Source organism: Phaenicophaeus curvirostris, chromosome 11, assembly GCF_032191515.1.
Source record: "Phaenicophaeus curvirostris isolate KB17595 chromosome 11, BPBGC_Pcur_1.0, whole genome shotgun sequence".
NCBI lineage: Eukaryota > Metazoa > Chordata > Aves > Cuculiformes > Cuculidae > Phaenicophaeus > Phaenicophaeus curvirostris.
In genome coordinates, this window is record NC_091402.1 from 6,705,291 (window position 1) to 6,827,186 (window position 121,896).

Consider the following 121,896-nt stretch of genomic DNA (forward strand, 5'->3'; position numbering starts at 1 on the left):
GGTGCTGGGCTGACAGTTGGACTGGATAATCTTAAAGATCTTTTCCAATCACGATGATTCTATGACATTTGTTATGCCTGGTCCTCTCCACCCAGCGATGGATGTCCTCCCCAGTATGGATAACAGAGCCCTGTCCTTGCCTCCCACCCTGCCCTGGGTTTGCAGGTGGTCATTAGGACCAAAACTGGAATATTGAGGTTTTTTTTTTCTCTGCTCACCATATCCTCAGTTTTAAAATAGAGCATTTATTTTCCTAGTAGAGAAAAGGGCTTAATACAGCAAAAGGCTTAACTGGAGCCTTTCCATTATTCCTGGGATGCAGAGCAGTGTAATCCTGGCTGCCCAGGTGCCGCATGAGCAGCCAGAGCTCCAGCCTGCAGCCCATCCCTGCTCCCTGTGGCACTGGGTGTAGGTAGCTGCTTCAGCTGCTTTTGTGGCTTTCTGTGTGTCTCTCCAGACTAGCTGCTGAGAGGGCAACCGTGCCCAGCTCAGGTCTGCCACTCCCTTGCTGAGACCCCATGGGAGACTGAGCCTCACCACAGCTCTGCAAACCACTGATTTCCAACTTTGCTCGCCACTTTGTTTTCAATCCTGGGTTTTGAATCAACCAGAAGGAACATTGCTGCTTGCTTTATTATCCGCTTGGTTTGTTTCATGGCACAAGATTGCCACCGACCTCTCTGCTGCATTTGAAAGTCCTCTCTGCGTTGCTTGCAGATTTGGAGGAATCTTTTGCTGCTGATAGTCCAGAGAATAAATAATTCTGAATAAAATTGCAGTATTGATGCACTACAGTTTTCATTCTTTTGCCTTTTTTTCCCCTACTGTCTTGAATTCCGCTCTTAACCTAGTTGATACCAAGCATAAGGCTGGCAGGATGCTGGTCCTATGCTTCAGGTCCTGCTCTCTAATGCAGCTAAAATACAGCCATGGCAGGGCTTGTTGGCAAAGCCATGTACCCTAAGGCCATCTATTACAACTGGAAAAAACAGATAAGCTCTTCTTTGAGTCTCTTATATGCAAAGTTATTTGTCTGTTGTACTCAGATAGTTCGATTTATGTTCATTTACGTACACCAAGTGTAGCAAAACCCAGTGAATTCTCCCGATATATTTTTACTGTCGTAAGAAACATGGTGGGAAGTGGAAGATATGATCTTCTCTCTCTCTAGTGGCATCAGTAAATATCACACATATCAGATTAAACCCTTGACATTTTTCCAACAGTGTGAAATTTGCTTGAAGATGTTGGAAAATGAGTTATAGATGTGAAAGCAAGGCTTGGAATAAGAATGCGAACACGTTAACCGTAAAACCAGTGTAATTTGCTTTCCCTGATATCTTGGCACACGGAGATGGAGGGGTTGTGGGGGAGAGCTCCCACTACAGCAGCAGAGACTGGAGGTGAGCAGGGTGTGAGCCATGGGACAGAAGTGTCTTTTAGCTCTTGAATAGTGATGGATGGCTAAGTCTTGCCCAGCGATCCTCTGGGATGCATCCCAGCAGTGAGGTGGGATGTCACTGAGTCTAACAGGTACCTGGGTGCTGTTGGATGTACTCCTGCCCCAAGGTCAGGTTGTAAACCTTTCCTGTGGCAGTGTGGCCCCAGGAAGAGCTGACCAGCAGCTTCTTTATTAAAAATAAGCTTTTCACTTATCTGGAAAGACAAAATCCCTCAGCACGGCCACCCACCTGCAAAAGATTGGAGATTTGAGGTGGTGTTCTGGGCAGGATAAGTCTTTGACCTAGAAGTTAAGGTCAGGACTCTCATATATCTTACAATGAAGCTGGGTTTAGTTTTTTTACTGCAAAAACACTCCAGCAGGTTTTCAGATGACTCTGCCCCTGCCATGCCGCATCTGAAAGATGCACTAGGTTAACAATGCTGGATTTTCCATTTTCCACTTTCACATCCTGCTGGTGAAACCCAGTCCTGATACAATGAGCCTGTCTGAGGGCAGCACGTCCCACTCAGTCCCCTTCAGCCTCCTCCATCGATGTGTGTAGGGCATTAGTGAGCAGCAGTAGCAGAGCGAAAAGCGAGAGAGAGAAGAAATATTATGCATTTTTAGGAACAGGCTGATTTTTATCCAGAGGAATTGTTGTGACAATTGCCCTGTTCAAAGTGATTTTGATGCCTGTTGTTAATTTCTTCTGCATTATCCACTTGCCCCCTTGGAGATGACCGAGACAGAACTTGATTGCAACTGCTGCTTGCGAGTACGGCGGTTCCTTATAAGCCATTAGGAGTGCAGCATCCGCTGGAGTTGCCATGGAGATGCCAAGGCTGATTGTAAGCCAGGTGAACTGCTCCCGCTGCCACTGAGCACTGCTCGTCCCTCCTCAGGGACACGGGCTACTTGGAGAGATCAGAGCGTGGACCGCATTCTGGGTGGCTTGAGAGGGACCCGTGCACCAGAGGGGTGAAGCTGTTGAGAGCGAAAGGGATGAGCCTGAGACTTGCATCTGCAAATGGAGATGGGCTAACAGGAAAAATTCACCATCTCTGTGAAATGAATATCCAAAATCTCTCTCTCAAATATCCTGGGTCCAGTCTTTGGCAGATGCTCTCAGGCTGGCCTCGCTGACCTGGCCAGGAGCAGCTCCGAGGGAGCCGTGGCCATCACTGTGTGTTTATGCTCTGTCAGAGGAGGGGGTAGCTCTTTCTGGCACTGTGTTATAGAGCTGAGAGATCTGGTCTCTCAAAATTTGGCAAGCACGGTGTAACTTACAGTACGGTATTAGCATAAATTAGCTGAGAAGTTGTTTATCTGTGGCAGAGTGAAGGTTGCTGTTTGGCAGCAGGTGGCTTGCTTTTATGCAACAGATATTCTGTCTTCACTTCATAAACATCTATCAGATAAAAAGGTGATTTGGTTGACACACAGCTCATCTATTCTTAGATTTGGCATTTGGGAAAGTGATTTTGCCGCCTGGATCAGACTGGAAGCATGTACCATTTCACAGGCAGGAAGGTTCTTTACTGGTAATAAATTTTGGCTCCAATTTAAATGCAAGATGAGCAGACGTCATCTCTGTCCTGGCTGAAGGCTGCACTGTGTGCTCAGCCACTGCCTGTGTTTTGGATGCTTATCTTTACCCCAAAAATCAGACTTTTGGCATCCAGTGCTGGTATTGGGTGTGGGGAGGTCTTTCCTTTCAGAGTCCAATTTCAGGACTGCTGGGCACTGACTGGGTGTATCTACTCTATGGATACCATTACTTTATATCTATATCTTACTTTATATATTTATAAAATACCGATGTGTTTCTCCTACTTTATAGATATCCTAGTCTGAGACCTTGTTCATCTCTCTTGAAATACAAAGTTAGAACAGTTCTTACAGATTTCAATCATCTGAGTGAAGGTCAGGAATACATCTTTTTTCCCCTCTTCTTTTGAGAACAGTAATGAAAAAAAAATATTACCACATATGGAAACAGGGTCAGAAAGGTGTGAATAAATGGGGCAGAGCATTGAATGAAGTGGCAGGAGACCTAATTATGGGATTGAAGCTATGAGATGAAATAGGTAAAAATCTCACAGGAACTTGAATCTCCTTGTATTTTTTGCAAGAACTTGAAATTCTCTTTCCTGTTCTCATCTGAGCCTTTCAGAAATCAGTGCATTTTTAGCTGATAGCTGGAGACAAGACCAAATGGCCTTGTCATTATATAACACATTTGAGTTGTCCAAGATCAGCTGGAGAGGTGTTCATGTTTTCTTCTTTATTTTCGGGATTGGGTGGCTGACCTTGGAAATACCGGTGAAGTAAGGGGAAACAGTTGGGCTTTTTTCCCACTTTTTTTCAACCTGGAGTTTGTAACCACCACCACCACATGTCCAATTGTGCTTTCTACCATCTACCCACTTCTTGTGCTTAATTTAGACGGATAAAATTATATACTACTGAGATGTTACATCAGGATTGCTGCAGTCAGTTCATCCTAAATGTTTGCTCTGCTTGGGTGGAATGGGCCACATTTGCAAAGTCATATTCGGACACCATAGATGGAGCATTCGCGTTTCCGCTCAAGTGCTTGCACAGCGCAAAGTTCAAACTTGCATGTGCAAACGGCATTTGGCAGGACGGATGGGTCGTCCGACCATAAACCTCAGAAATTCAGGCTTCTGAGAGCCTGGGACCTACAATCTGAGGGAGGAAATTGAGAATCAGGTTAAGCTTGTGTTGAGAAAATGTCCCCAGGCCTTGTGCTGTGCTCCAGGAGAAGAATAAGGACGATGTGCATTGCAAATGGGTAGAGGGTTTGGTGCTGCTGGCTGGTAATTTGTTTGCTCGGTCCTTTGCTGGGAAAATGATGGTAACGCATCAGTGACAGGAAAATACTGGTTTGTGGGTATGTAGTCCATTCCCAGTGTTCATAAGGCTCTTCCTTTCCCAAGGCACTATGAATAAATAATGTGGTATGAAAATGAAAGCAGTGTGGTTATCAGGGCTATTAGACAACAGCACATCAGGATCTGATTTAGATCTGGATATTCTGCCTATAGTTTAATGTAGTGGCTATTGGAGAAATCACTCCTATGGAAGACCATGCATACCGCTGGAGAGGGGATATCCCTGGGATGTGCTTATCTTTAGGAAAGAGTGTTGGTGAAACTTGATTACTGCCTTATCATTCAGAGCTCGAGGGATATATTCATGCTGTTATTATAATATGTTATTTCCTCACATGAATGATGGAGGCTGTGATGCAGAACTCCACATGTGAATGCGTGCGGGAGAGAGAGAGCCTTGTGTCTCTGTAAATGAAAATCCATCTGCTTTCCATGCTGGAGGAGGATGCTCAGTGCAGAGCGAGGGCTGCTTGCTTTGGCTTTCCCAGTGAACAGTCATCAACGATGGTGTTTTCAAGGTGCTTGCACTGGGATTGGGAAACTCACAGTAGCGGTGTGGGGACAGAGATCTGGCCCCTCTGGCAATCGCACGGATCCTAAAGATGCCCAAAGCAGCGGCTCAGGGTCCCCAGGAGCTTCCCTCCACTCCTGCAGCAGTGCTTGTTTCTGGTTCTGTGGGGAGGGGACAGAGGTGGGAGCAGAGCAGAGACATACTGGGGTGCTCACACCCCTGAGTGTTGCTGATCCACAAGCTGGGACCCCTGGCAGCCTTCTGCCACTAGCTCGTAGAAGGACACTGGTCCCAGGCTTCTTTATTCCCAGCAAAACTTGGGACTTGAACCCTATTTTAATGCAAACAGGCAGGGAACTTGGTGGTAGTGCTGGGGGAGATCTCAGACAGTGCCAGCACATCACAGTCCTCCTTGGCCAAGTGCAGAGCAGGCAGCAGAGCTAGAGATATGCAGCTTCAGTTGCTGGTTGTGCCAAAGCTATCCAGCCTTTAGCTGCTTCACTGGTGAGAAATGGATGAGGGGGAATTTATTGGGAGAAGTTTTTGCCTTCTCTGCCAAAAGCAGAGGAACAAACCTCCATGCCAGGGAAATATGCTGAGCTCTCCACCAGGCTATTAAAAAATCATTTTCCTTAGGAAGCAGAAATCCCACTGCTGAGGAAGATCATTTCATGCAAGCAGATTTGGGCTTCCATTTCCAGCCAACTCAAGTCACATGGAGGATACTCTGGTTGTCTTGCGAAAAGATGGGTCCAGGCCGCATCAAGGGAAAAGTATTCCTGTGGGCAACAGCCCCCTTTTTTTATTTTTTACCACGAACAACCCCTCCAGTCCTCCAGAATCTGTTTGTGCAGGAACAAGATCACGGTGTTCTCTCTGGAGAGGGCAATTTCCTTCTGGAGAGGACCCCATGCCCAAGTGATTAGCACTTACAGTGTCTATGCAAGTGTTTGACCTTGGTGCCTTGCTTGCTATCTCCGAGTCTTGGCATAAGCCTCTGATTATTATTTTTGCCCATTCCTTTCCCTGCTTCATTCCTCATCCCAGCTTCCTCCTGTACATGTCATCGCATCCAGTATTACTCACTGCCCAGTCATGGAGAACTGGAGTATTGGATTGAGTTATTTGATTGTAGAACTTTATCACCTCTGAAAAAAATTTACATTACACATACAATGAGAAGAAAAATTTAAACTTCATTGAACGGAAAAATGGTTTTGAACAATTTTCATTTTACTCTTCATGTCTTTAAACTGCCTCAATATTCTAGTAATAATTTTAGGTTGTTTTGACCTGAAAGAATCAAAGTATGTCTTTTCTGACAAGGCTGACAGATGCTTTGACTGATGCTAGCTAAAATCAGGTCTTTCAGTCTAAGAAATGTTTCAACATCATTTGCATACAAACAGGGACCTCGACAAGCACTGGAAAATCTCTCGTACTTGCAAATCCTGACACTGGAGATGAATAAAAGGAATTTTATTCCTTGAGCCCAGCAGATGCTCAGCAATAATGATGTTCTCATCAACATTAGTTTGAAACTCCAAATTATGAAAGTGATACTGGGAGATTCTTGCTTTTCTTTCCCCCATAGACAGACTCTTCCAACACTCTCTTAGCTGTGAACAGGCAAGGAGCATTAAAGGCAGAAACCTCTGGGGCTGCCATAAAGCCTTCATGGGGAGGGATGCTTGTTCGCTCCAGTTCTCTGTGCATCCCGAATCAACATCCTCTCTTTGTATCTTTTGCCATAAACAATTACGTTTTTAACTACTCAAAGATTTGCTTCCTCTGAGCAAACCCTTCCACCATCACACCTGAGACAGGTGAAGTCAGGCAGGCGTACTCTCAGTGTTGCACTCTGGGACTTAAACTGCTGGGAGCCCTCATGACAGAGGGGAGGCTGTGGAGCAAGGCCTGTGCTTCTGGCATCAGATGCCCTGCCCAGGGCTGCCCACCGTGCTGCTGGGCACCAGCGTGGGGGAAGCATCTGCCCCTGTTCTTTTCCTTTCCCCTTTCCCCTTTCCCCTTTCCCCTTTCCCCTTTCCCCTTTCCCCTTTCCCCTTTCCCCTTTCCCCTTTCCCCTTTCCCCTTTCCCCTTTCCCCTTCTTTCCCCTTTCCCCTTTCCCCTTTCCCCTTCTTTCTCCTTTCCCCCTTTTCTCCTTTCCCCCTTTTCTCCTTTCTCCCTTTTCTCCCTTTCCCTTTCTCTTTCTCCCTTCTCCCTTCTCCCTTCTTCCCTTTCCCTTTCCCTTTCCCTTTCCCTTTCCCTTTCCCTTTCCCTTTCCCTTTCCCTTTCCCTTTCCCTTTCCCTTTCCCTTTCCCTTTCCCCTTTCCCCTTCTTTCCCCTTTACCCCTTTCCCCTTCTTTCCCCTTTCCCCCTTTCCCCTTCTTTCCCCTTTCCCCCTTTTCTCCTTTCCCCCTTTTCTCCTTTCTCCCTTTTCTCCCTTTCTCTTTCTCCCTTCTCCCTTCTCCCTTCTCCCTTCTTCCCTTTCCCTTTCCCTTTCCCTTTCCCTTTCCCTTTCCCTTTCCCTTTCCCTTTCCCTTTCCCTTTCCCTTTCCCTTTCCCTTTCCCTTTCCCTTTCCCTTTCCCTTTCCCTTTCCCTTTCCCTTTCCCTTTCCCTTTCCCCTTTCCCCTTTCCCCTTTCCCCTTCTTTCCCCTTTCCCCTTCTTTCCCCTTTCCCCTTTCTCCCTTTTCTCCTTTCTCCCTTTTCTCCCTTTCCCTTTCTCTTTCTCCCTTCTCCCTTCTTCCCTTTCCCTTCTTCCCTTTCCCTTTCCCTTTCCCTTTCCCTTTCCCTTTCCCTTTCCCTTTCCCTTTCCCTTTCCCTTTCCCTTTCCCTTTCCCTTTTTTCTTTTCATTTTCTTTCCACTTTTCACTTCCCCTTTCTCTTTCCTTTTCCCATTTTCCCTTTTCCTTTCTTCCTTTCCCTTCCACCTTTCTCTATTCCTTTCCCTTTTCCCTTTTCCCTTTCTCTTTCCCCCCCTTCCCTTTCTTCTTTCCCTTCTCCTTTCCTTCCCCTTTATCCTTCCCCTTGCCTATCACCCTTCCCTTTCCCCTTTTCTCTTTCTCTTTTTACCTCTCCTCTTTCCCTTTTTGCCTTTCCTATTTCGCCCTTTTCCCTTTCCCTTTTTTTTCCTGTTTTCTCTTTCCCTTTTCCCATTTTCTTTTTCCCTTTCCCTTCCAGGCTGACACCAGGGCTGCTGACACCGACCAGGGCTGCCAGCAAGCCCCCCTTCCCCTGCTGGGGCTGTGCCAGCATCTCAGGAGAAGCTTAGTGAGAGCTCCCCACGCTTGCAGATTCTGCCACATCAGAGTCTGGCCTCCCTGGCACATGAAAGGTGACCCTTTCACCCATGTCTTACCCAAGGATGAGGTTTTATTTAACTCTGCAATGGGTGCAGAGCTGCAGGGAGGGGAGGGGAAAGGGGACACAGGGCAGCCCAGCATCCACTGGCCCCAAATCTTGCAAATTTGTGAGGATTTTACAGCCACTCCCCTGGCTCCCCTTTCTTCCCTGTAGCCACTTGAACAGCACGCTCTGTGATACGCAAACATTGCACTTGGCATTTTTGTACTGTTTTTCTCTTTTTACGATAGTCTGTGAATTTAATAAAACTTCCTAAATATTCATTAACTGCTCAGCAGTCACAGGAGCTGAGACAGGATGGAGCAGGCTGGGGGCTGGATTTACTATTTTGAAGAGTCATCACATAAATTATTCAACAGCTCTAATCTGACCGGCTGTATTTGCTGGCCAAGAGCTCCAAAGGCTGCTGCCTCTCGATGCTGACCAGGAATTATGCTGTTTCGGCTTTTGGCAGTGAATCAAGGCAAGACCAGACCCAGGCAGGCAGAGTGGGAGGATGGGGGCATCTCATCTGGAAGCATCCAGCCCGAAAGCAAAAATCTCCATTGGGACAATATATTAATGTCCTTTGCGTCAAGGACTCCATGGAGCTCTTGTGCATTATGAATGAGCAGTAATAATGACAGAACTGCAGCATCTCCAGATGTTTTGTATGTATTTCAGTCTTCATTTATTTGTTTTCTGTGCCGAGTTGCTTGGGATACTGAAAAATGTAAATAATGAATATGTGATGAGCAGCAAGAATGGATCTCTGCCCTGCCTCGCTCTTCCAAAAAAGCTAATTAAACCAAGCACCAAAATAAAAACTGCTTGAGTCTGCTCCAGCATGAGCCATAAAGGAGTCCTCATGAGCAAATAATTGACAATTAAAGCTTGACTTACAGAAAAGAATTTAAAAAAAATGAATCTTTTATAGAGCTGAAGCAAGACCTTCCCAGCACAAGGATCTAAGGGAGGGTTGTGTTGATGGGAAATGAGCTATGGCTGGAGCAGGGGCCTGAGTCTGCTCCCACCCAGGTGCCAACAAAAGCGGCTCAGACTCTGAGGCAGAGGCACCGCTTTTGATTAGAGCCATTTTGACACCCTCCCTTATTTTTAGGTACCTTGTTGGTAAAAACTTCATTGCAGTGGAGGTTTGGAAATGGGGAAACTGAGGCACGGAGCACAAGCAGGGCCAGCAGCTGCGTGGATCATTGTAGCTGGAGTGTGAGTGGCTTGCTGGGCTGCATTCGTTAAAATTCAGGGCATGTGTTAATATATACATTGCCTAATATACACATAGCCTGGCTTGGGGCCAGCTTTCTCCTGGGGGTGATGTTGATATGGGATCCCAGTCCAGAGGACTGCACATTTGATTGTATGAATTATATATGTGTGTGTGTACGTATATACTGTGATTTGATGTGTGTTCTTCAGAGTTTAATGCTTTATTTAGACTGAATTCACTTGCTTCACAAGGCTTTGTTTATCCATTTTAATAAATCAGCTCTTTCAGCTAATTCTTGCCTTAAGAGCTGATCATATCCAGAGCCTCTAAAAGAGCAGCAGATATAAATATTTGCTTTTACAACGGGAAAACTCTCCTGAGAATGCTTTAGCAAATGACTGGGTTTGCCTAAAACAGGGAAGCTGGTAATTTGCTGCGTTATTAATAAGATGTGAGGAAGGAGAAAGGTGGAGCTGCAGAGAAGGGGCTGTTGGTCACCAAGCTAAGGGACAATGTGACATCAGGTGGGTTCAGCCAGTTCGCAGGTGAGGATGAAGCCTGGGGGCAGATGAAACCAAGGTTATTACATGGAGGGAAGCACGTAGCAAAATGTCCAGTGTCGATAGACTGAGGCAGCAGACTCAAATTTAAACATTCTCATTCTTTTTCCTGCTTAGAGGTCCAGACAGACATTCCTGGCACTAGAAGTTAGAGTGGCTTGCTGTCTAACAAATGAAAATCAGCATCTAGCAGTACTTGCTAGTAATAAAAGGCTTTTTTTTTTCTCTTCTTTCAGAATTATAAAATATTGAAGCAGCTGTGGAAAATGGAAATGTCTTTCTTAAGGCAAACTCAGGTAGGTCTGGTGGGACTTCGCAAAGCAAAACTACCTGTATGAAGAGCCCTGGCTCTCCAGACTTCAGACAGTCCATGTTTGTCTGCAGCTAATTTAAAGAATTATGGAAAGGTGCAGTCTCGCACCTAGAAATGCAAAGGGAGGTGATCAAACCATGCTGCTGTAGCTCAGAAAATGGATATCTAAAGTGTTCATCGGGGTAGGTGAACCCTGTGTGGTGATTGTGACAGAGTGCGAAAGGGTCAGCTTTTGGCTGCGGTTGCTCTGACTCCCACTTTGAAATCTGAATTAAGATCCAGTCCTTACAAGAAAGAACCGTTATTATTTGGTGCAGTTTATAAATGCACTGATATGCCACAGCTTGTGGATGCTTTTGGAAACGGGACCCATCTCTTTACTGACTTGTTCACGGTCCGGAGCATCCTTGGCCACTCTTGTACTCAAATAGAAGCTGAATTCCTAAATAGTTTCAAGGATCTAGGTTCAAAATGTTTTGCAGTAAGAAAAAGATACTTAAAATAAAGTCCTCTGAAATTGCTCTTAGCTAATGAGCTTTCCCTGGCTGTGGAGGACAGTGAGCTAATACATGGCAGATAATCTCTGGGAGAATGAGGACAGCCTAGATTTCAAGAATAGCATAATTGTATGTAAATGAACAGGCATCTTTTTTTTTTTTCAGCCAGAAAGAGCAAAGTTCATCAGATAACACAGCAGCTCCCAGCCCAGGGGTCCAGATTATCTGAAAGCCAGGGTGGGAGCTGGGGAATGAGGGTAGCAGCACCAGAGCATTGCTGGGTTTGGGGCTGCTGGCCCCATGCTGCACAGGCAGCTCTTTTGCGGGGAGGTATTAAAAGGTGACATGAAACACATGCCTGTTTCTCAGCAGCTCTTAGCCTTCATCTAATTGCTCCCGTTAATTAAACTGCTAGCCAAAGCTGCACATAGGCAGCTTTTCATGAGCAGCTGGGTTTTCAAAGGCAGCAGGCACCCTGGGCTCGTGCGTGCCCCAGCAGCACAGGCTCCCATGAGATTGGCTGCCACTGTGGAGCCAGAACAACTCGGGTTGTTCGCAAATACGGGATTATCTGCGTGTAACAATTTCCAGATCAGGGTGCTTCTGATTATTTCTAACCTCATGCTTCTTATCTCTGCATCTTTCTGCAGAAGCTCTGTTCATCTGATTAAAATTTATCTGCATGGGTTCAAGGCTCTGTGACTTTTGCTTCCTCCAAACCAAGCCTCAGTATGCTAGAAACTTTACTGTATAGCCCCAGTGGCTTTCAGGCCAAGATGCTGCCTCATACTGAGGTGTTTTGGGTGTTGCAGGAGCTGTCTTGAAGCCTCCAGCCTGCTGGGGAGAGCGGACATGAAGGATGCTGTGCTCCTGCTGCTGCCAAGCATGTGATGCTGATGTTGGCTTTGCAGTGGAGGTAACAGCTCCGAAGGGGTGTGTGAGTGTGCTCAGGATCAGCTCGCAGGAGTCAATGTGTGCTCAGAGCTGGATGATAAAGGCAGCCTTATCCTCTGTGCCTTGCAAAGCCATGGTCAGCATGGCATGGCTCTTCACACTGGAATGACCAGGGTACCACAAGGGTCACGCTGGGTGGGCCTCCCCAAGGACTTTCTGGGGTAAAGAAGGAAAAAAGAAATATCTTTTATGTAATAAAATAGTAGCAGAAATAGACCTGATCAGATTTCATTATTTTTTTCAGCAACATCAGAAGTGTCAGGCTGACTCTGGCAACACAGCTGTCTGAGGTGCCCACTGCCACAGCCAAACTGTGACCCCAGCACCAGACCTTGAATCCTTGAGAAACAGGACTTGCCAACACTCACCCTGAGCTTTGGAAGGGGTTGGTCACCTTCACTCACTTCTCAGAGATGTGAAAGAAAAGGGCAGTGCTTGCCCCCTGCAGCCACAGGGCGCTGGGACCGCACGCAGCCTGCAGAGAGAGGCAAACCAGCAGGGCCAGATGGTGAGGGAGCAAAATTTTACAGACTTCTAGCTCTATCCCTCAAGCTCAGTGCGTTTGTCAGAAATGGTTAATCATACCTTGAAAGGGCTATAAAAAAAAAAAAAGGGATTTTTTTTTTTTAACCATGTGTCTCAAAGTATATGGGACTTCTGGAGCCCATATGAAAAATTAAAAATGTTTGGAAGCTGCATTTACACTTTTATTACTGAAATTCATATTGACTTGTTACTTTGCCAGCGCTGTCTTTCTTATGAAACGTGACCTGAGAACCTTCTGCAGTGCTGGGCAAGGGCCTGGTGGTGGGGAACATTGCCTGAGATACTCATGTCCTCCCTTTTTTGCCTGTCTGTTCTGATTCCAGCATTACATTAAAGCTGGGGTGTATCCCCCAAGAAGCTCATCTCTTCAATTAATTGCCTGCCTGTACTAATTCCAGCGTTACATTAAAGCTGGGGTGCACCACAGTGGTCTGCAGAGATGCTCTTTGCTGAGAAGCAGGTTTTGAAGAGCCGCTTCCAGCAGCAAAGCCATCCCATGCACAGGGACACCAGGCCCTGGGTTGTGGTGCAAAACTGCATAAGAAAAGGTGCAGCAGTTTTGCTGCAAGGAGAGGCAGCAAGCAGTAGAAGGGAGAAAGTTCTTCGCCAAGCAATTCCAGCTCCTGCCATACAAAATGCAGCTCAGCTGTACTGCAGCTGACATTCAGTTCATTGTGCTTTTAATCACCGACAATGAATTAAATTGCACATATTAAATGCCAATTATATGATAACCTGTAGTTAGTGTCATACTTCTCACTGAAAGCAATACCCCTACCCGACTTACCGAGTCTGTTTTGGAAAACATGGAAAGATCTATGATCTTCCTAAGAAAAAAGGCTGTTATTTATAAATTACAAGTTGAAGTCTTGCCCAGTGTAAGCCGGAGGGCTGTGCGGGGTTTTGGCTGAGCTGCACTGACTTACAGCAGTTACACTTACAAGTTGAAGACTTGGCCTTTTTAACACCAAAAAAACAGGTCTGGTTCATCAAGACACATGGTGCGCAGGAGATGCTCCTCTGTTGGCTTTCCCTGCCCACCAAAACCATGAGGGATGAGGCTGAGCTGGATCTTGTACTTGTCACAAGACCAGCTAAATGAAAATCCAGTTTTCTACTTGCCATTCGCCACCACTCCTTAAAAGCAAAAACATACACAGAGACTTTGCCCTTTGGATGAATACTTCCATTTATTCAACTGGAAAAAAAGCCATTTTCTTTTTAAATATACTTAAGTGTAATTTCTTTATTTTTTTTTCTTTTAAAGGAATAATAATTATCACATTGTCCTTTACAAACGACAAAAGAATTCCTAGCAATAGTCTGTGGTATGGAGACATCCATCCTCAAGATTTTTCTGCATCTGCTGCTTTGAGGAGGCAACTGGATAGCCCTGTGAGTGCCTGGGGTGCCGGTCCTGCAGGGACACCCCGAGGCACCGGCAACGCGTAGGGCAAGGGCGATGCAGCCAGTTAAGCCTCTCAGCCCTCCTGTGGCTCAACAGCTTTATCTTAACACTCTCAGGTGCTACCTTTGGGCACCAAGAGGCCCCTTTGGCAAACATGCTCCTTGTTGGGAAGCACCAGGATAACCCGGCATCAGCACATCGGCCGGGACGTGCTGCGATGTCAGTACCCTGACAATTTACAGCATACAGAGAGCAAACTCACAGCCACCGTAACATAACACAGCTGAGCCCTGTTGGGCCGAGCGGCTTCAGAGGGGCGAGGGCATCTCGCCAGGGCAGGATCAGACCCGCAGGGAGCAGTTTGCAGTCGTTCTCTTACATGTTAGGCAGTAGGCAATACTGAGACTTCCACTTGGTAATGAACAGCAGTTAACATAACCCAGGAGACTAGAGCACCATAAGACAAATCTATATTCAAAACAACGTCATGCTGACATCACACAATTGCACCATTTACACTTTTATTTACTCCAAATAATAGTTCAGCGTTTAGCAACTTCAGCGTTCTCTATAGAGGTGTAAAATTCCTTCTCTGGCTTTGGTCATTTACAACGTTGCAGACATTTGGTAGTTCTGTTCTTTCCTATTTAATAATAATTAAAAAAAAAAAGTCCCTTTTGAAGCTGTCAGGATTCCTGGATCAGACTGATGGAGCGTAGCTGAAAATCACAGGCGTGAGGAGACTTCAAAATGCCACTGAGGCCTCTTCAAGGTTTAATGAATCAGAAAAACGTTTGCTTTATTTACCAGGAACAAAACAAATGAACAGAAAAAAGGGTTAAAACCAAACCAACCTCAAAACAAATGACAACTCAAACTGTCACTGCTATGCTTAAGAAATTTGATGATGAAATGGAAAAGGGGTTCTAAAGTACTGTTTGGTTAGCTCTGGTTGAAAACAATTCTGAATGCGCATGCATTTTCCCAGTGACTCCTAAGATATAGAAATTCCTCTGATATTACAAAATAGAAAAATATTTTCTCCAAACTCTCATTTACATTGCATTTACAACGATCATGGAAATAACTTAGGCTCCCGCACTGTCTGAGAGAGACAAATTACCTACCAACATGGGTAATGGAGAACAAAAATGTGGTGGAAAACAAAACTTACTGGCAAACTGATGCTGTGAGTCAAGAGTGGAAACCAAAACATATGGATGAACAGAACTCAAAAGGGTGGCAGTATCTGGGAGAAAGGGGAAAAACTACTGGGTAAATATTAAGAGGCTAAAGTGAACTTTTTTTCTCCAAAGTAAAATGTGCAAAATATATTCACCGTGCCCAGGATAATGACTATTTATAGAAGCCAGTCTACAACCTTCTTACAAATCCTTACTCTTCAGGTCTTTTTTTTGTTACAATAAAAGCGCTTACAAGATCTAAAACAGTGCAAGTTTATGAGTTAATTTACATTCTCCCAAGGTGCATGGCAAGGATGCCATTAGGATATGATACAGTTTTTGCTTTTCTGTCTTTTCCGGCTGTGCAACTGTCCCCTGCCACTCAGCGTGGAAGACTTGGGCATGCTGTATGATCCATACTTGTGCAGGAGCTCCTCACTGGTCACGTACCGGAGGCGGGTGGGTTGGGGAATTGGCTCCCCGAGGAAATAGCCCTCGTTGTCAGACTCTGAAGAGGAGGAGCAGGTCGAGCACCAGTCATATTCGGCAAAGTAGGGCCCCCATCTCTCACCCAAGTGGTTCTGCAAGGCGAGATCCGACACCGTCCGGGGACAGTGGCCATAGACGTCCCTGCGGGGACCCTGCTCCACTGTCTCTCTGCAACTCCTCTGGTGCATGAATCGGTCATAGTCTTCCCTGGCTTGCAGCGAGGGTCTCTCCTTCAGCCGGTAGCACTGCTCGCTGGCCAGGTGCAGGGCGTTATCCGACCGGGAGCGTCGGGACCGCCGGGGCCGGTGTGGGCGGTAATGCCGGTCATCATCCCGGAGATTAGTTCGCCGTCGCGTGCGCTCGCTCATGGGAGCATGCCTCGAGCCCTCCTGCACCCCCAGTTTGCCCCCAGGCACCCCGCTACCGTAGTCGAAGCTCTGGTGCATGCGCCCGTGCGCTGGCCGCTCTCGGTAGCCGAGGGGGCTGGCAAGGTTGTGCAGGTTTGGCTCCATGTCCTGGTACTGCTGCGCGGACAGAAGGCTGCGGACCGACTCCGCACTTCGAAACTGCATGGAGGAGTTCAGGGTCCCCATGTTGCTCATCTTCTCCGAGACGTTCATGCCTGAGTCTTTGCTCAGGTCGGGCATTGAGAACCTGGAGAGATGCTCCTGGCGCTTGGCTCCACCATCTGTGGAGAGGCCTTTGCAGGGAAAGGGAAGGAAAAAAGGAGAGTTAAGAAGAAGAATTTTCTATCAGCAGAGATGTAGGGAGAAGGCTGGTTTGGCCCAAGACTTTTGCTTTAAAAAAGAACTCAATGGTTTAGATGCTGTCCTGAAAAGCCCTTCAAGAAGATGATTTTTTTTTTTTAAAGAGCAGGCAGTTCCTCCTTTGGGGAAATCACACCAATTTAACGTGTTTTGAGTTGGACTCCAAGTTGCTTTTCACGACTTCCTTCCCCATATGTCTACACTGTCTGTGACTTGATAGGAATAACTAGCGGTGCCAGTGAGAAATTATGCGTCAGAGGTAACCTGAGGCCTCCTGCACGCTGAGATAACTAGGGTGCCATGATCTAGCACCCACACCTTGTACAACGACATGTTTTGAAGGACTGAACAATGTCAGGGGCAGCTGAAAACTGGGATACTAACTAATTCAGGCTTGTCACCATCCAAGGCCCCTGACTGACACCTGTGGGGGGATTGAAGGCACAGCCTTGCTCATGTGCATGCAGCCAGGTATCCCAGGAGCTGAGGAAACACCCAAGCTTCAGAAGGTCTGCTGGAGCTCTCTGTAAGCAGCAGGACAGGGGAGGGGTCACGCTATCCCTGCAGATAGCCAGGGAGCTGCACATGGACAGGAACCTGGAACATCAGCTCCGGCTTGATGGACTGCACTGCTTGGGAATGTGGCCCACTGGGTCTCTCCCATATGCCAGTCAGCCCGAAGCTCCTGCAAGATGCTTTCCTCCAGCCCAGAAAGCCTTCACACAGCAGCAGAGAAGTGGGGTGTCTGCTCAGCACCTGCCCATCAATGAGAAACTCAACACACCCCACGTTGCCACCTGTTTTCTGGGTGTTTTCTATCTATTTTCTGACTACATTCACGCTGGCCTGAAAAGTGGCAGCACCTAGTGCCCTCAATGCAAGCACAGGACATGTTTCGCAAGCTGTTTCAAAGGAAATCCATTCCATCCAAAATCAAATGCAGAGTATTTGCTTTGGCACTCTTCTCCCCGTGCCTCTCTGACAAACTCCCCGTGCAGACCAAACACGGAGAGCTGTGCACCATCAGCAGGATTTTCAACATGACGCACAGCCCTTATGCAACCACCGAGAATTTATGACTTTGTAAATTAATTAAAAAAAACAACAACCCAGCCCATAATTCAAGAATAAACTTCTTTTTCCCTTAACAAAAGCTGCTTACATTTCATCAGCTCCTTTAGCATTAGCTGCCGCCTGCCAAACCTGAACTAGAACAAGGGCTGCTGTCACTAAGCCTGCTCATAAGCTGCTTCAGGGTTTCTTTGGACTCAGCCTTAAAAAGATCAACAGATTCTGCAAAGATCTGTTTTCTGAGGTTTTCCAAATCCTCCCTTCGCTGGCACCAGGGAGAGCTTTAGCGTTTGAGCACAAGCCGCCTCTGGGTTTCGGCATGATTTGGCTTTGCTCCCTGAGTCCCAGCCACCGCAGCCACATCTCTTTGTGCATTTGCTTTTCTGCCGTTAATGGGAACATTTATGGAGTTTATGATTACAGAGGAAGGGAAAGTGAAGGTGATCCCTGAATGTCACAAGAAAAGGGAAAGGCTGGGTTATAAGAAAAGTTAAAGCCATGTTTTGTTTCAAGAAGTACACGCTTTTCAAACCAACTTCATGCCATTTTTTCCTAAGGCGCAATGATCTCGAGTGAGCTAACCCAACCTTACTGACCACTCTTTGAATCACCCCCTCCAAGGACCTGCCTGCCTGGGCTCCCCACTCACTCCCAGTCCACACCACCTCCCCACTGGAGCCGTGACCTGCTGCATTTGATTCTAGTGATGCTGTTTGACGCATTAGGCGCTGGTCCCTGTGTCTCTTCTGTGCCACCGTGGAGGAGCCTGGCAGCTTCCCGGGAGGGAAAAGCCACTCAAGAACATGCACAGAGACCTCACAAAAGGCCAGAATAACAGCAGGATTGCTGGTGGAGCTGATCTGAACGTGAATCACACAACTGCTGACAGCTGAATCTGGCCTTAATCAGATCTGTCAGACAATAGCTGACTCCAAAGAAAATGAGCCCTTGGTGACATTTATGCAATTGTTCATTAAAAGAATTGGTGCGGCTCCACAATAGGAGTGTGTGATAGAAGCACCGTGCAGGGATACAGCTCCAAACACTGCAGAATTCTTCTGTGGCATCAGCAGATTGATTTTGGTAGCATTGTTTGAAAGAGGCCGACCTCATCCTTTCTCGCGGGGATGTGGGGTGAACTGGTCCTTGTCCCCCACTGCACAGCCAGCCGCATCGGACAGCATCCACGGGTCGTGGGTCCCCTGCCACAGCCACCTTGCTCCTCCCGTCCTGCCCCCAGTGAGAACAAAACCAAGCATCTGGGGAGAGTCTCCCAAGACATGGAAAAAGCAGAATGATATTGTAAAATTAAATGAGACATATCTCCATCCTCCACATCACTGGTGGAGTTGGATGACCTGCAATGAAACTTGCTTTTCTTTTTGCTGGGAGTAAAGCAAGCTGTGACGCGTGGGATCCTTGGCTCTGGGACAGGCAGAACCAGTGCTTCACAGGTTTGGCTTATGGAGGATGAGGGTCTCCAGCCCCTCACTTCCAGCAGACACTGACAGTGCTTTTCCTTTTCCTCTTCAAAGCTCTGGTCAGCACAGGAGGAAGCAATTTCAGACAAGAAGCCTGAGATGCATGTACAGCTCATGCTTGAGAGCATAAGGTTTAATCAGTGATTACTAGGTTCAGGGGAGGTTTTTGGCTGCTCATTCAGCCAGCTTGATCATAATTAAGCACACCTACTTTAAGATCCTGAATCACTGGGAAAATATGGATTGTAAGAGGAATCCAGCATAGAGCACATAGAACATCACCAACACATGGAGCTCAGGGCATCATGGAGCCTGTGCTCGCGAGACTGCAGCAAAACGACCCAGAGACCCAGCAGCTTCATTTTTCCGTACAACAGAGTGGGACATGCTCCTTGCTGAGGACCAAAGGCATCCCCAGGAAGATCTGGCAGGCTGCATGTGAACAAGCGTTTTTTTTGGGAGCCACGCTAGCAAGTGACTCAGCAAGCAGTGTGGCCAGGGAAACTTTATCTGCTCACGGTGGCAGCGAAGGATTTCTTCTGCTCACTCAGGAGCAAAGCTGTGTTTTTATAGCATCACTGAAGATATCAAGAGCTCTGCACATCTCTTACTGTGCTGGAGCAGGTACAAGGTCAAGGATGTGACTTCTAACCAACAGAACATACAGAAGTACCACTGGGCTTAACTTAATGTTTATGCTGGTGAAAAGTGTAAAGCATCATAAGGTGGGTTAGATCCATATTAGTCTTCTAAAGCTCACAAAATGATCTTGCTCCTCTCTGTGGAGCTGCAAAGCCCCAGCAAGGCATAGCAGAAGCAAGCCAGGAGCGCTCTAGCCTGACCGCAATGAGTTCAGAGGACAGCAATAATCATTTGTCTAAAAAATCTCATCTAGAAAACATGACCTAGGAATAAAGTTTGAAAGAGAGGGGGTTGTTTAGTCTAGACATGAGAAGGCTGAAGGGGATACAATAACAGTCTTCAAATGTGGAAAAAAATGCTTGCAAAGAGGAAGGGAATACATAATCCTCGAGGTCTGATGAACTCCTGCAAGGAAAATTTAGCTTGGAGAAGAAAACCCTTCCTGTGCAATCACAGCAGAGGATGGCTGAGGAGGCTCTGGCACCAGAGATTTTCCTGAGCTCCTGAAGGCAGTAGATACCCAAGCACAGGCAGGGTGGCTCTGGGTCTCCGGTCCTGCACTGCCCTGGCTGGGGCAAAGGTGGCACTGACCCTCCTCTCCTGCAGTCAGTTGCCATTTCAGAGCTACACCAGTGCTTTGAGGCTTGATCTTCTTGAATTACCAGTATTTATTTACAGCCACTGCAGGTCCCTCTCAATGAAATGTATCACCTGGGAACACACTAATAACCCAATTAAACCCGTAACCTGGAAGAGAGGAGAACCCATCACGCAGTGGTGATTTTTTTCTAACAAGGAAACCTAAGAACCTCTTTCCCAAGGTCATCCAGGAGAGTCAGAGCTCTGCTCTGGACTGTGGTGCAAGATGGTTGTTACCACATCACTGATCCCTTTCCAAGGCTGAAACCCTAAGCATGACGTGCTGAGCCCATGAGACCTTCCTTCTGCTAAATAATGCTCCAAGAGACACCAAGTGTCCATCCACTGGTGGCTGCCCAGAGGCTCTTGCACTGGAGGAGGAGAGATGGCACCTGCTGCTGGCAACGCAGTGGCCATCCCATGGCCAGATTGGAGCCAGCACCATGGCACACATGGACCCAGCAGGTTATTTTGCTGCTGCTCTCCGCTGCGTGGGGCTGCCAGGCTCAATATTTCACCCTGGAGCCATGGAAACGCACGCCTTTCTGATGAACACAAGTGAAAGCTGTAACTTGTCTGAGGGCGTTCAATGCAACACTCGAGATTGCTACAGCACTGGGAACACAAAGCAGGTTTCTGATTAACATTAAGGTTTGCTAAGAACATGCTGTACAATCCTCTCTGAAGTCCTTCTTCGCCCCTCTTAAGAACTATGTTTATCCCATAAAACACTGCCAAGGGAAATAACAACCGAGTAAGCAAAGTGATGGCACAAAGATATTTCTCGTGAGCATCACCTCTGCAGACTTGCCACAACAAAGCACTCGGAGGCGCTTAAATCTCACAGTGTGCTTTGCTGAACTGGGACAGCAAGTTACATTAATTATGAATTATTAAACCACTTGGCAAATGACAGCACAGGGGCTGCACAGAGCATGTTTGCTGGGTGTGTGAGGCTGGGAATGAAGCTCACTGTGAGGGGAAGCAGCTCCCAGCCTCCATTAAATTAAACTCTCTGCAAAGCTGGGCTGACACAGGGCGAGGTCCCACCGCAGCCAGCACCCCACTGCAGAGATAGCATCGTCTGCTTCACCCTGGCATGGACTGCAAAATGCCCTGACCTAGGATATTGCAAGTAAACAAGGCTATGCTGACATTTGCTTCTTGCCTTTACATTTATCACAGTGTACACATATACCTGTGCATCGCAGTCCTCGCCACCTGAGCCCCATACAGGCACCTGCCTGCACCAAAACCCTGTGCTCAGCCCAGCCAGCCCGTGTTTAACGCAGCTATAGAGGCACAGGAGGGGATGGAGCAGCATCTCTCATGTCCAGTCATCCATGCCAGAGCCTTTTCCTTCCCACAGCACCAGGTAGGAACATCCTAACCAACCCTAAAACAGGGTTTATTTCAAGTTCAGCCTCAAGAACTGAAAAGGAACTTAAGTAGAAACAGCCTGCCTGGGGCTTTGTTTATAGCTCAGCCTCATCTCAGTTCTGAGCAACCTCGAGCTGGGCAGAAATAAAGCAGAACCCTTATGCAACTTGAAATCACGGAAAGTAAACAATTGGGTAAAAGCAGAGCGCTTGCCTAGTGGGCTGCGGTGCTGACAGCCCCCTCGCCGTACGCTGCCTGCCATCCCAAGGGCGTCAGGGCGTATTTCCCACCTGATCAGTCCCTCTGTCCAGCTCATTGAATGAAGTCCCTACATGGATGCTGCTTGGGAAAGGGGCTGGATTTTAACTTAGAAGCACTCCTGTAGCTCCCTCATCGGCACCACCAGCTCCTACATGCTCCCCAGACAAGGCAGGGTGGCTAACATGCTGGATCAGAGATGATGTACTGTTGCTTTCCCCAACAACATCTCCTTACTTTTGGTTTTCCCCCTGGTTTGGTTGTTACGCCATGTGCTCTAGCACATCCAAAAGGCCTCCCACAGCTGAGGAGCAGAAGGCGGGTAAGGAGGAGAAGAAATGTTCCAGTAAGTTTTATAATCTTTGGCATTGGCCCTTTGGAAAGGAAAACCTCTGTCTTCACATCTTGGGTTTTGAAATGACCCAGCTTGGATTGGGAAATGTTATACCCGGGTCTCAAAATTGCAAGAAATCCTCCCAGGGATCTCATCTTCTGCAGGGATCAGCACTGACCCAGGTGCATATTCATACCCACGTGCATATTCACACATTCCTTCTCTCTGCTTCTGGGTACATCACAGTTGTTGTTTAGTCCTGGAAAAACAAGCTATTTGGGGCCTTAGGGCATCTCCCAACAGAGACGACAGGAGAAATGTCACACATGAAATCACATTCCACCCTGTATTGGCACCAGTTTAACATCTTTCTTTTTTGGATTTATGCCTGTGACAGATGAGGCTGTTACCCTCACCCAAACACGTGCCCTAAGGAATACTTAAAATCTATTTACCCTTTTGCATACGACAGCATCATGACTTCTGCTTCCAAAGCACCCCTGCTCCCTGCAAGATGCACACAAAGAGACTGTTCCCAGAGAATAACACTCAGCCTGCAGGTACTTTCTTAAGTGGCCTATTTGACCAGCTGGTCTTTTGTGGAAATGACTGCTTAGCATCACCACAGATCAGCTCTTGATTTCTAATTCAGCTGCAAGCACATACAATGAGGCAAAGCCCTTTTAGAGGGCAATGCAAGCACAAGCAAAGCAAGGCAGAGCACAAGCACTGGGAGCAGAGTTGCGATGGACCAAGTATCTTCTGAGGAGTGATTAACCTCTGGCAGGATCAGGCTCCTTCTCATGAGACAAGTTTCCTGGACAAGCTCCATCTTAGCAGCATCCTGATTGCTTAATGAAGGAGTAACAGGGTAAACATTGCTACAGCATCCACTGTTTTGTTTTGTTGCTAACGCCATTAAAGAAACAAAAGGCAAAAGCAGCCAAAGGAAATCAAATACAAAAGATAATACAAAATCCAGCAAAAATGAGCTCTCTCTTGGAACGTGCACTAGGAAATACGTTTTGCTCTTTGCCTCTACATCTAATGGCCATGTTGGGCAGTAGGAGGACCCAGCCTTCAAGAAGATGTAGCAGATCAGAGTCTGTCACAGCCTTCAGTTGATGGTAGAGAAGTGATTTTCAAACAGAAACGTGGAAGGAAAGGAGTGATGCCCTCAGCCAGCAGGTGAAGGGTCTGGAGCACAGAGGTTACAAGGAGCAGCTGAGGGAACTGGGGCTGTTCAGTTTGGAGAAGAGGAGGCTGAGGGGAGACCTCATTGCTCTCTACAGTTACTGAAAGGAGCCTGTAGTGAGGCGGGTGTTGGTCTCTTCCCCCAAGTAACAAATGATAGGATGAGAGGAAATGGCTTGCAGTTGCTCCAGGGGAGGTTTAGACTGGATATTAGGAAAACTTTCTTCACAGAAAGGGCTGTCTGGTGCTGGAACAGGCTGCCCAGGGTAGTGGTGGACTCACCATCCCTGGAGAGATCAAAAACACGTGTAGATGTGGTGCTTAGGGACATGAGTTAGTGGTGGAGTTGGCAGTGTTAGTTTGAGGGCTGGACTCAATGATCTTAAAGGTCTTTTCCAATCCAAACAATTCTGTGATTCTATGAAACTCTGCCCTTTGCCAGTGGATGTGGTTAAATCACATCAGCATTTGTGGCAACAACACAAGTATAGAGCAGAGGACAGCAGAGACACTCCCATCTAATTCACACCCCAAAAGAAAGCACAAAGAGGGTCACGGCTACCTCTGCCACTCTGGTGTCTACTGATATACTACTCCCCATGGGGAGAGAGCACAGCAGAATGAGCACTTTAAGGGCAAATACCCAGGACTAACACAGTGCCACATCTCTTAACCACCCCATGAGGAATTGGCTTTGAAGCAATTAAATAGAGTCTGGTTGGTAAGGTGAAAGTCTGGGGGTTTTGCAGCAGACATGGGGTCATGCAGGTCTTGACCAACCCAGTGGGTGACGCCCTCCTGCACTGAATGCATTACAAATATTACAGGGACAAGACCTGTTCAGCAGAGGCAGCTTTCTGGCCACAGGACAAGGACTACTGCTGCACACCCCATGTATTATCTGCTCTACTGACGTCTCCAGCTAATTAGTAGTTCAGGTGTAATAGAAACATCACAGCAAAATCTGCTCTCAGGGAGGGACCAGCTTTTAACGTGTGCTCTGCAGGTCAGGGACTGTTTGCCCTTCAGCACCCTATAAAAAGGACCATTTTCAGCAATGCCATAAAATGTTAGATGGATGCGGTATTAACTGTTTCTAGGATGGAGCCACTGTGCAGCTTCAGTAGCTCAAAGGGACCTCGCATCTGGATGCCTGGGAATTTCTTGCAAGGCAGAGCTGGGGCATGCGGAGAGGAGGGCATGGGGAGAGCTGGACCCCAGGCTGTGCTGGGGGGAGTTTTCCTGGGCAGCTTGCTCTGCCGTGGCAGGGAGCAAAGGGATGGAAAAATCCAGGCAGTGAGGCACTGCACCCGGACACCCCCTGCCCAAACCCCTGCTCCTGAATCTCCCCATCCTCTAAACACTGCCAATTAAGTGGGATGATAACTGTGTCTCCTGGAATTGTACACACAGCCCTGGGGGAGCTGCTTGTTACTGCTGCAGTGCCCCCAGCTCTTGCTGAGCCAGGTCCCAAAGCAAGAAAAATTATTAGATCTTACACATTAATAAAAATGTTATCACCTCACTCTGCAGAGGAACTGCTTAAATTCATTGCAAGCCCCATCATGCTGATCATTTGCTCCAAGAAGCAGAACAGCAGCAAGTTGTGAAGGCAGGCACCGCCTGTAAGGAAATTCATACTTAGGACGAATGCCTCTGGAAAACCTCCCTCTCAGCATTTTAAAAAAAGGATTTCTAAAATGAAAAACAGAAGGATTTGCACCCTAATAATGAAAGCCTTGCCACGTTTCTTGTCTCTTGACCTGTATCCCTAATAACTTCTTACACTTCAGCTCCAAAGCATGCAACAACCCTTCAATACTCAGCGATTGCTCATCCAAACTTGGTGTTGCTCAAGACTCTTTGTACTCATGGGGTTTACACAACGAGTTTTCAGGAACATGAGAGGCTTGGAAATGTAGGGCTTTGCTTTGGGGAACCTTGTTTTGGAAAGCAATTCCCAACTCCCTCACTGTTCCACATCTCTTGCCCCTCCCTGCATACCCTACTAAGCCAAATCCTCTCCAGTTCACTAGCTTCTCCTCTCCTCTGCTGCTTTTCTACTGGCCGGTTAGGGAGACCCTAGCTGAACACAGAGGTTGTTTCACATGTTGGCATAAGGCTGGAAACTTCCCTAAACAAACACACTGAAACTCAGAAGCAGGGCGAGGAGGCACAGGCGTAGCAGAGCGAACCTGTCCATCCAGGCAGGGCAGAAGCACAGAGCTTGCTTTCAGCAGAGCTCAGCTCTCTGGGGCCTGGCAACGCTCGCCGGCGCATCCCCACCACCCAGAACCAACATCCCACAGGAGGCCCTCACACCTTTGTACCCAATACCCTGCAGGCTGCTCGCTGCTGCTGACAACAAGACTGACTACATTTCCCAGGGACAAGGCGCAGGACCTATCCGAATCCAAGCGAAGTTTGGCTGGAACAGAAAAAAGCTGGGGAGCAGTGAAGAAAAAGCAAGGCGGTATCTTTGGTGAGCAACACAGGCTAAGTGTTTTCTTTTCTGAGAAATTTTCTGCTGAGAGTCTTAGAAGCAAGCGAGAGCTGTGCCGGGTGAGCACAGCCATCCCATAATGCAAACTATAGCAGGCTGCAGCGGGACGGTGTGCCCAGGGGTCTGAGCCTCCCCAGCACCGGCTACGGACCAGAGCCCTGCCGCAAACATGTCCCTGCGTGCAGTCGCATTCCCGCAGCCACTAAATGAAACCCAAACATGTTTGGGGTGAGAGAGCCGAGGACTATTACACAGGGATGTGCTCAGGAGAAATGGGCTCAGCCTGACAGGACAAGCATCTTGCCTGGCTTTTCCTGGCAGTTTCTATCAGAGGATAAAAAGAGTGATGCATAGAGAGGGAAGAACTCTCTTTAACTAGTCGTGTGCTTGAGCATCGGTTAACATGCAAAAGGGGTTGACTGGGCCGATTTCAAAGCATTTAGAAATATTTTTAGTCCCCAAGGGCAGCTGACAGCAGTTCTTGAAGCGCCGAATGCTGGAATTTGCCTCTGTGTTAGCAGCTGGCCTTGATTTCCCTCCCCTGTTCACAAAAGGCTTGGAAACATTTGTTTTTCTCTACATGGAAAGGGCAGCCACCTATAAAGCCCTGCAGCTGGTATGTAAGCAAGCAGAATGAGAGGGGCTGCCAGGCACACCAAGGCCAAGCAGGTAAGCCCGTGGTACCAAGTGAGGTCCCCAAGCTACGGGTCACCCCTGAAATGGGAGGAGACCTGCAAGGACTTGGAGCACAAGACACCCCAACAGACAGAGGAGGTCCCGAGATAGCTGCGGGGTGACTGAAACAGGGGTGATGTACCTGTTGCATTGGAGAGTGCGAGGGACTCCATGGAGCCGCGGGGAGTCTGCTCAGTGGGTGTCAGGTCCTCTGTGAACTTAAGGGCATTGATGGGGTGCCGGGTGCGGCACTGTGGCGTCGGCATCCCGCCTTCCCCTTCCTCTTCATACTTGGGGACTTTGAGACTTCCTCTGGTCTCGGGGAAGCTCTGGTTGGACATGTCGCTGTAGCTCTCCTGCGAACGAAGCCTCCCTGAGTAGTAGTCCTCTCTGCAGTCCTGGATGAAGCTGCCACTGTGGCCCTTCATCGCCAGTGAGGAGCTCCTCTTTGGGTTGCTGAAATGTTTCGCCCATAAATCTGGCTGCGAGCTTGGGACCTGGCTGGGGTTATAGGAGGTCCTTACGTTGCACTGGCCGAGAAGCTGTAAAGGGTTTTGGGACTGACTTTGTTCCATTTTGCTCCCGTAGTGATAGAGCTCATCCCGGCTCCTCCACAGGTGCTGCCTGTTGAGGCTTGGTGTCTGGCTGGCCAGGCTCAGCAAATCCATCTGCAGCGAGAGGGGGTCCACGTCGGTGGAGAGGCGGTTGGAGGTGACCTGCAACTGGTTGCAGGGGCTGCGTGCCCCCTCCTCGCCTTTCCCCTTGTTCTTGCCGATCTTGGCACTGCGGCGGGACTCCTTTGCTCGTGCGCTCTGGAAAGCCGAGTCAGAGGAGTCGGAGCCATTGGGGTCATCGCCAATGCTGCAGGCTCTGGAGCAGAAGATCTGCCCCTGCTTGGGTAGGAAGGGCCGTCCCAGCAGGGACTTCTTGCACTGTGCGCAGCAGAAGCAGGTCTCAGTGGCATGCCAGTGCTGGCCGTCATACGTCATCTGGCCCTGGTCAATACCTTGAGAGGGAAAACACACAACATCAGAGTCAGCCCACGTGCATCACTTCACACTGCACTTAACACGTGACTCTTCCACAAGTGACACACCCCCAGGCTTGCTCGGCAGGGTTGCTCCAACACATGAAGTCAAGCACATTCCTAATTCCTTGCAGGCTGCAGGCCTTCGCTTGGTAATTACTCAACACTGGGAAAGGCAGCAGAACTGAGCCTCAAGCTATTTTGTTTTAAACGGGGATATTTCCGATCATAAAGTAAAGGAATGCAAGAAGTTCTCCATAAAATCCTTGAAGTCAAAGAAATAATATGCTGCCTCTCTGAGAAAACAGAAAGCCTTCAACCATACCATAATTAGGAATTTGTGCTGCCTTGGTGAAGTATGTAACAGATCACATCCCTGTCCCTCACTGCTACTGTGGCCCCATCCTAAATTTGTTTTGGCTACTGGAGCCTCTTCTCCAAAAGAGAGCGGAAAGAGCCAGTCCCAGGGATCTGAGCACACTCTGTTGCCTTGCACCCAGCCACATTTCTCAGGTTGCCCCTTGGGTTAAGTAAAGCAGATGCAGAGAGCCTGTCCCTCACCAGTGAAAGCCCAGGGCTGCTGGCAGGCACCGGCTCTGCCTGCTGCATGCACATCGTTCTTGGTCAGAGGCATGAGCAATGCTCCTGAGGTCTCAATTATAATGTTTATTCGCCTGTTTAAGCTGCCATTCATGGCAAAAGCCCCTGTTACCTGAGAAACTGCCATGCACAGCACAGGCTGGCTGGCACGGCATGGTGCTGCACCACACGTGTGCGCGGCACGTGCTCGCACCCTGCCTCAGCCGTGTTGCTGGGGGAGCTGCCTGCTGCTAGAGAATTTACAAATGAACAGTATGTTAATGGTTTATTTTATTTCAAGCTAAATTTGCTTTAGTGTAATTGGGTTCTTTTTTCTTCCCTTATAATGAGCAAAATGGTTTTTTATATAGACTGGAGTGCTACGCTTATGGACAAAGGAGAGATAAGACGGTGGGTGGGATTTATCAGCTCCTTTTCCAATGCCCCTAAGCCATCTTGCAGAGGAAGAGAACAACCTCCTTACTCTGTCCTCAGCTACCCAACGTAAGCTTTCCAAGTCTGAAGCACGTGCTTACCTCTGACTTACGTGACTCTTAAGCACAATGCGCAGTGACTACTAGGAGCAACTTGCAACAAAATGGCTGCAGTCCCTCCTTTGCTAGAAATGTGCAGATATGCACCAAAACAGGCACCTTGCCCCCAAAACCCGACAGTCAGCAGGCTCTGGACGGATGGACACAGCAGAGGACAGTAGATGGGAGAAGCAGGAGAGAAGGGAGCACAGGAGACGTGGTAACAGCTGCTTCTTCACCGCTCTGCAGCTGAGCTTTCAGGAAGGATGTGCTGCAGGTCACAGCAAACACCTCCTCCAAGTGCTTCCCTGAAGCCCCCCAGCCTTCCCCCCCATGCCATCTGGCTGCTGCACAAGAGCAAATGGTTTGTGGTTTGTTCTCTTTCCCTGCAGCCTATGAATTATTTTAACATGTCAGCTCACCTCCACGGACAAAGAAAGGGCTGCCCCTGCATTTGTGAGTGCCTGCAGATGCTCAGCCAAGTGGCAAACAGGATCAGGGAGAGCAGCAAGGTGGCTTTCCAGCCTGCCTGGCTTTCCATCCCCTGAGTGCTGGGGGCAGAGTTAGTCCCCAGAATAAAGTATATTGCAAATCACTGCTCTAGAAACGTAGATTGATTCTGATGCCTTCTTTCTATCTGAGAATATCTATTGGTGAGTTGATTAAAAAAGGTAAACAGAAACAATAACGATGCCTAATGAACAAACATCTTTCCTGTCAGTAGCTCAGTAATTCATGCAAGCCTTTGGTAAGCTTGGCTGGAAAAAATCTGGAACTCAAAAAGCCAGACTGTTTACAGGAAAATGAGACTTAAAGGAAAAAAGTATTCATTATATTTGACCAGAGAAAGCTTTCACGAGCTGCAACAGCTCCTAAGGTTGCTATCTGACAGTCCTCTCCTCTCTGTCCACAGAAATGGATAAGCTGTGGTTTAACTAAGCAAATTACTGTGCTAGCCCCTTGGCGAAAAGTGAGAGGGACACACGCCTCTTTGGATGCCACAGGGCTGGGGCAGACCCCGGCCGCATGAAATCCTGCCCCCAGCCCAATGTCATTGTCAAAGACTCTAGTGCAACAGCTCTTGTTGCCAGCAACAACCCTGCAAGCAGAGATTTGCCTCGCTCCCCTCCTGGCTCGGCAGCTGCCCCGGGGTCAAGGGCAGGGGCCCGTACCGATGTGCTGGGCGCAGGTGTCGCAGTACTCAGCATAAAGGGACTCGAAGCAGCTGCAGCAGTAGGGCCTGCCATCCTTCATGATGTACCGCTGCCCTCCCAGCACCGTCTCGCATTCAAAGCAGCAGAAGTGCTTCATGTGCCAGTGCCGCCCTTCGGCCTCGGTGCATTCATCGGCAAAAATAATCTGGAGGAGGAAACACAAATGGGGAGCAGAGTCAGTCAGAGAGGGAACCTGGGATACAGGCACTAACCTTTGCGTCTCTTGCCCATGCACAGCCCCTTGGCTCATCAGTCTCCAAATTTTACTGCTAACCTTCCCGTCCTGCACGGGAAACTCCTGTGGTCTCGCTTGTAGCAGGGGCATCCATCACTTCTCAAGGAAATCCATTAAAATGCAAATACCTCAGGACTGCATTAGTGCATGGACTACAAAGCGTTAAGGCAGAGCTAATATAACGTGCTTCTAAGCACATCCATCAGCAGGAGGGGTCGATCAGGGTAATAAACACGCTTATATACAATCTATCGATCTGGCAGACTTCTGAAGAACAGAGCAGCCACTTACTCAAAACACATCTACCTGTCTCTGAAACAGGGACCTGAATACAAAGGATGAGCGAAAACACAAGGAAAAGTGGCAGGTCTCTGGAGTGGAGAGCAGATGGAGCTACCTGGCACCTGACCATCACCTCTACCCCAGCCTGTGTGCTTCCAAAGTCATTATACCAGTGGGGAAACTAAGGCATGGGCTAGTGAAGCCCATGGGCTGGTGAAGCAGCCACATAAAAGGTTTTCAGCAGATGCTTTTTGCTGCCTCTGCTTCCCACTCCCACGCCACCTCCACCCCTAAAGCCAAGCTGGGAGAGCAAGCAGCAGCCCAGCTCTTCTCCCTGGCTCTCTGCCTTGGCACAGGTCACACTGAAAGATTTTTTCTTGCAGATCCTCCTACCCCTGAGTTACTCTTTCTTGCAATTAAGTGCCGGATGTTTCAGGGGAAGAAGTCCACGTTAAAGAAGGAGCTGAATGAAAGACTTGTAGAAGAATTTGCAATGATAAAAAGTACATGAAAAAAAATTACCCAGCCTAAGCCACAAGGAAATAGGGCCACTCAAATGGTTAGAAGTTGTTTTTTTACTGGTAACAGTACAAATTTAATTGTATACATACGTCAATGTTCTTCATATTTGAAGGGCATATAGCCTTGGATTTTTACTATTACACGCTTGCATAGATGGGATGTGGTATTTTATAGTACATATGGTTTTCCACACTATGGTTTTCATAACTTTAAAAGCCAGAACAATTTCTTTCACCAGCCTTTTAAACAGAGATTGACACTTGAGAAATGCTCAGAGGCGACTCTGTACGTTTTCTATATTCATTTTGTATTCCATTTGTTCAGCTTCCTATAGCCCGTTAATCTCCTCTCTCAAAGCCTATTTCAGCTTGGCATGTTCTCAGACACTACTGTCTTGTAGGAAACACAGCACTCATCCTACCAGAAGCATCTTCTGGAGGAATAGAGGAGAAGGCAGGACCAGACAGAGCTGAACTAAAATCACACAGCATGGAGGAAGAAATCCTCATGCAAAGCCTCCCTCCATGCAGACGAGGACCTCTCCCAGGACACCTCTAGGTAGACTGCAACTAAAAAATCCCTGAGATGCTCATGTGAAAAGCTTGCACGAGCCCTTGGCAAAGCCAAACCACTGTATTTCATGCGCATGCCTCCGTGCAGAGGCTAACCCTCTGCTCATGCACCGAGCGCTGCCAAGGCAGATGGAGGGGAAATACCCTCCAGCTTGCAAGAGGAGCAATCTCATACCATCCCCATAGGTAACATCCATGGCAGGACATACCTTTTAAGTGGACAGATGCCAGGGTGAGCTGGCTCTTACCTCATCGCATGCTGCGCAGCGGGGCTTGAGGCACTCAGCATGGTGCCTGCCGCAGTAGATCTTCCCATCTTGGTAGAAGTAGATCAGGTCGACCAGCAGCTCGTTGCAGACGCTGCAGATGAAGCAGGGAGGGTGCCAGCAAACACCGTGTCCCGCTCGCGAGGCAAAGACAGCCATGTCCCCTCCATTGATCTGGCCACCGCACTGTCAGAAAAGCCAGTGTTTAATGGGTGGCTGGTGAGCCCACTGCTGCCCGTCACCAACCAGCTGCTCTTGCACCCGTTGCAGAAGAAGATGCTAATTCACAGTCCCTTTCTGCTGTCTCTTAATCTCTCCTCATCCGCATTCTATGACCAGGATATCAACAGCTTCCTCCCTGCACGAGGCCAGGAGTTGAAGTAACCACTCCATATCAAATATTACAGGTGCTTTCGCATGCGTACTGACTGACCCTAGTGCTTGTAGCTCGCAGGGGGCACGGGGAGGGTGCTGGTCCTGTCAGCTTCATTTAATTTTGGTGATTCAAAAGCTGCCCTGCTTGCACTGGTACATCAGCCTCTACTCACCTGCTCGCAGATGGCTCCCGTCATGGTTACAGGGAATGGTCGGACATTGCCTCTCCCTAAATTTTCCCTCTTCCTTTGGCTGCTGAAGAGTTTGAGCTCCCTCTTCTCCTCTTCATCCAATGAATTGCAATAGCGGACCTAAAAAAAAAACAAGTGATGCTCAGAATTATGGGTGCCCCTGCCTCCCCAGCCAGTGAGCCTTGGTCTCATAGGCTCTGCAAATCTCTCCGAGGGGGTTACACCAACAGCTTCCATCCTCAGCTTAGAGGAGGCTGGAGTGCCACTCCTGTTAGGACTCCAGTCAGCCCAGGGTTTAGCTAGAATTTCAAGAAAGGAAAAGGCAGGGACAGGTTTCTCTCCAAACATTAGGAAACTCTTAAAAGTTGGGTCCTCTGAGTCTCACCAAGACCCAGCAATCAGACTGATGGTTTTCCTGCTTTCCCCTCGTGGCAGACATCTTATAGCAGCTTCAAAATGTTTTACTGGCATTTCTAGTATGCAGCTAGTTTTCCCTATGTAAATAATGGAATTCCAGCTATTTGGGAACTCCAACTATTCTTCCAGCACAGAGTCAAGTGCATATCTGCAAAACCTCTGCGTGGAAGGTAATAAGGAAATAAGTAAAATAAAAGGATATAAAAAATGAATGATACAATTTCCCCAAAGCTTATGAAACTCTGAGGTTTTCCTGGCTGTTTTCGTGCTGTAGGCTTAGCTCTCGGCTGGCTGCATCTCAATGGAGAATACAACTAAAGAGCCAAGGTGGCCACGTGTAGCACCAGTGCCCAATCCAGCCTCTGTTACTTTGGGGAGCAGACTCATGGAGCTGAACAGAATTATTCACGTGAGCAATCTACACGTGAGCAATTTTCAGAGGAGCAAAACCGAGCACAAGGGAAACTGGATGCAAAATCTGCCAATTTGCATGAAATGCATGCAGATTCGTGCCTCTGGCTTGTAGCAGCACAGGCTGCAGTAGCAGTGTTTGTGTGCACTTATTCCTATGTTTTTCGGCTGTTGGAGGATGTGGGGCCCCAGGGTACATGGGGAGAAGCCCCTCTCTGGTGCCTGGAGCTCCCCCGGCACTGGCAGCACTGCACTGTGTCTGTGGCACCCAGCCATGCACAGGCAAACTCGTTAAAATCCGACCTAGATCAAACAAGTTACCTGCATGCATTTTCCAGAGTAGCTTCTTCAGAAAGCAGCACAAAAATAATTCTTTTTGTTTACAAAGGGAAATTTTGTGGCCTACCAGAAGCCAGTGTTCTCAATGGTGAGAACAAGACGTCAAAGATTGGACCCTTTTTTCTGTCTCACATCTTTCTTGTTAGATATAAGAAGGTTTATTTGCTCTGACTGGTCTTGGCTCAACCTCCAGCTTGCCAGGCTCTCCCAGGTCCCATGGCTCAGCCCAAGTGAAACCCCCTCCTCGGCACACATGCTCCCACTCCCAAGGTGAGTGGGAAGCAGTGCTTGGGAAAAGGCTTTTTCAACTTCGGACCTGGCCCTAGCTGATCTCAACAGCATTTCAAGATCCCTGTAACGTGGCTTGGACCTCTGAGGGTTGAGGAAGTGCTTTTGTTTCAGAGATCTGAAGAAGGCTCATTTAAAAAAAAAAACTTTAGAAACAAACTACTGCCTCCCCACCTCCAACACAATCCAAGCACGGAGCAAAAATAGCACTTCAATAGCAACATGACCCCTGAAAAGCAGAAAAGACTGAGAAAGGACCAGCCACGCTTCTCACACAAAACCCCAGGAGGAGCATCCCCTCCCCACCCACAGCCTGACCGATGTCCAAGGAGACTTTTCAGTTACCAACCTCATTGTCGTGCGGTGGCAGCTGGTGTAAAAGCTGCTTTATGCGAGATTTTTCTCCTGGGCTGTTGACGTAGGGGACCTTGTCCTCGGGCAGGCAGCTGTAGTACTGGTGCACCTACGGAGCAAGAGAGGGGACTGCAATGGGGCTCCCTGACCAAGACCGTGTGCCCCCGTGCCCGGCCAGCAGTCACCCCCCCAAGCCAGCAGGCGCTGGGTCTTCCCGATGATTTTGAGCAGGGAAACGCAGCCAGGTGCTGCTTCAGTTTGACAGCCTTTTCTCCACCAAGGAAGACGGGCGGCAGCCCTGGCGAAGCGGCAGAGCTTGTTACCGTTTGCTCGGTCAGTCTCCATAGCGTTAGCATGTTTCTCTGGCTGCAGGGATGTGTCGGCACCTGCCTTAGTAGGGGAGGTTAAAAAGGCTGCGCCCCAGCAGCCTCCGTGTTGCCGGCTATCTCAGCCTCCACCTCCATCAAAACCCTCCAGGCTTTTTTTCTGCAGCAATTTGTGGAAATAAACAGTAGATAAAAATCTGTTGGAAGGCTTGTTTTTTTTCTCTTTTGTCTCGAAGCGTCTCATTAAAATCAGCTATTAAAAAGGCAGCATGGTGGGGCACGGCGTGTCCCGGCGCTCCAGTGCCAGAGCCCGGTGCAGCCCGGAGAGGAAGCACACCCCGAACCCCAGCGTCTCTCCTCCGACTGCCACACCTGGGATGTGTACCCAAGCGCCGGGCCAGGCATTGGGATAGGGCTTGCTGGCTAAGGACCAGCTCCCAGGTGGCCATGGTGATGTTCAATGGCTTGGGAAGAACCAGGAGAAGGGAAAGGTAAGGCGAAGCTCTCACTGCTCAGCTGCAACTGGGAGTCTCGGCAGCCCCATATGCCTCTGGGACAGGAGCAGGGGGCTGGCTGGCTTCCTTAAATCTGTGCTTGCCTAGAGGATGTGCACTGTTTTTCTGGTGCGTACAGCTTTCTGCCTTTGCTGTGCTCGGATTAACCCCCTGAGATGATCCCTCGGTGCTCAGACACTGCAGCAATTCGTTTCAGACAGGCTGCACTGCCTGCAGCTTTCACAGGGCTTTTCCCAAATGACACTTCCTTTGCAGTGCCTTCTAATCAGCTTTATTTCTAGCTGTATGCTTTGGCTTTGGCCTGGAAAGCACCACCTGAGCTGCCCTTCCCCAGAGAAGCCCTCTTTGTCCACACCACTCCACAGCATCTGTGGGATGACAAGTCACCATGAGGGATGGGGACAGAGAGGCAGGTAATGGGGCTGCCTGGCAGGAGCTGGAGGTGGTTCATACAGGGAGTTAACTTCAATAGGAAGAAATCGCACTGTATTCCAGAATAAATAGCCAAAACTGGCACTATCTAGAGGAATAATTACTCTGCATTAACTCACTCTCTGGTCTCATTCAGAGCTACCTGTAAGCAGAGCTGCTCCAGAATCACTTTTCTTCTCAAGTTATGGTTCTTCCCCTAACTGACTCTAACATCCACCTTTCCCCATCATCAGGTTTCATAGAAAGAGAGATTTTTAGCAGATTTCTGCCTGTAACTCTGCAGTGCTGACAACAGGGGAACTACTCAGGTCATGAAGCTGAGGAACACACTGAGCATATGCCATTGCGAAGCCTTATATTTGTTTTGCTAAGGCATAGCAGAAACAGACCCACCAGCTACGGAAACTGTCAAAGAAGGAAAGGCTGCTAAGGATTTTGTTATGTTAAAAAGAAAACAAACTACGTACATTAGAACACTTACTTTGCATTTATAGAGCATCCTTCATCCAGGGACATCAAAGCACATTAAAAACACTTAAATTCTTATGACATCCTACACAAGGGAGCAAATATACACACTGGAAAGGACTATTTGCAGTATAATGACATTAAATGAGCTCACTGAGTTTACGCAGCTAGACTGTAGCAGGGCTTGCAGCTGAAAATCTCCCAGCGATGCACCAGGTGCCATATGTTTTACCTGGCTGCCAGGCTACCATGCTGCTATGCTGCACCTTCGCAGTGCATGCTGACTTCTCTCACCAAATTCCTCCCATGCAAACAGGCTGCTTGCTTTCCCCTCTGCTGAGGTTGGGGTTTTTTTTTCTTGAAACAAAATTTTTTTGCCCATTGAATCCTTGAAGTTGATGGAGACTAGAAATGACTTTGTTTTTGAAGAGCTGCCAAATTACATCAGGCTGCTCCGGTCCCTAAAGCAACGAGCTGTGAGACGCTCACCCTAGGCAAAAAGCAGGACTGTGAGTTTCTTCTTCAGCAGCCCAAGAGCTGCCTTCCCAGAGCCCAATGCAGTGGGATATACGTGCTGTGCTCTGCTCCTGCTTCCGCTGGGAAGCCTTCCATTTAGACTCAGCAGGTTTGCAGGAACTGGCTCCCATTTACACCAGCAACATAGCTCAGCAGGGATGGGCAATTTGGTTTGAAAAACAAAATAAATAAATATAACAGGCTTCAACCTGTGTTCTATTGCCTGAAACAACCCAAAAAGGCTCCCTTTGGATCCGCATCAGCCAAAGGGATCTTCTGCAGGGGTGCTGATGGAGCAGACACAGCTGCCAGTCTTTGCCTAGCACCCATGGGACACCTTGTGGGGAGAAAACCCTTTCCTTATGCCTGTCAGTGGCTTCCTCTGCTGTTGCCTCTACATCCATCATCCCTCCTGGGGACAAAGCCAAGCCAGGGGGATGCAGAGATCCTTTCATTTGGGGCATTGCTCCCATCCCAAGAGGTCCTGCTGAAGTGCAGGTGAAAAGCACAATGCCCCTTGCCCAGGCTGACATGAGTCCAAATTGTCTCATCCATCACTGGTTCCCTGTGGGATGTGCACAGCTTCCCGGACAGGAGAGCCAAGCCCAGAAGGGTCACAGGCTGCCAGCATCCCTGCCTCCATGCTCAGCTGGCTGCCAATTGCATTTCCCACCCTGTGGGTGAGAGGCCGGCAGCCCAGTTGGGATGCTCAATAGGAAAAATAAAGAAGGAAAGTGGGATTTTCAGATAAATTTAGCTTTTCAGGGAAAAGGCATACAGAAAATGTTAACTCGCTGGAGAACTAAAACCGCTCACTCTGCACTTTGCTTTTGCACAAAAGGTCACTGTTTTCTGTGAAAATAACTCCTTCTCCAGCCAGCTCTGGTTTGGAGCACGCACAAACCTTCATAGCCAGCGAGCCTTGCAGGGCCACTGTGGCCAAAGGGCCTGATCCAGACCCCCAAGCATCAGTGCACGGCTCCTCACCGACCTCACAGGCCCTGCAATGCAACATGAGCTGTATCCAGATAAGGAAAACAGCGTGGGACAATGACCTAGGGCAGATAATATATCCCTTTTAAATCATGTGCTATCTTCAACTGTTTAATTATTAAATACTTTGGCTGTACAACACAGCAGCTCCACATCCTGCCATTTCCCCTTGCAACAGATCTGCTCTGCCCATGATTATCCTAACAAGCATCATTAACCCACACGAGCCATGTGTGGGGCCAGGCTAGGTTTCATCTTCGGTTTCCCGACTTGCCCCTCTTCCCTCTGACCTCTGCTCACATCTGGATGGGAGATACTCCAGAGGAATATGGAAAACATCAGGCTGAGTTAAAATTAGGTTTTAGACAACGTCAGGGGCCCTGATATCATGGGGATGGGCTGGCCGTGGGTGCCGGGTGCCGTGGCGCATCGGACGGCTGGGCAAGCCCTGTCCTGCCTTGGAGAGGTCACCAGGTGCTCAGACAGGCTCTGTGCTGGGAGAACCTGGCCCAGCAGATACCCATCTTCCCAGGGTGTTATTCTCACCTTCAAAAGGCAAGAGCCCAAATGCCAAGTTTTGCTAATGAAAACTGATACACATTTTGGAAATTATCAGCTACTTGGAGCTAAAAGGGGAGGGCACAGAGAAGAAAACAGAAATAAAGACAGAAAGGAAAGAACATAATGTGAAAAAAGGGTAGGAAAAAAGCCTTTAAAGTGGAGCCAACTTTATTCAAAGGCACTGAGGAAAGTAATTACATTAGCTTGCAAATGCCTTTGTGTTTCCACAGTCTTCCTATGCTTGGGGTGTGTTTCCAGTTTGACTTTGACAGTTTATAAACCTCCCCATTCCCACTAAATAAAGGCAGGAGTGCAGCTTCTCCTGAAGGTCCCAGGGGTGACCAAAGACAAATGCCACACCAACACTTTTGTGGGCAAAGTCCTACACCTTCTCCTTGAAGGAAAAGTTTGCAAACAACCTGAGAAGTTAAGTCATTGATGAAGGATCTCTTTGATCAGTGAATTAAAGGAGGTGGAGGGGGAAGGTAAGATCATGTTTCTTATACCATAAATTGCTGTTGGGAAGCTGCATTCAGTTGTACACACCAGAGTGCAACAGCCTCACAGAAAGCACCCACCAAACCGGGCTGTTTGGGATGACTGTACCGCTGGGATGGACTACAAAGGAGCATGCCGAGTCCTGGCGCAGCTCAGCTGATGGGTGCTGACTTGCTCAGCTATAACAGCTCTGGTACATCCAGCTGGGCAATCCTGCCTGGCTTCCATGAAACCAAACAAAGTCTAAAATTGGTGCAAGGCTTTTGCAAAGAGCCCTCTGAGGGCAGTATGTGCTGGCCTGTGTGCAGCAGCGTGCCAGAATATGGATGTCCCCAAAAACGGGACCTTCGTGGGTCAGGAACCACTTAGACACAGCACAACAAATCACCACATGCAATGGAGTCTGTTCAAAATCAAGGCATGCCAACGTTCTCCGACATCCCCATCATGTCCAGGAGTGCACTGTCCTGGCATGGTCCCACAGCCCCAGCAGTCCACCCCATGCCAGCTGGGTATCACACTGGCACAGGGAGCTGCCCATGAAACAATGTGTGAAGCAGTGGCTTCTGGTGCATGTGTGTGTGGACACTTGCTCATGGCCCTGTCCCGCAGCTTGCTGTGTGTAACCTCCCATGAGCTTTGGCTGCAGTGGGAAGAAGGCAGCCGGCGTTTCCAACAAGCCTGTGCTGGCCCGGGCGAGCGGTGCAGCTCATCCGCTCCTCCCCAGCGCTGGCTTTTAACCACATGTCAGGCATTAAACGATCTTTTACATCAAGCATTTAAAATCAACAGAGAAACAAATCTGGCGTCTTTGCTATTTCTCTCATTCCTGCTGGCCTCCCTTGGAAAAGTAAATAGGGGAAAAAAACCCACACAAGCTACACGCGAATAACCTTCTCAACGTGTCTGCAAAATGTTGCAAGTGCACGTAGGTCGACACATGAGCTCCACAGATGACAGCACGTGTGAAACTGGAAAACTGGTTCAGTGTGCTCTGGCCAAAGTCTGGCACATCTTCCTTTTCCATGGCTGTTGGGATACAAAGCACTTATTTATTTCTTGAAGCAAAACAATCCTTGCAACAAGGCCAGATGCTCCAAAACGGAGAGGAGAGCGGGAACTACCGGCTGGGTCTGCCGAGTGAGAGGCAGCAGCCAGGCACACACCCCGGGACAGAGCTGGGGTCTCCCCTGAAACTCCACAACCCTGTCTGGGAGAAGCCGTTCTCACCCCCAGATCCATGAACACATTCTGTGTGCCGGCACGCGGCAGGGGGAGGCAGATGCAACCCTTGGCGCCGGGCGGTCCGGCATCCTGCAATGCTGAGTTTGCTCTTGGAAACGTGCTCCCGATTCTCAGGGACAAAGGCAGGGAACAAAGGAAAAATCATTTTCCTAAGCGCTATTTGTTCTGGCACACTCCGGGGCTCTCTGTGCACTCCGCTCCCACAGCTAACGGCAGCTGAGTCGTTTGAGCGTTGCTGCTTACCAGTTGAGAAAAATGACATCCATTCCTGCCAAGCCTTTGGAGCAGTTCTGCTCTGTAAGTGATCCCGCGGAAACATTGCTTCCTGCTGGCATCCGAGAAGAACATTTGAATGAAGGCCGTACATCCACAAGTTTCAGACTTGTGAAAGCGCATGCCATGATTTTTCTTTTTTAAGCAGAAACGAATTTGGATTAAAAGGAGCCACAAACAAGGCTTTCAAAAGCGTCTGTGAGGTACTGACCGACAGAGCCACTCTCACACTGCTCAGACTCCCCAGGAGCACCAGCAATTATAATGATCATCTGCTGCACTGATCATAGCTGATAATTTCCCTGGATCTGCCACTTAAAGTGCTCTCATATTTATAAGGCACAGAGCAGCATACTAGAATAATGCTGAAACAAGGAAAAGCTGTAATTGTATGTTGGAATAAAGTTCCAGGACAAGTTCATATTATGTAGGCTGGATTTCTCTGGTCTTTTTCACACTCCTTGCTCTTCCCCTGCCTCTTACCTCTGCTGCCCATCACATGGCTACTTCAAATTTAAGAACTAGGCAAACCCCATCAGGTGATTGGTTTTGTCTCTGCATACCACCAAATGCAGCTGATTCCCTCTCTGATAACAAAATTCTTCAAGGATTAAATAATTTTAACAGCTTCCATTCAGCTCTCAATAGCAAACACCCCAGGACACAGAAACAGACCAAAAGCCCAGACACATGGTTTTGCCATGGGTTTGGTTTTTTTTTTGCAGCATGGGATGCATTCAAGCCTCCTCCATCCACTCTGCTCTGGGCCAGAAAGAATAGCTCTAGGACCTCCTAACCCACCCCAGCTGCCCCCAAGTACAGGCATTGCACACGGAAAAAGCATTTTGCGTGCAGAATTGCTGCTCCATCCGGCTGGCAAGCATTCGGCACGGTTCAATGCCTGGAGGCTGGATTTAGACAGCTCCAGCCTTGAAATAAGAACCACCAACTGCCACGCTATTTGGATACTGAAAAGAGTTCACTGGGGAGGTGATGGACTTATAGCTACCTCAAAGTGAAACTGGAGAGCTTTTAAAAATGTGCTGCAATGCAGGTTTTGGATAAAATACTACAGCATGCACGTGCTAGAGGTGGCTGCAGCTTCTGGCACTGGAGTACATGAGTTACAGCTCATCTTTGGTGCCCTCGTCCTGTATGTTTTGCTCTCAGGACTAGCATTTGCCAAGCAAAGTAGAGCTCTTCATGGGGCTTTTGTTCTTCCTCTACCTGGCCAGAAAATTAGCTTATCTGCTCTCCATTACTATGAGGGTTTGGGCCACAGGGTTGCTTTGGTCTGTCTTGTTCCTTTCTTACTGCATGCAAGACTTCAGTCTCCTGAGGAGTGAAACAGTTTGCTGAACTTACAGGGCTCAAGGAAGCAGAAGGTAAAAGGCACTTGATCATGGCACAAAGGCAGAAGTGAGGCACACGTCCCCCAGAGATTACTGGCCCAGATAATGTACTTTTCACCACACCAAGGTGGTGAAAGTGGGTCTGTTTAGGCAAGGTGTAAATGCACGTTCAGTGGAGGTTCATGTCTGCTCTCCTTTCCTCATTTTGTGACCTCAGCAGCAACTGATGAGGCTTGGAGGTTTTGTAAGTCAAGCCCTTCTTATGGGTCTTGAAAAAGATCCAGAACAGGAATCAACACTTATGTTTGTCCCTGAATAAATTCCTCATGACAGCTATGAGTTTCACACCACACTGCAAAGCTCTCAAGGTCCAAGTTCTAACGGCCACCTTAGAGGAAAATCATCCCCTGAACTTTCACGCTACCAAGTTTAGCTCAGATGAGATTTTCATAACTTTTTAAGGGAATCAGTCAGAGAAACTGTGGTGACAGCAAGAAGGAATTAAGTTCTTATGGCGTATACGAGGCAAGTCAGAGCCATGCAGAAAGCCACACTACAGCTGAAGCAGAGCCCCATCTTATGTTTAATTGGAAATCTGGGCTCATAACCAGCTGCTCCTATTATTGAGACACAATAAAGACAGTAGTCCTCAAAAATCCCTTGTATTCAGAAATTTACACTGGCAAGTTATAACCCCTTTGGATTTCTCCAAACCGCAGGCCCAAAGAACTCAAGGCTGTGCACTCACATGTATTTATACATGCCTTGTCTAAAAATGTGAAAAACACATCATGAAAGTACTTATTTTTAAGCATCTGCCCTCAAACTTATGTCAGTGCAAGGAGGATCATCTGTCGAACTGCCAGCCCCAGCAGACAAACTGGCTCCCGAAATTGCCTTCCCCTGTCTTCACAGCCAGGCCTGGACTGGGATTTTGCTCTGCTGAGGGCACGTTTCTGTTGGTCTCTGCCCATTTCAAGACTTTCACACTTCTTTTTTTTATCCAACCATCAAACGACTGGCAGGAAAATAAGAGTATTTCTCAAGCCCACATTTTGAGCTTCTGCCTCACCACCCGCACAGCCACCTCTCCCATTCCCATCTGCATCCATATCTTCCGGAAGAGAAGTCCCCCTTCTGCCATAAGACAACTTTTCATAGAGGTCCAACCCAAGCAGGATTAGAGCCCACAAAGAGCCCCTTGGCCATCCTGTGTAACTGACTGGCATTACAAGAAACCACATTTCCTAATCACTTTGTAATTTATGGAGCTCAGTCTTGGGTTTCTACCCATCACTCTCCCTGTTGGCAGGTTGCTGCTGAGCCTCACACCTATGATGGTTTCAAACCTCCTCCAATTTCCTGCCTGAATGCATTCGGAGCCAGGTTATATCTATGTTCTTGTGCCAAAGTTGAAGCTTGAATAACTGCTCTTCCTCCTCTAATGCATAGGGAATGATCTTCGATTTGCTAGGCTGAGCAAACCAAGCTCTTCTAGGCTTCCAAAGAAAAAAAACATTTCCAGTCTCCTTCCAGTTTACACCCTTCTTTCTTAATCAGAGATGTTGTAAATCTTAGCCAGTTTCCCAGATGAGTTTCCACCATACTTTATGCAGTGGTACTATATTTTTGATATTACCATCTTCATCCATGTGTTATAAACATATTTAGAAATATATAACATTTGTGGCTGTTGTGTAAAGGACTTCATAGTCGTGCACACTGATGATCCGTAATATAAAAGATAAATTTCAGCTTTGCTCTTCAGTGGAATGGATAATTACCTGTGAACCCTGGACCAATGCTTTTTTTCTCTTCAATAGTGGGCATTAAGCAATCAATGTGCTTTTCACATAGTTGAATGTACCACAGACCAGCCAATGCCGGAATTAGTGTCCAGGAATCCAGTGAGACCTTGTAGGTTTGGGTCAATTCCCCATACTTAATATTTTAAGCTATGGGAAGGCCTCTCCAAATTCTGAAATGACCTATGGGAACTGCCAAACACCAATGTCAGGTTTGTTGGCCAACTTCCCCCTCTGAAATCCTGTAAATGGCTGTGTTGAGTGAGACATGAACGCTGTCTCCCAAGAACAGCGACATAGGAAGGCTGTCGTCCAAGCATAATAAGAAAACTGCATTAGTCTTTCAGGGGACCACTTACCTCCCCAGCTCATACGCTGCACAGAGATTTTAATAAAGTAGAATATTGCGGAAGAAGTTGTTTCAATTTCATCTGTTTCATGTCAAGGAAATATGACAGTGAAACAGTGGAAAGCAAAGAAAAAAATCACTGCTGCCAAACCCGTACTTTCAGCCTAGCCTGATGGCAGTGTCCACAGGCAGAGCAGAGCCCACCAGCTGCTCTGTGGCAGACATCAGCCTTCCAGAGCTCCACATCATGTACACACACCTGACTCATCGACCAGAAAGCCACCCATCTTTCTGCAGCCTTGCATGGCCTCAGCAAGGTGCTGCAGAAGCGCCTCCTGCTCCTGTGGGAGGCAAAGGGCACCCTCCTGCACTTTGGGGCACCTTATAGCCCTGCGACACCCCGGGCACGTGGTAATGTCCACAGAAATTCTGAGTGCTGTCCTTCACCCAGGAACAACCCCAGCCCTGTCATGGCTCTTTCACAGCCTTGATAAGTCACACCTTGCTTTTGTCTCCTTAGCAGCTCATCTGATGCATGAAAAGGTCTGGAAAGGGCTGGCAGATGAGCTATGCTGGAAAGATTTCAGTGTCTCTCTCGGGCTCTGCTTACGGCTCTTCATCTCCATGGTGATTAGAGACAGGTCTGAAGTGGCAAATCTGCTAAAAGACCCAGCGACGCAGACAGAGGAGCGTAATTGGAAAGCGGGCATTCATATTGAGGAACACCATGAACTTTGCAAGAAAAAGATGCTAGAGGAACCTAAAAACACATTAACCTGAGCATGAGGCGCCAGCACCAACTGCTAGGGCTAATGGGTATTTTTTTTCTCCTGAGCATCCTAAACTCCCTGACAGCATGCTATTTCTTAAGAAGCACCTGAGAGATCAGAGAAGCATCCAGGTCCTCTGGTATATGCCACCACCACGCTGGAAGTGGGTTTCAATTGCTGTCCACGCCATGCTGCACTCATGAGAGAGCACGTTTACCTGATCAGGAGCTGCCTATCACTAAATAGCTGTATTTCCACCCAAAGCTACAGGGACATGGACCAGCTTGGGCTCCAGAAGCTACTGACATGCCTGGACAGAAGGCAGTGCTGAGAGCAGGTGGCACCAGCTCAGGTATGACCCTCCAGTGGGATTTTGGAACCCAACTGGTTTGTGTCCCTGCAGCAGCAGGAGCAGCACAGCTATTTCAGGACCATCTGCACCAATCCATGCACTGCGCCTGGTACCTCCTGAGAGGCACAAAGGAAGGCTCTGACATAAGGAAGGTGACAGAAAACAAGGCTGCTGCCTGATTTGCAATGGTTGGATGGCACCAAATGAAACACATGGCGCTGTGGAGTATCAAGCAAACACTGAGCCAGGCTTGTGAAGACAAGAAGAAGCCAAAAAAAAGCCCCAAACAACTGGATTTTCTCTAATCAGACAGATAATATTTACAGCCTACGGGTGGTGCCAAAATATTTCAGGAAATGGCTAAACCCTTTTGAATAAAAGCTCAAGAAAACACAGTATTTAAGGACGCAACTATAACAGCAAGAATGGAAGCTTTCCACCCTCTCCCAGCCTCCTTACATGGTTTAAAATGATTGCCATAGCAATTATCAAGACTAAGCTCGTTCCGCAATCTCCTCTACAAATTAGGTTCCGAGTAAAAGCTCAGCATAAAAACTAAGCGAGTCATGTTAACTCCAAGAAGCAGAAATCAATATACGCTCCACACAGAACACATGCTGAGGTCTAATCCATTCCATTCAGCTCCTGTACCAAAAGACTTGAGCTTCATTTGAGCGCTTCCTTCCAGTAAAGCACGAACATCATGCTTGAATTCGACCTCGAAGGCTTCGGCCTGATTTTTAGAGTCATCTACCAGCTTCGAGTGCCTGCCTGGACTTAATGCAAAGCAGACTGGTCCAGGAGAAGAGAGGGTGATCACCGAGTCCCATGGGCACATTGGAATCCCACCACTTTTTTTCCCATGGAACAGTAGTAGGAATGTCTTTATCCATTTCTTTGCACAACCACAACAAATACCATCCTGCAAGTATTTTTTTCCTCCCCTCACCACCCCAATTATCACTTAAATCTACAGACACAGAAAAACACAAGTCCCGAAAAGGTCACATCTCTATTTTCGTTTCATCAGTGCATTCAGACCAGACCTATCTCTGGAAGTCTCTATAGTGCACCCATAAATAGACCATGCAACAAGTGCTTGCACCCCTAGAAGAAAAATCAGGGCAACTATTTCCAAAAAGCATATTAAAATAATTAATTTCTGGTAACTCAGTGGTGTCATGATTACCTGCTCGGGCTTCAGGCCTGGCGGGACCCACGCATACTCCTCCAAGGCACAGCCTGAGTCATCATCAGAAGTCGAATTCCTCTGGAAGTCAAACATGAGCTTTGTGACCGTCTTCTCCATCTCCAGAGGCATAACTGTTACGATGTGCTCTTCCTGGGAGCACTTACAGTGAAGACAAATCTTCCTGCAAGGAAAGAGAAAGGAAAAAGAGGAGATGTCCCAGTGAGTTGCACTTAAAATAGGAAAGTAAAGCAACTCCTGCAGATACTAAACTCAACTCTTTTTATGCTCAGGCATTTTCTAATGCAGGCTTTGTCTCTCATAGGGAGGAAATAAAAGTCCATATTTGCTGTAACAATACTTGGCAACTGAGCCGAGTCAGACTGCCCAATGTTTGGGGATACATCCCTTTACTGCACTGCCAGGAGTATTTCCAGGGGCCAGCACAGGCCAGGGCCACGCGCCTGCCTGCTGCAGATCAGCCTGCCAGCAGTCATTGCAGAGCAGTTACAGAATTCAGGACAGCTGAAAACTTGGCTGAGACAGAAAATGGTGGATTGACCGAGAAGCTGGGAATGACAAGTCTCTTTAGCATGCTGATAGCATAAATTTGCTTATTAAAGTAGCATAAAAATTGATTATAGTCTGAATGTATAAAGCTAAATTAAATTAAAGAAGGCTACAAAAACCACAGTCACACTGCAACGGCATTTTAACTGCCCGGCTCGACGGCACACGCTGCGATTCAGCAGCACACTGGCTGCCCAAGAGCCAGATGAGGTGAGGGTGGAAAACAATAAGAACTGAAAAAAACAGCCCAAAGGTTGCAATTTAACAGCCATTAGCTGAATTCAGTGCAAATTATCACTTCTTAGCATTTGGGAGATGATTTTCTTCATGGGCTTGAACCTGAGCATTGATCTGCAGAGCTCCCAGGACACCACACCCCTAACCTGGCAGAAAACATCTGCCACCCCACAAAAAGAGGTTAAGGGGAATGCTGATAAATTGGTTTCTATTTCTGAAAATGCAATGCTCTTCCACGATATGGGTCAATGGTATCTATTTTAAAGCAACCACACAGGAATCTGAATTAATCTGTGCTAATGAAACACCACTGAATTCCGAGGAATGAGAGATGGTTTCACTCGAGTAGCAGAAGGGAGACATCTCAGAAATAACAAGGTACCACACAAAAAGCAAGGGAAAAGCTACCCTTGCGATTGCAGGTTTCTCTGTTTTAAGGTAAAACAATGAAATTCAGAGGGCAGCAAGAGTTAAACATCAAGGGCTTTAATTTTCGAACACCCTTCCTTCTCCTTCACCATTGCGTACAAGCCAGCTAAGCATACCAGCACTCCGATCCAGATTCGAGTCTAAATTTCCACTTGGCCATTACAACACAAAAAATGCACTCCAGCAAAAGTCAAGACGCTCCGTTAAGTCAAGCCAGGGAGATTTGCCAGATTTTCCCATTTCCTGCCTTTCATCAGATCTAAACCACACAGTGACCCCCACGCACCCCCAACATCTGGTTTGCGTCCAGTCAGAGAGTCTCGGCATCGCCTCTGGCTGTTACATTAAAAAATAATCCAGGCACCATTTCATGTGAATACTTTAATTAATCGGCTACTGTGGAAGGGTGCTCTGCCTCAGCAAAGCCACTGGTTTCTTTGCCCTTTCCATCTCACTTCATTACACGATTAGAAGCAGCTCAACATGCAACAAGATGCTAAGAAAAATTAACAGCTACAGAGCACTGGATTTGGCATGGGAGATAGTTATTCTAATGGAGTTTAGGACTTCTTACCCAAATTTTAATTTTCAGGATCTAGTCACAAGCTTCAAAGGGAAACACACGCAACAGTCCACACCTGGATAGCAGCAACACTGGAAGCACAAGCGCTGCAATGAGGAAAATGCCACCCCGCACGTTTCTGCCCTTCTCCCTGCTTCAGACAACTCTTACAGGAGATAAGAGGATGGCAGGAGAGTGTCAGAGTCTTTGGCTTTTAATAAATGAGATAAATCAGGCCATTGTGAGGACTTTAAATAATGGTGTTGAAGAGTTAATAGGTGAAGATGTATGATCAGTTAGACCCCACAGGTCCCTCAATGTAACTGCCATCCTGCAGCTTGCTTGGTGTACAGCCTGGAGTGCAAGGACCAGGTCAGGAAGTGAGTTTACTCCCACCCTCAGTCCTGCCTCGTCCCAGGCAAGTGAGCACCACCAGTGGGTAGTTTCTCCTGGTCAGAAAAGGAAAGGATTAAAAGGACATGGGCAGCCTGCTTGCTCATTGGCGATGTCTCCAGGCCAGGACCACGGGCTCTGTAAAAACTTTGCACCATTATAAACTGAGCATCTCCAGGCACAGGGTTTCTGTGGCCTCCCTGGGCAAAATATACAAACGTCAAGATCTTGCCCCTGAGATATTCAGTTCTGCTCCTTCCCCCTCATTAAAAGCAGATGATTAACAGCTTTAATTACAGTTATTTTCTTTACATTAGGATATGTTGTTTCATGGGAACAATACCAAGTGTCCTAAGAGTGTCTTTCCACTCCAATGATATAGTTTCCATGACTTCTACACATAGGTCTCACTTACTCAACTTTATTTTATCATCTTCCAGCTCACTATAATTAAAAATAATTCCCCATAGTAAAAACTTAATATAAAAATGTACATTTCAAATGTGAGATGAAATTGTAACAGCAATATCTCCCTGTTGCACTCAAAGCAGAGTGGCATGAAGTGAGACAACGCACGTGCCAGCGCTCGACCGCATCCACAATGTGCACAATGACCAGAGTGATGATGTGCCATGGGTGCCAGTGCTACGGCAGAGAGCTGGTGGGTGTTGGAGAGGAGCAGGGCCATGGCCAAGAGCCTGCCTGGCTGCTCTTGCCAGCAACAGCTCGTTAGTCACTAACAGGGGAAGAGAGGCAGAGCCTGGAGATGCTCAGCGCGTTGGTGTGCCGCATACCTTACCATATAAAGGGTGCTGAGCCCAGGTGGAGTGGCACATCCTGCAAAGGGAAACCTGGGCTCTGGCCAGACACAAACCTCACCTAACCACCACCAGAGCTTCATCGGTGACTTCTGCTGCCTGTGCAGCCAAGGAGCCCCACATGGTCAGCGAAGAGCACAGGCATGTTGTTCTTTTAAGCAAGAAGAAACTCATGTCAATCACACTCTGGAAATCCCATCTTCATTGCTGAGCCTTCCAGTCTTGCTCACATCCCAGTGAAGGGTCTGCAAACTTGTCTCGGGGAAGTACCTGCCCTGGTGATTAAGACAGTTCTCCAGCATCCAGGAGGACACAGGGTTGGAGGTATTTTGGTGGGATGTCCTGGAGTATCACTTGACTCCAGGACCTGAGGGCTGGTAAGGAGAAACCCAGTGATGTTGTGTTTCCCAGCAAAGCACGGAGAGCTGATAGCACGACCAGTTTCTGGCACAGAGGGTAAATAAAGGAGCCATTAAGCGGTTGTAGCTTGTGGATAGGGAGGAAAGAAGAGAGGGAGCCGGCCAGCAGCCATGCAGCTCTGGGAGGCACAGGCTGGGGAGCACCCAGCAGGGCTGCTAGGTACGGAGCTTTGCACGGAGCTGCCTTGCAGCAAGGCCAGGATGGCGGGAAGCAAGCAGGGAGAAAAAGAACATTTCCTGGTGTCAGATTTAGCTGGAAAGGAGCCTGCCTTGAATTGACTTCACATGGTACTAAGCAGCAACAACTCAAAAACAGATTGAAAAATTTGTTCTGCTCAAGGCCAGCACTTCATGTGATGAAGTTACAAGATGGATGTATTTTATTTTGCAATGGATGCTTTTATGTGGTGCTCTTGGCACAGTGGCCAGTCCTCTCCACAGAAGAAGCTCTAACCCCCATACCCACCCACTGTCTGGCACAGGGTGATGGTGCAACCTGGACCCACCACGCCACGCCAGCCCTCTTCTCTCAACAGACAAAGCCAGGCACACACGAGGCAAATCAGAACCAAACACGACCCTGGCACTTGAATCCCTGTCATTTGGGCTGTAGAAGCACACTTCCAGCCCAGGTCCACCTACGTACAGCTCCACATGAGCCCAATTGATCTGTGAGGTCTCCGGGACACGGCTTTCTCTTGTTGTACACCGTGGTTAGCAAAGCACAGCCTATGCCATTGCTGGAGCCTCCCGCAGCCCTTTCATCACACCAATGGCACCAACAATAACTCAAACCACAGCCGCGCAAGAGGCTTTGGAGAGAGCAGTGAGTGTGCCCTCAGCTTTCTGAAGAGAGCTGAGGTCTCCCTGCTGTGAAAAAAGACTCCAGACTGGCAAAACACAAGCAGCGCTAGAAAGTCAGGGAAGAGGGACCAGGGGCAGTTTGAAGCCAAGGCAAAGTGGGTCGTTGCAAATGCTCTGTAGCTCCAGCAAAGGAGTTGGCCTCTCCTGGTGAAAACCTTGCATGGGTTGGGGTCTGGGGCAGTGCAAGGGGATGGGACTCCCCTAGAGCTGCCAGGGCAGCAGACTCCTGCCTGCAGGGATCTTCTCCTCCAGCTGCAACTGGGTGGGCACACAGGACCTAACGCAGCAAACAGCACCAAAGTGAAGCCTGTTCGCGGCTGGGCAAAGCAGCTGTTTTAAAAACGGGCAGCACAAGATCCCAAACCTTCCTGGTAGCACCAAGGATGAAGGCAGAGTTTAAAATCGTGCCAGAAATGTTAAAATCCCTCTCAAACAAAGAAGTAACTCGGCAAACAGCCCTTATCACCCCGTGGTGTTGCTTATCTCTGCTTCTCACTTGTTTCTTCTGGCATGGAAATAAATGGGCTAGATCAGGGAGCAGCTCCGTCTCCAGATGATGTGAGGAGCAGGAATGCCACGGTCCACACCGGGCCAGGCGATGCCTCTGCTGTGCTCCATAATAAAGGATTTGCATGCATTTGTGCACACATTAACATGCAAGAGTGGGAATTCCTCAAAGAGCCATTGTCTGTTCAGCTTGGATGGGATGTGTAAAAGCAAAGGAGTAATTCCCTCCTTGCTCGGCTTAAGAAATATACAGCAGCCTGATTTTTTTTCCAGCATTGTGCTGTCATTCTGATTGCAATGAGGCTTTTGGGTCAGTCGTCAGTTAGTAAATCACAAGACTTCTCGGAAATGGGAGAGGCTGAGGATTTGGGGCAGCTCATATGACCCCTGAGCCTCTTAACAAGGGCGTCTTAATATCCCTGCCTGTTATCTCCTCCCCTCATTTGAGAACTAATGAGGCATCTTCCCACCCCGAGCCAGCTCCAGCTACACAGACTCATTTCTCCAGAATCCACAGGCAAGGCAAACATTTATCTAAACTGAAAAAAAATTAACATAGTCCTTTCACTGCCACAGTGAGAACCTGGCAGCTCTTCTCCAGTACAGACACCACCCTCCCATTTCACAGATGGGGAAGCTGAGGCATGGGAAGACCTACAGATAGCACCCAGCTGCGGCTTCCCCATTGACTCCCTGAATACCAGCTTCATCAGAGGAGCCCCAAGCTTTTGTGCTCAAACCAGACAGCTGGAGCTGAAGCTCTGCCTCCATCTCAAACTTCTCTAACATGGTATTTTGAACCAAACACTCCCAATAGCCCAGCCAGCTGCTGCCCATGGCCTTGAGTCCCATGGACCTGAGTGACAAAGTGGTGTCTCTGTGGGTAAAAGATTTCTGTGACTTTACAGCTCTTCCAGAGTCACTTCAACTGGAAAAAAAATTATCAGTGGTAATGAATTGCAAAGAGCTTGTGCAACCTAGGTTGAAAAGGAAGCTTAGTGAAAGCTTTTATCTGCCAAGCTAGGGTGCAGGAGGCTGAAGGAGGTGAATTAGACATGGACATGATTACACCAATACAAAGTCTAAGGACAAGATGCCTCTGGTGGCCTGCAATGCTCACTTGACCCAAGATGCAGTAGGAACAGTAGTCTTAAAAGATCAACATCAAGTGGTAGGAACAGAGCAGGTAGCACAGCAATGTCAAGAAGCTAAGGAAGAGAGGAATAATCCATCTCCTATAGATGCAACTCCCTCCAGTCTCAGTGGCCACAGGAGCACATGTAGATGCACATCTCTGGAAAGGTCTGCAATAGGTAGGGAAGCACTGAGAGGATGGAAAGCCAGACTCTTCACTTTCCCCATCCATATTCTCTTCTTTACCCGCTTGGTTTGCTCAAGGCAGGTTAGATTTTCAGTGTTGCTTTATTTTGAATCCCTTCTGGCCTCTGCAGTGCCAATAGCAGCAATTGCAAAGGCATCCAGGGTGGTGCTGAAGCCTCTATTACAATCTCCATTCCCATTTCTGGAAAAATTCTCCTCTCTGGCTGAAGTTGTCCATGCTCAGTCGTGGGCTGGAGAATAATTTTATTTTTAAGACACTGTAAAAATGCTTTACCATAGCAAGATTTATTCTTGCTTAATTAAGAAAAGAAGAAAAAACCTCCAGAACTATACTCAATATCGCCAGCTGCAGCAAAATATGAGCAAACACAGTCTCTGAGGATTTTCCAGTCAGCCTGCCTTCACGGTGCATAAGGACCATCAATCCCAGAAGCAGGAGAACATCTGTCTGTGGGTCTCCACTTGCCCTGTCCCCAAACCACTGCCTCCCTGCGGCACAGCTCCTGGCAGCCTCCAGGCTGCTTCTAATCTCGTTGTCTGTAGTCTTAGCCATCACGTGGCTGACAACAACCAAGGCAGTGCTCCAGTTAAGACCAAGAAATTAGGACAAAACATGACACAACGTACGACCCCCTAGATCCCTCATCTGGACTCTTTTGGTGCCCTCTTAGGCTAACAAGGAACCACAACCACATCCCACAATTGTGGCCAGGCACCCCAGAATAATTGCAGATGAATTAAAACACATCCAATCTTTCTAATCCATGGCTAAATCACATCAGGGGAGTGGGAGTGCATCATTTTGGGGATTCCAGGTGCACCTCAGTGTTCTGCAGTGAACATAGGTCCTGGCTTAGGCTCTAGTTTCTCCTCATGAGCTGAATAAAAGCCCCAGGAAGCCTAAACATCCTTCTAACCTGCACCACACTGCCGCGCTGCTCCAGTGAGCCGCAACCTCTGACACGAACCATGAACAATCTGATGCATAAAGATGAGATGATAAGGGGCATTAATAACTCGGCAGATCTCAGAACTCTCTGTTTGGAGCTCTCAAGATGTTTTGCAGAAGAAGCAATACTATTTTTTGAAACAGAGGTTAGACAGAGGTGGTCAAAGTGCTATACCCGTGTGAGCCCGTGATCAAGCAGGAGGGAGAGAGAGAAGAAAAATAAAGTGCAGTGAGCCCCAGCCTGTTGCCCAGCCATGCTACCAGGAGAAAAGGTGTTGACAGGCTGCTCTGTCACATTCAAGATGACAGAGGCAGCCTCCCAGCCCACAGGCTTGCCACTCATCTCAATATATTTATGTTAGGGGCTTTTTCCCCCAACACACATAAAGGTCCAGCTCTTAGCAGACAGAAATGGTAACAACCACATATTTTTGCCCTGGTCATGGAGAAGAAATGCAAACCACTAGTTTTCAAGTTGAAGAGAAGAAGAGGCTCAGTAACAGCAATAACAACCCCAAACAATGCTGAAGCCAACCTCATGATTTTGAAAGGCAGGGAGAGCCACAGGAGAGGCAGATGCAGGAGCTATGGACACCAGAGAGGGGTTTGGTGTTGCCCATGGCAGGACAACCCCAAGGCTCTGAAGCCCAGCCGGGGTCCCTGGCCAGCAGGGATGGAGCAGGGCAGCAGCAGAGGGTGTGGGCAGCAGCAAGGCACTTGCCAAACTCCTGAGCTCCCCACACACGTGCCAATGTGCGCTTGTGTTGCGAAGCCACTGTCCTGCCCCACAGGTTATCTTGGCAGATTTTAATTATACCATTCAGTGGCTTTTTCAGCCTAACACGATGCAGTTATATTACAGGGGGGTTCTTTCTGCTGCTTAACTGAAGGAAGACAATTGCCTCCAAGCCTAGCAAAGTTTAGGCTCTACCTCTGGATCCAAACCCAGATCTCCACAAAGAAGCCTGTCTCCATTCAGCATGTGGGTCCTCACCATCTTCTCCAGTTTTCATAACCCTCGTCTCTTTACATGCAGTTTTTACCTTCCTGCCCCTGTTCAAAGCTTGTGGCTCATCTCTCCAGCCCAGTCTGGGACAGCCAGGATATGCCAAGCAGGTTCCCAGTGATCTGCCCCGAGGCTCTATGTACTATTTCAAGGGATTTTACCAGTTTGCATTTGCAGCATGACAAGCAGAAATCACGGGAAGAAGTAAACACGCTGCAATTCAAGCACCTCCCAGGCCGTATGTCCTAAAGGGAAAAACCCGGCTGATAGGCAAAATGCTCAGAAGCAGGATGAGCCAGGCTGAAAATTGTAATTATTTCAAAAGTTGAGGCTTAGACGGTGTCCCCTGAGACAGGCAATACCGACTCGCTTGTGAAAGCAATCACTGCCAGCCTGATCTGTGTATGCACCGGCTAAGCCTCAGTGAAGTCTGCCAACAGCAAGTGCACAAGGCTGGGTCATTTTGTTAAGCTGAATTTGGCTGGTAGGAAAGACGCGACAGGAGAAGATTAAAAAAAGGAAGCAAAATATAATCTTGTTAGCTGCAGATAGTTTTACTTTACAAATCTTTATCACAGACTCAAGTCAGCATCCATATAAATACAATGCAATGATAGGAGATATGTAAGTGCTCCCACAGCAGGTGAAATAATTGTTGTATAAAAATAAGTCAGATAAGTTACAAGATAAGAGAGCTATATCTGAAAGGATGACACTGCATCTGGTGCGAATAATTATTTTGGTATTATTCTGCCTGGTGCTAATCCTCAGCGGCTCGAAAAGATTCAATCAGTGTTTAGCACTGCCAAAGAATCATGACTACAAAACAAAGAGTAACTGGATTAAAATCCTTCCATGGTCACAGGTCATGTCTGTGTCACATCTGCTTAAAATGTTCTTCAAAGAACAGCAAAAAAGGAAATTTGACTTGAAAAGATTACACTGAAAAACATAACCCCCAGGCTTCAGTTCTAGATTGGCTTGTGGTTAGGCATTCTGGCATGAAAAAGAAGGTAGAAAGATTATTACTTTAAAAATGTGTATCCTCAGGAAGAGAAATCCACCACAATAAACATCTGAACAGTAACGTCCTCTTCCACAACACCAGTCTGCTCATAAAATGCCCAGAGAATCCAAGCTTCTGGAAGCTGCATTTACCAGGGCAATAAAATTAACACTGAGAGATGAGGATTTTTTAACATTTATTTCTATTTAGCTGAGCCTTCCTGATGATTTTAATAATGAAAAACCCATTACAGTGGCATCAGTGTTTCTCCCCGACTTCCTGCAGCTGCAGAAATGCAATTTAACAATTAACCTTTTACATCCATAAACAACAAGAATAGCAAAGGCTGGGAAAAACAGCGCAGCTCTCAGCACGCTGAGCAAAGTTAGCCCACAGCTACGTGCATCCACAGAATGCCATTTATCCCTCCTCCTTCTCACTTCTATTACCCATCCATCCTAAAATTCCACAACAACTTGAAAGTCGCTGGCAAAAAGCAGTTTCTTACCTGTTCCCACTGACAACGGCAGCGCAGGAGGAAAAATTCCAGCGGGTTGCTGAGCTGCTCTAGTTGTGCCAGTTGACTTTGGGCTGGTGGGCTGCTTGTGGGACCAGCCCGAGCACCGCAGTGCCATAAAGCATCCCAAGCTCCCCACCAGAGCCCACCACCCCGATCCACGGGCTTTTGTCGGAGCCTTTCAGAGAAGGCACGCACTGACTGTGCCGTGTCTCTGAAGGAAACCAGTCGTGGATAAATGTGCCATTTCTGCCCCGCGTCTTAAGCTTTCGCTTAAATCGCCTTGCTCTGAATTCCAGCTCCGGAGGGTGCCCCCCTCTCCGCTCCCTGTCCAAATGAATCCAGCCTTTCACTAAATGACCCTTCGAGGTGGCAAGAGGATGTCCAATTTATTCTCTGATCGCAAGGCATTAATGAGGAGAGATGCAGCCCGTGGAGAATAACTGCCAGCGCGGGAGCAGCGCAGGGCTCTGCTGTTGCATTGCTCTCCTCTCCTGCATGCTAATAAGCAATGATGTCAGCAAGCCAAAGTCACCGCATCCGGACCGTGCGCCACAACCCGGCCACCCTCCCATTTATTTACATGGAAATCAGCCCGCTCTTAGAAATCAATAAACCCTGTCGGCTGCTTAGGGAAAGAGAGAGAAAAAACAATCCTCCTCGCTGGCTTGCATGTGCGCGTTTCAAAGAGTTGGATCCACACCAACAGCCCAAATTGAATGGTGTGAATACACTAATTATCCTCCCCAACTATCATCTCATTTGATGCCGACCGAATCTCAACTTGCTGTCAAACTTAAGGCACTGCTTCTTAGGTACGCGGGCTATAAAAGCAATGATCTCCTGGCTCTGAGCAACATATCATTTTTCTCTTGGCTTTCAATGCCCTCTTAATTATTTTCCGCAGTCATTTGCTATGACTCCCTACCGTTTTTTAGATGCAGCATGTTTGTGAACCAGCAGGGCTAAATATTCTGGGAAATAAAAGTTATTAGCGTGACATTTTGGCTAACACATATTTTACTACATTTTCTTTCATATGCCCCCGAGAGATGCATGATTCGCACCATTTATGTGTATCTCGGGTGAGGATTGCGAGCCCCAGGAACACACCACCCCATCAGGGATGCTGGAGCCTCCTTCCCCTGCACCCCCCTTCCCTCAGAAAAGAAAAGAAACTGCAGAGAAGGAGCTGTGCTGCCAAATCTGTTCTGCTGCTCTTAAAAGTCCATTGCTTGGGAATTAGGTGGTCACAAATGAATCTCTAATTCAAGTCAGTTGGAGAAGCGTGTATTTCCTAGCTTTTGCATTTGCAAAAAGTGAGTGAAATTCAAAAACTTTGTTTCCTTGGACTTCCCTTTCTTTTCAGAAAGCAAATAAAACTCGTCCAACAGGCAGCGCTTTTGCATCACACTCCTGACTTTGGGGCCTGGCTCTGAATTTCAGTCCTTGATTTTGGCAATATTAGCTATGTTTACAGAACACAGAAGGATGCAGAAACCACAGCTGCGAGTCTTTCTGTAGTCTCAAATGCCTTAAATTACTATTATTAAGGCTCATAAATTAGGTTTCATTATATGGAATTACACCCAAAATCTCAAGGGCGAGATCTTCAGCTGGGACAAACCAGCCCAGCTTCCCCTTGGAGCCGCCCCAACTTACACCAGCCAAGTGGGACAGATAGAGAATGTGCAGAGTCTCATCTGGCTCAGAAAACTTCAGGCAAAAGAAAATATTCAGGGTCGTTCATGAAATGTTCGAGCATTTAAGTTCCTTTTCTTTAAAAAATTTTTTTTCCTCTTCTTTTATTTATTTATTCTTAATTAAATCTGCAGCTGCATGTCCAAGAGTTGAGCACTGACCCTGTTTACCACATCTGGTTGGGTCAGTCCTTCCTTTCATTGAGAAAGGAGCAGCATCACCTCCACTTCTGCTGGCGATGGCTGCAGTGTCCCCTCCAACTCCTCCCACTACACAAAGCAACAGAACTTGCAGGAAAAAAATCTCCCCTGACCCTTCAGCTTCCTAAACTAGCACATTTTGCCCCTTCCAGCTTGCACCAGCATTGCGGGCAGGCTGTCAGCTCACACCTCTATGGTAAATGCGTCACAGCCCCATGCTGATGCATTTTTTCCTCTTTAATTGAGAGCATGTTAATTGCAATACAAAGAAAATGAGACAAAACCGAATTGAACAAAAGCAAATAAAGACACCTGCTTATAAAATAATAATGTTGAGCAGAAATGCTGTAGAGCAGAAGGTACTCATGTTTCCCATAACAATCTTCCCTGGAAATTGCTAAAAGCACATAGCAGTGACCAGGGGATACAACCAGCACAAACAAGACACACTGCTCCACGCAGCAGATCCTGTAGGTGCTCATCTTCACCCAACACATTAGTAAAATGCCTGGCTTTATGTGCACTAACTTTCTAGGAGTACAAGTCCTTTAGCTATAAACACCTGGGAGCAAAGTGTCTATCAGTGCTCCACGTGCCACGTGAGCAGGACCTGCCAGATGGCCCCACACTTAGGGGAAAGGTTGGCAGGGCACGAGCTCAAGTGTCCAATCCCATTTCTTGTATGACATGCTCTCTATGTAATTCCATCTGTGTAATTCCGTCTTTGTTTTCCATTGATAGGAATGGTTGGACTTGATGATCCAAGAGGTGTTTTCCAACCTGGTGATTCTATGATCTACAGCAGCTTCGATCACCCAGCGCCAGCCTGATGCGATCCCAGAACGGGGCGGATGGCAGTGTCATCCCTGCAGAACCAAGCACACTGCAGCAAAGGTGAGTTCTACTTGGCCAGCTTGGACAACTGGATCCCAAGAAAGGGAACACAAGAGGAACTGTACATTTTTAAGTATAAGTCAATCCACCAAGAAAAAATGGGCGTGAGAATCATGAGCTGATGTAAAAGATCAGTAAGACCAATGCTTACAACGTCTCAGCTGCATGGCTAGATACAAGCAGAAGAGCTTTGTGTCTCCAAACAGCACATACAATCATCATTGCTCCTGGCAGACTTCTTGTTCCAATACTTGCAAGCCTAAATATCCACAAAATCCAATGAACAGGCTCTTCTGAGACAAGAAATCAGATTAGAAGCTGCCACGTTTGGACACACAAGTGTCTTAGGAAAGTGGAAATGAGCCTTTCTGCTTTGAAAGCTGCCAGTTCATTAGCGATTGTTCCATATTACTGTTACCTACTGCAAGGCTTGTGAAAAGGTCATGTGTTGGAATAACTCCAGAAGGCACACAAGATTTCTTGACGGATTTTGCACATTACGCAGGTGAAATGAGTGTTTCATTAAGCATCAAGAAGAATACCGAGCCAGTGGAGCACATTATCAAAGGTCACGTGAAGGACTTGCACCATTACAAGGATGGATGCTGACAACTGCCAGCAATGAGGCAAACAACCAAAAGTAAAACCTTAGCTACTGAAATAAAGGAAGATCAAAAGCAGGAAGTCCTCGCCCTCGCTTGGATGCGGAGGTATGAGACAGACAGCTCTGCCTGTTAATGTAGCCACATCTTTCTGCCCTTCGCTGCTAATTTTAAAGACAAAGACTCAAACCTAGTCAACTTTAAACTTTCAGCCATTTACACAAACACATCCCTGCAGCTAATTTAACAAATTATCATAAAAGCCCACATTTCATAAATGCTGTGTTTTATTACCTTGGTGTATCGATTGGCTGTCAATCAATAGGGCTCCACGTGACACTGTTGACTCCCTCAACAACAATGAGATACACGGCACGGCCACATGCAGGTCACCAGGCTACTACCTGATGAATGTCAGATCAAGTTGCCTTTCTGAATTATTTAGTGAGCATCCTCTGCTGCAGCTTGCCAGGGCAGTGTACAGCACTGCTACATTGGGATGTTACAGAGGCTCCAGTCTCCTCTGCCCTAAAAAGCTGCCCCCTGCGCTCTGTGCACCATGAGCCTGCCTGGGATCGGTAGGAAGGTTTAACAAGGTCAAATGCCGGGTCCTGCACTTGGGGCACAACAAACCTGTGCAGCTACAGACTAGGAGAAGTCTGGCTGGAAAGCTGCCTGGAGGGGAAGGACCTGGGGGTGTTGGTTGACAGCGACTGAACATGAGCCAGCAGTGGCCCAGGTGGCCAAGAAGGCCAATGGCATCTTGGCTTGGATCAGAAACGGCGTGACCAGCAGGTCCAGGGAGGTTATTCTCCCTCTGTACTCGGCACTGGTGAGACCGCTCCTCGAATCCTGTGTTCAGTCCTGGGCCCCTCACCACAAGAAGGATGTTGAGGCTCTGGAACGAGTCCAGAGAAGAGCAACAAAGCTGGTGAAGGGGCTGGAGAACAGGCCTTATGAGGAACAGCTGAGAGAGCTGGGGGTGTTTAGCCTGGAGAAGAGGAGGCTGAGGGGAGACCTCATTGCTCTCTACAACTACCTGAAAGGAGGTTGTGGAGAGGAGGGAGCTGGGCTCTTCTCCCAAGTGACAGGGAACAGGACAAGGGGGAATGGCCTCAAGCTCCCCCAGGGGAGGTTCAGGCAGGATATTAGGAAGAAATTTTTCATGGAAAGTGCCATTGGGCACTGGCACAGGCTGCCCAGGGAGGTGGTTGATTCACCTTCCCTGAAGGTGTTTAAGGCACTGGTGGACGAGGCACTGAGGGACATGGTTTAGTGTTTGATAGGAATGGTTGGACTCGATCCAGTGGGTCTCTTCCAACCTAGTGATTCTATGATTCTTTGGTTCCCCAACATTGAACCTGCTCTGGCTCACAGCAACAGGCACAATAACAGATTACTTTCCCATCACTCTTTCTACCCGCAGAAATGCAGAATTGGATACTCGATGGTTTTTTCCCCTTCCGTTCCCACACTCACCCCTGTAATTTGAAGAGAAATCTCCACTCGCCAAGTCAGCACTCCTGCTCCAGCACCAGGATGGGCCACGTCCAGCATGATCCCTGAGCTGGGGACGGATGGAGCTGCATTCCCATGGCCATGGGGCAGCTATAAGGAGCAGAATGAGAGGCTGAAGAGGGCATGGCTTTGCAAACAGTGGAGGGGAAACACTGGAAAGGCAAGATGACCGCAAAAATCTGTAAGCAGGGGAGGGAGACCTGATGTGACTGGGTCCAGTCCCACTCCTCCCAGTCAAATGCTTGTCTCCTTGGCAGACAAGTAGGGATGTGCCTGAGGTATGGAGAAAGCTCCTTGGAGAACACTAGTCACAAAATACATGACAGGACTTTAAATGAGGTTGAGCTCTTTGGGGTTTCTTTTCCTTTACTCTTTTTAAGCAAGGCAGCAGACACTTACCATACTTCTCAATGCCAGAAGCAGGGACGCCTTATCTCAAAGAAAACCGGGATGGAGGGAGGGGCAGGGAGACCACCATCAGATGCAGATCACTAACCCTGAAGACTTGGCCTCCTCTGCTTTTCCTCAAGGCTTCCATTTGTATCGTCACGGGACAGCTGCCTGCCACTGCACGAGACAGACCTGTTTCTGCTGTCACCACTGCTGCCTTCCACCCATTTTCAGCAGAGCCACGGATAAGGATCTGTGCTGTTGGTCTGCAAGGCAGAATTCAGTGTTTAAAACACCAGTTAGCCCAGCAGCAGCTGACACAGAATGGGAGGTACAGCCCATACACACGGTGGCTGGTTTTAGACGCAATTTTCTGTATTTCCTACCAATTCACCCAGTGAGACAGGTCTGGTCCTTGTCAGCATCCTCTGCTGCATGGGCAGAGGTGGCAATGTGGCAGCAAGCACTCCCTGTGCCATCCATGGCCTCTGGCATCACTGAATGAGGTAAACACAGTGGTGATGCCACAGGAGGAGCTGGCACACCATGCTGGCACTCCTGAGCATCGCTAATCTGCACCCTGACCCCCTCATGACAAGGCATCCCAAAAGAACCCTTGCTCATTGATTGTGAAACCTTCCCTCCAGCTCTGGTGTGAGGCACGGAGCATGTTGCAGAAGGCATTCCAATCAATCACACTATCTTTCTCTCTTGTGTTTTTTTTTTTTCTTTTAATCACCTTAATGCAAGAAGATTTAGAGAGCTTAACAACAATAAGGCTCTTCATAGCCTCCGGCTTTCACTCAACACCAATGTGTTCTTTAACTTTTGTATGTTGAAATCAAATTTGTAACCAAATGTGAACAACAGTCTGGATGCTCACAGGGTTTTCTCCCCTTTGCTAGCCTGATAGTATTCTCATCTGGAGACTTTTTAATAGTGTCCTTTAATGATGACTACAAAAGCCTCATTAAAACACTGCATCGTAATTTAAGATAAATAAACTCAACGCATTTATTTTTTTAATGACATATTTTTCTTGGGGCCTTTCCACAAACAATAGCGCATTCACTGAAAATATGCTATGAAGGGAACACATAAATCTTCAGCTTATCTGGTGGTATGTTTTCCAAAGATCTCAATCTTTGATCAGCAACAAATTAATTTTCCATTTACACAAAACAGAAGATTCATTTCCAGGATAACCAACTAACCCTGTAAGTCTGTGTCAGCACGTGCCTTGGCAGCAGCTCAGGGCTCTCTCACTGCCGCCCTTCTCAGTGCCTGACGCTGTGAGAGTCGCTGTCACATTAGATGATTTTTATTTTATTTTCTGCCTTCAAACCTGTCTAATAGGGTGTTTCAGGTCAGTGATTATGCCCTGAGGATTTCTTACCGCTGCTCACTGAGCTCTCCTCAGCCATCCACCACGCAGTGCTCCCCCTGCAAAGCTGTGCATCCCCCAGGATCAGAGCACGCTGCTTGACTGTCTGTATGCTCAGAGGTGAGTACTGGGCCAGCCCAGAGCCCTGACAAAGTGATGTGGGTCAGGCTTTTACCTCCCTAAACCAGACCGTGCACATCATCTCTGGTTGCTGGTGGGATTTTGACTCACCTCTCATCCCAGCCAGGTACCGTGCAGACCCCAGCTCCATGGACCACACAAACCTCCCTCCAAGCTCCTCAGAAGGCATTGATGGTTTAAACAACCATTTTTCTGCTGCAACCCATGGGAGACGTGGCTGGTCCCTCTTCCCCAGCTAAGAGCAAATAAACTATGTGCCGCTTGTTCTCAAACTGCATTACATGCTGGGTGTAAGTCCAGGACACATTCAGATCTCTCTGATGTTCCTGTGACATGTTGCACTAGTCTGGGAGGAAATAATTCACCTTGGTTGTGAGTAGAAATTGGCTTTTACAATGCCATTGAGGCTTTTAAATCTCCCAGTGTATTTGCAAATGCAGGGGGATGGGCTGCAGTCAGGAACACACCTGGGTTCTCATGCTGGGCTACCCATGGTCTCAGTGGAAGAAAGGAGCCAAAATAGGCTTTTATTTCATACCTGAGAGCATGAAGTAGTCCTGAGTGATATAAAACCAGCCAGTGCAAAAAGACTGACTGGCGTGCTTTGGTCCACCCTAAATGCCACCCACTGCAAAATTTCTACAATCCAGCTAACCTCGATTTTAAATCAAAAAGAAATGAAACAACAATAAAATTGTAAAAAGCGGTATCTCAGTTTAAGCCTGGGTGCTTCCTCTGCCCAAGCCTTCTTAGGACCACAGCCTCATGCCCTGTCTGGGTACACAGCGCAGATCAACCTGTCTCCGCGAGGTCTGCAGCCTGGCTGCTGCAGCTGATGAAGCTGGATGGGTCTCCACTGTCCCTGAGACAGCCTGGCACTGTACACAAATGACAAGAGATGCTTGCTATTTTTCCTTTTGTTTTAATTAGTAATAACAATTTGTTAGCGTGGCTTGACATTTGTTCATACTTAGGAATAAATTCCTTCTTCCAATGATATGCTGAGATTACCATGGGCTTTCTGTGTTTGTGTTGGTTTTAGTAGCTCATAACAAACCATGAAATTCATTACTCTTGCCACAAGCACCCATGAGATGTGCCAACCAGGGTGTGATTTACACATAGCTTGACTCATGGAAATTAAAAGGTTTTAATGTTGCCTGCAAGAAGTCAAGGGTTTGAAATTCGATAGAGTTGGGTTACAAAAAAAAAAAAAAATCTCAGACACAAGCTACACCATTGTTTTTATCTGCCTTAGGAGCCTGAACTCCTTACTTTTTACTCAGGGTAAAACTAATTCACTAAATATTAATTAATTTCAGTGTATAATTTCAACAGCCTTTTTAGTGATAAGCCTTCCAGCCTGTAAGTTACTTCATTCTCATCCTTTTTTAGCTGCTTGGAAGCTATATAAAGGAAGATATTTAACAGTAAAACTTACTCTGCTACAATATAATTTGGCAAAACGTTCCCACTGGAAGAAATCACTGGAAAATAGCCTGTGCCTCACGATCCTTAATGGGAAAGGGCTGTCAATCATACCCCAGTCCCATTTCTCCACGCGGCATCAAGCCTCGTCCATCAAACCCAATACACAAATCGCCAGCGCCATCAAGATCATTAGAGCAGCTCAGCCCATCAGAGAAAGGTCAGCATGTTGCTGCCTGCCTGCTCCAACCCAGCATCCATCACAGCACTCATCAAAGGTGGTCGCACTGGCGAGGGCATGCAGCTAGAAACCCACAGCCCTTCCTCCCGTAGCCTGTCATCTTCTAAACCTGTTTCTCTGACTGTAAGACATGGCTGTGCTTTTATCTTATCGCAATCTACAGGGAAATGCAACTAAACCAACTGCAGCAGGAACAGAAGGGATCAAGGATTAAGACCGTATCAGGAGAGGGTCAGCCAGAAGCGTGGTCCCTAACTCCAGCACCATCTCCCGTCTCTGCAGGGTCCCAACCTGTTCCTGCTCTTATGGATGAGTCCTGTGGCAGCAGTGTCTCCTTGCTGCACAAGCCTCTGCCCAGCACACTCAGCTCCAGTGGTCAAAGCCACTCTCTAACGAGATGCTGGTTGGTGCCATCACAGCTACACTGAGGCATGACTTGCAGGTATCCCCAGCGAGGGGACAGCAGGGGTGCCCAGCACCTGTAGGAACATCAGCATCACTATTCCCGACTGCTGCTGCCTCCACAAGCTCCCAGCTTGTACAGACCCACAAGGGCATCCTGCCCACAGCCCAAGCACTGGAAAGGGTAGAGAAACCTAGTCACTCATGATTAACAGGAGGACACTGGCATCATTAAACGCTACTGCTTCCGTCAGTCATCGCTCATTAAACATGCTGAAAACCACAGGCCATTTATTCCCCTTTTTTCCCTACCATGCTGTGCTGCATGCAGTAATATCTTCAAAGGGTGAAGCAAACATGTTTGCTAAACATCAGAAGACCAAATATATCAGCCCTTTAAAAGCAATTACTGCTGCCTGAGATTTAGTGAGCCTCATTGTTTCCTGATTCAGAAAGCATTTTGCTGGCTGCTCTGGAGCCAACTGCTCCTTCAAAGCGAGCACTCTGTGACAATGTGCAACCCTTCCTCAGTGAAATAAAACAGGTGGCATCCAAAGGAGCAGTCCTTGCTTTTTTTTTGCTGAGCACTGAACTGACAGTGTCTCCCTGCAACAAAAGAAGAACAATTTGGGGTCAGCTCAGCTGCTGCTGGCAGGTGTGCCAAGGGCAGGATTAGCCAAGGCAGAAGGGTAAGCAGATTCCTGAAAAACAGTAGGTGTTCTTTGGGTTAGAGCTGGGAACCTTCCTTCAGCATAGCAGGACTGGAGAGGATTGCTCTGACCAGTATTTACACTGGTTATACTGGTACAGGGCAAAACCCAAAATATAGAGGAGAGTGGCAAGGAAGCAAGTGCTGGACATCATCCTCTTCCCTCTATCCCAAACCTATTGGGATGCTCCAGATCAGGGTGCCTTGCCTGGTTGAGTTCCTTGGAAATGTGGGGTTGCAGAGCCAGTGCAACACCTTGCTCAATCCTAAAATTTCCTCTTCTGTGCAAACTATGTTTATTCCCTTGTATCAGCGTGGGGAAGCAGAGAGGGAGTGCAGTCAGGCTCCCTGCGGAACTAAGCCCTTCAAACTCATATATCAAAAAGATGAGCAACCATGGATGGCCAAACAGACAGATGTGGGAAGGAGAAAGGAAGCTCTTGATACCAGCGAGACTGTTATAATTAGTCTAATAAGCAGCAATCACAGCACAACAGCTGCCTTCCCCTCCCTGCACGTCTGCTACACGCATTGGCACAACCCCATGGCCCAGAAGGATTTTGACACTTGCTGAACTCCAAACATCTCTGCTTTGAAAAGAATTTTGACTTTGGTAAAGTTTTAATTCCATTTAAGTCACAGAGGAAAGCACTTACCCGCTTTTCCAGCTTCTGCACCTTGCCTGAGCAAGCGAGGTGCTTCTGTGCTTGCAGAAGGGTCACAAAACCAGGTTTAGTTTTAGCGTCAACTATGGTTTTGCATGTGGCTTTGAACAAAAACTCAGCACCGCTGTACTGAGGAAAACCTGCCATACTCAACTTTCTGAATTCCCTGAAGTCCCTGAAGTCTCAGAGATGAGCCATGCTACATGGCAAAACATGACAAAAATAGTTTACTGTGGGCATATATCCACCCTCTCTGACAGGAACAGGTCCAACGTCCTTCTCTGAAGCATCTCTAAGATAAATTCCCTTAAACACACTGGTCCCCATCCACACCAGGTTTGCATAAAGTTGGCCATGAGCATATAGCATGGAAAATCTGCTCTGCAGCTCACAAAAAAATCAAAGGAGACTTCTCGATAGGAGAATATTTCAGAGGATTGGAAAACATGCAGTGACATAACTGGAGGGCAGTATTTTTTTATACCAACAGTTAATTGCTTTGGAAACATACTTAATATGGTGGAGAAGTTATGAGCTAGATGCTAATTTGAAATCAATTGGGGAGTTAGGTGAAAATGTCACTTGTCAGTGGCTCATCAGTGGAGCCCATGCCACCTGCACAGGATCCAGGAATCAAGCGCATCATCAGCTTTGGTGCTGCCCTGCACTGTTCCTGGCTCTGGCCACAGCTCAGAACAACCAATGTCAAATGCTTTTGCTGCACAGCTTCAGATTTGTACCATATGCTACAAAATTCAAGTTAGCCTTCTTGAAATTTTGGGGAGCCAAGGACAATGGTCTCCAAAACACCCTCTGGTACCTCAAATGACCTCGTGCTGCTGCTTTTCTCATTTTGGGGAGCTCACTGCAAGGGGAAAGAGTCAATCACTTTACCCACGTTGCTCCAATCACCCTCACTCGTAACCACCGTTTTAGGGGTTGAATCATCATCCACAGCCAGTGCAGAGGTTGCAAAGTCACCTGCATGACAGGCTCTGGTCCCTAAAGTGCAAAATACACTGTGGTTTAGACCCAGGCTAATTCTGAATCAATTCTGGTGCTCATGCTCCAAGAGGGATCGCTCTTCTCATATCCTTTCTGCCAGCCCTTAGAAGAACAGGTCTCACCAAGGGAAGCAGCCAGACACTCAGGCTATCTGGATATTTTGGCAGTAGTTAAGAATTGCACTCCCAGTGCTTTCTAGTGGGTGTTAGACACTGAAAACGAGTCTACTGCGATGTTGTTTGGTGGTGTGAGGTCTAAGCTCTTCATGCAAGAGATTGTTTTGTACAATGCTTAAGAAAATCAGAGCATGAAGACAACAAATAACTAAAAGATTGGAAAGCAGAAAATGCTAACGTAGAGGAAATGTAACCCCTCAATGGAAGAAGCCCCAGTGAGACTGGGCAGGAGAGCTCAAGAGTAACTGTAAACAGGCGGGGAGCTGCTAGAATCAGGATGTCAACTCACATCAAAGGGTTAAAAACCATGATGTGTGATGCCCGGTGCAAAGAAAGACATTTGTACTTCCCTGACAAGCAGCACGTCAAGGAGAGGAACAAAAGCCATTTGTGGTGATTCTGACTCTCCCCAGCTCCCCGGCCAGGATCTGACTCACCAGAGGGACCAGCCGTGGCAGCTCCTGTGCTGCAAGGTATCACATTATGCCAAGTGCCACAACACGACTCAGCAGAGGCTGAGGTGCACACAGCTCTCATGACTGTCCTGCACCAGGGCTCCTCCCTCGTGCAAGGGGGGAAGAAGGTATAAGAAAGCAAAGGACACGGGTACAGCTGCTGCCTTGCACTTGGTGCTCTGCTGTAAGGCACCAGTGGATATTAATGGGGCTTTCAAGTACATTAATGGATTGCAGAGACATCCGTAGTGAGCCTGTTAGCTAATTAGTCAAGATTAGCACTATTTTATGCAACAAGCATTCAAGTAGAGTAGCTGGTTCTCTTGTATCTGTAGATGTCCCTTGCACACTTGTTAAATGTAGGACAAAGCTGTCTCCCAGCGGCAGTAACACCAAGATGAACTTTCAGTCCCTGAAGGGAAGATGCCTGTGGGTGCAGCCTGTGCTAGGCACGTCACTTGCTGTGGGTAACAGCCTGAGATGGGACCAGCATCACGGACCTTCAGTTTTAAAGTCCAAATCTGGCAGACTTGTGCAACCAGCACCTCAGGCATGAGCCTCAGGCTGGTACTGGGCTCACACTACTGATCTAGAACAAGATATCCTAAAATCTGACACAAGACCCTGTCTCAACTCAAAGGAATATTTAATACATCAGGCTGCTGCTGCTTCAGACCTTCCTCTGGCTGCTATGGGAAGTCTAATGTCCTGTGTTGTGACCCTTTGTCTACCTGAGGATGAAACAGTTGACAAATAAACACATTCCAATCGATTAAGGAGCTTCACTTAACAGATGTAGGAAACACATTAGATTTATAGCACCAGGGTAATTTATAGCACCTTCTATGCTGCTAAAGAAGCAAGCATTAATACCATTTTATCATCAGTTCTAATCTTCCTGGCATCACTTCATGCCCACAGGTAACTCGGTACCTACAGTGGATGTTAGACGAGGGCCCCCAGCTGCAGCTCATACCTGGTGTCCTAATAACTCAATCTCTGCTAACCCCAGTCCTTTACAGCAACTCAGACTTGAGCAATCTAAAAAGGAGATACATGAAGTCACTTAGGCTTCTCTCTCTAATTGCCTGTCCATGAATCAGGGGTTCAGTGTCAGCCAATTGCACTCACATCAGACACTGCAGTCAGAAAAATCAGCTCTAAAATCATTACCATGAGCATTTTCAGAACTGTGAGTGAAACCATTGAAACGCAGCTTATTCCTGCAAGTCCACATGCAATGCCAGCTACAAGGACTGCACCAGGGTAACAAAGCAAGCGTTCATGCCTTTCCTTTGCTGTGTGGCTGTTTCCAGGTCCATGGCTGTGTTACACAGACATCAGTTCTCTCCACAGCTTTCCCTGTCCAGTGCCAACACAGTGAAAATGTTAATGAATACTGTCCCATACATATTTAATGTACATTTTCCTGCAAGTCCTGCTGTGATTCAATAGCCACCTCATTACCCAGACACACCTTTCTTTCATTTTTATCTTTGTGCAAAATACCAAGAGCTGGAATTATACCCATGCAATTGAACTGCTGGAAACATCACTGCATAAACCAACACCATCAGGGCAAAATCCAAACACAAACTTCCAAAGAATGTAAAGAGAAATCTAACCCTGTCAGAGCAAATATTTCACCTCAGCAATCTTCTCCTAGGATCTGCAGAGAAAGAAAAGCAGAGGGGACAAGCCAGCAATGCACTTTCTTTTTAGTGCAGTTATTTGTCTGGTTTTATTGTCTTTTTCCATAGCATTTGGAGGTCCTGGCCACAACGGGGGCCCCACTGCACAAACCCTCTGGATATGAGCATCCCTGGGTACTGCCCCAGGGATGGCTCTGCTCTAAACTGACCTCTGAGCAGCTGCAGCAGGATCTCTGCTCCTCTTCCCCCAACCTGGAGCTTGGAAGTTGCTCATAATTTGTCCAAAGTTACACAAGCAATCCAGGACAGTCATGGAAGGAAACGTGAATCACTCAGAGGCGTCACCATCACTGCTCTGGCGATGCAGCATCTGTGATGCTCATCTGTGGTGTCCACAGCACAGCTGACCACAAGATCCACCACGCTTGCATTTGCAACGTCATGACAACGATCTAAGAATTATGACATAAAAATACTAGGATATTGTTTTCTGGGCTATTAGAATTGATCTAGTTGAGTCCTTCCCAACAACCCTCAGCTCAGAAGCTATTTTGCAAACCAATAGTCCTGGGAACACTTGAGACCACAAGAATAACGCTGAGTGTCTGGAGTCAGGCAAGGCAGGCAGCAGGGCTGGCAGCACCCGGTACGGGGTTTGTGCGTCCTGCCAGATGCAGCACATGGGAGTCTGAGTGCTGCATCCAAGCACGTCCCGGCCAGAGCAAAGGCTGATGCTGGAGACACGTTCGAGTTGCTCCCTGCAGCTCTGCATCGTGGGGCGATGCTCTGGATTTCATATTGGCCACGGGGAAGGTTTCTTCAGAGAGAGCAAAGTCATACAGTCCAAAGTCATGCCAAAATGCTAAAAATACAAAAGACTCAAAGGAATAAAGCTTGCGTATGTCAGAACTTTGGGTAATTCCTCCCAAATACATAATTTTTTGGCTCTGATGCTAAAATGTAACTGGAGGGCAAGCATTTTGTTCTGTTTTAGCTGGGAGAGTCCCAACAAATGTCTCTCCAATTTATATATGGAAACAGGCTCATTACGCAATACATGTTTCAGCGACTTCTGCATCAGGGAGGCTGTGAAGCTAAGGCTAACGAGGGGAATGTCATCAAGAGTAATACATGGTACAAAATCAAGAACAAATAGGTCCATCTGAAGTGCAGGCTGCTAAAAATGCATCACAAGGAGTATCCAACGTGAAGAATTCAAGTCTCTCTACACCGAGATGCGGGAGAGAGGGCAAACGGTGGTGCATTGGCAATACTGGTGAAGAACTGGTGCCAACTGGTGTGGCTGCTTTTGTAGTGCTGTGCAGAGACACTAGGTGGTCAAGACAATGCCATGCATTGCTGCATGGGAAATTTAAAGGTCACTGGATACTAAAAGATGCATATTTTTTCCTCCAGAACTGGCCCCAAGAGAACACCCCATCCCCATTCCGGTTAACCCACACAAACAGAGCATTCAGAAGACCATATTTTGTTTGCACAACACTGATGCTGGGAATAGATGTGTGTCTGCATCGTCACATTTAAAATCCGCTGCCTCCAGGAGATCCCGCCCTTGGGAAGCACCAATGCCCATTTCTCAGCATCACATCCGCAAACACTATTTCCACAGCCAGCCTGAGACAGTGAGCTGGATTTATTGGGCACCACCTCCATGAACAAAGTGCTGGTGCCATTTTGCTCAGGCTCTGGAAGCAGCCTGCTTCCAGCCCCACCAAGGCTTCTCTCTGGGGAAGGATGGGATGGTCCAGGACCACTGGCATGGTCCTCTCATCCCCATGCTAAAACCACAATCACCCCACGGACCCCTGTTGTAGCAGCACTGTGGAAGCCAGCTCATGTAAGCTCCTTTATTGACCTAAGATGATAGCTGCCTTGTATAGAGGAAAAAGCCTTTTAGAAGCAGGGAGAAAACAGGAGAGCTTTTATTTTCCCTCTCCTCTGGGTGAACAAATAGACTCATTTAACATGTAAGTAGATGAAGTAGCTAATTAAGAAAATAACCGATAACTTAATCAAGGTCATTAGAGAAACCAGCATGTCGTTGCCATTATTTAAACGGTAGCAGAGCAAAAATGGGCTCGTGCAACTGGAGCCTTCAAAACCTCTGGGCAGCCGTCTGCATGCGGGGAGGCTCCCATGTCCTCCCATTGCTGGAGCCAAAGCCACTGAAGAAAATACTCTGAGGAAAATACTCAAATCTCCTGGTAATTTCCCACAGACAGAATACTTAATCACACACACACACAACCAGATGTCACTGCAAAAATCCCAAGTGAATGGTTTACACGTTGAGAGAAATTTGCTCTAAGAAGCAGCACGGTGCCCTGCTCTGGGATGCAGTGCCAGTGTGTTCTTGGCAGAAGGGGAAACAACACCTTCACAGAATAAAAGTCAAATACATTGGGCCATGTGCATTTTGCTTTTTGGCAACTTGTGCTAACTTTAGTCCTGAGCCAGCTGCTCCCAGGACAGACTCTGAGGTATCTCCAACCCCCGCCCCCCAAGGGGTGTTTGCACACCAGCAAGACGTCTCTCTCTCTAATTACTCCACCAGTCACATAGATAAAACATTCCCTGGAAGAAAGAAGGAATCCTAAAGCACACAAATATTTTGTGGTCCCTAACAAAGGGAAACAGAGGATGCTGCTCAATGCCCCTGCTCAGCAAACAGCCCCAGGACCTCTGCCTAGAGCAGGCATCTGTCAGGCTGCGCGTTCCTCTGCCTTCTCCAGCAGGAATGAAACCCTGTTTTCCAACCAACTTGTCACTAACACAGCCTCCTGTCTACTTACTTCCTTAAGTATCCAAACCCAACTGAATTCAGCAAGTTTGATCAAGTACTTAAAAGTCTTTGTTTCACTTAAAAGCAGCCTTCATTTTGCCCTAAAGAGAACTGGACATTTTCTCCCGAATTCATGTTAACAAAGACAAAAAAAAAAAAAAAGCAACATCCCAAGGTTAAAAATAACCCTTCATCCTGTATTAAACACAGCTGCCGAAAGTTCAAAATTCACATTTTGTCATTCCGCCTAAATCCTTCCAACAGCTGAGAAGACACACAGCATGTTTGGAAAGCCGGAGCTGAGGATAAGCACCAGCCTCCCGCAGGGTTTTACTCTTCGGTGTTTTTCAACAGAGTAAAAAAGCAGGAGTGGCTCAGGGGCTGGCGAGGGAAGTCACATTTGCCCCAAGTTTTACCGTGTCTGCTGGGTGGGAGATCAGCAAGGGAACACTGCTCATCCCTGCTGGCCCCTGGCAGCCCCTACCAGCCCGTGGGCACTCTCCCATCGAGAACCAGTGCTTGCAGAGGGAGGTAGGAATCACAGCTGAAAAAGAAAATAAGTTCCCAATGCAAACCTTGGTACAGCGTTAAAGCAGCTTAGACTTTCATAGGCTATAAGTCGGGTGCGATTACTTACCCTGGCTAGACAAGGCATTCACTTCACTGGCTGGAAAATCCCCAGGTAATGGGTATGGGCAGAGGGAAGGACAGGATGGATGGAAAGGATGAGAAGGATAAGAAGGATTAGAAGGATGGGAAGGATGGGCAGCAGCAAGGTAAGTGCCCTCGGTGCTGGGGACCGTGCTGCATCCCGCAGCAGCGCTGGGAGGCTCCTGCGTGCCAGCGAGCAGCTGCGGTCATCTGGGGAGGGAGAGAAGGGGAGGAAGGCTCCGGCTGCTCCCCAGCTGGCTGAGTGACGCCCACCGCAGTTCTAGCTTATTGGTGAAAATCATAAGCCCTAATCCAATCCTGTCCCTTTACCCAAATTTAGCTCTCCGCGGAGCCAACATCCTTTTCAGTTTTGACTAGCAGTATGAAAGCAAAGTTACCTTGCCAATACATAAATCACGGAAAGAGAAGCAATAAAAAGCCCCACGCTCAATTTGCTTCAGCTCTTTCTCTCAGAAAAGTTTCTTATCTACCTACTTCGAGGGGACCACAGCCTTGCCAGTGCAGTGCAGCCAGCAGCTTCCAGCATGTATCACTGGATCAGAAGTCACTAAAGTAAATACCAGGATGCCAATAAAACCAGTATTTATCAGAATGCCCAACAGTACCACTGACACATCTGGGTCAGGACTGCATCCCATACAGAGGAGGTTTATAGGAACGGTTAGCATGTGGTTCCTGAAGTTATACTGAGTTTCACAAAGGTAACTACCGAATCATAAAGCGCTGCTGGCAAACAGCCTGGCCGGCTGACACATATGGTTTCCCTTTTTTGCAGCCTGGCGCAGACATTAGCCGTAGAGACATGCCTACCTCCAATGCACACAAATCTAGATGCTTGACCAAAGCATTCGCTGCTGACACTGGGGCTAAGGTGAGGACTGTCGGCAGCACCTCAGAAACCACCAAGCTGCACCACGGGCACCTTCCTACTGCAGGCAGTGACCTAGAAACTCAGTTTTCCTTTGCAAACCACGGATGGCCAGGGATAAAAGCCTCTCGTGCAACTGCACATTTCTGCACTCAGTTACAGATGCGCAGCCCTGGAGCAGCTCCAGAATGTGGGCTGGTATCTGGGCAAGCCTCAAATGTGCATATACAGCTAGTTCCAAGCGAGGAGGCTGCAGCAGGAGGCATGCACTCCAGGTGTCCCAGTGGCAGGATCCAGATGTGGGCACACCACTCCAGCCTTCATAGAGGTTAGCAATTCACTGAAGTCTATCCATGGAAAAGCAAGCTTCTAGGAACACAGAGGAAGCGTTTCCAAGGGGTATTCCCATTGCAAGTCCAATACACCTTTTTGTATATTAACTACGCCCCACCGCTGCAAGCTTTAAATATAGAAATAATCAAAACATGCATTAAAAAAAGAATTTATTGTGAACTTGGCAGTGTTGACCTAAGAACCATCCCACCTGGAAGCGGGGCTTGAAGAGGGTGGGCAGCCTCAGGGAGGGCTGAGCCTGGCTTCCCAGGAACAAAAGCTGCTTACAAACCAGGTTCGCCACGTGAGAGCCTAATTAGAGACTGAAGCCCACACAGCAAACAGACAGACTACAGAGGAAATTGGAGTCTAATTTACATGGAGAACGATTACTTATTGCAACCAATTAGTGTCAAGCTGACTGACAGACTACCCAAAATACCTTCTCCGCATCCTCCTCTGCAAGCCTGAACTTTCCTTGCTGCTCTATACTCCCTTGATTGTTTGCAAAGTGAGCAGCAGCACCTCACCACTAGATACCAGACACCAAACTGAGACCTTTTGAGCTTCCCCATAACAAATACTGGGTTGGAGCCACCCATGTGCCACCCAGCATGAGCTTCATCTGAGCCAGGAATAGCAACAGTGGAGAGCAGCATGATGTACTCACTTTCCCAGTCTTAAATCCTTAAATGACATCCTTAGGGTCCCAACAAGAAACTAATAATTTACAAGAGGTGCATCCTCTTTCCTGGACAAGTGTCCTGCATGGGGGCTTTCACCTCTGGTTTGCAATCATGTAGGAGACCCACAGGTAAGGGTTGTGACCGTGTAGCAATAGCCTTTGCAAAGCACTCAGGCTGCAGGTTTTGGGTCCCAACATGTTGCTGGCCTCTGTCATGGAAAGGTCCTACAGCATCACTGCTGCCACAGGGCAGTGTTGCCAACCAAGATGACAGCTCCAAGCATCTCCTCAGATGCTCACAGAACAGCCCTTTCTTTGTAGACCAGTATCACTCCTCCATCTGTGCTGCTCCCCACGTGCTTGCAGGACCATCAGTGCTCAGTGGGAAAATGGGGAATCCACCACTGCTGGAGGGAGCTGACGTGGATAGAAAATCTCATCCTTGTTTGGCACAGCATGGGGGTGCCCACAGTCCCACCAGTGCCTTTTCCTCTTGAGGGAAGAGGACAACTTTATCACACTCTCCAAAGTACAAAACATATGTTAATACAGCAGAAAACCTGCCCCATGTCCATATCAGATTGGTCCAGAAAACACTGAACAGTCTTCTAAAGACTTCTGAAGTGCACACATGGAACTGACCAAATGCAATATATCTCCCTTTTGTTGTTAAAAAAGAAATGACTCACTCTATCATTGATCTCCAATTCCCAGGAACATGCTCCTTATTAACAGGACTGTCTAGTTGCTGCCCATTGCTCCAAGCCCTGGAGTGTACGTGCGTTTTGAATGCACAAATGACAACAGCATTTCAATGCTACTTGCTGTGTTATCCTTCATCAGCTTCTGAGAGCAGTCTCTCTGAGCAGCTCTCTGACTCCTCTTCAGAGAGCCCTTGCATATGCCTGTTCAGGCACAAAGGGACCACATTTGGGATGTTTAAGATCAGGCAATCAATCCTTCCTTTGAGAAGCACCAACGTAAAGTGTGCTGAAGGGCTTTACAAGTCTTCTGTACAGACGAGATAAGCCATTCTTTGAATCTCTGCAGGTTATGTGGATATATGGCATTTTAAAGGGAAACTTATCCTAAAAAGAAAAGTTGGAGGAAATGCTTTGTGAATTATGTGTTTGGTATCTGGAGGCAGCCAAGGCCTTGGGTGGTGTAAAACATCAGCAGGCATCCTTAGATTTTAGTTCACTCCAAGTCCTAAACCAATCACCACCTCAAGAGCACCATTGAGAGAAGGTAACGCAGGATCATCTCCCCTGGGTCTCCTTCGGCTAAAGCCACCACAAAGGCTATAAATCTGGGTGGCCCTTCGTCTCCCTCTGGTCCCCTCCCTTTCCCTGGTTAAATTAAAAATCTCCATTAATTACTGAGTGGATGCAATGAAAATGCATGGGAGCTCACACTCCTCTGAATTAGGCTGTTAATCTGGTGTTTATACTCCTGGAGTTTATCTCCTCCACGCTTCCTTTTCCCCGGGGAACACACTCGCTGCTATTTTATCTGCAGCTCTAAAGACAACACACACAGCTTCGTTTTTAAATTCCCTTCCAGTGCTGCACCCTGAACCAGCTCTTCAGACCATGGCCTCCGCCAGCTGTAATTCCCATTAATTCCCCTTGTGATTAACAGGTCAGCTCACACCACCCTGATGACAGCAGGCTTCGCAAAAGCAACTATCAAAATTATCTATGCATAAAAGACATTCATTACGGGAGCAAATGCCTCGCCAAGACTTTTATCAGCTGCATGCTTGCTGCTCACTTCTGTGCCACTGACTATAGAGAGCAGGGAAGGCTTCAGCCCGGTCACGCGTCCCTGCCGTGTTTCCAGGCAGAGGAACCTCTTCTCTGCGGTGGGCGAGATGTTGATTACAAAGCTGTGGAGGTAATCACTGCTGGAGCGGGGCAGGAGCTAGAGGAAATTAGAGGAACCTCCTGAGAGCATCCCATTAGCTCTGGTGGCAATCACGCATGCTGATCAAGGAGGTGGGCTTCCCAGAGCCCCCTCTGAAAGTCCTGAGCAGGGAGGGAAGGTAAGAAAAGGGAGGAAAAAAAGAGAAAAAGCAAAATAATCCTCGACAACGGCACCAGACATCACCCCAGCTGCCTCCTCCCCATGGGTATCCCATGCTGGTGGTCACTCAGGGGAAACCCAGGGAGATAAAAGGCAGCAAGATCAGTTATAAAATACTTGTAAAAATGCTAACGGTCTCAGGTCTTTTGAAGCCATCTTGAGCACTGCCAAATCACTTCTTTTATTTGCTTTCTGGTGGGATTTGCTTACGTTTGAGCTCACTGTGTTTACGCTGATATTCTACACATCCTGGTAGGCAGGTCAAAGGCAGCTTGGACCCATGAGCCAACCTGCATCGCAGCAATCACTGCCAAGCTCTGCAGACCATCCTTCCCCTCGCACAGGAAGAAAAGAAGAAACCAACTTAACACCACCTTCCTTTGAATATTCACTAATGGGAGCTACTGCAATAATAAAAAACAGAAGGAAAGGCGAGAACTTCAGTTGGAAGCCACTGTGCAGCCTTGCAGCCCTGACCCTGAAACTCCTGACAAGGTGACACATTATTAAGCAATATCCGTATTAATCCTAACGATGAAGCGCTCTGTTCAGCCAATTAAACCACCAGATCGCTCCCAGAGACCTTTGTACTCTTCCTTTTTGATTTTTTTTTAATGCCTTCTTAGGGAAAGGAATGGCTTCTGCTGAGCTGAACCACCTCGCTCCTTCCAGCCTCGCTCAGTCTGTGTATAAAATGTTCTTGGCTGCTTTCAAACACTGCACATTAATCTGTGCAATGGAGCCTGTCTCCTTCAGCATTTGGATGATTTCTCTTCGAGGCGGGTAAGGTAGAGCTGTTCCACTTGGCATCACATCCCCTCCCTGCCCCCTTCCAAGCCTTCTTCTTTTTTTTTTTTTTCCTTCTTTTTTTTTTTTGGGTATTGCCAGAATAGCTCAGAAGCCATCACCCCAGGCATGTGTGAACCTGGAGAAGAATATACTGCTGTAGGAGACACAGATATATGAGACAGCAAGGATGCTCAGAAACAGAACTGGTAGATTATGGTTTTAATGCATCGAATTATGAAAAATACCACCACTCCCTTCCTGCAGCTTAGGACACATCAGCCCCTACTCCCTCAGCTATTTCAGCCTATGGCTGAACCTAGAGTGAAAGAAACTCTTTCTTCAATTAAGGGCTGCTGGAAATGAAACCCCAGAGGTCTATGGGTGGCGATTACTGTTATTTGTTCTCGAGCAATGGGAGCCTCACCATTCCATCTCAATGAGCCTCATGCACCAATAAATCTGAGCATCCCCACCATGCAAAGGGCAGTTTGGTACAAAGCAGGCATTTTTATTAACATCACACTTAGGGCTGGGATTTTCATACCTGTCTGCTCAAAATTTATGCATGTGAGGATTGTCAGGCTGCTGCCAGCCAGGCACCTCACTGCCTGCTTCACTCCTGTGATCACTGCGGTGGCTGAAACATGCTCCGAATTACCCATGTGCCACCCAGGCTCAGAGTGGTGAACGATGATGTTCCTTCAAGTGTTGATTAAATAGTAAAATGTTCTGTAGTTGTAGTTAATAGGCTTTCCTGCAGCAGAAACTTCAGCAGCAGCTGTGTCCACTGCGAAGTGTAACCTCAGCTGTGCCCCGTGGAGAAGAGAGATGGTCATTGTTGGACTGAGCAGTCCCTTGCCATGAGTTACAGTGGACATCTCCCTTCTTCTCTCAGGCATTATGCATCCCCTCAGGCATTAGGCATCACAGAAATGCCCAGAGGCTGAGAAACGGAGCATGAGTGGAGCAGGACTGCAGATTTCCTTCATGCCTGGTACCAGCAATGGCTTAATTGCATTCAGGTTCACTACAAAAGGCATGAGCACCTCTCGCCTCCACCATGGATGAGGCTTCTCAGGAGAGCGAATGCATGGCAAGAATAAAAGCTGCCTAAGGGTGTACAAGCACCCTAAACCCTGCCACTCACAGGAAACCCAGCAGTCTCAGGCTTCTGCAGCACACAGAATCACACATAATCACAGAATCACTAGGTTGGAAAAGACCCACAGGATCCAACCATTCCCATCAATCACTAACCCATGCCCCTCAGCACCTCATCCACACATCCTTTAAACACCTTCAGGGAAGGTGACTCAACCACCTCCCTGTGCAGCCTGTTCTGGTGCCCAATGACCCTTTCCATGAAAAATTTTTTTCTGATGTCAAGTCTGAACCTCCCCTGGGGGAGCTTGAGGCCATTCCCTCTTGTCCTGTCACCTCTCACGCCTTGGAAGCCACAATGGGAACACTGTGCACCTTCCCTTATTTCCAAGCATCCCCAAATCCTCATTCCCTGGCATTTCTACAACAATTAAAGACATACTCTTCAACATTGAAACCCCTTAAAAATCAATACAGGGACTGCCACTGCAAACTAGATGATACCTGCCAGCAGCTGTAATCTTGGTGCCACTAAATCTGCACGACAAACAAGTTCATTTTACCAGGGCCGGGTTTTTCTACAACTAAAATGGAAACAAAAATTGGCTTGCAAAGATGAACGATGTCTGTGATAGTTTTTTGCTGCGCTTGATTAAATACAGCATGAAACAAGCCCATGTTTTTCCTCCTTGAACAATAAACTCGATAGTCTAAAATTATGCTCAGCAGGGTAAGTAAGGTCCTGCACACACGTCAAAAGATACCACGATTTTTTTTGAATGCCTGAGTGCAGTGTATATACACTTCACAATATCACTCAAGTACCTCTGGCACCAAATATAAACACAGGGAAAGCTAAAATCATGTAGTGTTTTTATCTTGATACAGCCCATACCACAGAGCACAGCTGCGGTTTGATATTTCACGATAAACCAACTCTTTGCTTTTGATCATTTCAGTGTGTAACTGTGGATGTGAATGTACGATAGGATCATAAAAAGAAAACGGAAAGAAAAAGCCCAGTCAAAGCAGTATATCAACTTGAACTGCTCACTCCCCAACCAAAGAGTATGCGGAGATACCATAATTACCATTTGTCTTCAAGAAAACCGATCCTTTTCACAAAAATATAAGAAGTGCTAGAGAAATTCTGGTTGACTGTTGCAAAATGGACAGGCCTCATACATTTTTTTTTTCCAGGAAAATGACAGGAGCTTGGCTTTATCATAACCCTAAGTATTATTTACATCTTCTGCAGCTTTTTTCCACTGCTGCTGAATAATCAGGGCTCCTTAGAAAGCCACTGCCAGAGAAACATAAATCCTGTTTTTCCTTTCCTTTCTCTTTTACCTGTTTGTCCTTTCCTTTCTCTTTTATCTGTTTTTATACGCTCTTCCTTGCACATGAGTGGTAAGGAGGCTAAAAAGACTTGAGGCAAGCAGGTGCTGGAGGAACCCCAGGGAGCGGCTGGAAGGGTCAGAGTTCCCCTGGGGCAAACCTCTTACCTCTCCTCCATCCCTGGCTTCCACTGTGCCACCTGATGAAGGGGGAACGTGGGTTGCCTTTCAAGTGGCTCTTCAGAAGACACTGGGAGAAGGAGCCGTCTCTCCTCTCTGGAGGAAAGGGCTCCAAAACACTGCAGGTTCCTTGCCTATTGGGACGTTTTGGGGAGGGAATCTTACAGGGATGCTTAAAGACAAGCACTTTGCTTTTTGTGTCAGCATCCAATTTTTTCCAGCCACACAAACTCCCTTCCTCACCTGCTTGTGCCCTATCCACTAAAACGTGCACAGGGAATGAAAACAATTAAACACTCTTAAACAGGCGGGGCTGCATTTGGTTTGGTATTGGGGCTGTTATGCTCCTTAATATGCTTTTTAAAAATAAAATTACATCCACGTATACAGATCTCCTGGCTGCGCAGCGCCCGGGGAATGTCTTAATGCAAATTCCCTAGTAGCCTGGTTTGGTTTGTTGTTTCAAAGCAAACCTTTTCATCAGGAAAACACGAAGGGCTTGACTGATTTGCAGGGTCCCATATTTCAGGTCAAGGGGAAACCAAGAGACCTGGAGCTCTGCATGGCAAGACCCTGTGTCAGAGGTAAGGCTCCCTTCTCAACACACAGGGACCGGCCAGGCAGAGACCTCTGGACCACAACCAGGTGCCATCAGAGGTAAGGACCAACATCTCATCCCACTTGTGTGAGTGCTCCCAAGCACCATCACAGAGACAGACACCGCCAAGGCCCAGCCTGGGAGGGATCCCATCTGGTGAGCAGCTTTAGTTTGAATTACATGGCAGCCTGTGCTGCAGAAGGCTCGTTTGCAGTAATTATAAGCATCATGTGGGCACACAGGAGGACTTCAAAGGATGCCGGTAGCCTTGATGGTACAAGCCTCTTTTTTTCCTGGTCAAGAGGCAAAAACTCCCCCATGCCCTTGAGCATCTCTTAAGAAACAAAAATTATACAGAATTCTTTTGGAGCGGAACTAGACAGGCCACTCAAAACCCACTCTGGGGAAAGTTAAAGATTATATTTCTAACACGTGTAATTCACAAATGCACACACATTCCCTGCCCAGATGCACAGCCATACACGCTGCTTTGCTTCTGCTGGTCCCCCAAACTGAACACAAACAAGGGTTCACATATACTGAAATCTGTAGGAAGCTTAACATTTACTTGGCTTTTGTGTAAACACTTACGTGAATTACATGAGTTTCAGCCAAGAGGCTCAGCACCCTGCCGTGCCGAGCCATATAATTCATTACAATTAAAAGCAGAGAGAGAGGCAATCAGGCTCGCCCGACACTGTGCTGGTATGGATTTGCTCTTCCAAATGGTTTCTAATTTGTCTCTGCAGCAGCTCAGCCTCTCCGGGAGAAATCCCACCAGCTCTATGCTGCACGGGGATGCTGCTGGGGCAGCCGGTGCCCATGGGCTTTGCTGGTTGCCTTGCACCCACAGCGCCTACAAACCCAGAACCAGAATTGGCATCATCTAACTACAGCCCAGCTGCAGGCGGTGGAGGAGATGAGGGGGCCCAGGACATGTTGGTGTCCCAGCTGCAGCCTCACCGTGCCAAATTCTACATCCTTCAACAACAATACCAAACCAGGACGTTTTAGGTCACACACCTGCTTCCACCATTAGGGTGAGCCCAGTGCTCATTGCAGCCCACCTTGCAGGCAGGGGAGCGCTGCCCAGGGTGCAAGTTCTATACATCACATCTTCACAAAAGCACTTGAATAATAATAATCAAAAAAACCCCCAAAAAACAGCCTACATAGACTCGTGCATCAGCCCAAACAGCAAGACAGCATCTACTCCTCAAGTCTCTGCCTTTCTTATTCAGTATTCATAATATGCTAAGCTATTAAACTATCTATGGAAAGCGCTGCGGCTTACAGTGCTGCAGACAAGTGGTGTTATCATTTGGTATTTCTTCTTTTGTTATTACAGTGAATCTTCCTACATCTCTGAAAATAATCCAATTATTGCTTACCATTGGGAAGGTCACTGTTGCTTTGAACAGAGATTTGCGTAATGCTCTGATTACTCTTAAGCAAATATTGCTGGCACTTGGGCAGAAATTTCAGAGAGATTGAAAATCTATTTTACTGGAAATGACAGACAGAAAAGTATTCACACTCTAGAGGATACAAACAAAAAAAAGAAAGGTATAATTTCTCTGCTTTACTAGAAAAATATTGATTTATCTGAAATCAATAACGTATATATGGTCAGCTATTAAAACAATACATAATTTCTTACATCATATAACCTTCAAAACGTGGCAATCATAGAGTCTTTATTACATGCTCCAATGCAGGCTCTAAAAGGTACTGAACTACTTAAGTGCAGTGTATGGAAAACAGCAGAAGGTTTGTGGGAAGTCACTTGTGGGAACAAAAGAGCTCCCAGAGAAAAGCAGGTATCAAAGATCAATCTGTAATAGGGAAAAGGAAGTTAACATCCCTTACAGCGGCCTCAGAGATAATTTTGCTGCATTGAGCAAATGAGATAACAGCAAAATCACACAAAATACAGACGATGCCAAGAAAGGTGTCTATTATATTTCTTTTGGTGCAATTAATCATGGGTTCTTTACTGTCAGATCACCTTCAGGGAATGGCAAAAAAAGGTAAAAAGATACCCAATCCTTTTTTAACTCCCTTTAAGAAGGAATTAATCATATTGTCACTGCAAGAAGGTTTTTCTGGCATCACTTTTCTTGTACTGGCCCACTGATATTAAAAACAAAACTCAGCTAGGGCTTGCTGCCCTTCTGCTGACAGAGAGGAAGCATACTCGGAGTTAACCCCACAGTGTCCTGCCAGCTGGGAAGGAGCAGATCTCAGTGACACCACCATAAAACCCAAACTGGTGTCTCCAGGCCAAGGAAGGATGATAAATGTCAACAGCTCTGGGGACGGGCAGACACCACGGATCGCTTCAGCTTCTCCTCCTCTCCTCCCTGCAACTACATCGCTTGCTGGTGAGTTTTCTCCCAGCACCCGGGGCTAGGATCGCTATCAGGGTCCTGGCTGAACACTCGCTCAGCCTCGGTGCATTTGGCACAGTGACACCCCTACACCCTTTCCACAGATGTATTTTTTTCCACCTCACCACAAGGGTTCCAGCACTGTAGGTGGGCTGGCATGGAGGGATGTCAGAGATGTTGGTGTGGTGATGCTCTGCGACTCAGCCCCACCTTGGAGCCGAGACAGCCAGTGACATGCCACCAGGGACAGGTACAGTGCCGTACTGTCTCTCTCCTAGGAAACCTGCTCTGCCTGCCTCAGACGTGCCAAACTCCCAAGGGGACAGGGAAGAGTGGAAATCACAGCAAAGAAAATCTATTCAAGTCACACCCCACTATCATGCAGCCAATGCAAAGTGTGAGCATACCTTAGCCCTCCCAATGACTTTATTCACTCCGGTGAGACGGTGCAGCCCAGCACAGGGCATGCAGCAGGGCTGCAGGAAATCCCAGCACCAGTGACATGGCAGCACCATTGCAAAGCCTAACCTTGCCTTTGTCAGGCTTGTCTTTGACTCCTGCCCTCCCATCTTGAACCAAGAAGGCTTGGAGAGAGGAGATCACCGCCAGGGCAACCTCTGCCTGAACAGGATGCCCATGGGATAAGGATCCCAGGGGATGAGTTAGACTCTGATCAAGGCTTATTCCCCACTGACAGCTAATGAGGCACTACAGGGTGGCCGCACACATTCTAGCATTGACCTCGCACCTCTGGCCCAGGCAGGATGCAGCGAGCAGCCACACAGGGCTTCAGTGGGATGCGATGCTCTCACCCGTGTACTTAAGATGTTTTCTATTTTGAATCCCAGTCCTAATACCTTTCTCCTGTTTGCTTCTTAATGCTTTAAAGACCACAACCCTCCCTGCAGCATGGACACTGCACGCTTTTAATTTCTCCTGAATTGCCTTGATTGGATGGTTTTCAGCGACCTTTGACTCTTCTCTCAACAGGTATCCAAGAGACGGGCTATAAGCTAAAAGTTCCAGTCCAGATTGCTGAGCTTTATTTCTTCCTGTAGATCTACAACAGCCAGGGCTTGGGCTCTGCTTAGACCCTGCCCGGGTATCTACAGTGCTATGGGATCAGAGTGCAAAGAGAACAACATGCTCTCTAACAGCAACTGCACTTCCACTGGACTAAAGACTCATCTCCTGTGTGATCATTCCTACACAAAATATAAGTAGGCTGTCATAGAATCACAGAACAGTTTGGGTTGGAAAGGAACTTAAAGCCCATCCAATTCCAACCCCTCTGCCGTGGGCAGGGACACCTCCCATGGGATCATGCTGCTCAAAGCCTCATCCCACCTGGCCTTGAACCTTCTCTTCTCCAGGCTGAACAACCCCAACCCTCTCCACCTGCCCTCATAGCAGAGGTGCTGCAGCCCTCAGATCCTCACTTTTTTGAGTAATAACAATTTGCATTTTTTTGCAGCATGAGACCCGTTTTTGTTTTGGAGAAGCAGCAGCAGCCTGAAAAACTGAATATTTTTCAAGGAAAAAACATAGAATTAAAAAACCAAACCAAACTGGCAGACCCCTTTTCTAATGAGGCTTTCATAGATTCTGGAGGAATATCAAAAGTACAGTTGTCTTTGACAGTCAGTTTACAAACAGCACCTAATAGTGCTGACTGGGTACACCACCTCTCCAGTAAACTTCGGGATCAAGAGGACCCAGAGAGGTTCATCACATTTGCACTGCTGCTTTTAACCAGGGCCACCTAAATTATAGGAGCCTGGAGAAGCTGTATACACGAAGAGAAAACAGCAGATTTAATGCAGAAATCCAAGACGGGTCATTACTGTGGAAGGCAGTGTTGTCATAGAGCTCACGTCTGCACCAACCTGGTGTAACTGAGCCCAGCTATTTAACAGAGAGGGAATGAGACTTAAATGCATCACAGTGAAACAAGCGCCTAACACAGGTCCCCGCTCTGAAGGTACCACCAGGAGAGGAAAAAGGCTCTTGGCACAGCATCACCACGCAGACCTGACACAGCCTGGGACAGCCAGCAAACACCACGTATGGGGGGGTGTTTCATAAATCGAGTCAAATAATCAGTTGCATAGAGCACATGCACATTGAGGTAATGCCACTTGCACTTTTGAGGTTCTCATCAGGGAGAAGCATGTCATGAATAGCTGCTGAAGCCAACATTAAAATGATATTGATGTTAAGAATCCCAGGCGTCCCATTTAGTGCTCATATAACATATGGCACATGTGAATTTTATAGCTTTTGTATTAATCTGACCAGAATGCCATCACTTTGCAAGATTTCATGAAATATTAAAATTACTGAGGATAATTTATTTTACAACTCTAGGAAAAGGCCTTGGGAATGATGAGAACCTCCCCATTAAACTCACACAGGTCTGCAACTCACAGCCCTAATATCTCACATCTGTTTGCCAACTGAGAGAAAAGACAGGATGTCTTTCAACTCAGCTATTTGATGGATCGGCCTGAATTTGCTTATTAAGGTTTCTACAATCCATTATCACTGCAGGAAACAGAGGGAGGGATGATAGACTAAGCATGCTTATCAAACCATGTGAAATCCAGAGAGACACTCAAAACAAATCCCTACATCCACTCCAGGGAAGCTCTGGGCATCTTTATCGACAGCCAAACTGTGAATTGCACAGTTGGCTTTCCAAAACTCAAGAGGCGGCTATGATGTGTAAGGACAATATAGAAAAAGAGCGATTTTTCATCTGTCATGATAAATATAGCACCACTAGAAGCTTTTCTCAAGGACTCTGGTCACCTGCGTGCAAAACAATGTTTAAGATATCAGCAGGTGACCAAAACGCTTGTGCACACAAACCCAAGCAGTAATGGATGGTGTTAGAAAGCAGACAGGGACAAGATATTCTCAGCTATAATGATTACTGTAGAAGAGAGTGATTTTTGCAATATGTGTCTGGAAGATTTGAAGCCAACAGGTGCTGGGAACTTTGAACAACCACAGAATTCAATAGCAAATCTCCCATGAATGGTTAACACCTTGCAAATCTCTTCTCAAGAGCAGGGAATGGTATAAAACTAGTAGCCTATTGCAAAACTACACGCACACAAGATATAAAGCCAATATTTCAACCAACTAATCACAGAAAAAGAAGGGCTCACGCAAGGTCCCTTAGTCTAGCCTCATGCCCCAAGGGACAGTACATTGACTGTGTAGGTAATCACACACGTCTCCGACCTTGGCTACGTCTGTGCATGCAGGAAGAGGTAGACAAAGAAATCAACTCCAGCATCACATTGTCATGCACCAATGTATAAGAGCCCAGCTGTGCTATGTCACAAAAACCAGTTAGCAATTCCTATACCTTAAAAAAAGCACTCAAATGTCTTCAAAATTTATTATTCCCTTATTTCTTATTGCAAATTGGGCTTATTGAAACCCTCCAAGCCTTGTGATCAGAAAAAAATCATCTTATTAAACATGAACTGAAGGGAATGGGTGGGGATGGATCTGATTAAATGAGCACACAATTGGTAGTTATGGAGCATGCATGCAATCATGAAAATTTGAGTCTGTATTTACAGAGATGTTTCCCATTAAAAAAACCTCTTGGTAATACCAAACCCTCTTGGACCACTTCTCCAGTGTAAAAAATCACGTGCAAAAGGACATTCGACTTCCAAGACACCATAAACAAGAACAGCAGAAAAAACAATATAAGGAAAAAGGAATTTCAAAGTTCATGTTATTGCCTCAAAAGGCTGCGCTACAACCAAAGGCACCACGAACACCATCTACAAAACAGCCATTGCCTGCCCAGCAGCAGCCCGCAGTCAAAATGGCAAATTATAAGGACATGATGATGATAAATGAAGTTGGACCGACAACAGCTACACTGTAGTACACTTTGATTCTATTATTTCCAACTCCTGTGGCACATCTGCTAAATACATTGAGAACGTATCATGGCGACACGTGGATTTGCGCATTGATTTCAAAAGTATGTGGATTCCCATAAACAGAGCACAAGCATGTGCTTGCTCCAGCCAAGACATTCATTTATTCTTCATATGCATTTATGGGTGGGAACACACTCGTCAGCATCGCTGCTCGGTTCATCCATAATTAACATCTGGATGCCAAAAGAGAACGAAAGCTGACACAAGACCAGAGTCTTCCAAAACTCTGCAAGATCTCTGAACCCTTGAAAACTAAACACAGAATTAAAATAAAATCTCTCTCCACCTGTAAAGGAGAATTTTCATTTCCAGTTTAAACATATGCTAAATTGCACAGACGCATCAGTCCAGGGTGTTGACACAACATCTCAGCTGATGAGGGATGACCTAGCAGATGGAGTGATCACACAGCACCGTAGGAACAGGGAGAGATTTTGCTTTAAAAACTCTTTTCTGGGGAATGACCAAGTGGAAACAGGCCCATTAAATTAAGGGGGCCTGGAGAATAACAAAACAGGAAAAAAAAAAAAAGACAATGCTTTCATGCAAGGATGCTGATGGCCATTCCAGCTCTGTGGCCTTTCTGCCACTGGTGCTTCTTCATGGGATGCTCACTGGAGGAAACACCCTTCTAGGAATAAGTCAAGCCCCTGTTCATCACACCCCAGCCTGGGGCCCTGCTCTCTCCCCAGGGCAATTACAGTGCTCAGCTGGCTGGGATGCAAAATTTGAACTGGAACCAAGGAATCCTGAATTGGCTTCACAATCTTGTTTCTGGAAACTTTAGAGCAGCTCTGTCCTTCCCCATTAGACAGCCTCATGCAGCTCATGTATGGTTTCATTGTGTCTCCTTGTTTTACAGGTCCATCAGACATAACTAAAAGCAGGAAATGGACAAACGCACCTGGGAAAAGTCATTAAAATATTTGTAACACTCCCTTAAACATTCATTGTTGTGCTTGGAGGACACTACGTGCTCTCCACATGCTGTCCTCTCTGGCAAAGGAAATAATCCTGGTTCTTCCACGCTTTAACCCACAGCAAACTGACCTGGATCACTACATAATGCTTCTCCTGAGAAATAAGGAGGTGTTTCTATAGGGCATTACATCTCTTCCCAGCTCAGTTCCTGTTGGAAGCCTCTTGGCAGGGCTGGCTGTCCGTAGGCACAAGCAAAACCCTATGGACTCGATGATCCGGTGGGTCTCTTCCAACCTGGTTATTCTGTGATTCTGTGACCACCCTTTCTGGAAGCTTTCTTCAAGCACTAGAGGTCTGGTTGCTGTGATCTACTTCAGACCAGGGCTCCCTTTTCACAGCATTGCTTCTTAACTGCACCTCAGCAACGTATCATGCCCCCATGACTACACTAATGGTGCTCCAAAATTATACTTTTTTTTTTTTTTTTTTACCAGAGTTGCTGGCTGGGGTTTAAAGGTTTATTGACTTAACGTCAAAGCTTCAGACATCACCTTTGCAGCACAAGGGCTCTCAAACCCATGTCATGCACGAGTGAGGTGTAATTATCCATTGGTATAACTGACACGCAAGCAGGCATGATCCCTGCTAACAGCTTTAGAATATGTGAGGTTGGAGCTGGCAGTTTGCTTTTGAGTAGCTGTTGGAGGTGGAGGTGAAATGGTCATGAAGCGGTAGGAGGTGTGACCGGCAGCCCCGCAGTAACTGCAAGGTGAGAGGTAGGCGCGCACCCCTCCAGGAGGCTACAGCCACACTTTAATGCCAAGTAATTAGGGATCGAGTCCATCCACTATAAATAAGCCTTTTGTTTGCAATATAAACTAATTCTGAAGCAGACTGTTTTCACCAATGCTTCTTAAAATCAGGATTGAAAGAGCGTTTCTGCTTACCCTGAGAAGATCTTAATTTTCTCTTCACAGAAAGGGTCATTGGGAACTGGAACAGGCTGCCCAGGGAGGTGGTTGAGTCACCTTCCCTGGAGGTGTTTAAGGCATGGGTGGACGAGGTGCTGAAGGGCACGGTTTAGTGTTTGATAGGAACGGTTGGACTCGATGATCCCGTGGGTCTCTTCCAACCTGGTTATTCTATGATTCTATGATTCTGCACTAGAAAGAATTTTAATGCAGGACTTTGAGGAACATTTTCTCCTCCTCCAAAAAACAGATTAACCATAGTAGTTTTGGTGACTTACATTTCAATTACGAGTGCCACTCTATGCTACCCAACTATCACTCACCCACCAAAATCTGAAGTTACCTACTAGAGGGGTTTCAGCAAATGAAAACAAAGATGCTCCATGTTTACCTTTCCAGATACTCTGGACATTTGACATCACAGTCACAAAGCAATAAGTCAATATACATATTACATTCATTATATTATGTATATGCACACAAACACACGTATTTTATATACAAATCTCAATACTCTGAGTCTCCAAAAGGACAGGACTACAGATCACTCACTGACAGCAAAGCTTGTGCGTGCTATTTTCCACACAATCCACGCTTTCAGTCTGCCTAGCATAACCATCTTTGTGACTTAAATAAGAACTGAAAATCTTCCCAACTGACTGAAGCAGCAACATCGAATTTGTAAACACCTTGGGCTTCAGGGAAGGCTGTTAATGTTAATAGAGGGACTCTGTTTGATGTGAGTGAAGAAAAGAAAAAAATACTCATTACGGAGTTTCTTGTAATAACAGTGCTCAAATATAACCACAACTGTCTGCTTTTGATTAGAGCAAGCCGTTTAGTGCCACAGTTATTTTTTGTTGTTTCTATGGTTCCTTGGGTGCACATTCCTCTTCCCAGACACATACGGAGAAAGGCTCAAGCACTTCTTCCCTGAAGTAACAAATCCTGCTGGATTTCAGTAAGGTTGACCCCACACACCCTCCTCCTGGCTCCAGTACGGCTTTCTATATGGGCTTCTTTTCTTTCTCTATTCAGAGCAGCAGTGACATTAGCTTACAGACTCATCTGCACTGGAAACTTCCCATGTTCTCCTCTACACTTCCAGAGGAAAACACTCCCTTTTTTATTATATCAGGAAAAAAGGTCATTCCTATCTTAACGAGAATTGTTTGGGATTCACTTAAAACAGCAAAGTGCCATGGATGCAAAAAACAGGGGCCCAGATGAGCCTCTCAAACTAAGTGCATGGTCCCCATCCAGCTCCGTCCCATGAACATCTTCTACAAGAACAGTGCAATCCTACAGGCTGCCAAAGCCATCTTCAGCCATCACAGAAGGACTCATCAGATTTCTCAACCCGAGGCTTATTTTGATATTTTTCAAAGAAAAAAAAGCCCAACAAAACAAAAACCTCCAGCAATCTGTCAGGTCAGGGGGTTAGAAAATGAGAATGCAACTTTAATTAGCTGGTGGTGGTGAACAGCCCCATAAGCATGTTGCACGGCCAGATTTGCGACTTCAGTTCCTTGGCACGGGCTTTTGTTTGGCTGCAAGAGATGACACCAACCACGCAAAAGCGACTGCACGGCTACAGGGTCAGTCTGTGCAGTATTAACGGAGCAATATAACTGATAAGAAATACATCCAGTGCCTGGTTATACTGTAAGCTCGAGGGAACTGGACTCATATTGAACAGCAAAATACTGATCTATTGTGTAGGATGCACGTCTGAAAGAATGGTTTCCAGATGGGACCACACCACTGGTAAACAGATCGTGAAAGCTCTCTTTTTGAATAAAAAACAGAATAAAAAGAACACTATATATACATAATAGTATATCTATAGCACACATACACATTGCTTACATTTTTTCATGGAGGCTTTATCACAGCTCCCTTCTAATTTATGCCTCTTTTGTACCTAGATTCCTTTTTGAGTGTAAGGCTTTACTGACACAGAATGGGGCTTTCTACCTGAGAGGAGGCGAATTTAAATGAGAATTGCCACATCTTGCTTTTGCCCTGCCAATTCTTTTCCCAGCTCTTGAATGGCTGGGATGGATTGCGAGGCTTAAGCGCAAACAGCAAGGAAGACAAACATAAAGCTGCTTTAATTTTTACAGTACTTCCATGTGCAGTACATAAACCCTTCTTCAGAGTAAACAAATCCATTGTGGAGCTGGAGGGGGTGATAACCAGAGTACACAGACCTCAATAACTATGTAAAAATATCAAACTGTCAGACTTGGCTCTTTCCTTTGCTAGTTGAAAGGGACCAAACAAATGCTTGAGAGTAATAAAAAAATAATTTAGAAAGGCTACATGATAACGAAGCTGGTAATAAATCAAGGGAGCAAAGCATCCCAGTACAAACTGGCACTTGTGTGTTGGAGGAACCAATCCTGAGAGAAAAATGCTGTTCTCTGTTCTTCTGTAAATGTTATTAACAACTTGTTTAGTTGCCATTGACATATTGTTCTTGAAGTTATTGAAAAATTTCCTGCTCGTCAGTGATTTAAAGAAATATTCACCATGAGTTGAAATTCCCTCCCTCGGATTCCTGCAGGGCAGTCACCAAGTCCCCACTCCTCCCCTACCTGGATGCTGGACCAGAAGCGGAAGGGAACCAGGACACCAAACAGCCGGAAAACTATTTTACTTATTATTACAACTCCAGGCTTTGACTTCTACTCCACGTCTCACATCTGTTTGCCAAACCCAGCTATTTGCTTACCCGTTTCATTTAAACATTATTTTCCTCCTCAATATAAACAGTTTATCGCTGGAGAGCTACTCTACACCAAACGAGGACTGTAAGCAATATTCCATCCTCTTACTTATGTAAATACTGTTTATTAACAGCAGGCACAAAATGCAAAGCCTGAACCGAGGCCTGTGAAGCTTTGCACCCCCATTTTGGCAGAAAATCCTACAAATAGGGGGAGGTTTGATGGGGTGCAAATCAGAGGGGACCCCAGCCTGTGACCAGGGAGCTGCTGGAGCTCGAAGCACCTTGCCACACCAGCCAAGGCTCACCATGCACTACAAACCACTCCAAAATTCAATGCCATTTTCTGCAAGTTCTAAAAAATCACATTTTTTTCTGAGTGGAAGCATCAGGTTGTGGCAAAACCGGGACAGCTTTTTTTGCTTTGTGTCACCATTTTACCCCAGAGTCCGATGGAGCCTTGCAAGAGGAATGACTGAAATGACAGCTAAAATATTACAGCAACCAATTTGTACCACGGATCAGCCGCTGAGATGATGAAAAATAACAGTTCCCAGTAAAATGGTATTCCCTGAATGACTGACCGGGCAATTGATACACATTTGGTACACACACAAAAAAAAATCCATAGGAAAATTTTTTTCAAATCCTTTCTAATCCCTGTTTACTTCCTTAATGATGCCAAACTGTTTCACTATTCATTTGGTTACTACTTCTGTTTATCAACTATTTCAATAAAGAGCTTTTGTGTGTGTGTTTTTCCTGTTTATTTCTATTTCCTACTTAGAGATTTCAGACTTCAGCTTTGAACATTAGCTCCAGGTTGCTGGTTGCTCCTTTCCACACAAACCGACTTGCAGCTGATGGAATGCGATGACCTCTCCTCTACCTGTCTCTGGGCAGAGCCCCATGCAGGATGCAACTCCTCAGATAAATGCCCGGTGAGTCACTTCATTTCTGAGGCTGGGTGCAAGCTAATTAATTGAGTGTATCCATTCCTCTGTACTGTATTTATTCAGTCCCCAGAAAGGCTGGCTGCCTCACAGTTACAACATTCAGATGTTATAAGTTCATGAGCCAGAATGAGTAAACATGATGCAATTATAAAAATAAGTTGATGTGGAAAATCAACTGAAAGGGTCCTCAAGAGAAAAAGCACTTCTAGATAAAATGCCTCATAAAAATGCATGTAATAGCATCCTGGCTGCAGCACAGACAATAACCCAGGAACACGTTTTATATTGTACTGGGCGAATTACACCCTGAGATATCTCATTCTGCCTTTCCCATCACAACTGCGTACAGAGGTCCACAGCCCTGGACCTGCTCCCACTTCTCAAATCGCTTTGACTAGACCAGAACAAGCACTCGCACTTGCGAGCCCACAGCGTCAGGAAGATGGACAGGATGGGACTTCTCCTGTCATGCTTCTTGGTGCTTCCCAGGGTTTCCTCTTGATTTTACTGCCATGTTAATTTTCCTGCAATCCCATGATAATCACTCTTAATCCAGCTGCCAGATCCCAGCATTTGTAACCTTCTCATTTACTTTAAGTAAGGTGTGAAGCTTCTTTATCCCACTAGGGTCACAGACAGATGAGTTTCTAATTGCAGAACCATTCCCAGGTTCTTTGTTTCCACTTGCAAACCAATTTCCACATGGAAGATGAAAAAGCCTTTGCAGGAACCCTGCACTTTCACATGGTCAGCACATTTTATTGGCTATCCTGGCAGCTCACAAAACCACTGACCACCACGTTTACTGCCCGCCAGCAGGAACAGACAAGAGAGGACAGGTATGTTCATCAGTGATGCCTTCTTTATTCAGAGGGCTCAAGAAATTTGAGTGGGCAAACCTCTAATCTCATCAGAGCGCTCCTGTGAATCACGGTCTCTCATTCACAGTTTGAGGTCCCCAAGATGTGTTTTTGGTTGCAAGACCATCATTTCAGGATGCTCTGCCCTACACCTCCTACACAGCTGATGCAGAGGCTGAAGGGGAGACATCTACACCTTAGGAGCAAGCCCAGCTGTGAAGAGACACCTCACAAAGATGTGGCTGGGGAATATCTCTGCCCTTAATCCTCTGCAACAGAGCAGAAAAGTCAGGGTCTCCTGGTGGAGAATCACCCCTGTGCCTCCTCCTCTGACTCCTCAGCCACCTCAGCTCCCAGTGCCCTCCTCCTCCTCCTCCACAAGCTCTCTAGGGATCAGGGCTGGGGACATCTCCTTTCTCCTGGCTCCAAGCAATGAAACACACTGGCTAAGCATTTGGGCAGAGAGCTGACCCCGTGCTCATGCCAACGTGTGCCAGACACCATGGCAACTGATGTGCTGAGCTAATTATGTCCAGCCACAACACTTAATAACAAGGCATTATATCAGCCTTTGCCTGGCTCCATCCCCACTCCTGTGCCTCTTGCAAGGGGAAGGGATTGCTCCAGCCATCGCTCTGTGGGGCCCTTCCCACCTCATCCTTCCATCATAAAGGGCTTTTCTGGTGACAGGAACTCCATCACGGCGATGGAGCTAGCCCTGGCAAAGTCCCCACTGCTCCTCTAGGAAAAACCCCATGCCACGAGGAAAGGATGGGTGAGCTGGAGGGGTGGATGCTTCCCCTCGCATCCAGCGTGGTCCCTGTGCCTCTTCCCACCTTGTGCTTCAGGCAGCTCAGCAACACATCCTGGACTTGGCGCTGATATCCATGCAGGACCCTCCTTGGCCAGCCTGGGCAGCACGACTGCTGCGGTCTCCGTGTGTGGTCCCTGTTTAACCACCATCTGTCTCGAGTTTAGCACAACACCGCTGCAGCCCCAGCAATTAAAACAGGCTGCTGGAGTTAAATCCTGAATAAATGCAAAGTTAAGTAAATGACCAGCAGTGAAGATAAATAGCACAGGGATGGATCTGACAGTGGGGTGGGAGCTGGTGGAGCCTAGAGGGGCTGCAGCATGGGAGGCGAGGGCATGCACCCCAAACTGACTCCGTTAGAGCCAGTCCCCTTCCTGACCCTTAGGCTGGTGACAGTGACATCAGGACATTGCTCACCGTCTGTCTTTAACGCAGACCTATCTGTTCATGGACTGCTGCATCACACCCCACTACATCACTATCCTGATGGGCACCAGGACATTACAGGTGCAAATGCAATTTACTGCAGATCCCCTGTCCGTGGAAAAGCCCTGTCAAAATGCAAATCCCTGCTCATTCAAGGACAGAACAAGTTGAAAGGCTGAAATGCCAGCTCCAAGGGGATCCCTTGCACGTTCTCCTCTCTTCACTGCTCACCAACAAGAAAGCCAGCAGTGATGCAAGGCAATTTAAAAACAACACAACCACACGTTGGGACACCATGAAAGCACAGCCCCAGCCTTCATGGCTTTAGCAGAAGTGACCAGAGTGATACAATGGGAAACGATACCCTCAAAATGTGAATAGGGAGCAGATTCTCTTCATCTGGTTAGGAGACAACCTCCCCAGTGTTCATCACACTCATGTTGCCATTTGATGTGGTTTCCAGAATCCCTTCATAAAATCCAACAGGCAGCTGACCTAGTTTATTTTCTTTTGCTTAGAAAATAAAATAAAATCTAGAAACAACAGCTTCCTCCGTGGCTCTGTGGAGTCTTGAACAGGAAAGTAAGAGATTATTAAAATGAACAGAGTTTGGACTTTGGGTCAGAGATAAACAGTGTGTCATTCAGCAATGGCAAAGCACTGGGTGCCAAGATAACCTGCCAGCACCCCACTGTCATCCAGCCCCTGCACGTTAAGTGTCATCTGAAAAACTGCAACTGCCACATGCTCAACAGTCTGTGGATGACCACGCTGTAGTCCATGTACTGGAGGAGTCCTAAGGCTGCTGGCTCCCCAGCCTCTCTGTGCTCTCAACCCTCCCTGTGGAAGCATCAAGAAAAGGCTGGTATGCTGCGGGTGTTTATGCATGCAAGGATCATAGAATCATAGAATCACCAGGTTGGAAGAGACCCACTGGATCATCGAGTCCAACCATTCCTATCAAACACTAAACCATGGCCCTTAGCACCTCGTCCACCTGTCCCTTAAACACCTCCAGGGAAGGTGACTCAACCACCTCCCTGGGCAGCCTGTTCCAGTGCCCAATGACCCTTTCTGTGAAAAATTTTTTCCTAATGTCCAGCCTAAATCTCCCCTGGTGGAGCTTGAGGCCATTCCCTCTTGTCCTGTCCCCTGTCACTTGGGAGAAGAGGCCAGCACCCTCCTCTCCTCAAACTCCTTTTAGGTAGTTATAGAGAGCAATGAGGTCTCCCCTCAGCCTCCTCTTCTCCAGGCTAAACAACCACAACTCTCTCAGCCGCTACTCGTAAGACTTGTTCTCCAGCCCCTTCACCAGCTTTGTTGCTCTTCTCTGGACTCGCTCCAGAGCCTCAACATCCTTCTTGTGGTGAGGGGCCCAGAACTGAACACAGTATTCGAGAAGCGGTCTCACCAGTGCCGAGTACAGAGGGAGAAGAACCTCCCTGGACCTGCTGGTCACGCCGTTTCTGATCCAAGCCAAGATGCCATTGGCCTTCTTGGCCACCTGGGCCACTGCTGGCTCATGTTCAGTCGCTGTCAACCAACACCCCCAGGTCCCTCTCCTCCAGGCAGCTTTCCAGCCAGACTTCTCCTAGTCTGTAGCTGCACAGGGTTGTTGTGCCCCAAGTGCAGGACCCGGCACTTGGCCTTGTTAAACCTCATCCCATTGGACTCAGCCCAGCGGTCCAGCCTGCCCATAGACACAGAGCCAGACAAAGGCAAATATTGCCCAAACATCCTAGAGCAGGGATTTCACGTACACGAGCACCCTGAGCCACTCAGCCCTTGGAAATCTGTTTATAGTAATAAGAATGATCTCCACAAGGAACAAGCAGTAGTGAAACAGCATTAGGGAGCAACAAATTTGCCGAAGTACCACAGGACCTATCCTGAACTGGTGTAATTGAAGCAAGTTGGAGATGAATCCAATAGTCTGTACTCGAGTATGGCTCCTCTGGCAGCTGGCAAGACATCCTCGTCCTGCAGAACAGGGCTGCTGGGGAACGCTGAGCCAGTCCCTCGCCTGCCCACAGGCATTTCAGAACACAGGGGCCATTGAGCGGTGAGCAAAGGAACTGGATCTGGTTTGGGGTCTGTTGGGACTCCATGGAAAGCAAATTAGTCCTCATCTTTCTTGCCCTGTCATTATTCCTCCACCACCAACTGCCAGGTACTGATTCTTGCGATTTGGAGCACACAGAGCTCCCGTACTCCCCACCATCCATGCCACAAGTCCATGGATGGGAACACCTTGCTGTCTCTACCATCATAAGCCCAGGACGTCATGCCAGCGAGTGGAAAAAAGCTTGAGGCACTCAGTCTGCCTGGATCCTCCACATCCCAACCATGGACCACACCGTACCAGAGAACAGGGTCAGATGCTCCAAGTGTCTGCATCCCTCCCTGGCAGTGCGCAACAGCCTGTTCACGCGCTGTTCCCTGCAGGACATGCCTGCTCTGCCAGTACCACATCTACCAAGGAGTATAGAAGGTGCAGGAGCCCTACAGATGCTACTGAAGGAGCAGTCCCCCATCACACTCCCAGTGCAACCCCATGGTCCATCTATCCCACAGGCAGGACAGGACACGCACCCCTGCGGTAGCACAGTGCATCGACCCCACTAGAGGCATCCCAGTGGCTCTGGTGGGAATGCAACCCCTTCCTAATACAGGGGATGCAGGTGGAGGCTGCTCAGTGGGGATGGCTTAGATAAACATCATATAAAATAGCTGAATCCTGATTCCTGCTTGTATTTACCACCCACATACTATTTTATTAAGACATAATCTCAAACAAGAATTGTTGCTGTTGCTGAAGTTTATTTTAACATATGGCTAAGTGAGCCTAAGAAAAACATGTAAAATACATTTTAATGTGCTATTTCTGCCTAATGGTTTTAATAATTTTTTAAATACCCAATATATGGTTTTACATTCCAAACATCAGGGGGCGGGGGCATGTACATTAAAAAATTATATCGGTCACATGGCAACTGCTACATGAAAAAAAGTACTATGGTTCCTTTGTATTAGTCCAAAACTTCCAGCCGTGTTTTAATTTTCAATAGGCAAAAAGTAATTTGTGGTTTCATAAACTCTGTTCAAGACATCGTAATACTTACCTGGTCACAGCTGTCAGAGGCTGATATGCTATACCATGGTGACGGGTTTTTAAAACCAGAAATGGACATCTTGTAAAAAACCTGAGGCTTTTAAAAGGCAGGAAAATTCTTTCAGTCCAGGAAAAGCCCAGCTGAAGTCCTGACTGGGGTTAGCTGCTTTTACTATAGTTCAACAAGGTACTTAAACTTACACCAAATATTAAGCACAGGAGGAGACTCTGCTGCCATTGTCCATGTATGCAACTTTAAGCATATGATTTGCCACAAAATCATGGATATCAGGACACCATGAACTGGAAACCGCTTGCAGAATGAGCAACCCTGGGGTCTCCAGCTCCCTCATCCCATTTGCACAGGCAAAGGTGTGCGTGCCTATTCCACTCCTGAGAACAGGAATGCTGTTTGCCTCCCAAATTACTCTGCCAGACCTCAGAAGAGTGTCTGATGGTGCTGATCATCCCCGCAAAAGTGAAGTGCAGTAATGCCAGGTCATCACCGACTGACCACCCTTCGGCAGGCACAGATAGAAAAGCATTTCCACATGAAATGCCTGGGTGGGTCAGAGCCTCTCGCCCCGCTGGAGGATTATCCTGGCGAGGGACCAGGGTGGAGGCAATCATAGAATCATTTAGGTTGGGAAGTACTCTTAGATCATAGAGTCCAACTGTAAACCTAATACCACGAGTCTTATTCCTTCCATGAAGCTATACAACAACATGTCAGCTGTTCCCAGGTAGAAGATAACCTTCCAGCTCATGAGCAACCACACCCAGGGCTGGAAAAATCCCTTGTCACAAGCGTGGATGAAGTTACACCAAAACACCGTCTCAGTAGTCCCTGCTTTTCATGCTTGGAGGGACACGGCCCTAAATATATTTATTCTTATGTGAAAGCCCACTCTGCAGAATTTAATTGGATATATTCTAAAACATCAGCTTTGTTTCTTCACCGCTAAACCAAAAAGCCACTCTCTCACATGTTTATTTGAAATAGGGATTTAACAAGTATTAAATGCTCTCCTCTTAGCTACGGTTCCAGGCCAGGATTTAAATATCTGTGTTACAAAACAAATTTGAGTTTTAAACCACAGTAAGCATATTCTAAAAATGGAATAAAATAATCAATTCCATGCGCAAAGCTCACTCGCCGGTAACCCTCCTGACCCAAATACAACCGATGCTCTGACCAGCGGCAGGACTGTCCTCTCACCATCTGCTTAAAGAAAAAGAAGTCAGAAAGCCAAGACAGAAAACACCCCACAATTGTTGCAGCTTTCAATTGATTTCCCTCAAAGGACAGAGTGATGGGGAGCATGAACTCCAAGACCACTTGCAAAGGCCGCTCTGCGCACACACAGCATTCATTACACAGTACTGACATATCAACTCACATCCTGTTTTGATGTAAACCGTAATGCTACTTCACCACTGTCTGCAAAACGAACAAATTCCAGCAGATCTGGCAAAACACTTAAGCCACCGCTTAACTTCCAACCCAGCAACTGCTCAATGGGGCTATTCATGAGCCTTGCACAGGCTTTAGTCCTTCCTGCACTGAGTGGTGCTGAGCCCTTTTCCTGGCTGCAATCCGGAGTTCCCGGCAGGAGATATTTTCACCTCTGCCCTCTGGCTTTATCTCCTCTCTTCACTCTCCTCATGATGCAACAGCAAAAAAATAAGAAAGGAAAATCATACAGAATGCGATGACTTTGATTTGGTTTGGTGTTAGCCTGAGGGCAGCCGTGGTCCAGCACAAGTGATGGGCAGTAAAGGATGGTATCACTGATCCCAGCCTAGCTCACCATTACAGATAGAGTAGTACTAGTATTTTGTATATTCCTGGGATGCCATTCATACAGAAAACACTCAAGAGTAACCTTATGACAGGTATGAAGTTATCAGTTTATATGTCTTTTTTGTTTCTATTTTTTAAGAAAAAAAGAAGGATTATAGCTTTTTACATCCAGTGAATCAAACTCCTTGTAATTAGGGCTGCTGGTTCCCATGGTAACGAGGATCCAACTCTGTTTTATGTGAAATGAAAAAAGCCAAGTAGCTCCAACTCCAGCTGCCGGTGTGGTCTGGGCACTGCAAGCCAGCAAAGGGAGGGTGCTGTGGGCACGGAGGAGCTTGGCAGGGCTTGGGGCAGCTCCTTCTGCTCCCAGTGACACTGCGCCGGAGGAGGGATGCTCACTGCAACGCCCCATCTTTGTTTGGCCAAAATCATGGACATGAGCAACAGGTAGATGGAGATTTCTCCATCATTCTTGCTGGCATCCATGTCCCCATGACCTGTGACACAATCACCACCACTGTTTCTGCAAGAGCAGCACCGTCCACCCATCCCCATGGGTTACACAGCTTCCTCTGTAATCATTTCACCTTTAATAATAACTTCCAGGGCTCCGTGGACTCCAGAGGAAAATAAACAGAAGTTATTTTTTCCTTTTACACTGCTCTTATTTTAAGAATTTGATGTGGGTGTAAAAAAAAGAAAAGAAAAGACACACTTATTGTAGCTGGAATAAAGTGCTGTGGGTACGATGTGACTCTAGCAAGCATGAAAGTGAATCACGCAAGTATCTGCACCGACTTTCTAAAGCAGTAATTTGCCTGGGTCAGGCTTCCATAACAGATGTTGCCGTTTACGTATATAATTTTGTGTTGCTTTTTCAAGTGCATAAGGAAAAAATAGCCCCAGCAATATAATAACCCTCGTCAACACGCCAGCGCTGCCCTGCACACGTATTTCTAATACTGAAGATGAACACATGTGAAAAATAAAATGCTCAGCGAATGCCTGCTGGTGCGGAGCGGCAGGCGCTCAGCAGCATCGCTGCCTGCGGGCAGCTGCCCATCTGCTGAGGCTGCAGGTCCCCACATGGCTGCACACCTCAGTCTGGAGAAAAGAAGGAGGATTTTACAAGAAGTGAGTCATAACTGACTACACAGATAAAGTCTCAGTGTCCTGCTGCTTGCAGTCTGCCATGAACTCCATGAAATCCACATGCAATGGGAAATCAATGCCGGCATCGACTTTCTCCATCAGCTTGTGGCAGATAACAACGACGTCGCCCGAGCCCGATTTGATTTCACAAATCAATACTAAGTGCTTAAGAAGGGAGCTGGCTGGAAAAGGCTTTGTTTGTGGATTTCCACCGGGAAAAAAGTTATAATTTCAACACCGACATTTCAAAGAAACAACCCTTTTTCTTTTGTCATCCTTTCTTGTAGACGTTGTGGCAAACACATGGGACATGGGGCTCAAGACACCCCTGCGCATTTCCCACCGAGCAGTTGTGTGTCTCCAGGGACTGAGGCCCTTGTAGAGGAACAGGGAAGAAGACAAAGAATAAAAATAGAAGCTCATTACAAAAACTCACCACTTTGGAACTAGGAGCCAGGCACCTGGAAAGTGGACATGACCGAAAGCCCTGAAGCCACTTTGGAAAATATGGAGCTGGTTATTTTCTGGGAAGCTTCTTCCTCTCATCCTGGTTCTGCTAATGCACTGCCAAAGCCTGTCTAGAGAGCGGCTCACAGGACACTGGCTGATAGGACAGCCCCTTTCATCCACAGCTAGACTTCGTGTACCCCATGTCAGCTAGAGGAAGCTCCTGGCCTCCATCTATCCTAAGTTTGGGAGCTCATTTCCAATCAAAGCACCATGGACTCAAGTTGTGCCAGATTTCAGGCCAGGTTTGCTTACGCAGTCAAAAAGCCTGGTTACACCCACAAACCATCCCTGCTCACGGTATGTCTCTTGAAAAAACTCAATTATTTGCACAATGCTGGACAGGGAGCTTGTTCACTTCTGCTGAAGCAAGTGGTGCCTTCTATATGCTTTCTAATAAAAAAAACTTTTCCTTCTTTCACTTTGCCTTCAACCAAAAAGCTTTCCCCCTGTCAATTAGGAATCTTGATTACAGACAAACTGATGAGAGAATCAACTTGGCTGCAGTAAATCTGCTAGTAGAGTAGAAATCTACTTAACTATAAGTCAAAAGGGACACAGATATGAGTTGCTTGAGCTTCCATGTGCTGCTTTGAGGAGAAGTGTGGCCGTAAGTGTGGCCTTGGGGCTGGCACAGACCTGTGAGCAGCCTAGGGTGGTTTTACCCTCTCACTTCTCAGTTTCAGGCCAAGGATAGTTTGACCTCACCAAAGGAAGCTAACTGGGTTCAACGCAACCCAAGTGAGGTGGTCCCACATGCAGGGCCCTTGAGCCATGACAAGTGATGCTACGGATGCCAGATGTTCATGTGGGTTCAAAGGGAAACAGACAGCTCACAGAACAGAAAGGCATCCAGGGACACCAAATACCTATGAATCACGCCTGACTTGGAAAGCTCCTGAGCCAAAAACACTTTGGATGTGGGAAAGCATCGGAGAGATGTTCACGCAGCTCTCCTCTTCCCAGTGCTGCTGCAAAGCCTTCCATTTACCTGACTCACCTCCTCCTCTCTGCTCTCAGGTTATGCGCAGCTTTGCGTTCCAAGAACCACGGCAACTTGTAAACCACCAAATTACTGTTTGTTTGTCTGGCTTTCTAGTAGAGAGACTAGAAATGCTCCATTTGAGGAGTCATCCCTTCTGCTTCCAGACACTAGTCGGACCTGTTTCTTCCCCCCAAGCTTTAGCAGGTTACAAGCACCAAGGAAGTTCTGCCAAGGAATTTTTTTCAACTTAAGCCTAACATTAAATAAAGCTCAAATTCATGGGATACTCTACAAAACCCCAGAAGGGACATAACATGTCATGAATCATAACTCTACTTCAGAAACCCACAGAGGTGCTTACAGAGATATGTACTCTGATCAAAGTGATTTATATTTTTCACGAGTGAACAATTTGCTTACAAGGAAAGAGACAAAGTTAATTTTTAATTTGATCTCCGTCAAAACAATATTTTCCTGTTGCTATGACAGCTGAACGGAAAACCTCTTACATCCACGACAGCCAGCTAACGGCACTGCCGCACATCCCCCAGCAGCAGTAGCTCGGGGAGGGAACGCAGCTATGTGCATCGTTTTTGGCTCTCAAGAGTCTTTGGTTTGATAGGGACTTTTGAAAAGAACATACTGAAGCCAAGGACCAGAAAGGCTCTTTGGAGAGGCTGAGAGGAAACAGCTATGAAATATGGGAGCCTCGCAGTGCCCGTGGGAGCAGGGACCCGCTGCAGCTCCAGAGATCCTTCCAAAGACGCCCTGGGATTCAGAGCAGGCTCCATGGACCAGCTGCCCTGCACCTCAGCCCAGGCTGCACCTCTAATCCAAGATGCACAGCACTGGGAAGAAAGAAGAAAAAAAAAAAAAAAAAAAGACATCTGCTGACCATCAGTAGATATGGCAAGAGTCCAATAACAATAACAGAAAAAGGGCTTAAATACATAACTGTTTCTTCTCCTTACACTACTCCTCCATGGCTACCAGCCTTGCAGCGCTGAAGAAGTGCCCTGATGAATAAATATCTTCTTTCCCTTAGCAACAGTTAGCAACAGAGTCAAGTTTTTTTTTTTTCCTTGCTTAAAAGAAACACATCTCAAGCTAACACAGACGATTTAAACGGCAATAAATATAGGACGTGGGTGTAATCAAAAATCGCTGAAACGCAAATCACACTTTTTAGCCTGGGTTATTTTAAAGCACGAGCAGAGTTGCCAATGATCTGCAGAAAGAGAGGGGAGAGGGCTAGAGGGAAAAGGAAAAATGCAGTAAGGTTTTGGGGGAAGACAGAAAGATACTGTCCATTCCTCCGGAGCAAAGCCCAGCCTTGAAACAGTGATGATACCCTGACATTTGCCCTCAGCCTTCAGTACAACTTGAGTTTCTGCAGCAGATTTTTCTGTCTACAAACTGCAAAGGTCACATATAGTAAAAAATCTGCTAAATGCATAGCCCCGGCACACAGCAAACATATTCTTTTCACAGCTCTATTCCTTTAACAGTTCATTTAAGACGTCTGCCTTGCATTTTTCCATTTGGTGTTGGGAAAATGTTTTCTTTCACCTGGCATAGAGCCCAATTCAACAGAAAAAGAAAGCAGTCCCGTTTCTATGGGGCCCTGCAGTACAAGACACAGGATAAATTTTACCCTTAACTGGGCACCTTTCAGCTCTGTCACCAGGTCGTTTGTCCCCTTTTGCCCAGGCTCTTTTCCTCCCCTCACCATTTAGAAGACAACTTAATCGTATGCTGGTTCACACCACTCTTTCCCTGGTGTGACCAGCAAGAGCAATCCCTTATCACTACCCCTGCTCCTCCAAGCGTCGTCATCATCATCGTCACCACACCAGCACCACCACGGGGTGCAAGCCTTCTCCTGGCAGCCTTTCCCCATCCCACTTCTCCAAGACTCGGTCCCAAAGAAAACAAACATCTGCAGCCAACATCCCAGCAAAGCCCCATGAAATGCGAGTCTGGCTGGGGTTTTCGGTGACATCTCACTGCTCTTTCTCCACCAAGAGAAATATTCCCAATTTCTATACAAATTGAAATGCCTTAAAAACAACAGGAACCACAGAGCTAGACCACAGACTGCAGCCTGGTTATACCCAAAACTGAACAATACCAAATACCATTAACTGCAGATAAAAACCACGGCATCATCCTGCTGATAATGCACTGCTGGAGGGTAACACGAAGGTACAGTGAATAACTGGGGAAAACTGGTTCTATGGGACACCTGGCAGCCAGGCATACATGGGGGATGGTGAGGAGATGGTGATGGACCAAGACAGCTTCAAGGCACCCAGATTTTATTTCTGTAGAGGCCCAGAGAGATAACAGCATTCAGTTCCTGCTATTTGAGTTTTTCAGCATAAAAGATTGTTTCAATTTTATTTTATTTAGGTTTTTTTTTTTTTAAACTGAAGCTGGAGATGGCAGAAGGCAGCTCCGCAGCTGAGGAAGCCTGGCTCCCTCACTGACGCTGCTTAACGCCACATCCTTTCTTCACCCTGTTCTATGCCAATAATGGAAAAGTCTCAAGTGCTTTTGTCTAAATAGCTATCAGCTTTAGAGAAGGAACAATCCTCAATTGATTCCCATCCCATCCACCATCAGGACAAGAGACATGTTGCAAGGCATCACTGTACAGATCTGTAGCTTAAATGACCAGGTAGACTGATGCCAGCTGTGCCAACTGAGAATTGGGCTGCTCCATGTTTACCTATAACACGTAGATATTTAAATCCCTAAGCCTAAAGCAAAATAATTTAGAAGCTCCAGCTATAAAAGATCTGCTCCCAAATCCTCACCACTTTTCAATCCTTGTCTTCAACATATTATATTCTTTTTGCATTTAATGCGCCCTTAAGGTAGAGATTAGGTAGGCATTTGATTATGTCTTTTATGTTTATAGCAATTCATTTCCAAACCTTTACAAATTTTAATTAAATGCTACATTTTTACTGCCTCGTCCTGAATTGAGGCAGAGAAAAATCTGTCCTCAGACAAAATTTACATTTCTAAAGCACATTTCTCTGTGCAAGCACCTTGGGGCTACTGCATAATATCATCCTGAGCTGCCTTAAGATGTATCAGTGCAGACATCAAAGCAGCTCTAATACCGAGCTGCACACAGACCCGCAGACAGCTGAGCTCACTACGTTCACAAGCAAGAAATAAAACAGCTCCTGCCAAAACCAACCATCGATCCGCTCGAAAGGTGGCTGTGGGGAAAGTGAGAGCGGCAGCCAAACTCCAGCAGTAAAAACCAGCCTTGGAGAAAGCTCACAGGAAGGGGGCTGGTAGCCAGAAGCGTGGCGGTCGGCACAGCACTTCTTCCAGCCCCACTGCCGGTTTTTTTGAGCATCGCTATCCATGAGAGGAGACTCCATTCCACTCCTGTGAAGTCAAATGGGAGCTGAGCATCCCCAGTGAGCAGGAGAGCTCAGCACAGCCATCTCCAAAGGCAAACCCCCTTCACCATGAAGACATCCAGTGACTAAGAAATGAGATGCTATTCCTTTAAAATCTGGACTCTTCTCTCAGAGTGCTTGCAGTTGGGGTCACCTCATCCCTGCCTCAGCGAAGGGCCACGCACCAGCACACACCATCATTTCACAGAGACGACGCAATCCAAAATTTGTCTCTGTTGAGCATTTAGTGGCAGAGAAATTGGATTTGAAGCCAAAAATTGATTGCAGGTTGGAAGTAGGGATTTTACCCCACTTTAAAAATCTAGGTGCAGCAGAATCCGCTCTCACAAACTGTCAGATCAAAAAGACATGGATCTCATAAGATTAGCTGAGCTCTGCAGCTTTGCCCTTTGGGGCCAAGACAGAGAATGACATCAAATTTTTATCAGCTAAGAAATTCAAGCCTAGCTTGAACACCACCACATCTCTGCAGTCCATCGGAATAAATTCAAATGGCACAAGGAGAATACTAATAAGATTTAGTTAAAAAACTCACAGGTGTGGTAGCATGAAGGCTGAAGCTGCAGATGCTCCTTTGAACGACAGAAAAAGCTGAATTGGTAGCAAAATCCCTCTTTTCTGCTTTCTTCCCTGCCTGCCTCTTCAACTGTATTTGGGGGCTCATCCTCCAAGAATACTGTGCCTTGTTTGCTGCCTCCTCATCCCACAGGCTTCAGGGCAGCATGGGGAGACAAGATCCCCACAGCTACGGACGGTGTAAGAAATCCACCCAAGCTGGGGCATCCAAGCTGCCTGCCCCAGAGCCCCCTTCAGGCCCTTTAAACAGTTTTGGGGGGGATTTAAATCATTGATCAGCCTCACGCTTGCCCTCTGTGCTGGGCTGAAATTTCACTTGTTGGGTTACCATGGTTAGAAACGCCACATATGCGTGTACTGTCCCACTGCTGCAAACTCATCCATCACTCAAATCCAAATGGCTTGATTTTTTACTATTCCTGGATTGCACAGAAGCATTTCCCAGCGAGAACTATGGTCAAGCCAAATTTTGGCCTTTGAGGTGCTGTTGCTCCCACTGAAGAGCATTAAGAAGAGATAAAGCTGTGTTTTACTTTGCCTAACCTGCCCCACAAAGGCCAGACAGTTTTTATTCAAAGGCTGTCATCACAGGTCTCACACTAAAAATCACTCTCCAGGACCTTGGGAAATCCATGGCATGTCTCCCAGTGACTTCCCCAGGGCCAGGATTTCACCCCAGACTTGGAAGAGCTCTGGCCAGAATGAAAATTTAGATAGTTACAGTGTGTGCTCGAAGAGCAGCTGGAGCAGAAAGCCAGCATTTAACAATGCTAGCAGCCCTGCAAAACTTTACAAGACACAACCCTCACGTTAGAGGATCCATTTCTTTCTTCATAAAATATATGGGGCTTTTCCACAAACTCCTTTTATTGGTCCATTTGGCTAGTTGCTCCTTTTATGAACTACTGAAGTTCCTGGATCACCTGGAATTGCCCAGGAGGATGGCTGATCTGAACCACAACGACGTGCTTGCCATCAGTAACAGCCTTCTCTGCTAGCAGGGCATGGGCACCATGCATGCGAGCATGAAGAACGCCAACAGACGGGGCAGCTAGATTTCATCACCTCAAAGGAAGCACGCAGCATCTTTTTAACCCATTTCTTCTTACTGCCTACAAGGTTTTGGATAGAAATACACCTTTCACCTCAGCCCAAAATACACTTGGCAGCAAACAAGCGGTTAAGACTGGGAATTTTTTTTTTTTATCAGCCTCCTACAGCTCTTCCATGGGGGTCCTTTAATGGCTACAGTTAAAGAGCAATCTTGCATGGAGGTCCACATGCTAACATAACAACATATTTTAACTGTGTACTTAAGTAGTTTCATTTCTATTGACATTGGCTAAGGTGAGTCCTAAGGCTTGTTAGTCTCCAGCATGAGGCTCGGCTGCTCTCAAGCGCAGTATTTGGAGCTACGCATTGCCAAATCTCCATTAATGACAACAAGCTCCTGCAAAACATTTCATAACCATCACTTCCCAAGGAGCCAGGTGTCTGAAGCACTCAGTGTGCTAAGTTCAGTGCTTTGCAGCACAGCCAATGCTGAAAAAACCTTCCAAGAGAGGAAAAGCCAAACAGCATGAGCAGAAATGTGCCCAGCTCCACACATTTGCTCCTACCCCAAAGCCTGGAGTTGGTGGGACAGAAGCCTGCAGTGCAAGAGTGTGGTGATGCCTCTTGCTTTTGCTTTTCGTTCCAATCCCAGATCTCATTCCCACTAGCACTTTACCAGTACATCCCAGCTCACCTGCTCAGGCAGGAACATCCATAGTAACTGGTGGTGGTGGCATCAAACTGCTCTCACAGCTCCAAAATGTGCAACGCAGGAATCACTGTAATGGGACAAAACACCTCTGCCCAGCTCTAGCCAGATGTCTAAGAAGCAATTATCCTGGCACATCAATATAACAGCAGTTTTATCCTAGTGAGAAGGTGCTTTACAGCACACAGGTCAGCTAGTACCCTTGAAATTATTCACATATTTCATGTCTTAGCTGTACCAAGCTCTTGTGAAATAACTAAGTAAAGATGAATGCTGCTTACAACAATCCCATGGAGAGGTTGTTTTAAGCCCTACAGGAAGGAGCTCTGCCGCCCTCCAAAACAGCAAGGACTACTTTAAAAAGAAACCTTAGTTATTGTAATCTTGGATTACTCCCTACACCCCAAATCCACTTCATCTTAATTAGTGCCCATTATTATAAAGCCCCTCCAACATTTCCATATTTCTCTGATCACTACTGCCCACAGATACTCAGCAGCAAAATCCACCGAGCTGTGTATTTTGCATAAACTGGCTATCTTGAACCACGTGCCCTCTCACTCTTATTACCAGTCCTGTATTTCATACAAGCATTGACACTTCCAGCCTCTTGTAGAAGCATTGCTTTGAGAGCTTTAGATTAAGCCCAATCCCAGCAGCTCACTGGGGGAGACAGAAGAAATCTGAATTCCTCTCAAATTAATGACTAAAATCTGAAAATTCAGCATGGCATCTTATAGTTTCACTGGGAAACATATTGCCCAAAGCGTGGCACAAAATCCAGCTGCCACGAATACTTTAACAGTGCCACAGTGAAGCCAAAAGCTGAGCATGGAGTTGGCATTGAAGCTCTTTATTACCTCTTAAAAGAAATACAAGGTGCCTTAAGAGTTGTTCTATGAGAAAGACGTCTTGGTAGCGTCTGTGCAATTAGCTACAGGTAAAAACAATAAAAAGCAAATAATTCCATTTCTGTTGGAAAAATCTTATAATTACATAATAATAATGGCCTCAGTCTCCATGACTAGCTCTGGACAGTTAAGTACTTGGAAGACAAGGTCCCTCACTGGCCACCAGGCGCTTCATCTACCAACTAATGATGCTCCAGCCAGCATCCAGCCCTGCTGACTCAACCCTAGAGACAGGGTTTGCTTCCTGTTCCATCTGCCAAACTCAGTATTTTAGGTTTCCTTAAACTGCAGATAACTTGTAGGGCAGGGATAATCATCTCGATTACTTTTGTAAGAGCCCTGCAACTCCACTAGCTTTGGTGCTGCTGGGAATGAGACCACAGCACTGCCAACTCCAGCACAACCTTTCCAGCCCCAAGATGTGCTGCTTCTTTTCTAGAAGGAAGAACTCACAATCCCACACACCCCATATTATCCATCTTTCAAGACCCTTCCTTGACTTGGGGTGGTTCCCAACATCATAAGACGGCTCCAGACTCTAGGTCTTTGCAAGGAAGATTGCAACCTTTCCTTAGCCAGGGCCTCTTCATTTTCCCCTCCCAGCATGCTTCAATCTCCTCAGAAGTTTGTGTAACACCAGGCTGAGCATTAATCAACACAACATGCTCTCCATCCAAATTCAGCAACCACTACGTATATTTAAGTTTTATATTATGTGCTAGGCTTATTTTTATATATATGCCACCCTGGGTCTTTTTATATACACACATATATAAGCAAACACAAACATAGAGTATTTAATTTCTGCAAAATATCATTTCAGCACAGGGATTGTTTCCCTTCGGGCAGCAGGCTCTCCGTACAGTGATGCCGAGTGCCCTCTGCTGTACACAGAGACAAATACTGCTTTGTTTAAAAAGATTTATTAATTTTTTAGAATACTTATAACTCTACTTTGGACAGAATATTTATTCAAATTATGTTTGATCATTTTGAGCATGCGATACTAATGCCATAGGATTTCTCCTGCCAGACTGAAAGATTTACTCTGCTACAGGCTGCATGAACAGAGAGTAAATAGTCTGGGATGGAACTCTATGTACAGTGTGAAAATGTTTTATTTATACATTTGAAAATAGCAAAGAGGAATCAGAAAAAAACCAATATTGCTTATTATTCAAGCATTTATCAGATAGCCTTCACACTTCAGCAGATCGCACATCTATTAGAGGTACAGGCTGAAACTATCACATGGCAACATGAAATCATTTTTCTTTTGTAAAGCAGCATTGTTCCTGCTATCGGAGGAAAGATAATATTAAAACATATTCAAATATATGTATTTGAAAGCTCTACATCTTGTAATAAACTATGCAGTTGATATTAAAAATCCAAGCTACACTGAACACACCCGACTTAAGAATATTAACTTTTATTGTCTTCCACGTCCCAGCTCTCCTCAAATCTGACATTTAAAGGGGTTGCATTTCCAGCACGTGGCCTTTACGGCACCAAACACAGATTTAATAAGGCACAGGCACAGCTCTGTGATGAGCGTTCTCGTTTCTTTGGCAGGCGAGAAGAGAAAAGGAATCAGTCTCGTCTCTGCCCCACTGCCACTTCTTCAAATGTTGCGTTATCTTAAACAAAAGCCTGACTTCTGTTGTGGATTTTGCCAAAAGAGGGATTAAATCATGTGGAAAAATTAGGAGACAGCAAGCCCAGCAGCATCTCTGCAAAGGGGTCGATCACCACCCAAGGCAGTTGGGTCAAAGACTGACCAGGATCATCCCTCATGGAGCAAACCCCTGATGACTTAGGGAAGACAAAGCAGTGCCATGTGCTACGCTAACATCAAAATCCCAATTATTTGGCATCATGATGTATTCCCCCCCCTCCCCTGCTTCATGCTCCTACAGAAAGAGACATCTTTTTTTAACCTGTCTCTGTGCAACACCTCGGCTCTGCAAGCGGGGCCCCATCTGCTCCGCAAAGCTCCACAGGGACACTTCCGCAGCACTCTCGGAGGGTGGGAGAGGGGCAGTGGGCTCACAGCACCCATGGGTGCAGTCTCCAGCCACCCCGTCGTCCGATGAGCTGTCTGCAAACCAGCACAGCCACACCACAGCACAACTGGTTCCCCATCTTTTCCAGTGACTCACTGCAAAACCTCTCCGTTTCCAGCATCTGCAGTCACTTCACGGCTTGGATTTCCTCGAGGAGGCAGTAGCCAGGAAAACAAGCCTCCTCTTACACCCTCCTGTAAATGTGTCCACATGAAGCTCGTCAAAAATATTCCGGTTTATTTTTTTAAATTAAATCTTTTACCAGCATTTTTCCCCAACAAAACACTGGGTTTTTTTAACAACTTTTCATTTTGCTATTCTCGGGGATTCTTGTCCTAGATTCCCCATCTTGGTTGAAGGCCAAGCATCACTTGCTGAGCCAGAGGGAATATAAAAGCATCTTTCTAAGACTCTATAGAAAGGAAGAAGAATTGGACCCTGGGAGCCAATTCACTTTCATGCCTTGGGTATTTAAGAATCAGACATGCATTTGTGAGCTGACACGAGGTAAAACGGTGGCTTTGAGACCTTATGCATCTAAAAAAATCCTCTGAAAGCATTTTTTTAGCAACTAGAGTGCGAGAGAAAACCAGAAGCAGTGATGGATCCTGGAGTGTGGCTGCTGGGGCCCTGGAGACAGCCTGGGGAGGGAACAGTCCGGCTCACCAGCCGCTCCTTGTGGCACCACAGGCACGGAGCGCTTGACCCCACTGCTCTGCTCGCAAAGCAAACAGCTGAAGGCAAGGAAACAGAACCACCCAAGACATGCTGGGGAGGTTTCCTATGGTTACTGCTGCCATGGAAATATTTTTTTGTTGGGTTGATCTAAATAATATCTGGCTCCTTGGCTGCAATACACTTCCCGCAAGGTTGGGTTGGCTCCTTAGACCTGCACCTCGCTACAGGGGCGCGACCGCATCGAGCACCAGCCACCTCCAACCTTGCTCAGGAGCATCTCCTGCCCAAGCTGCTTGGGGCTTTCCTCCTGGTTCCCTGGGGCCCGTGGCTTGGTTTCAAGGAGAAAAGGAGGAAGAAAGAAAGTGGGAGGGAGGGGAAAAAGACATCTTATTCTAATTGCTCACAGCTGTGGCCAAGCAGCTCCTATTCCAGCTGCCAGGAGCTGCAGCCAGCGGGGAGCACACCAGGGCGAGTGCTCCTGCTCTCCCCGATGGGCTCGGGAGCAAGAGAAACCCCTTGCAGGGAGCGAGCCTCTCCGCCATCCATCCACAGGCTCCATGTAGGGATTTCAATAATTATATTTATACACTCTCCTTATCAGCAAGAGCAGCCATTATGGCTTTTATCACCACGGCAGCAGCATCTGCACGAGGGCAATTGATAGGGGATGAAATATTTGCTGCGGTGGCTGAGTACAAAGTGCCTCCCTCTGTGGTAAGAATAATAATTGTAATACTTAGCTCTTAAAGTGTTAAGCTCTGGCACCAGGACCCTGCAGAGAGCCACAAAGAGGGGAAGAAATGGTCTTTCCAGCAGCTGAGAGGAGCACCCCAAATTTCACATACGCCTCTTGGCCCTAGCGTTGGTGAGCCTGAGAAAAGCTCCAGCCATCAGCCAGCTCAGATGTGCACCGATGCATGCTCGGAGCCTGCTAGGACAACTCTTTAGAGCCATGCTCACAAAGCTTACCCTGAAATTAGTTTTCCTCACATCAGACAATTCTGCTAACATTACAAATTCCTCCAACATTAGATAGTGACCGCAGAGATGCTGTGCGCGCAGGGAAGAGTCCCCAGCCTGGCTTCCCCCTACCATGGCTGGGAGATTATTCACCAGAGGAAAAAGCAAATATCCAAATGAGCATCACAAATTGCAAAACCATCTGCCGAAGGTCTCAGATGATACTATCGGAGTCCTTAAGCTCGGTGATATACTTACAAGCCAGACAATGAAAACACAATTGATTATTTGAGGAGTGACTCACTGGTGTTATAAGGAGGGATTACTGGGGGGGGGGCATGGAAGAATGTCTTTGCAAAAAGTAAAAGACTGCAGATTGACTTTTTCAAGGCAAACAGAAAGGGAACAAAACCCACAAAAAAACTCTTGAAAGCACTCAACAGCCCTCTACAGAGAAGAGCAGCAGTGAAGAGGAGGGCAGCGCTTGGTGGGTGTCAGCCAAATAACTGCGTCCCAGACCCTCCAGCCAGGGGTCTCTGGTGGCTTTTAGCCACCCAATTTGGCTTTCTCTCCAAACTAGAGGCTGGGTTTTTTTTCTTTACTGCCTAACGGTGCTCATGACAAAGGCCTGTTGAGAACCCTCCACATGTGCTGAGCAGGTGATCGAAGCCACAGGGAGAATCACTGGGGGCTCCTCACTCTCCAGGGGATGCATCCTGCAGGGTAAACGAACTCTGCCCACTCCCACGGGACAAGCAAGGGGGATCGAGAGGGCTGAGGCAAAGCAGCTAAACCCAGTAAGAAACTGGAAAAGCTGAGGTCAAGGATGACAGCCCAGCTTTGTGTGACATGGAGACAGAGGAGACCCTTCATCCCCCACCTGGTCCTTCTACCCCTCTCCTGGAAGGGTCCCTCTACCCCTCTCCTCTCCTCAGCAGAGGCTCCAATGACCAATTTAATCCATTACCCTGGGCTTGGTGAGAACGCACAGAGAGCTCAGGACCTTCTGCATCCATCAGCACTGAGTCGTTAAATCAGTTCACCCTCCTCCACTAAATCACATCCTATGCAGCACCCCAATCCGTGACTGCAGCCTCCAGCACCGACAGCTGTCTGCTTGAAGGAGATCCCCACTGCAAAGCAATCCATCCCATTTCCGAGTTTTGTGGGTCTGTCTTGGACACCTCCACCCTGAGAGGCTTCATGAATGAGCAGTGCTTCGCTGGTGCACGGTAGCACAGCCCCATGGCCAAAGAGCCTCTCAGAAAGCACTCACAGCCATCCTTCTCCCTTTAGGATGGCAAACCCCACTCGCTCACACCAGGCAGATAACGTTTCAGTCTTTGCATACCAAGCAGCAGCTGTAGTCATTTTCCAAAAACTTAGTGCAAAAAAACTCCACCAAATTCTAAGCAGATTTGTTTAGTCTAGGAGTAAAATATCAGGTAAAGTCAGAATTCAGTGTTTGTCCGCTCTGCCCCCTCCAGCATTGGTGGTGTTCGCAGTCACTCCAGAAATGAAATAAAACCCTCAAACCTGCCTCGAACCCACAACAGCTTATTAGTGTTTTTCTCACCCTATTCATAAAACTAGAATTGCACCAGGCTGCTTCAAAACAGACAGAAAATGCACCCATACTGCCCCTTCTCTGGGAGAAATTCTGCTTTTTTGGCTTTTGCCAGCAGCTCAGCTGCAATGGAGCAGGACAGAGCCCGGCCGCAGAGCAACTCCAGTTACAGCAGCTGCAGAGTAGGGCTCTGTGTTCAGCTGAAATTTAATCAAGAACTGTCTCGAAGTCCTTTGAGCTCCTGCAATACAATCCTGAGTGGCTTGTAAAGGACGTCAAACAGGCTCCCCGGGCTTGCCCGGATACAAGTGCATACCTCACCTGCTCTTTTGTACATCACATACAAAAAAATTAAAGAATTTATTTTAGGCTTTTCGCCAGTGACAACACTGCCTCCAATATTGTAATGGTCTCTTAAAGTGGATATCCTGTCTCCCTGCCAACACAAACAGGATACCTTATCAGTGTCGGCTGTTTTAAGTGCTGTTTCAGCAGCAGGGCATGAAGACGTGGAAAGGACAGTCTAAGGAATAGGTTTGGAGCTCCTTACATGCAACTATGCACTCAACACATATAAAGATGGATTGTCCCAGGAAAGGACAGCTGAAAACCTCATGGAGATCCCTACTTAAACCCAGCAAACTCTCACCCTGCTGACCCAGCTGCCCCTTGGCAGAGGCACTACAGGAACGGTGGCAGCAGCATGAGCCATCACTAGTTACACTGCCCTTTCCTGACTGATAAAGTAAACCCTGATTTTTCCAACACTTACACAAGTGCTTAACCCCACAGGTGTCTGTAAATACGACAGCTCAAGTCATTTATGCCAAGCACAGCGCACGCTCCAGCATCCTCCTGAGCCGAGCTTCAGTGCGCACAAGCGGCCACCCAGCCTAACTCACCCTGGACAGAGGCTGAAGGACACTGACTTTGTGAATGAGTAACCCATCCCGGGGACATGCACAGGTCCCCTGGAGACAGCTGCCTGCTCGTCCCCTCCATGCTCCCTCGTGGATTCATCTTTGGAGCAGCGGATGAGTTTTGCCTATTTGAGCAGGTTCCTGATTCCAAAATGAAAAACACACTAACCCCCCAGGCCTGGCACATTTCACTGTGCCCATTCAAGATACGGTATTACTACTCTTCGATCTCCAAAGCCTTTCAAATAAACATGCAAGGAAGTGTGGAATATCTGAATCCTAAAGGACAGAGAGGCACAAAGCGTGTTATTCACGAAAGAGAAAAGCTGGGAGCGTGTGTGAGTGAAAGATACATAACCTACAAAAAATGCTGAAAACATATGGAAGCAATAATCTGTACTTTCTTTTTTTTTTTTTTTTGGAAAGCAGAAACTAATGCTTCAGGATTCTGTGCTATTCGTTCACGTGCTGAATTACAAATATTATTGTTTCTGCTCTCTGGATGAGGTATGAGGCATCAAACCAGAGACCCAAAGGTGCCCTGGGATGCGTACGCATGCCTGCTAGGATGTCGCTCCTGTAGGCAACACCAGTGCCAAGCGAACGCAAACTGAGGCTGCAAACACACAGAGCTTCTCGTTGCATGGACAGTCCCATCTGCGGCTCACACCACACGCCAGCATACAACGTCCAGAGCACTGGGAACTGGACAGCCACACAAAGAAAATAAACATCCACTGCCACTAGCAACTCCCTGCCTACAGTCAACAAGGCAGAAACAGGAGCTGCAAAGCGTCCCATCCACCATCACCCAGCAACCTCAAATATGTTTGGGCTTCTGGTCAACCACCTCATTTACCAGGTCACCATCTCACTACACACATCTCCTCTTTTTCCTTTTCCATCAATTTAGCCTTGTCCGTTGTTTTTTTTGTGATCCAGTGGTCAATCATCATCCTTCAGGCCAATTCTGCATCATCTGGGATCTCCAAGTGGTCTCTTGGAGCAGCAGAAAAATTTGTCCTTGCAGATGCTCCCAGATCCAAAGAGATCAGATGAGATCAGGCTTCTGTGGGACTGGTCACAGTAGATTAGAGCAAGATTCTGAGTTATGGGAATGAATAAATGCTTGAAACAATTGTATGCTCCAAAACATTACTTGTTAATATGGAATATTACTGAAAACGAAGTCAACAGTCACGTAAATAGTTACCCTGGATGGTAAGGGCCACGCATTATGTGCTGCACAAACACATGCCGTTGATATTAAGACTGTGATGTGACAGCAATGCACGAAGAGAAGCAGATCTCCACCAAAATGTGATTTCAAGTGACAAAGATTACACAGCACATGCAAGAAAAAAGAGACTTCAAGAAAAGATGTAAAACACAATCTCACATGCAAATGAAAAACCCAGTAAGCTAGTCTTTGTCTTTATGTCATGTTTATCACTGTTATTTAAATGCTTCTGCAAACGAGAAGAATAACTATGGCAACAAAGACTTCTCCAAAGGTTTTCAGACACTATTTTTAAAATTATCTTATCTGTCACAGCATCTGAGCGCCTCCCCTCTGAGATCAGCCTAGCAAACCAGGCGGAACATCTGCCCTCCTCAAATCAGACCTTAAACATGGTCTTGAGACTTTGGTGTTCTTGGTGTTCTGCATCTCTGGTTTTGATGAAGGTAAAGCCCAGAGAACAGCAAGGTCTGTTGAATTGCAAAAGTATCATTTTTTTGCAAGGCTTTCTCAAGGAGCAAACCAACCATGCCTCTGTGTGCTAAACACATGCCAATCTCCCGACACGAAGGATCTGCTATTTTAAATACTCTACTAAGGCTGTAATTTTACTTCGCCCAGAGTAAATCCGAAATTAGTTCTTCACAGTAGGCTTAACAGCAGCAAAAGCCACATCGCTCCCTTCCAGGAGCTGCCAAGCATTTGTCACCTTTAAGGTTTGCATATGCACACTAATTGCACCACGACTAGGTTATAAATGCCCTTCCCTCCCTCTGGACCACCTCCCTCGCAGGCTTTTCTCTGCAAGACATTATGCAAAAGACACTCCTAATGGCTATTCATTCACCAAACTCCAGTGACAGCTTTATTTAATGCCAGAGCTTGTTAACAAGCCGAATGGCACACGGTTTAATGTAATGCAGATCTGATTAGAAAACAGCAACTGAGCTCCTATGGAGTTGGGAGATTTTTCTTGAATTTGATTTTGCTATTTCTACACAAAGCCACCTTTCAACTATCGACCTGTATTAATGAGGATTTGGTTATGTATACCCAACTTCCACACTGCAGACTGCAGCCCACACATGAACTTTTCAGTCCTTATGTACTTCACTGACAACCTACCATAAAACAAAGCAATGTGATTAAATGGAGTCATTTTGCTGTTCAGGCCATGAAAAATTGGGGGGGATACCGGTTATAGTTTGATAGCTGCGTCCTCGCAGACTTCACACTCAAAGATCATGGAATTGAACCTTCAGTCTTTTCAGACAAGCCGCTTACCTTCTCCTCTTCGGGGCTAAATGATTTAAAATCCAAAATAGAATTTCTGCTTTCCAATAAAAGGTGGAAGTCTGCGGCACGCAGGACAGCAGAGAGTTTCAAGGGGTAAGACACAGGCAATGGGCTCCAGTTTAAGTTTCCGTCTCACACAGGGTACTTTCCATTCCTTCCTTCCACCAAAACAGTATTAAATATGCCAACACTTTCACAGGATAAATCACCTGCTACTTTATATTTGAGATTGTAACTTCAAAGCAAAATGAAGAAGGTCCAATAACAATCTCTAAAACCAAAGACATTTTCTAATTACTTAACAATCCTCTTTCATCTGCTTTCTTGCACATCACCTACAGTACAGAGACTATTTTTTTCCTGAAAAGAAAACAATTCTGCAGCATACGATTTATGTTTGAGTGGTTTCCCTGGCTGAGGAAGTATGCATGTGCTTCCAGGAATGATAAATTCAACCAACACTCAAAGCCATCTCCCCACCTGAGAAAAGTGGCTTTTAAAAGAATGTACAAGCACAGAAATCTTTGGCGTCTTAAAAAGCAATTTGCCTGCTTGATGGAATAGCTGCAGAGATCACACCCAAAATCACAGGTAACTAGAAAACACAGTCCTGCAAAATTATATATATGACAATGTCGGCATTGGCAACGGTTTCAGTGCCTGCAAGCTTATCAGTCCTCTTCCTTCTCAATACTGCGTATCACCAGTTCTCATCTTCGAAGCAAAAGATTTATCAGCAAAACTCTGCTATTAAAGGATTATTAAAAAGCTTACAAATCTCTAGTGGTTAATTGATCTGGGTTTGTATCTTTAATCCGCAGATCTCCTTGCAAACCCTTGTTTTCTTGCAATCTCATTCTGCACGTTAAAGTGTTGGTGAGCATCCCCAGCAGCTGGCTACAAAGCTCATGTGTAGCGGGCACGGGCTCCTGAGCACACTTTCAACCCACAAAACTATTAATAATTTGCCTGTTTACATGTCCCTAGCATTAACAGACCACTGGCCGTCAAAAAAATGAATATGCCTCCCCTCTATGGTGTTCTGGAAAATAGGTTGTCTTTATTTAATTGCCTAATTACTCTTAAAGCAAGGCAATTAAATGTGAAGGCGTGTGCAGGAGGGTCTCCACTTAGTTCCTGGTGTAAGGAAACTTAGTGTAACATCTAACATATGGTTGGATTCCATGGTCTCAAAGGTCTTTTCCAATCAAACGATTCTGTGATTCTAACTGGGCATTGCCTGCCCAAGCAGCAAGATGCAAAACCCTGGGGGCTGACCTTCACCCCAACCCCCTGGGCCCCCATCTTCTCCTGCCCCATAGGAGGTAGCCACTTCCTTCCTAAGAAAAGGCTGCTGGAACAATCCACACTGGTTTAGCCAAAATTCTTGCCTGTGTCCAGGATGCCTCAGAACACGGCATCCAGGAGACAGCTGTAGGTGGTCCTGGTAAGCTGGAGCCTCCTGCTCCACCTCCTTCTGCAAGGCAGGGTTCTGCAGGAGCTGGCATGAGAGGCAGAGTGTGTCAGTGTAGAGGGCACAACCTGGACAGAGCCGCGACACCACTCTCATCCAACACTGCCCAAGCAGCTGGTTGCCTCTTCTACTGGACCATTTGGCCTTTGATTGGGATGCTATCAAAATTTGCTTAATTCCTCAAAAGCCACTGGATAGTTGCATCCTCTGACATAACAAAACACAAAACACTGCAACTCATAAATCCTCGGAGCAGAGGAGAAAATTTTGGTAACCACCTCTTTCCTTATTATCCTACTTGAAAGTTCCCCTTGACACTTTTAAGCATTATAAAGCATCTCTGCAACACCTGCTGCCCCAAACTTCAGCTGTGAGGAAACCTGAGACAGCTTGGAAAAGCCTTTATAAGATTTGAAAAGAAGACAACTCAAGGGTGACCTTATAAATCTATTAACACACATACATGGCATATTCAGATCATGGGAAGGGTGTCAGGAGACCACAGCTCCTGCAGGCTGGGAGGAGGAAACATCCCTCAGTCCACAGACCCTGTCCCACCGCAGCACAGAGCGAATGCCACCAAGAATGATGATTTCCCAGGCTGAAGCTTAAGATACAACTCAACGCGAATAAATCAATCCCCCCCTCCTTGCTCTGAACTGGTTCTTTAATCTGCTGGGACGCAGCTTTAAAAAGTGAGGCAGAAGCTGGGAGGAGCGCTGAGCACAGAATACGCTGCAGAAAAGGGGATACCCTACAAAATAAGGTTAAAAGGTCCCTGACCTACTAAGTCTGCACCACTTCCCAGAGCCCATAGCCCAGATTTAATATTGCCAAATCCCAGATCTCCTGTGAGCAGGAACTCATTTCTAGACAGCACAACATGAGGAGGGGAGAAGGGGCTGACACGGCACGAGGCCAGGGCTTGCAGTGCCTCACAGGCACCGGCACTGTGGGTTTTGTGAAGAGACGCAACAGAAGTAGCCAAAAAAATCATACTGAAACACACCCCATCCATTTTAAGAGATAAATCTCTGCTTGGTATCACTGCGAGGGGAAAAACTCCATCGTGGGGCCATGGGGGGAAGCAGGAGCTTCATGCAGTGGTTCGGTGCAAACCACCCAGATTCCTTTCTGCTCAGATTCCCGCTTCCCAGCCCAGGTTGTCCCCACCAGGCGAGGGCAGCTCCAGCCCCTGGCACAACCCGAGACACCAGGATGAAGCTGACTGCGGCGGCGAGGTGGTAATTAGCAAACCAGTTACCCCAGTCCCGGTTCCGGATCCTGCTGCACCTCTCACCAGCGCCAGGCACAGCCGGGGCCGCCAAACCCACCCAGGTCATAGGGAACCCACCAGGTGCTGAGAACCAACAGGCAACGCTTTCAGACCAACACGAGCGATCCCCCAAAAACCTCATCTACACCCTGAACGTGCAACAGAGCTGGGAGGCAGACGCACAGCCCTTCCAAGGGATTGCTAGGAGGAGATCCACCAGGGTCCTGCTGCGGGCAGGGCGCGGGGACAGGCACTTCGACAGGTCTCACCTCCACTTGTGCAGGGCAAAGCCAGGACACTGGTCCCCACAGGTGTTGCAGGGCTGGCCCCGCTCCGGCTCCCCCGACGCCGTCAGCTGCAACAAACCACAGCGGTCAGGGATGGGGGGACAGGGGCATACCCTGCTGGGGACAGGGACGGGGGAACAGGGATGGGGGGACAGGAGCATGCCCTGCTGGGGACAGGGACGGGGGGACAGGGATGGGGGGACAGGAGCATGCCCTGCTGGGGACAGGGACGGGGGGACAGGGATGGGGGGACAGGAGCATGCCCTGCTGGGGACAGGGACGGGGCGAACAGGGATGGGGCGAACAGGGGCATGCCCTGCTGGGGACAGGGATTGGAGGGACAAGGACAGGGGGGACAGGGGAATGCCCTGTTGGGGACAGGGATGGGGCAACAGGGATTGGGGGGACAAGGACATGGGGGGACAGGGACACTCCCTGCTGGGGTCAGGGATGGGAGGACAGGGGAACACCCTGCTGGGGACAGGGATGGAGGGACAGGGACTGGGGGGACAGGAACAAGGGGGAACAGGGTCATTCCCTGCTTCCGACAGGGATGGGGGGACAGGGATGGGGGGGACAGGAACGGGGGGTACAAGGATAGGGGGGACAAGGGCACGCCCTGCTGGGGACAGGGATGGGGGGACAGGGATGGGAAGTGGACAGGGGCATTCCCTGCTTGGGACAGGGATGGTGGGACAGGGATAGAGGGGACAAGGATGGGGGGGACAGGGGCATGCCCCATTGACGACAGGGACGAGGGGACAGGCGCACGCCCCGGCGGGGGGAGATGCGGGGAGAGGGAGGGGGCAGCCGCCTGCTGGGAGAGGGGTCGGGGAGGACACACACCCCCACCCGGAGGACGGGGCGCTCGGGGGCTGCGGGGACGGAGCCTCGGGACGGGACGGGACGGGACGGGACGGGACGGGACCCCCCTCCCACCCCCCAAGCACTCACCGAGCGGCCCGAGAGCCGCTTGCGGGAGCCGCGGGCGAACATGGCAGCGCCGCTCAGCGCGGAGCCCGGCTCAGCGCAGCCCCAGCGCCCGGCAGCGGCCGCCCCCGCCCCCCCCGGCCCCGCAGGCGCCGCCCCCCGCCCCGCAGCCCCCGCCCGCCGCGGCGCGGCCCTCACTCCGCTCCAGAGTTAACAGTTAACCCTTGAGTTAACCCAGAGTTAACAGTTAACCCTTGCGGAGCGCCCCGCCGGCCCTGCCCAGCAGCGCCTGGTGCCCAAAGTGGCGGCGAATAAAACTCTCTAATACTCGCTTCGGAGTTTTAGAAAGCGAGCGACCTTTCCCTTAGCAAGTTTGCGGACGATACTAAGCTGGGTGGAAGCGTGGATCTGATGGAGGGTGGGGAGGCTCCAAAGGGATCTGAACAGGCTGGACTGATGGGCTGAGACCAACGGGACGAGGTTTAACAAGGCCAAATGGTGGGTCCTGCACTTGGGGCACAACAACCCTGTGCAGCTACAGACTAGGAGAAGTCTGTCTAGAAAGCTGCCTGGAGGAGAGGGACCTGGGGGTGTTGGTTGACAGCGACTGAACATGAGCCAGCAGTGGCCCAGGTGGCCAAGAAGGCCAATGGCATCTTGGCTTGGATCAGAAACGGCGTAACCAGCAGGTC

General features: G+C 47.3%; 1 protein-coding gene across 3 annotated transcripts; it reads right to left on the reverse strand.

The window, feature by feature from the left end:
- Positions 1 to 13,546: 13,546 nt before the first annotated feature.
- Positions 13,547 to 121,327, reverse strand: PRICKLE2 (prickle planar cell polarity protein 2). Of its 3 annotated transcripts, XM_069865472.1 has the most exons (9): positions 121,229 to 121,327; positions 120,257 to 120,342; positions 45,587 to 45,770; positions 33,938 to 34,051; positions 32,116 to 32,253; positions 31,550 to 31,753; positions 29,649 to 29,835; positions 26,480 to 27,343; positions 13,547 to 16,093 (listed from the first exon to the last, which is right to left on the reverse strand). In XM_069865472.1, exons 1-9 carry the CDS (start codon positions 121,268 to 121,270, stop codon positions 15,225 to 15,227), a joined length of 2,688 nt encoding a protein of 895 aa, XP_069721573.1. In that variant the 5' UTR covers positions 121,271 to 121,327; the 3' UTR covers positions 13,547 to 15,224. The 3 variants fall into 3 exon arrangements, with proteins under 3 accessions (XP_069721573.1, XP_069721574.1, XP_069721575.1); XM_069865473.1 differs by lacking the exons at positions 120,257 to 120,342; positions 121,229 to 121,327 and adding an exon at positions 72,208 to 72,396 and having other exon boundaries at positions 13,548 to 16,093; XM_069865474.1 differs by lacking the exons at positions 45,587 to 45,770; positions 120,257 to 120,342; positions 121,229 to 121,327 and adding an exon at positions 34,266 to 35,199 and having other exon boundaries at positions 13,548 to 16,093.
- Between the last annotated feature and the right edge of the window lie 569 nt (positions 121,328 to 121,896).

Coding starts and splice junctions, on each gene's coding strand:
- PRICKLE2 (XM_069865472.1), bottom strand. CDS start 121,270: ATGTTCGCCCGCGGCTCCCGCAAGCGGCTCTCGGGCCGCTCG. Junction 45,771..120,256: donor TTTGCCCTGCACAAGTGGAG/GTGAGACCTGTC, acceptor CTTTCCTTGCAG/GAAGATTTGTCTTCACTGTA. Junction 34,052..45,586: donor CAGGCCTGAAGCCCGAGCAG/GTAATCATGACA, acceptor CTTGCTCCGTAG/GTGCACCAGTACTACAGCTG.